We start from the raw sequence: 144,179 nt of genomic DNA, 5'->3' as shown, positions 1-144,179 counted from the left end.
CCTGGCTGAAAGGGGGGGGGATGCATACTCCACCTGGCTGAAAGGGGGGGGATGCATACTCCACCTGGCTGTGAGTAACACAGAGAACGGAGACAGAGGACGGGCACTCACAATGCACACAACCCCTCTGCATACATTGGGTGATGGCATGCAAAACAGGCCATGGGAGCCATGAGCATATACTGGTAGCATTGTGTGAATCAATTAGTGCATGTAGAAGTGAGCCAAAGTAACAGTTGGATGCAAGCCATGGTGGAACATCATGTTCTTGATCAGACAACATGACTGACACATACATTCTCGCCTACATACAGGTGATGCAGGCTATCCCCTGAAGAGGTGGCTCCTTACACCAGTCCGGAACCCGCAGAACCAGCACGAGGAGGACTTCAACCGTGCACATACACGTACTCGTGTGGTCATAGAGCAGACATTCGGCCTATTGAAGGCACGGTTCCGAAGCCTCAGCAGGTCTGGTGGGGCACTCCTGTATGGCCATGAGAAGGTGGCAAAGATCGTCATGGCATGTGTCATGCTACACAATATGTGCGTCAGACGGAATGTGCCCCTGCCCCCTGACGCAGAACTGCAACCACCTGACGATGAGGATGAGGAGGGTGCAGATGGGGCGGCACCCCATGGAGGAGGCGATGCACAGGAGGGGCGTGCAATGCGCCAAAGTATCATCGACCACTGCTTCTAGCACACACGGCTGGTGTGTATCACATGGTGACTGCACTTGGGGCACTGTGTGGCTCTGGGACATGCACACTGTGGACTGTACACCAATAAAGCACACATACGCAATGAAAATGTCCACACAATTCTTTTTCGGAAAGAAAAAAGTGTATTCAAACTATGAAACGTCGTGACACACCCCCTCCCACCTCCCCCCTGCACACCCCAACACACCCCCCCACCTCCCCCCTGCACACCCCAACACACCCCCCCACCTCCCCCCTGCACACCCCAACACACCCCCCCATCTCCCCCTGCACATCCCAACACACCCCCCCACCTCCCCCTTGCACACCCCAACACACCCCATGTAGGTGTCAACAGATGCCTGTGACAGTGGCCACGGGCTGTTACAAGCCCCCTCTCCCGGCCCCCGGGGCACCCCTGGCTGTGGAGCGCAGGTTACGTCCGGAACGTCGCACGGGGCTGCTCTGTGCAGAACTGGCAGTGGAGGATGTCCCTGCCTGCCCCCGTGCATGCACGTCCTGTAGGGTGTGGGTGTGCTCAGTGAGCGCACGACGCAAGCCGGCAAGTTCAGCACAGATGTCCCTGGACATGGCCTGCATGGCATCCCTCAGGGTGGCAGTGCTCTGCGCTACTTCTGCCCTTAGGGTCTCCGTGGCCTGTTCAATGGTTGCCCTAGCCCCCACACATTCCGCGGCATGCTCAGTCAGCATCGTGGACAGTTGTTGCTGCCGTTCTGTGATGTCCTCGAGGGACTGCTGCCCCTGCTGGCCCATGGCCAGTGCTGGTGGTGTGATGGAGGGGCTGCTCCCCTCCTGTGGAGTGAGGACTGGGCATGGGGTGGAAGGCCACTCCTCTACCTCTGTGTGCCCCTGTGTGTGATCCTCATGGGGGCTGGCGTCTGAGAAACAGGGGGAATGTAGTAGGTCAGTGGGGCTTCTGACCTTGTGCTCCATGTCCGAGTCTGAACATGCAGCTATTGCAGCTGTCTCACCGATGTTGCTGCTGGCCGCTGACCCGGTGCCTTCTGTGGCAGGCAATGTCGGTAGAGGTGGAGCAGCTGCTGCTGGCCTGCTGCCTACAGGGGTGCTTGCCGGTGGGACGTCCGGTATGCTCGCAGTGGGTCCTGCTTGTTGTGGGGTCTGCCTCACTGCAGCTGAGGTTGAGGGTGCGGGGACGGTATTGATGGCCTTCTTGGCTCTCTTCGTCGCAGGGGTGTCCTGGTCCTCGGGGTGTGAATCTGTGCCTGTGGTGGAGCAAAGGAGGGAGGGCGTTATTGATGGGTCTGCGGACTTTGGAATGACAATGATTGACATTATTCTGGTCAGTAGATGGGGCAGATTTCAGGCAGGGCCATGCAGGTTGTCTCCTTTTAGTGTGGAATGTGGATGCAGGTATGCGGGTGCCAGCAGTGTATACAGGGTGGTGCTCGCATGTGGCTATGGGCAGTGTTGAAATGTGTTGCATTTACACTGTAGGGCAACCTTGTGCTACACATGAATGGACTGCAGTGACTATGGCATGTCTTGTTTGAGGCACCTACCTTCATCGCCTGATGTCGGAGCTCCCCTTTCCATCCCTCCAACGCCTTCAATGGATTCCATGCCAATCGTGGTTGCACAGATCTCCTCCCACGGTTGGAGTTTTAGTGGGGATTCCGACCCTCCACCGGTACCCAGGGCAAGGTTGTGGTTTGCAGAGATGACGGCTCTGACCCGTATGCGTAGGTCATCCCAGCGCTTCCTGCACTGCTGTGGGGTGCGGGGTGCTGTCCCCACCGCGCTGACGCGCTCGGCCACCAGGGCCCAGATGGCCTTCTTCTTCGCTATCGCTGTCCTGGTCATTTCCGGGGAGAAAACGACACCTGCGTTGTCTTGCAGGGTCTCCGCAAGCATGCAGAGTTCCTCCCGGCTGAATCTCTCCTGGCGCTGGCGGTCACATGCCTTCTTTACAGCTTTTGGCATTTTCGGGTACTTGGATGGGTGGCTGATTGGTTGGGACAGGTGTCAGGGTTGGGTCTGGTGTTGTTCGGTAGGATGGCAATGGATTGTGTTTTTAAAGATGGCCGACGTGCTGTTTCCCGTTCCGGCGTGATGACGCTATTTCCGGTTCAGCTTTTTACGGCCACCGCAAATTACGGCCACCGCAAATTACGGTGGCCGCTAATTACGGTGGCCGCTAATTACGGTGGCGGAAGTGCACCTTGCTCGCTTTACGATGCCGGTAGGGGCCTTTTCCGCCATGGCGTTAATTGCATTACCGCCATGGCGTAATGCTCGTGCGCGATGGGTCGTAATGTGGCGCTCTTTACGCCATCGGCCCACGGCGTAAACGCTCATTACGCCATGGCGGTAATGACGGAAGATTACCGCCTGGGTCGTAATGAGGCCCATTGTGTGTTACTGAAGTTGGTGTCCATGATGACTATCGCACCTCCTTTGTCAGCTGGTTTTCGGTGTAAGAGTGCAGTCATCTGTGAGATCTCTAATCAGTTGACTCTGATGTTTCAATAATATCTGGTGTGCAGGGGACGCGAGTGTTCCATAAACTGTGGACACTGGTTTGTTTACTTTAGTTAGGGTTAGGTGTCACTACTAGGATTAGATTTACAATTAAGGATAGGGTTCTGCATAGTGCTAAACTTACACTTAGGGTCCCAGTTACCATTAATGTTTGGATTTTAGGATTATGGCATTAGGGTTTTAGATCGGGCTATGTTTGGGGTTATTTTTATGGCTCTTGTTCGGGTTCAGTTCAGCGTTATGGTTAGGACTGGGAATAAGGTTGGGTTAGAGCGAGATCACAGAGTTATGGTTCTGAATATAGTTGTATGTAGAGTAACGATTAGGAATAGATACCTATTACAAGTATATATAGGGTTATGTCACACATATGTACCCCTGCAACTTTGTGAGCAGGCCCATAGTACAGTGTGCCTTTATGTTTGCAGTGAAATATCCCACCTGTTAATTGTACAGGCGCCCCATGCATCTGATAACTTTTTCACAGGAAATGCCTCCTTCTGTGTCACTGGAGTTCTTGTAGAATGCTCCCTTTGGTCTGTAACCTACACTTGAATTCTAATGAACATAGATTTTAGCAGATTGATTTTTTAACGCAATTTTTAGCAGCTTTCTTGTCTTCATTTTGCTTATCTCTGTAAAATGAGGACTTGAAAGCACTTCTGAGTTCCAAATTAAGGATGCATTGAGTTCATGGTCACAGGCTTTATAGTCCACTGAAATAAAGCATTGATGGTGATTGCCTTGCTGGCAGGACAGCTAATCTGCTCGTTTAGGGCGAATGGCGTGGACGTGGCGCCAGAGGCCCGAGGTCCCCAGAACATGCACCAGGCTCCGGGCCACTTGGACGCTGATGCAAATCTTTAATGCGTTTGCCCTTTCCTTTAATCGCATCATTCTCCGGCAATCAGTTTGATGTATAAGTCGCTATCTGCGACGGACAGGCCTGCTTCAGAAAACAGAATAATTTATTTGCCACGTTGTTTCCATTATCTTTTAAACTCACGCGTAATATGCATCGGCGTAGCTTGGAAGGGCATGCCAGCGTGGCTCGGAGGGCGCAGGTCGGAAGCTGTGGGGGCCGACATGGAAGTGTTAGGGTATGGTTAGGGACGGATTTGTAGGAGGGTGCCGTTTGCCCTTTAAGGATACTTTTGCAAGCAATGTGTATAAGGGGGTCAGAAATCCACGTCTTTTCTCAAGTGTGCCTTAAAACTGCAACACCTCCGTGTCCTGACCCCCTCTCACCCACGTTCCCCCCTACCATGCAGACAACACGACCACTCCACAAGCAGAACCTACGGTGAGCTAGGGAACGCTGGAACATTCCCGAGCTATCACCCTATTATAAGCATAGGAATACAACCCTGGACAGCCAATGGCTGCCATGACATGACCTTGTCGATGGCTAAATTTCCTCTGCCCAGGGTCACCCGTCCCACCTAATTTACTAACTTTTTTTTATTCCCTCCTACATTAAATGCTCTTCTCGCAGCCAATACTGCAGCTAAACGTCAGTAACCCTCACCACTGCACACTAAAAATTATGAGGTGCCTGCAAAAAATAGAAGTGTTTGTTTATTTATTGTGCATTCGTAAGGCCCTTATACAGCAAGTAAATTGTGTTTTAAAGCGCCCACAGGGCAACAGGGAGGGAACATGGGAATGAAAGGCAAATATAACACTGAAAGATAGAGGCGGACCTACTAGGCCTTGTGAGCATTTAGAGCGTGCAAGTGCACAGAGAGAGAAAGGATGGGGTGGGGTGTAACTGCTAGGAGTACCACGGAACAAGGACGGGCCCGCCTCAACATTTCGGGGGGCTGGATGTCAGTTTTGAAAGCTGGTAGTGAGAGGGCCATTAAACCTATTGTGCTATAGACCCCGCCCCCACCCCGCCTGAGCCTAGAAGGCTGAATAGATATTATGCCTTTCTTTGGCCTAACAGATGCATTTTCACCCTCAAATCACCAGAGGCATAGCCAGGACTGTGTAACAAGTGGGGCGCGCAACTAATGTAGTAGGGCTCATCCTCGGCCCCAGCCAAATGCGCAGGAGTGACCGAGCATAGTGAGGGAGCACAAACCAATCAAAGGAGTTCTGGGGGGTTCTCCCTCTAAGAATATTTTAGAAATAATGGGTTAAAATGGTGCATTTTACAGTGCACTTTCTGTGATAAATTAGGTAACAGCCCACACAGTTTTCATTCAGTTTTGTAGAGTAAGACATGAAAAAGTCCACGGCATGTCACGAACAATGCACAGGAGCATTTTCCAAGGCATATTTTCAATACCTTTTGCACGCTATATGGTAGTAAGTGTAAAAAAAATGTTCATATTTATTTTGCCCACACATGTCCATTCTGCTGCACCCATATATGCCAGTATTCCCACTTAAGAACACCATCATGTTTGTTTTCCCCTAAATCAAAGGCAGGAGGAGGAGCAGTGTGATGTTGGATTTTGTGAGGCAGACGGGGCGGTGGGAGGAGTTGTGAGTTTATGTGAGACAAGTATTGATTGGTGGCTCTGGTGCACATCATCCTTCAGGATGGGGAAGCGCCTGCGTGGGTCCGCCCACGCCTCCGATAATTGAGAAGAAGAAGAAGAAATGGCAATAGTGATTCTATAACAAAACATGTTCATGCTGGCTCTGCCAATATATAACAGTATCCCCACCTAAGAACATGATTCTATTGTCGTTGCCTTATTGCCAGTAAAAAAATAAATCCATGCCACAGTAAGAAAACATGTCCTTGCTGGCCTGCCTGTGAAATAGCTCAGCAGGTTGAGAGCTCACTGTTGCGATCTGAGTCTGCTCTGCAGGTCACATGTTGAAATCCTGGCAAAGCCAACTCAGCCTTTCATCCTTTCGTGGTTGATAAATGAGTACCAACTTCAGTCGAGTGGTAATTGCATGTACATATGTTCTCTGTACAGCGCTTTGGCGAAAAAGTGCTATATAAATATCATAATACAAATTCCTCCATATAAGAACAGTCATGTTGTATTTACCCCATAAAGCCAGTCAAAATGTCATGTCCCCCCATGTAAGGACAGTTATTTGTATTTGACCTTAACACCAGTAAATAAAATGCCATACCACAGTAATGAAACATGCCCTACCCCATGTGAAAAGAGACGTAGCATGTTGGCTTTGATCTTATTATGAGGACAACATTTCCAGCCAGCCCCATCACATAATAATGCTCAAGGCCATGCTCCTGTCAAAAAATGTTCATGCTCCAATGCCCCATACACATAATGTGTAATTGGTTATTTGTAACGCGCTTAATAACCAGAGGTTTCTAAGTGCGGACCCAGGGATTAAAACTGTGCCGCTCTGTGACATTTTGCTTCCAAGGTGAGCGCGCTGCCCCTGAGCTATCGTCCCAGAGACCACATACACACACACACACATGCAGATAAACTCACACACATATACACATACAGATACACACACACATTCACCCACCAATCCCGCACCCATACAGCTTATCTGCCATTCACACAAGCACCCAGATCCTTCACACTGCACTAGTACCCATGTACACCATTCCCACTGCATTCATTCGTATGCGTGCACTTTCAGACAACTCTTGCATATAAACATAAATGACCTTACACACTCCCTCACATGCATACAAACCGTGCATGCACACAAATAAAACCTTTTTTAGTTTGGACTATTAGGTGGCAGAAACTATTGCATGAGAGTACAACTAGGAAGAAATGGCATATGAGATGGGGCACAACGTTTGAAGATGTTTGGTTGTCTGCCCACCATTGAGTGCCCATGGCCATGCTAATCCCTATGTCCATTCCCACCCCTCCCCTCCCATAACTGCTCCTCATGGGAACTCTTTCTGCTTTCTTTAATCAAGCATTACCATCAAACGTTGCACTAAAAGTGCCTGCCAGTAGTCTTCCGGAGCTGTAAACACAATTCTGGTTTAATAGAAATGTCTTATCTTGGTGCTCCTTCAGCCACTCGATTTATTAGCACTGTGCGTGTCCTTCACTAAAAACCTGTTAAAAAGAAGCATTGGCAAAGCCAACAGTTTTGGCTTTTGTACAGGTATTAGGCATTTGCCAGGCACTGCTAGTAGATGCCCAGGTACTCACACCATTTTGCACTGGCTACCACCAATGCCCAGTTAATACCACTACGTCAGTGCCTGACAGGTGTCTTTCCCATGCCCATACAAAAGCCCAAACTGTTGGCATTTTGCCAACGCTTGTTTTCTTACCAGTTTCCAGTTTCCCTCTGGACCGCTCAAGCCCTACCCTATCTATGCCTCTGAAACTCACAGGCCATTTAGTTAATGCTAATTACTGGAGGCGTGAGCCATCTAAAAGGTAAGCCTTTAGCATCAAAATGTCAACATAGGGGATCTACTGATATTGCCTTGGAAGTCTTTTGTCCTCTGCCTTTCTTCGTTTTCTGCTGCCAAGTCAAGTTATTGACACATTTCTCATCTCACAGAGCAATGTATTTGCTTACTTTTAAAGTTTACAAGTGAGTAAATAAACGGCTCTGAGGGGTGGGAAATTTGACAGTTTCTTGCTGTCTTGGCCCCGGACTGGCCATCAAAGCAGAATGATGTCTGCTGCTTCAAAGTGGGGGGCCTTAGCCCTCCCAACCCCATGCCTGGTGCCGCCCATGCCACTGTGAGGTGGGGTAGGGGAAGCACTAGGGAGTAAGCAGCTGTTAAGTGACTTGGTGAGAGTGATCATCTGCTAATAAATAATTCAGTGCAGGCCTGTGATAGCACGGGCCAGTGGGTGCCAAGGCAAGTAGGAGCTGGTGGAGGCTGAAGGCAATTAGGTGTGTGAGGCCAGAACCCGGGTGGACACATAAGGGCCCTGGTCACTAATCTCAGCAACTGTGGGATTTAGCAGAGGAGGGAAGACGGGAAGGAGGAGGTGAAAAGGAAGGTCTTGGGGAGCTTCTGAAATTTGAGGAAATTCGGCTCAAGACATAGAGGAAGGGGGAGGCTGTTGCATAGGGAGGAACCAGCCGAGGAAACAGATCAGCCACCAGCACGCTATTCAGTGAAGCACTTGACACACAGACAGTTGGTGCCAGAGGAACGTAAAGATCTGGAGGGAGTGTATTTAGTGAGAGACAGTTGCAGGTAGCGTGGTCCCCGGCCCCAGGCAGCCTCATGCATGATGCAGAGGGATTTGAATTTGATCCTTGCAGCTACCGGGAGCCAGTGGAGAGCTCTTAGGGCTGGAGAGATGCAGTTCCTGGGCTTGAGCCCAAGGGTAAGTCTTCCAGCCCTGTTCTGGATTAGCTGCAGGGGTCACAGAGAAGAAGAGGGTAGATTAAGGGAGAGGCTATTGCAGTAGTCTAGCCTAGAGGGAACCAGAGCTCTAGAGACATTGAGCTTCTGGGGGAAAGTGAAGACAGGAAGGATTCCTTTGAGGAGGTGGAGTTGAAAGTGGGCCTTCTTGGGAAGGTCCTGAATGTGAGGGAGGAAGGAAAGAGAGTTGTCGTAGATGACTCCAAGGTTTCTGGCTTCAAAAGAAGGAGAAGGGGGAGGGCCCATAGAGGATGGCCAGCGTGAGGGGCAGAAAGAGGGAGCTGGAGTCCCAATGGGTATGATCTCAATCTTACTGGCATTGAAGACTTGTTGGTCCATAGAGGTGCAACACATTTCTTCAAAGCACAATCATTTGTTAAACGAAGAATGTGGCATGTTGGGCATCAAAGTCTCAGCTTTTGCAGGTGCCTGATTTATGGCCTGACAAAGGCTGTAGTGGCCAACATTAATGAAGGGAAGACACTGCGAGGGCATTCTCCTTTGCAGAGCCCTCCTTTTGCATGCTTACAAAAATGTATGAGATTTTGCAGCTGGGAAGCACAATAGCTCTCCTCCAATCCTTCCACCCACCTCAGATTCGAGGTGCTGGACACTGGAGGGGAGAATGCCGGCTTTCCACTCTAGTTTTTGCCACTGCTCAGAATCGGGCCACAAGTCCAGTTGAACCCTGCAGAGCCTACCAAGCACAACTCTGCTCCACTTCACGCTACCCACCACATACACATTCCACATAATCCACCACTTGCTCCCAGGCAGACCCTTGCTGGTAGGCAGGGTCGGATTGGCCCTCAGCCTTTCGGCCCGGCCGAAATCGTCTGTGGGCCGTGGGGGGCGGTTTCTGGCCATGCTTGGGCCGGTTTGGGGAAAATAAAATGTGAAAAAATAAAAGAAATTTCAGATTTATTTTCCACATTTCTTTTTCTTTTTTCAAAAAGCCTTTCCATCCTTTTTAGGTCAATAAATGAGTACCAACACAGGTTGGGTGATATTATATGCATATTTGTTCTATAAAAAAGACCTTAAGCGTAAGTGCTATACAATAACATATTATCATTTGGCCTTGGACGTCTGCTTGGATCCACAGTAATTTAGTGTACTTAGGTACAATGCTATTTGATGCCACTTCCTGTTTTGTCAAGGGGTGAAAGGTCGTGTTTCATCGCTTCTCGGGATGTCACTTTGGGATGGGGGTCAAATGACATCACTTCTGGTGATGTCATCAGAGGCCACTTTTTTGAGGTAAGCTGTGGGCCACTTTTTTGGGGGTGACCGGGCCTATTTCTTGTTCCAGTCCGACCCTGCTGGTAGGGAAGTGATCAAGCAACCTAGTGTCATCACCAGGTCCTCATCAGGAATCGCTTAGAAACAAGCCAGCTCACAGGATACGGGCTCTTCTGACCTATACACAGTGCTTAATTGGTGGGGGTGTTTGCCAGGGCTGAGCCCCAGCACTTATTTCTGAGCACTGATACTTACTGTCTCAAACTCAGTATAATTATGATGTTATCTTTCAGCAGCTTTATTTTTTTTTTAACTTTCAGTCAGTCTTAGTCCCACGACAAGCAACAACAGTGTGCGCCACACCAGTGCTGCTGTGATAGATGGTATTATCCAAAAAACCAAATGAGAAAATAGTGAGGTGGAAAAGACAATTTTATTGGTCGAATGTTTGTGAGATTTTCACACATTTTTATTAAAAAATAGATGGGGTGGGGTATGGCTATAACTTAAGGTAGGGGGAGTGGGGAGTGTGGGGGTCTTATTCAAATTTTGTTCTAAAAAAAGAAGTCCAAAAAGCCCACATTTTTGGGGTAATTCGATTAAAAAGTCTTTTCCACCTCGTTATTTTTCTTGCGAATTTTTCACGTAGATCCGATAAAGATAACCAGTTTCATGACTAACTATTCATGCCCCGAAAGTGCTCTAGAAAGCCTGGCTCACTGGCAGCACTGCTACAGCATGGTGGGTGGCTAGGAAGTGTGGTGCGATAGCAGCCATGGCACCAGGTGCAGTTCACTATTATCGCAGGCAGGCGTGCACACACATGCGTGTGTGCAAGTGTAAGTATGACGCTGGCTTTGCTGTGCCTCTAAAGTGGGTGGCAATGCAGCACTTAGAAAATATTTAGGCCATGGCACTTATTTATTTACAAATTAAGCACTGTCTATGCCCATCTGCAACTCAGGTTTCACGCCTGCCTCTCCCTCTCCTCTCCCTCTCCTCTCACTAACCTGCCCTCTCCCTCTTTCTTCCAGAGCTCTGTGCCAAGGGGGAGCCAAAAGTTGCTCTGTATGGGATCACTTGACATGGCATTGAATGGTACCATGCTTAGAGGTATAATGAGCATTGGGACTTCATCAGCAACAATGTGGAGTTAGGGTTGCAGTTAGGGGTGAGTTTGGGAGGGAAAAGTAGTGTTTGCATCAGGGTTTGTGACAATAGAGTCATCCTAGCAGTTTGTGGCAATAAGATTAGCCTAAGAATTTGTGTTGGGGTAATGGTTAGAATTAAACATATGGTTAAGCTTTGACCAGCTGCAATGTAAACTCCTTGATTTGTACAAGCTAGAGTAGGCTTAGACTTAGGGAATGGGTGAAGGTTAGTTGAGGATGAGAGTAAGGTTTAGGATTTGTGTAATCAGGATTGTGGTTTTAGTTTGAATAAGGTTAAACCTTCAAATGTACCAGCGACTCTTTAGAAAGGGAAGCTGGGGGCATCACACAGAAGAGGGATCTGGGGGTTACCTTGGGAAATGAGCTCGACGTTTTCAAACAGTATGTCGCACAGGACAGGTAGTGAAATGCAGGGTAATGTCATGACTGATGCGGCCTCACCTAGAGTTACGTGTCTATCTAAAAAGTCGTTAGGGTAGCTCAGTGAGTTGAACAGCCGTTGATTGGATCTGTGTTTAACTTGCAGGTTACAGGTTTAAATCCCTGCAGGGTGGGCTATTCATTTCATCCTTAAACGGTCAACAAATTGAGAAAAATAAACTGGGTTAGAGTAACAACCGTTACTTACAGTACAACGACACAGCAGGGGTGCCACAAGTGCCATATAATACACAACTGGCTATTATTATTCGTCTACAGGGGTCCAAAAGAAAACAGATTGACGAGGAGAGGTCGCCTTTAATAAGTGGCCAATATTGTGCACTTTAAACCAGAGATACAGGAATGCAATCTTTATATTTAGAAGACTAGCCCATGATATCGTTACATATGGTGTGGTAGGGAGGCGCGTGAGTATGACAAGAATTGCCTATGCAGAGTGGGTGATCAAATATAACTTCCAATACTAACGCAGGGACACAGATCTGGGAGCACACAAGAGAGTAATCAGGATGAGGGCAAAGACTGAGCTGGAAATTTATAACAGAGTATGCAGTGCTGCAGCAGTCAGGACATTTCACCCCTATCTGTTGTCAATATCTGTGCCATGTAAGATGATGATCCTGGAATCCAGATGTGGGGCCTAATTACACGTGGTGTTTTACAATATCTCCTATTTTTAAAACATCATATTTACAAGTTAGGATGGCATGGGATATTTACAGTGTGGGATAGCTAGGCAATAATGCATGGGGCAAATGTAGTTGTTTTACCCCATGCACTACTTTCTATGTATCGATTCCATAATTATTTCATGCAATCCAAACCGGAAGTAATTTTTAAAAAATTGGGGTCGGGGCGGATAAACACCTTTTCTTTTTACTGTTACCATTATTGTATCTGTAATGAGGTTCAAGATTTCCTCTCTATGCCTTTTTGGGATTGCCTGATCGCTCGATTGTATCCTCATATTCTAAACGCATTCTGATCGCCGCAGCCGACCTTGCAGGAAGCAGCACGCAGGCCATTGCTATTGTGTGTATTATTAGCATTGTAGTAGCGCCACAAGAGGCTGGGTCCGCCTTTCCGCCCTTAACCCGGACCCAGGCTGGACTGGCCTACAGGGAACTCTGGAGATTTCCCAGTAGGCCTCTACACCCTGGGCCTCTTTTGTGTGGTATTTCCAAATTTTCCAACAGGAGAAGGGTTAGGCTTGCTGAAAATGTGTAACATGGGGCCACTTGGAACATTATTTCCAAGGCCTCTTTTGGAACATACACAGAACATACACAGTCGTTGCTTCTAAGGACAGCCGGCAGATGGGCCCAGCCCTTTCTGTGGTGCAAAGTGCTAATCTGCAACCTAAGGACAGGGCACACCCTACGTTTCCAGACTTAAAGGCCAATAACTGTCCTAGAAGCAGCCACTGCTTCGTGAGGGGGCAGCCCTGCTTTTATACTTTCCAAACCAACAGTTAAGGGAACTAAGAATCAGCGAGAAAAAGAAACTGGCCAACGGCCTTCGTTTGACGAGTGGCAGGAAAATAAGATAAAAACCTAAGTCTTATGATAGCACCAAAAACAGCGCCATTACTGTTATTTATTGTGGATTTATATAAAACGACCACTTCCCACCCTCACAGTCCCCCATTATATCACTTATCACTACAAATGGGTGGGAGAGGGTCTACCAAACAATAAGAAAGATACCTTGCTGGAGCAGGGGGTGGGGGGAGGGGGTGGGGTTAGGGAATAGGGTCCCAGTGGAATTGCGACATTAGACCTACAAGGGTATAAAGGGGTCAATTAATGTATTTAATGTATTTATTCCATTTATTGACCACGCCCAACTCCGTAACTATCATGGCGCTGGTACAACTTAGACAAAACAGATAGAACAGGATACATAAAGGGAGGTTACCCCAATGTCAGGTTAGTCGTATTTGTCGAACAACCAAGTTTTTAGCTGTTTTCTGAAGATTAGGTAAGAGGCCTGCTCTTGGATGTGGGGAGGTAGGCCATTCCACAGGGTGGGGGCAATGGCCATGAAGCTAGCACCCTCGGCTCTTTTTCTTGTGAATCTAAGGATGGTTAAAGTCAGTATGCCGGTATGACGGAGTCTATATGAGCTGAGGCGGGTGTGGTACTCATTATTATGGTAAACTTAGAACGATGAAACTTTTTTTTCTTCTATGTCTTTTTTTCATCTCATGAAACATCGCTTTCTCTGATGAAGGGAGCTATGGATAAAGCCTAAGAGGGTAGCAGGTCCTTACTCCCGAAACCCCCACACAGGTTATAAGGTAAACTCTTGTGCTGAAGGTTGGAGTGAAAAGGTGGGAGGAATACCACATCTCTCCCTGGCTGAAAAACAAAATAAAATACAGGCTAGGCATGATAGTACTCAACAGGGGTTCATGAGACCACCATTCTTTGAACTCACTTCACCTACCAGAGAGATTCTGGTTTTGATGCTGAGACTATGCTTGTCGTTCCTTCCCAGATGTAACCAGCCTGTGTCCATAGGCCAGACAAACCTGCCCAACGCGCTGTCTGACAGGCGGAGAAAAAAGCATGACCAAAGCCTGCACTGTGCCCGACTCGGGGTACACATGGACGCAACCAAGCAGCAGAAGAATATATCAGGCAGAACACAGGAGGAGTGAAAATCCATGGAGAAACAGGACTAGAGATAGATCTTACAGGAGAGAAAACTAAAAACTAAGAGAAGCCAGTAGGAGAACCCCACTGGAGAAAGTCACAAGATTTCAGAGAAGTAGTCCACACATCAGTTCACTTGGTGGCGAGGCATCCAGCTTAGAAATCCAGACCCAACAAATAAAGCCATCCAATGCAAGTGCCACAGTCAAAGGATTTTCCAAAAGCAGTTGTGATAGGGTCAGGGACGTGAACCTGTCAAGAAGGGTTGGTGACCTCTCTCAGACTGGGGTGGGAGCCCTACCAGGGTTAACACTAGAGCGAGTCTTGCGCGAGAGGCAAGGTATGAGCCCCAGTTCCTGTCCCTTCCATCAGTGCCTGAATGTTTGGCATGAGTACCACTTCTTCTGCCCCCATTCCTGTACTGCACAGCTCTGGCCTGTTTCTTTTTTGTCCCACAGGACCTCCGGTATTGGCATGCACAGCGGTGGAAGAACAAGCAAGCAGCCTGTCTGGGCGACAGACCATGGAGACCCGCTGCGCCTCTGAGCAATCCACACTGTAGACTGGAACAACAGATACCCTAAGCAACATGGGTCCAGCAGCAGTGAGGACACAGCACATTCTCCTCCAGATAAAAACAAACTTAGCACACTCAACCAAACCCACAAGGATAATTATCTTACCTGCAGCAGGGCTGCAAAGTAGTCCCCCTGACCAACCAGCATCTTGCACACCCCAGGAAGCTCTCACTTGCACATTAAAATGAATTTGCACAGCAGTGGCAGGCCACTGACTTAAGCCTTCAGTCTCGTATACAAGAAAGAGATGGGGCTTAAAACCCCTTTTGTGCTTTTTCTCACCTGTAACCCCTCCCCTGGGGAAGGTAAAGCCAGCGGTTGGACATTGATCCAGGTGAGGTAGAGAGCCAATGGAGAGGAAAGGGGGAGTATAAAAAGTGGGGCGAAGAAGTGGGAGGGTGTGGGCTATTTGAGTGAGGTCAAGGTAGGAGAAGGAGGACCAACAGACCAAGCAGAGGAAGGACAGTGTAGAAGAGCGTTGATGAGGATTGTTGAAGCAGAGCGTAAGGTGAGATATTGGTTGGTGCCATAAAGTGGTACTTTGGTTTGAGTGTGAGTGCAAGATGTGTGAATTAAATGAGTAGAGAGAGCATAGGGAGTGAATGTGAAGGTGACTAAAAGTGTAAAAGGGGGTCACTGTTGGAGAATGTGTGAGTGGACAGTAGTAGTAGAAAGTAGAGGGTGAGTAGTAATAGAGCAGATAGGGTAGCAGTAGTACAGCAGAGAGGGGAGTAGTAGTAGTGTGGAGAGGGGGGAGTAGTAGAAGGTAAAATCGGAGGCTGGAAGTAGGTAACAGAGAGGTACATCGGAGGGATAGAATAGAGGGTGTGGGGGAGAGAGAGGAGAGAAGGTGGGTGGTGTATTAGTGAGGACAGTAGGAGGAGTGAAGGGAGAGAGACCGAGAGACATAGGGAGAGGAATGTAAGGGTGTGGAAGGAAAGAACCAAGTGAGGCCTGAGTATCTGGAAGGCGCCAATGTGTATCCTACGCTACACTGGGGAACTTAGATCAGGGACCAGCTAGATTGTTCCCAGTGGAAGTTAGAGAGAGTAGGCATTTGCCTTTAGGACTCACGGCTCTTCAGGCAGCTTCTAAGATAGCACAGGGCTACTTATCTCTAGATTCCAGCCTGGGGGTTGAGGACACCTGGGCTAGTGAGGGAACAGCCTGCACTAGGCGGGGGAAATAGAGGGACGACCCTTAGTGAGCCCCTTTACTATTCTGAAAATAACCCCCCTTAAATTGTCTTCAAGAGTTAGTGTTTTCTTGAGGCCACGTTTAACCCACCTGATGAAGACTGCAATCCCAGGGAAGCAGGACCAACACCCAAGGAAGACCAGGAAGGCCTCTTACGAGATATTGTCGGAGGCCAACTGGCTCTCAGCTACCAGCATTAATAGATTCTTGCAAACTTACAGGGAGCTCTCATAGACAATAGGGACCCGCCAGGAGTACCACCTGTGATCCTTCAAAAAATTGGGCAGCAGAGAACAACCTGCCACATTCTTTGTTAACTCTGAGCGGGTGGCCGAGACCACAGGTTGTCAACGAGATCGCTGGGACAGGTATATTGCCCGCTGTTAAGTTGAGAAGTGCTACAGGCAGTTTAAGCCCTTAACCGTGATGGGAAGACTCCCTACAAAGAACAAGGGATCATAGAGAGACTAGGACAGGATCTGGAACACTACCAACTGCATCTAAGGCATCTACAGTTAGAACAAGGAGACACTTCCCACAAGATGCCATACAGAGTGAGAGACCTGTTGAATGAATAGCTGAACATCAAAACCTACAATAAGGTCAAAGAAATGTTGGCCTTAGAACAATTAATTGATTCCCTACCCCCATATCTATAAAAAGACATCTGGCAGTTACACGAACCACTGTTGGAAGAAGCAATTGAGATCGGGCTCATGAACCCAGGGTTATCGACAACCCTTGAGGAGGTCCCACCAGATTGGGGGGGAAGAACATTCTGATCCTCAATATCTTGCTGATCTTTTTACTGAGGAGACAGCAGCAGAGGGACCAGACTCACACTCTTAGCCATCTACACTACAGGGGGCAGTCCAAGGAGTTCTAGTGAAAGCCCTGTTAGACCCAAGCAGCAAGTGGAAAGCATCTGGGCTGACCTAATCAGTCCTGAAGCGCTTCACCCAGGGTCCTTGTACCAGATAATTTGCATTCACAGAGATGCCAATCTATACTCCCAGGCCCCTTTCAACACCCAAGTGCTGCTGTGAAAAATAACCATGCTGATGATAACCATGCCACGTCTTCCTGAAGAAGTGATTTTGGGGACATATTTTCCCCTGTTTGATCATTATCTCAGGGATCTGAAAGGGAAGAGGGGAGTTGGCTTATATTTCACTGTATATTCAACCACCCAGAAACATAGAGGTGGAAGGGGACTTGGAAGAATGAGTAGATGTCTGTGACATGGTCAGCCATCTGATCTTAAAAAGAGGGAATGTGGACGTCTCTAAGCCTGGGGTGGGAGGCCTACCAAGGTTGTCACCAGATGTACGCCTGCCACAGAGGTGGGGTGTGGTAGTTGGGAGGGCCCCAGTCCATGTCCCTTTTACCTGTGCCTGCATGTTGGACATAAGTACCACTTCTTCTTGCCCCATGCCTGCCCTGCACAATGCAGGCAATGTTTGTTCTTGTCCTGTAGGGATCCCAGTACCAGCATGTACACTGGTGGAAGAATGAGCGAGCAGCCCGCCTGGGAGTCAGACCATGAAGAGCCACCGGGCCTCAGAGCAATCCGCACTGCAGACTAGAAAAACAGACACCTGCATGACATGGGTCAGCATGAATAAAATGGCTGCAGCAGAGAGGGCACTGAGTGTTATCCAGATATCAAGGATCTGAGCATGCTCAAACAAACCCACAAGGACAATGCTCTTAAATACAGCAGTGCCGTGGATCGGTCTCCCCGTCAAACCGGCTTCTGGCATATTCTGGGAAGCCTTCCCATGAACCTGGACATTGAAATCCATTTGTACTGCAGCGGGCTGCCATTGGCTAAAGTTGTGTAAAAGAAAAGGATGGGGCTTAATACCCCTTTTGTGCTTTTCCTTACCTGTAATAACTCCCCTGGGGAAAGGAAAGCCAGCAGATGTCCTTGGGAACCAGGTGAGGGAGAAAGCCAATGGAGTGGGAATTGGGATGATAAAAAGGGGACAGGAATAATGAGGGTGTGGCTTTTTCAGGTGAGGTCAAGGGAGGGGAAGGAGGACCAACAGACCAAGTGGAGGAAGGATGGAGTAGAAGAGCATGGAGGATTGCTGAAATAGTGTGAAATGTGAGGTATTGGTTGGTGAGGGAAAGTGGTCCTTTGGTTTGTGTGTGCATGCAAGCTGTCTTATCTTATCCAAACGTATAAAGCGCAGTGTAAGCCCAAAGGCATCATGGCGCTGAAGCTGAAAATGTAAAGCCAACCAGTGGCGAAGGAACTAGAAAAGAAAGGTTTTAAGAGCCTGACAGAAAGGCAGATGGTCCTCAATAATACGTAAAAAGAGAGGAAGAAGGTTGCAGGCCTTAGCAGCTGCCACTGAAAAGGCACAACCAACCACCCTCGCAAGTCTGGTCCTCGGAGGCTGAATGATCATCAAAGCTTGCGAGCGGAGTGACCCACCGGGTTTGTAGATGCAGAACTTTGCTTGAAGAAATTCTGCTCCGATTTTATAAAATGCTTTGTGAACCAGACACAGAGATGTACATTTGATGCACTGCTCAACTGGGAGCCAGTGAAGTTGGCGCAGAAACAGGGTCATGTGGGCACCAAACAGAGGATGGAGAACTGCTCCAGCTGCCATATTCTGCAATAACTGCAGACGTTGAAGCAGATGCCACAGGATAGATATATATAAGCATTGCAGTAATCGATATTACTGATATCCAGAGAAGATACCACCAAGGCATGGAATCTCAGAGGAATGCATGGAAGCACTTTCCGTAGGGTCCACAATTTAAAGTGCGCTTTCTGGCAGACAAGAGAGGTACCTGATCAGCCATAGATAATGAAGCAGAGATTTTGACGCCCACATCTTTCACCAAATAAACAGGAAGGGTAAAGGAGCCAAGACTCCCGGGCCAGAACTCAGGAGTCCAGAACAATGAGGGCAACATTGTGCCTACCCCCAACACCTCTGTTTACTCACGGTTCAGTTCACCAACTGACTTTAAGCAGTTCCTCAACCGCCCTCCGTCTCAGGTTGAGTTAAATCCTGCCCACAATAATTTGAGTATCGTCAGCATAGGAATAACACAAAAAGCCGTAAGCGTGGATTATGCCAAGAAGAGGTTGAATGTACAGGTTGAACAGAGTAGAAGACAAAGAGGAGCCCTGGGGGACCCCAAATAGCAGAGGAATCGGGTGAGAGCAGAAAGAAGGTAAGGACACAGATTGAGAATGCCCCACCAAAAAGGACGAGAACTAAGCAAGAACTCGAAAAGAGAGGCCTGGAGAAGAGTCCCGGGCAATCAGGGTAGGGTGGTCAAAGGTGTCAAACGCTTTGACAGATCAAGCAGAATCAGGGTCCCCACCCTGATCTACCAAACGAGCCAAGTCATCAACAACAAAAACCAGCACTGATTCCGTACCTCGGTCGAGGCAAAACCCTGATTGAAATGGATCAAAAAAGCTAGATGACTCCAAGAAAGAACTAAGAAGAAGGGAGACCAAGGACTCAAGCAATTTCATGAGACAGGGGAGCAGAGAAATGGGACGGAAATTGGATAGAACTGCAGAATCCAAGCCCAGCTTCTTCAGCAATGGGATTACAAGGGCAGGCTTGAGATTGTCAGGGATAGCCCCTGAGAAAAAAAGAGTCATTGACAGCGTTGGTGAGACATGCAGCAATGCCGTCCGAAATGTTCTTCAATATTGGAAGCGGAATAGGAGAACTAGGAGATGCTGATTTGAGACTATTAAAGGCTGCCAAAACCTCCTTATCTGTGACCACCGGAAAGGAGGATCAGAGGCCCACCGCGGAATCTATAGGGGCGGGCGGGCTGGGAAGAGGCCCGGGTCGCACCTCCTGTGGGCGAGACAAGTGAATAGCTTTGAGAATGGTGACTATCTTCTTGGCAAAAAAAGATGACAGAGAATCACAAAGTTCCTTAGAGGGAGGGATAGCAGACTGGAGAGTTAAGGATTGGACAACCGCAAATAAGGCTCTAGGTTGATTGATGGCCTGTTCAATCTTGGCGCTAAAGTGTATTTGCTTAGCTGCCACAATGGCTTTTTGATATTCTAGAGTGGCCACACAGTATGAGACTCAGTCAGAGGGTGCATAGGCTGTCCTCCATTTTCTTTCCATCTGCCTATGATGAAGTCTGAGAGTTTTTAATTCCACAGTGAACCAGGGTTCAGAACAGTGGTTCTTCAACAGGCAGCGCATGAAATGTGCAAGAATATCTGTCACTGACTTTAGTGTCTGAGAGATAGTCGTGAGAGTACAATAAGGAGCATTACTACAAGCCTTAAGAATCACAGAAGTGAGATTCAGAGGAGATTTAGAGGAGAGACAGAGTGCTTCGAGATAAACTGCCGAGAGCGGGGAGAAAGTGAGACTGCCGCCGTTAAGGAGAAGGGAACCACCAGGGAACCACCATGTGGTCAGACCAGATGATGGGAAATGCAGGAAAGACAGATAAAACTGCGGGGAAAGCAAAAATAAGGTCCAGGGTATTCCCCAGCTGATGTGTAGGACAAGTAACCAGCTCGGAGAGACCCAAGTCAGACATTGAAGCCAAATATTTTTGGCTAAGCTACAATTAGGTTTATTGGTCAGAAAATGTAAATCACCAACAATAACCAAATGAAAATATTTTTGGTGCAACATAGCAACAAGACCAGGAAACTCATTGCAGAACTTGCAATCGTAACCCGGAGGGCGATAAATCAGAAGTGCATATAAAGTATTAGTAGCCGAGAGAGGAATACGAATCAGGATCCCATCCATGTTAAGAGCATGATTGAATTGGATAGGGAGAACCTTAAAATCAGTATTAGAAATAACAGCAACCCCACCCCAAAAGGTGTGTGAATACAATTAATAGAGGGATAGCAGGGAGTGAATTTGAAGATGACTGAAAAAGTAAAAGGGTGGTGACCTAGGATGAAAGTATGGGTGGGGAGTATTAGTAGAGGGGAGAGTAGAAGTAGTAGTGTGGAGAGAGGAGAGTAGTAGTAGTTTGGAGAGTAGTAGTAGTAGTAGTAGAGGAAAGAGGGGAGTAGTAGAAGTATTGTGGAGAGGGGAGAGTAGCAGAGGGTAACATTGGAGTGTGAAGGTGGGCAGCATAGAGAATAACATTTGCGAGATAGGATAAAGTATGTGAGGGGGAGAGATATGAGAGAAGAAGCTCAGAGATAAGCAGGGTAAATGCACAACCCAAGCAAAACCACCTTAAAAACTAAATCTGAAACAAGTCCTTAAACAGGTCAAGTCAGCAAAATAATCAAGTAGATGGTTCAGGAGGGACAACCAAAGAATTAATCCAGAAAGCAGGTCAAGGATCGGAGAATGCACAATCCAATAAACCAGTAGAGCTGCTTGTTCAAAATAAGGGAGGTCGGAACCACATGAGGTTGAGAAGCACTGCAGCACCAGCTAATTGAATTTTTATAACAGGGCTTGGAGGGGGTCATGGTCTACCGACTTTGTGGCACTGTGATTGGCAGTGCATGCTATGGAGTCATGACGTCACTACACTGTACAAGGGGTCCCGCCTAGTGCAAAATCGTGTAGTTCTTTTATTGGGGTGCTCCCACAAATGCCCCACATGGTGGAGTCAATTGTGTTGTCAAAAGAGGCGCAGTCCATGAAGCCGATGAGGATAGCTCTTAACACAAGTGTCACATGAAAGGATGGTAAGGGCCACCTAGTTATGCCATTTGTACAATAGAGCTTTTGAGGCCTTCACTCACTTCTGACCCTCTCAGAAGCTTTCAGAGGGGCACACAGACAAGGAATGTGCTTGAAAGCAACCACCAGGACACATGATAGCTCTAAATGAAATAATAAAACAAACCAAACCATCATCAAATCCGTTAGACTAAATGAAGTTTTGGGGCAGTTGACAAACAACATTTTGTTTGTGCCTGGTGTTTTGCCTTTTGATGTGCAGATGTACAATGTCTACCATTGTTTACAACTGGATACAGTGAGGTGAATTCACCAAAATGCCAGGAGTAGCGGAAGTGACATTAGACGACCCTTGAACTCTGATGACATCACACTAAGTGATGTCATTTGACCTCACGCCAAAGTAGTATCACAGGAAGCGATGCAACACAGCCTTTCACCCCTTGGCAAAGCAGGAAGTGGTATCACATAGCATTGTTCCTAAGTACAGTACTAAAAATATGGTTACGATATCACCATAATGTGATATACATTTCATACAAGAATGGATCACGATATGAATTTTTATAACAGGGCTTGGAGGGGGTCATGGTCTACCGACTATGTGGCACTGTGATTGGCAGTGCATGCTATGGAGTCATGACGTCACTACACTGTACAAGGGGTCCCGCCTAGTGCAAAATCGTGTAGTTCTTTTATTGGGGTGCTCCCACAAATGCCCCACATGGTGGGAGTCAATTGCGTTGTCAAAAGAGGCGCAGTCCATGAAGCCGATGAGGATAGCTCTTAACACAAGTGTCACATGAAAGGATGGTAAGGGCCACCTAGTTATGCCATTTGTACAATAGAGCTTTTGAGGCCTTCACTCACTTCTGACCCTCTCAGAAGCTTTCAGAGGGGCACACAGACAAGGAATGTGCTTGAAAGCAACCACCAGGACACATGATAGCTCTAAATGAAATAATAAAACAAACCAAACCATCATCAAATCCGTTAGACTAAATGAAGTTTTGGGGCAGTTGACAAACAACATTTTGTTTGTGCCTGGTGTTTTGCCTTTTGATGTGCAGATGTACAATGTCTACCATTGTTTACAACTGGATACAGTGAGGTGAATTCACCAAAATGCCAGGAGTAGCGGAGTGACATTAGACGACCCTTGAACTCTGATGACATCACACTAAGTGATGTCATTTGACCTCACGCCAAAGTAGTATCACAGGAAGCGATGCAACACAGCCTTTCACCCCTTGGCAAAGCAGGAAGTGGTATCACATAGCATTGTTCCTAAGTACAGTACTAAAAATATGGTTACGATATCACCATAATGTGATATACATTTCATACAAGAATGGATCACGATATGTATCATTAAGATCAGTGTGTATAGGCCCATATTACCAAATTACTGTGAATGAAAGCAGACTTCCAAGGCCAAATGATAATGGTGTTTTATTATATAGCACTTACGCATAAGCACTTTATATTGAACAAATATACATACACTATCACCCAACTGGTGTTGGTACTCATTTATCGACCTCAGAAGGATGAAAGGCTAAGTTGAGGTATTTAAGAACAGACTACATCAGTGACTCAACCCCTGAAGTGTGCCTGAAATAAACCTTTAATAAGTCTAGCAATTCCAGAAAGACAAATTATTTGGTATTCCTATTCTTTCTTATTTAGGGTCACTGCTGAAAGTGTTAGACTTTTGGAACCCCTGCTCTTTGTTTGTCATTTTTTTTATTGTAAGAGGCCCGAACAAGAAAGCCAGCCACTCCAGAAGCAAAGGGCCACATGGTGCTGGCCACAGCCCAGGAGCTTGCATTTTTTTTAAAAAAGAAGTATTTTTTCCTGTTTTCTTTGTAGGGATAGCGAGGGAGACCACAGGGGTAGCAAAGGAGACCTCAGGGGTCACATTTGCGACCCCTGGCGACACCAAAATGACAACATCCCTGAGGATAGTTCCCTACAATAAACATCCAATAAACTAATAGGAATCAGGGGCAGGCTGCCCAGAGGAAGGTCTGATGAAGTACCTTACTTAAGATCAAAGGTAGTTGGTGAGATCGGCAAGGGGGCTGAGTACCGCCATAAGCCGCGTGACGCTGGGTCCATCCATGGAATGGCTAAGATCCCTCTGCCAACTCCCACCATGCCACAGTTGGGAGGCCGGGAATCGCCACATAGTGTCAGTATACTGTACTGTCCCTTTAAGCAATCAGGACTTGTACTGTAGAGATCTGGTACAGTCGTCTTTGTGGTGAAAAATATCTCTAGACCCCTGTAATAATAATGAACCCTCACACCAACACATAGATTGAGAGAGATTACATTAAAGGCTTGCTGTATATGAGCACTATGCCTGGGTGCAAAGAGGCCAGTGCTATAGAAAACCAAGATGGCAGCCCAGGATCTTTATACCTCAGTCTCCATGTCAGTGAGCAGAGGTCCTTCAGTCGCAGCAGAGAAAATTCTAGTTGTGAGCATAGTTAACCAATCTGGAACACTTCCTGCAAAACACATGCCAGGAAACACATACCGACATTATAGCCCCAATTACCAGCCCACCAAAGGGATAAAAGGGGCTGCCTTAGAGCTGCTAGTGTGGGTGTTTGGAGAAGGAACAGGGTGGAGGATTGGAGACAGCTGGAGAGAGGAGTGACAGCAGGAGGCATGAGACTGCTGTTATGGTATAATTGATATGCAGTAAGAATGTGTACGAGGTAGTAAACTATATCTGGATATACAAATAGGTATTTGTTAGGCATAATGCTAAGGTTACAGAACAGCCATGTCTTATTTTTCATTCATTCTGAGGTGTAACACTTGTGACGAATTGAGGGATGTAGTCATTTATCCACAGGAGGGAGCCTTTCCTTGTGAGGCTAGTGAGGTTAGCCTGCTATGCAATACCCTCCCTAGGGGTAGAGGCAAGCCGGACCTCAGTGGGAGAGATTTCCCCCATGGGGATAAGGACTCCCATTCCAATAAGGAACTCCCATTCCAATCCAACCAGGACTATTCTGTTGGAAGAGAACAAGAGAAATCTACCTACATTTGTTATTGTGGTGTCTCAGAACAAAACAAGTATCTGTTGGTTGCTGTGATGAAGAAGATCCATGGAGTCATCGAGAACAAGTACATGCTAGGTAATGAAACTAAGAAACCCAACAGAGTTATAGAGAGTATGCCACAAACACTGAGAAAGGACTCCCAAAGAACGGTGGGGAAGCCCCAGAATGGTGTCAAAAAAGTGGGAAGAGAGAGCATGGCAGAGAGAGAGAGATCCAGGAGTTTCAAACCAGCTCTAGGAGGGAGGCTGGTGAACTGGAGAGAATGCTGATATCCAGCAAGGGAAGAAACACAGAGGAACAGGTGCCTAACAAACACCTTTCCAAAGACAGCCTACCAGAAGGCTATGAAGCAGACTGCTGCCCCAGGAGGGGCATGGCAGTAAGTAGTGGTGTCCAAGCGATGGGAAGAGAGGAAACCCCTCTCCGTGCCGATACCACTTACCAGGAAGCACACCGAGATGAAAATAGAGTTGAGGACCAGACTTGTCCTGAGAGGTGGTGGCCAAGAAAGGGAGAGAGAGAGCTCGTCCCTCTCAGTGCTGATACCACTGATCTCGAAGTATGCCGAAGTGTACCTGGAGAAGCAAGAAAACCAAACATGAGAGCTGTACTGATGGAAGAGGGAGAAGTCCAGAAGGAGAACACCAACCTGGTGAGGTGGCCCCAATACAAGGAAGGTAAAGGGGAGATCAGGAGATCCAGGGAGAGAGGTGGGCATAATCCTCCTAGTCGACCTAATACCAAAAACGAATATAACAATTGGAAGAATCAAACTCGTCCCAGTGTTAGGAGGAATAACAAGAAGAGTAAGAATAGGTACTGGGTTCAGTATACTCATCCCAGTAACAAGGAGAGTGAGAATAACTACTTGACAAATCATACCCATCCCAGTAGCAAGGAGAGTGAGAATAACTACTGGGCTAATCATACTAGTCCTAGTATCAAGAAGAGTGAGAATAAATACTGGACGAATCTACTCATACCAGTATCGAAAATTGTGAAAAAAAAATGTCTGGGGTCATCCTACCCATCCCAGTGAGAGGAGCAGTAATCAAAACAGTGAGAATCACCATTGGGTTCATCCTATTCCTCCAAGTGAGAAGCCGAAGAAGAAAAATTGTGAGAAAGCCCTTAACCAAGAGAGTGAGAGCCAGTACTGGCATTGCCATTATTACCTTAGTGAGAAAGTGACTAACCAAGAAGGTGAGAGTCAACCAGAGAAAGAGAGACTTTTATCGACGCCTAAGAAAGACCAAGGGAATCCAAGACAAATACGAGGAACTTTGATCAGAGGAAATCTTCAACAACAGAGGAAGGTGAAGCCAGAGGACTGGGGAAATCCCCTTAATGAACCGAACGAACTTCTGAAGAAGATAGAACTATCTGAAGATTCATTATTAAAAAGGAACTGAACTGAGAAAGCTGATCCAGGAGAACGGAGTAATTCTTCTGGACTTCAGATTAGTTCATAATACACAAGGCTGGGTTAGCCACCCAGGAGAAAAGAGTAATTCTCCTGAACTTTAGTTTGTCTTAGTGGTAGGTTCAGGACCAATAGTTTAGTTTTGGACCAATGACAGACTTTACTTTTGGAATTCACAAACTGACGACGAGCACCCTAGTTAGTTGTATTAGATAGGGAAACACAAAGACTAGGGAAAGCTAGGGATTTTCTATTATTTGAAAGAAGTACATTAACATGGCAACTTCTTTCTTTCTTTATTGTATTAGCTGAAATCAATCAACTTTTCAATTTATAAAATAATTACAGTTTTTTTGTCTATTTCTAACATATTGATATTCATTTCTATATACAATGAGTAATATTAATTAATTAATATTAATTTGGCATTCATATAGCGCTACGAACCCTCAGGAATCTGAGCACTGCTGTGTGGTGCCCATTTATCAACCTCGGAAGGATGAAAGGCTGAGTTTGGCCCCGCCAGGATTCGAACCTGCGTTAGCAGGTTCTGCACGGATGTCAAAGCGAGCGCTCTACTCGCTGTGCCACTTGACCGACTAATTAAACTAAACAATCAAATGTCTAAAAACAAAAGAAAAACATCTTCAAAAGTGCACAAGTCCATATTTAACAGAGAGTATAACTTCATGGGCAGAACAAATCTATTCTACTGTGAGATTCAAAGCATTCAAAAAGTTCACAGTAGCAATTTGAATGGGAGTATGAGTGGTACTAGAAAGAAAAGACCAACATTGGTGTCCATCCATAGCTCCCAAGTAGCGACAATGTTTCATGAAATAGCGTTGTCTTATGTGAATCAAAGCTGGACATTGTACAATTAAATGTTCAACAGTTTCGGTAATAGCTAAATTGTTACAAAACCGACAGCTATTCTGAGTTTCTGATAAGATTTTACGAGAACATAATAAGTCTCTAGTTGGCCATAACTGAAAGCGAAACCGCATGATGGATTGTCTGTAGGCCACAGAAAGACTTTTATACAAGTACTTCTCCATATTGCCCATCGCTTTGGGTAAAAAACAATGAGAGGAGGAGCACTTGTATTTTAAACAGAGAGCACGGTTATCAATCCAATCCATGGAATAAATCTTGAGCTTTGCCTTGGCGGATTAGATACTAATAATTCAATATTCACATCAGCATGGATCAGAATTCGATAAATTGTGTTAAGCCATGTTTGCACAAAGGAATGTTGAGTAACAAACAGATACTCCGATAACATGGCAACTTTTAGTCTGTCTCCTCCTCATGATCCTCCACACACTCCAAGCCAGCCCCCACCAACCCCCACACCCTGACTGTCTTCAAGAATCTCACAAGGCCTATGTCTCCGACTGTTGCAGAATGTGCTTCATCTGCACCTTAGTAGTGTAAGGAACTCATGGTGGCAACAGTAAAGAAAGACACAGGTGATCACAGTTCAAGGGTGTTTATTAAACTGTATGCAGGTTGGAAAACACCTAATCTAAACCTAAATCTAAGATGGGAGCAAGCGTCGACCATCAAATGAAAATAAGGCAGTCCTAGTGGCGTTGTGTCAAATAAAAAGGGCCTATACTAAGAACCTATTGCCAAACCTTACAACTAATACAAAAAGGGTGTGGGATAGTTTCCAAGAAAAGAAAGAGGAGTTCACAAATAATATGTCAGGATGCGGTAGCTTGGGTCTCCCTTCCCCATGTTTTGAGCATGGGTAAGGTGCACAGCACAGTCTCAAGCTCTCCCAACACGAGACAACAGTTCTATTTGCAGCTATCATGGCCGTCAAAGGCCAAGTCTCATTTCTCTTGAAAGTCTCTTGCTTTCGAGGGCCTGACGTATTCAAAATAACAAAACAAAAGTTCCTTCAACAAAATGAAAGTTAGTTTCCTGATTTTAGTTTGGGTGAGGATTATTCACCCCTGGATCCCTCTCTTCCGGGCACTGACCCTTGTTACTCGTGGTGTTGGGCGATAGCTTTTCACCCCCTGGATCTTCCTCTTCTGGGCTTTGATCCTAAAACAGTTCCTATCGATATCAAGGCCTTCGGTAGTTGAGTTTCCTGGTTCCGGGGGCCCGTTAGGTTTACAAACACAACTAACAAAAACAAAGTTCTGTTCTACGTATTTCTCGGGTGATGGCTTCACCCCTGGGTACTCCTCTTTCGGACGCAGACCCCTCTTTGCTTTCAGCCTCCCTCCACCGGGTTCACAATGACTGTCTTTGCTTTCAGAACTCCCTACACCGGGTTCACTATGGCTTTTCCTTCAGTCACAAATCTTAATGTTTTTTAAAAAAGTTCCATTGGAAATCCCTTGGCCGAGTTCACTTTTGTCAACAAATTGTTGGAACTTTAGACTTTGTCTCTTCCTCGTCAGCGTCCCTCTTCCGGGTTCACTCTTGCCAACTTCACATTCACATTTGCTTTCATTGTTTTCGGTATTCACTTCCCTTGCTTTCTCACAGAGAGAGATTCACTTCCCTTTCAGTTTTTAGGTCAAAGGCTTTCGACTGTACAGGTATCTTGCATGACCTCTTGTATGACCACTTTGATCTATCTTGGCGGCTCTCCTATGGCCTTCTGGTATCTGTAGTTTCACTCAGACGGGGATCGACCAGAGTTTCTCGGCGCAGCACCCACGTGGTGCCGTTCCCCTTCTGCAGCTGGTTTCCCCTTTCCAATTTTACAGTTCCTTGAATCTTTCTCACTTTGCGACTTTTCTCACTTTGCGACTTTCAATCACCACAGTCCGGTTCTTATCGGTTCTCCTTCGACTCACTGGCTGTGATGAACTGCTTGGCATTCCTTTTAACTGGAGTCAAGGCCGGTACCACAGAAGCAGGAGTCTCCCTCGCTCCGGCCTATCAGCATCAATACGCTCGGTGTACCAGTGACATCTGCTGCAGGATACTTGGGTTATTGTCCTCATTCTTACGATTCCTTCTGCTGAGGTTTCGCAGTGTTTTGTCAAGAAGGGAGAGGTCGTGTCTCTCCTCATCAGCCTCTCGATCTTTGCCACTTTTCTCCTCCTTTTGAACTGGTGGGTCTGGATAGCTGTCTCGTTGTGCGGTCTGCCTTGCTTGTACTGTTCTCTCTTGCTCCACCTTTATCCCTGTGGGGAAGGGAAAGGGCTGTCAGGTGTGTGTGTCAATTGCCTGACTTTGCCTGACCCTTGTATTGGTATGCAAATATAGGTGTAGGCCCCCTGTGAAAAAAGAAATGAAGTAAAGCTCGTTCTAGAAAGCACACTACTTATATTTGGCGGGTGTCACTTTTTCAAGGTCTTCAATCAACCAGACTGGTTATTTAAAAGAGTCTATGGACATTTGAAGTTATTGGAGAGAAAATACATGCTCTATACAAGATTAAAGCAATTGTCATATGTTAAGACTGTGCAAATTAGTAAACAAATGAACAGTACAAAATCATATGGTGTTTTAATTCACATGCACTAAGAAAGAAGAAAAATGTTCGACATAACAATACAATAATTCCAAAAAGTGTCCCTAAAAGAAAAAAAAAAAACTCAAATGGTGCAATGGACAAATTAAATCATGATGCGTTTCAATGTAATCATGAACACCATAAAGGAACAAAAGAGCAACACATAACACAAAGAGTGAATCAATTAATTGACTTGGCTAATTTCCCAATTGTACACCTAAAATAAGGTGTCGTTGAGTGTCCCCTGTGTCATCAAGTATCTGTTACTTGCTTGGTGGAAAACAGAGAATACTGATTTAGGGTAATGTCCTTGGGCTAAGTTGGGCCTGTATCCGGGTCTTTGGGTAAAGGAATTCTTTGCCAAATTCAAACCCTTGTATTGGGACATGTCAGGTAAACGGCTCTGGTGTTAGTCCGTTGTCTTTGTGTGAAAGTGTTTATGTTGGAAAGGGGGGGGCAGTGTTTTTGAATGTCCTACGAAAGAGGATGGGAAAAGGTGTTGAAGGAATGGGGATACCACTTCTCACCCGTCGGTGTCCCACTCCCACTCCCTGAGGGCTCCCCATTCAGGTGATCCTTCCTCACTGGTCCACACCCAGGAACTGGATCCAACAGCGATGGCCATGTCCTGGCCACCTGGGGTTTCTCACAGTAGGCAGTTGCCTCTTGTGCTGTAAGACCATGGGAAGCCTGAGACAGGATGCAGATACATGCCTCCATTTATGTTACCCTCAGATCCTCAGTAGTGTCAAGAATTCTCTTGTTACGATTGGTTTAGCATAGGCATCAGGCTTTGAACTCTGCATTATCGCACCGGAACTGATGTCGACTGGTACCGACCCCCCTCACCTCCCAAACAATCCCTCAGTAGATAACAAGGTGCATTGAAAAGGGCAGGTGGTGTGATGTCTGGGCAGGACAGGAGTGGCCTTCTTCTCTCAAGTATGCAGCATCGAGGCATGGGTAGCTGCACAGCAGAACGCCAGTGGGGCTGGAAGTGAAGTGGCGAAGAATCAGTACATAGTCTTGTCCAGAGTCCTTCCCACTGCTCAGGTGCTTCCACAGACCCCACTAACTCACAAAGGCAGATGGTCGGGAGAGTGGCTAACACTGGCGCAGGAACTCTGTCGGTCAAAAGGCAGAACTTAAAAGACAAAGTGAGGACTTGGTGAGAAATAATGAGTCACGAAGGTGAACAGAGGTGGAGGAGGTCTTTCTCTGGGGTCACGGCAGCTGACAAGCCACCAATGAAGAAGGATGTTGCAATGTGAAAGACATGGACATAGATCCAGTATTTGTAGATGTTGCTTTAAAAAGTGGGCTGCTTCTTCTGATGAGTGTTGGGCATGCTAGAAGAAACATCAGACAAGGTTAACTTTTGCATTACTTCTGAGCACTTTGACCCGCAGAGTCAGTAGGCTGTGCAAGTCTTACCTGATTCCTGACAGCACTCATCTGCTTCCCCAAAGGACCAGGCTTTGAGGGAGGCAGGAGTCAAACTGTCACCTAACCCCTTGCAGAGAGCAAGTATTCAAGGGTGGGAACTCACATGTAGGAATCAAGGAGAGACGGAATTCCAGGCACAGCAGAATCGGAAACTATAATATCAACAGTGCTATGTGCTGGTGTGCAGGATACATGAAACACATTATGGATCTGCCAATGCTTGCGGTGTGCCAATATGGCAGCTACTGGAAAAACACATTTCAGTATCCTAAAGGGACCAAGAAAGCATGGCTGGTGCTTGAGGTGGAATTAACAGATCAGAAGTTTCTTGATCAAAAGCCAAAAACGAATGTGAACTGTACAGGCATGAGCTGTTCATCACTTGCGCGATCAAGTATATGTTTGTAGGTTTCTTTGGCCTGTTGTAGCGTTTGTCGGGCTGTGTGCTGTACAGAGACCAACATCTTGGGTAACTCTTGTGCTGCAGGGATGGAGATCGTTCTGGGTAGCACAACAGGGAGCATGTGAGGGTGGCATTTTGTCAATCAGTAGAAAGGGGACATACCAATAGTTACAGAATAATAGCTGTTGTAGGCAAATTTTTCTATGGTAGTGAAATTAATTATCCCATTGTCTGTGGCGTGAGATATAAAACAGCAGAGACATTGTTCTATGACCAGGTTAACTTGTTTTGTTTAGACATCAGCTTGCGGGTGGAAGACAGTGGAATGGTGAACTTGTTAGTTACCTGCTTGTGAAGCCCAAAGTAGAATTGGGAAACCTCTCCAGAGTCACAGACGGTCCTGAAAGTGGCAGACAAGAAGGCCTGTGAACCCCAGATGGACCACCCAAGGGAAACTCTCTGGGGAATAAAACTCTTAGAGATGATGGTCTTGACTTACAAAGAACAAGAGGGGGAGACTTGATCTTAAACAAGAAACATAGAAGGATCAGATGGGAACAGGTGGAGACTCAGGGCCAGGGCAGGATTGGAGGTCCATACGACTTGCAGGAGAAAGTAGGAACATGAAGCACAGGAAGAGGGAGGCACAGAGCAGGAACAAAGAGGATGAGAAAATTACAGGGGGCCAATGCGCTGTCACAAGAAAACAGACCTAGGCAGCCTCTGCAGCGTCTGTTCTTCTTTACCCATACCAGCGCAGCATCACTGGTTGCTAATCCTGGTGGTGCTGTTAGTGGCGGGATGGCATCATGGCAACAGCTGCCATCCTGAGCATGACTTGATGGTGAGTTGGGGATGTGAAGAAGCATCCCAATCCTCTGACGTCAAATGCAAGTAAGCCACCAATTTCTCCATAAATACCAAGGCCTTATTGAAGAGGCTGTCGAGGTCCTGACAGTATAGCCCCTCCCCAAGGACATTGGTCCCAGTTTCCAGGTGACAGAAACGGTGCACAATGACGGGAGCATGGATGTTGTCAATGGGTTCCCAGGATCTGTCACATGGGGCAAAACCCTTCCAATCCATCAAGTATTGTAATTTCTATGAAGGAAACATGAGTCACATATCTGGGAGACTTTGTATTCAGATCTGTCAGGTGTCCAAATGCGTGGCATAAGAGAAGTGGGGTGTCTGCTAAAGGGGTTTGGTAGGAAGGGGTTCAGCTGGCAGATGTGAAATACCTGGTGAATCTGAGACCAAGAAGGGGGAACATCCAGGGCCACCTTAAACACTTTTGGGGCCCAGGGCACGGACATCTTTGGGGCCCCCTCCACTGAACCAAAGGGATTGAAAGATCCAAAATATGTGGTCACGCCCCCCTCATTGTACTCACAACTCATAGCTTGATGTGCCGCTTTGCAGTGATCAGAATAATCATGGGTACTACCTTTCTGTCCCACTATCCTCTTCGTTTCTGCTGTAATCTGAATGATAAACAAGCAGCATTTCAAGGCCAACATTAGCAGTTAATGACAAGGACACTTGCGTTCTACCATAGGCAGAGGACAACTTTTCATCAATAGCAGGCACGAGGAAGGTAGACCGGCAATAGTATAAATGCTGAACACAGATTGTATGAAAAAGGTGCACGTAATGCAGAATAGACAGATGACTCAGATTAGGTGCCTAAAAGAATGCAAAAGGGCACAAAAATGGATACTGCAAACCAATTAAAAGCGAGGAGAAAGATGCAGATACTATAGCATAGCTGGCGGATGAAGATCAGAAGCTACCACGAACAAATCCATATTCAGGCATACAGACATTAGAAGAGGGACATGGATTTCAAGAAGTTTTCAATTGGAGAGCAACGTAGTTCTGGTGTGCAATATATCAATGGTCACTATTGTTACAGTAGAAGCAACACTATAACCAGTGAAACCATGAGTGAAGCTTTTTTGACTCTGAAACCCTGAGAACAAAATCCTTCTGAAGGGTGACAATTAAAGGTTTCTGGACTGGTAATTTTGACAGATTAGGCAATACAAAATTAAGTGAGATGACCAGGATCCCACATTGGTTAAGAGGTGAGGCTGGGATTTGCACCCATTCTGTAATGTACCATTTTCTTTTCCAGTTCTTACCATGTACTAAAATCATCCCATTTTATAGCAGTGACCTGAAAAGTACACAATTCACATAATTCAACGTGACAATTTCTAAAAACAAAATATTATAGAAGCATACTATGCAAAATGGGACTGATTCTAGCTTTGTCTCCATCATCAAGGGAAGTACCATCATTTTAGTTGATGTGATCCTAATAGAATTGTATCCAGGTTTCTATTTTGTATTTTAAAGCTTTGAACTCGCCAAAAGCACAGGCTTGTGAAATTGTTATTTATAGGCCTACAGAATAACCTTTGAATTGTACAAAAGGGCAAACCGTTTTTGTGTCAACTAAGCAGACCTTAAAATATGCTTGCCAGAGGCCTGTCATATCTGGTCCACTATCATCTCTCTAGAACCCTTCCACTACAGGATGGATGATACAGGAGTTTTGCTGCTTGCCAGAGGCCTGTCATATCTGGTCCACTATCATCTCTCTAGAACCCTTCCACTACAGGATGGATGATACAGGAGTTTTGCTGCAGTCAATTCACAAACTATGCATGGCAAAGTGAACACAGAAAGCCGAGCAGAATGTACCTGTCAACAACAGATACGAAATAGGTTTGGAGTCTCAGCAGCATGCCATAAAAATGCTATGTACGTTTGGTGAACAATGTAAGTGATTTCTTTCAATATGGCAGCCTTGTGGGGCCCCCCTCTAAGGTGAGGGCCCGGAGCAAGTGCCCCTTTTGCCCTCCCATAAATACGTCTCTGTGATGGGCCCCTCACAAACTATTCTTAAAGGTGGGAGAGCTTATTCCTTTAAGTGGCACCATGCAGATGACAGAGTGAACAAAATAAGGAAGTTCAAATTATAAGAGGGAGCTAGAGAGCTGATCCCGGAGGATAGCAGGAAAGAAGATGCACTAGAAACCTTAAAATCAGGCAGAGCGCCCTGTGAGGTAATGACTTCTGCTCTCCAGCAGTACAAGAGTGAGTAGTGGCTAAACTGTCTACCACACTTCTACAGACCAACAGCATTGCTAATCATAATGGTACAATAGACACAGCTAAGAGCTATTCCTCCTTTCCCTTTTGTGGTAACGTGGGCAGAGGGAAGGCTATACTCTCAGCGGGGGCAGCAGGGAGGTGAATGTGAGGCAGAAGCAACTCATACATCAACTGTACAACAGTTCCAAAATAAAATAGTGTCCAATTAAGGTTCTATAGAACTATATATACTTTAATTAAACAAATCAAATATACACCTGACTATTAAAAACATTATGAAACCCACCCTGTTAAAAGAAGGCAGAAATGCAGAAAACAAAAGTATAGGTACTCTGGATACTTTGCCAGGGAGGAAAAAGGGCAAGAAATGCAACAATGTTGTTCAAAAGGATATGTCTTGCTAGGAACATGTTCAAAAGAGAATTAGCCATTCTATAGGGCAGCAAAAGGCGGATTAGTGGGTGAGGATCACTTGAAAGTACATGATTCCAGTGTTAGACGGATCGATGGTGTTGAGCCAGGCTTCAACAGATACCCCTGGGTTAGGCGCGATATATAAGTAAATAAACTAAACTAAAATAAACTAAACTATTGAGCTTGTGATCAAACCAAGTTCAAAGCCGTTGAGTCACATTGGCCCCAGGCCCTTAGTCGGATTTTAGAAGGTGCTCCGTGTGGAATGGTATTTGTCGAATGGATCACCAGGAGTGTTTTGATTAGCTAGTGTGGTTTGAGACAATGAGTACTGCTGGTTCAGTGACACCATGGTTCTGCAGTTTGAATCAAACTTTGCTGCAAGTTCCTGGATGTTTGTTACCTGGTCCAATTTGGTGGTTCAAAGCTGTCTGCACAGTGCGCAGTGCTCAAGTCAGCCAGGTGATGAGATTCTGCTGGGGTGATACACGGTGAGCCGGTTCATTGATGCGCGCGCAGTGATTCAAGGTTCAAATGAATGCCAAAGGTGTGACTGGTGGGTCCTTCGGGTATCAATGTGGCATACACAGTTTGTATGCGGTTTGATGCAATGCGAACAGGGATCCTGCTTGTTCTGGATCTCAGGATGCTGTGAGAACCACTGCAGGGGTGTCTAGGGAAAAAGGTGAGTCCTTTCAGTCTCTGCTCTCCCACCCTAGGGAGGTTTGCAAAAAGAGTGGTAGGCTGTGGTCCTCAGCAAGAGTCACCCCCAATGTGCCCTGACAGTGATTATGGAGCAGAGCCTGCTTGTACCTGGAAGCACTTGTTCACCTCAATGGCTGAGGGCTTTGGAAAGATCAGCTCTCCTAAAAGAGCTCCAAATGAGTGCTTGAATGCCCAAAGGTGAATCCAAGAAGGGATGGGAGAGCCCTTCTTTTATAGGCAACATGCTACACGGAATTGGAAGAAAGCAAGCCTGTTTTAAGGGTTCCAATCCCTGATCATGTGACAAGTGCCCCTTGTATTCTGATATCCTACCAAAGCCTTGTCCTGCAGGAGGTGGAGGGGACAGGAAGAATAGAAAATCCCACAGAAAAGTAAGATGTAGGAACCCTTCCTCAAATCCACTGGTGATGTCCTGCCTTTGCTAACACCCCCCTTCCTCAGCCTGCAGCTTCAAAGAATCTCTGGTGTGCAGCCCCCTAATGTGAGGTAGGCCTTTCTCATGGACTTGGCTTTTTGAAGCCAGGCTCTCTGGGCATCTCCACCTGGGAGATTCCAGGCCTGGCAAGGGCGGCATTACATTCCTTCCCAGAGAATCAATAGAGGCATGCATCATGCCTTTTTGCCACATTCACGGACCTGCAGAAAGGCAGGCACCTGAAATCCAAATATCCTCCCAAGGTTGTCTAAGCTCACAGGGATGACACTGGTATGCCACGAATCAGACGTCGTTTTAATGTTTTAATAGTTATCCAAACTACAAACAACCACACCCAAATAGGTGCAGTTTATATATTTCAAGATTATCCTGCCATCAGGTGGGCAGTATATCATAATTATGATGGTTTTGGAACAGAGTTGCAGAATTAAATGCAACCTCTGCGCTGCAGTGGCTTGGCTGGCACAGCAGCTGTCAAACAGGGCACATGTGACCCCTGTACATTATGCTTTTGGCAAGGTATTTATTGAAATGGGGTCTGGGTAGCAGACCACCTTTTTTCAGATGGAATTACCTGCATCATTTTATTATTTAATACAAATAAAATAAAAGTGAGGTATTTTACACCTTTACCAGATGGTAATTCCTCCTGAGATCCCCCTTTAGAAGTACAAAAGGAAGCCCACACTGTGCTGCACCAGGCCCCAGGCATGGCTCTTTTGGTAGGAAAGTTAGGCTTCTAAGGGTAGGACAAGGTCAGACCAGGAGTCTGTGAACCATTGGAAGAGCCTGGTCCCAGGGCTCAAAAGAGGGACAATGACTAGAGGGAAAAGGCGTTCACTGACAAATGAGACAGTGTTTGGGGAGGTTCTGCCTGTATGCTTTCCCGCATACGCCTGATTGATCAGGATAGAGTGTTGGAAGGGTTGGGTTATTTCAGGCCATAGCAGAAATACCCCTTTCCCTCTTGAGGAAAGGAAAGGAAAGGAAAGAGGTGGGGTGATGTGGCCCATAGATGTACATAATAGCCCCAGTGCCTCAGAAGGAAGGAAGAGTTTACCACTGCACTTCCCGATCTGGTAACAGGGAGCCTGGTCATACAGCCAAATGCTCCTCCAAAAGGAGCCCCAATTGTTCAGTGCCCTTAGTATGCAGAATCCCCTAAAGAATCTTAAAGACTTTGGCTAGGAGGGTGGGAGGCGAGAATGTCTGCTCTGGTGCTCAGTAAAGCCCACCTTAGGGAAGGAAAGAAAGAAGGGGGCCACTGAAGCTAAGCTAACGGACAGTATTTAACAGATGTTTATATATATATATATATATATATATATATATATATATATATATATATATATATATATATATATATATATATATGTATTTGTTTTCACAAGATAAACAACCAATAAGAACAGAGCCATAGCATAGCAACAATATCCCCAAGTCCCCACCCACCGGAGGACAAACCCCTAGTTCCTGTGGAGATTCTCAAGCTTGGAAAAGTTCCAGTATCCTGATTTTGTGGGGGCGCCATTGCATCATATAGTCTGAGTGGAGATAGTCCAGCATCACCCCCCACTCTTTCAAGAAGGACCCATTTGAACCTTGTACATTATGAGATCATTTTTCCATTGCGACCAGTGTCCACACCTTCTGCAGCCAGCTAAACATTCCCGGAGGGTCGCATTGCTTCCAGTTCTGGGCTATCACTGCCCATGCCGCAATGACCAGGCCCATAAAACTTCTCCATTGCGCTGTCGAGTACCTCTTGGCTATTTGGTCCCTCAACCCACACATCCTGACCTTCGCCCCCAGTTGGTCCATGTGAGGGAACATCTCCTTCATTTGGGTCTTCCCTCCCGCCCAAAAGACCTGAATCCGTTTACAGCCCCACCGGATATGCCTCCAACTGCCCTCCCTCCTGCAGCCCCTCCAGCATAACTTGGACGAGGGCGGGTACATCGCTCTGGTGTGTAGTGCCATTGCAGTACAATCTTAACCCACATTTCCTTTGTTTGGCTGGATCGGGTCAGTTTAAGGATACTCCCCACAGCTCTCGCCACTGTGGTTTACTGATGGATTCCCCCAGTGTTCCTTCCCATTTTAACATGTAATTCCATTTGATATCCTCTGTCTGCACATTTATAAATGTATACAGTGTCAACACTAATTTCTTAGACCCTGAGTTGGTTAAGGTGTTCTTTTTAAAGGGGGTGAGATCCATCAAGGCTGTCCGTTTGACTGGTGGCACGCTAGCCAGTGTCGGAGCTGCTCTTATTTGTATCTGTCTGACTCTTTAAGCTTTAGATGCCTGGTGCAGTCCTCAAACGATTTGACCTCCTGGTCCTGATACATTTCTCCTATTTGTATCCACCCTGCTTGCTCCCATTTCCTAAATGCCCCTTTCTCCATCCTGGGGGAAAATCCGAGTTCCCAAACATAGGAGTGAACGGGACCGGCACACCTGTCATGACGCCCTTTCGCATTTGATCATCCCATGCATCGAGAGTAGCCCCCATGACTTTACTTATGCGTAAGTTAGGGTGTCTACAGTGTATCCCTTTCCATAAGAGCTCCACTAATGGGGATCTTGCTACCGCTCTATCTTGCTCCGGCCAGATTTTATACCCTCCCCCCATCCATTCCTTTAAGACCCACAGTTGCGCCGCTTGATAATACCTACGGAAATGCGGGAGTGCTAGACCCCTGTCCTGATGCTGTGCTGAAAGCACTCCTCTAGCCACCCTGGGCGGTTTCTTCTTCCAGACAAAGGAATAGACTATCTTAGTTAGCACTCTAAAGAATTAATTGGGGACTCTAATCGGGATAGCCTGAAAGTAGTATAACAGCTTTGGAAGGACGGACATCTTAATCGAGACCATGCGCCCCCACCAGGAAATCGCCAATGGGTTCCAGCGCTCCAGATCCCTCTTAACTTTTGCCAAGAGACCCGTGTAGTTCTCTCCATAAAGGCCCTCTATCCTGCCCATAAGGGTTACACCCAAATATTTTAACCGTATGCCTGCTACTTTCAGGTTTAAAGATGTCACCACTTGTTTGATCGCATCATCATCACCTGCCAAAGTTAATACTTCCGATTTATTTCTATTTATCTTCAAACCTGATAGCACCCCAAACTGTTCAAGTTCCTGACAGACCACTGGGAGGGATTGAGTCGGGTCTGACAGGAGAACTAGCATATCGTTTGCATACGCCATCACCCTATGCTGCATGCCTGCCATCTCTATCCCTACAATCAATGGTAGTCTCTGATCCTTATCAGCAATGGCTCGAGGAAAACAGCATATAGAAGAGACGAAAGCAGACATCCCGGTTTGATGCCCCTCAACAATTCCACCCTACCTGTGACTTCCCCGTTCAAAGCTATCCTGATTGCGTGGGTGTTATAGTTGGCTGTAATCATTTTCAAAAATGTATCTCCAAATCCCATAGCCCTTAGGGTCTGAAACAGCATGGACCATTGTACCCAGTCAAATGCTTTTTCGGCATCTAGTGCCAGGAGAACTGCTGGGGTTTGCTTAATCCCTATCTTTTCTACCAGATGAATGATTCGCCTAATATTATCATGGGTTTGACTGGTCTTTATTAATCAGTTTGGGGAGAAATGGGGTCAGCCTTGCCACTAATATTTATGTGTACATTTTGGAGTCTAAATCCATTAGGGCTATAGGGCGGTATGAGCTCGAAAGCATCGGGTCCTTGCCTGCTTTATGAAAGACCAGCACTTTGGCCTCTTTCATCGACTGTGTCATGTTCCCCTCTTCCTTGAAGGTGTTATATAATTTAGCTAGAAAGGGAGATAGAGTGTCCGCATATTTCTTGTAGAAGGCCCCCGTAAACCCGTCAGGGCCCGGAGCTTTGTTTACCTGGAGCTCTCTTATAGCCTTCCGAACTTCGTCCTCCCTTATTTCTCCTTCCTTAGTCTGTTATTCGAAAGTTCCTGCTGCTTTGCTCTCAACTGCCTAGCCAGGTACGTATCGGCTTTATTCGCCTTCATATAGTAATAGTGACGGAGATTTATAAGACTTCTCTCTGCTTTTTTTGTGCATAGCACATCTAGTTGGCCCTCTATGTGCCTTAACGCTCTTTTCGGGGGGAGGGTGGGATTCCGTGAGAGTTCCCCTCGAATGTCCGCCATCTTCAATTCCAGTTCCTTCTCCCACGCATACCACTGCTTGTATTTAAAGGCCTTCAGGGCAATCAAGTGCCCCCTCATAATGGCTTTAAAGGCCTCCCACGCTGTACCCATTCTAACATCGCCCGTATCATTGAGGGCCCAAAATTCCTCTATCTTTTCCCTAATTGAGTTCCATAGCTCTGGGTCCTGGAGTATTCCCTGAGGGAGCCTCTGTCTCCAGAGCCCCGACTTCCTCTCCGGAGTTTGTATTTCAAACCATAGCGACGCATGATCGGACAGAGAAATGGGGCCTACATCCATCCCTTGAACCTCCCCCAATAACCCCACTGTAACCCACAAATAATATATCCTGCACATTGAATTGTATACATGACAGTAGTATGTGAGTCCCCTTTGCTGTCTGTTAATTTCCCACCACACATCGCACAGCGCAAGTTGGTTCATTTTTTGGGAAGACGTTTTGATGGAGCCCCCGGTCCTTGGTGGCTCCCTGTGCTCTGGTCCACTGCGGGGAACCACGCCAGATTCAAATCGCCCCCCAGGATTATCTCCCCCTCTGCAAGGGCCTCTAGCTTCCCCATCATCTCTCTCATAAAGCTATCTTGCCCCTTATTTGGAGCATATACCGAGACCAAAGTGAAGTTTCGCCCTTCTGTTGTGACATTGGCAAATACAAAGCGCCCCATTTTGTCCACCTGGGTATTGTGAAGCTGTACATTCATCCCATCGTGGAATGCGATCAGGGCCTCAGCCTTTTTGTCTGCCGCATTGGATTGCACTATCCGCTTGTACCCCCTTAGACACATCTTTGCTTTATCCTGGTGTCTGATATGCGTTTCCTGTAACAACAGGATGTCCCCTCTCTCCCTTCTCAGAAATTCTTCAACTTTCTTCCTCTTAACTGGGGCATTTAGGCACCCAGACATTATGTGTTAAAATTCTCAGCTTCCCCATTGGCAATGCCCCCCCACAATGCGCAAGCCCCCCTTAAATGTCCACATACCTTCTGCCCTCCGGGCCCCCTCCACCTCTTATGCCCACCTCCCTCCCCCCTGAACTTGAACTCCCCCCAACACCCCACAACTGTCCCGAGGAGGGCCCAGGGACCTATGATTGCTAGGACGCACAGTCCGTTGCACCTGTCCTTCAGAAAACTCGGGAATAACACCCCGGGAAGTCCTAAACCCCGCATTACCTTCTGTCTCGTGTGATTCCGGCGTTAAAGCCCTCGCTGGGCCGCATTCCTTAATACCATTGGAACGCCTGAGTCCTCAGTCTTTTCCAGGGCTAGGTGATCGCCCTCCCCTACGGGGCCACACGCCCCTTGATTGCCCTGCGCCCGCCACCCTCAAGGCTTCCCTTCCCCCGACTGCTTCCTCTTGCCATGTGCCTCTTTCCATTCCCATAGTTTTGTGCGGGGTTCCTCCCTGGGCCGCTGGCGCTTTTCGACTTCATCGTCCTACTGGATGCCCATCTCCTCTTCTGAAGGGTCACTTGAGCCAAATCCTGATACAAGTGAATTTCCACCCCATTCATCTTTATGTGGTCCATTCCCCTGGCTTTTCTCAGACTTTCCTCTTTCTGTGGATTGGAAGACATTGCCACCAACACGTCTCTGGGCCGTTCCCCCGGCTCGCCCGTCCTCTTGGGGCCCACCCGGTGGACTCTTTCAATTTTAACGATTTCAGCATCCTCCTCTGCCAGTATGTCTCTGAAAACTTCTTGTACCGCTTTTCTTAAGTCTTTTTCTTCCAACGTCTCCACCATATTCTTAGTACGAATATTCGACCTGCGGGACCGATTTTTTAGGTCCTCGCATTGGAGCTCTAGATTATGTGTCAGGCGCATCAGCTGTTCCTGTGTTTCGCTGTATTGCTGCACTTCGTCTTCCACGTTTTGCACAATCTTTTCCAAAATATCGGTCCACTTCTCAAGCTTTGAGACGTCCAGCCGAAGTTCCTGGACCGCCTGCTTCCTATCCTCTCTCATGTTGGCGAACTGATCCTGTACCGTGGACATGAATTTGTCTTGCAGGTCCCTGGACCATACCTGCATGTCCTCCTATGAGATCTGCGTTTCCTGCCGGGGGGGTGGGGGAGGTCGGCCTGGATCTGAGCCTTGGAAGCATCCGCCTGAATTCTCCCTCGGGTGCTGCCCGCAGTTCCGGCCGACCACATCTGGACTAAGTTAGCATCCTGTTTAGAAGAGGGAGTCTGCCTTTCCCTTTCCTTTGTTCTTGGACATCTGGGTTCCAGCTGCTTATTCCTCCGACCACCTCCAAGATACGCCTCTTCTGTTGGCGCACTCCCTAGGGACTCTGCCTGCCGAGGTAGACCGCGGTCCCCTCCCATCTTCAACTCACTGCCGAGGTGCCCCTCCCGGGGTGGGCCCGACTTACTGTGGCCCCACTTGCTCTAAGTCTCTGCTGTATGTCCCCCAACCAGGCCTTCTCCTCCACACCTGTGGCCCCACACTTAACCAATGGGGCCTCCGGACTGCACCCCCTTTGTTGGCAATTCACCTCTGGGGCCTCCGCCCTCCAAACGTCCAGCGCCGACACACACCTTCTGCCCTGGCCGGTAGTAGTTAGCCGCTCCTCCTCTGTCATGGCCTCTGAGACACGGGGTCCGCCTCAGGGTAGTGGCAGGTGTACTTGACAGTTCCCCCTGTCCGGGACTTTACTGATTTGGGCTTCCCGCCCGTGTCTTGTCTCTTCCGGATGTCTCTCCGCTGCTGATCATGGGGTGTTCGGGGACGTTGTAGACACCTCTCTGGTGCCTGCCTGTGCGCTCCTCCGGGCTTTTCCCTCTGGCAATACTGGGCCTCCTCCGAAACCCCCTAGACGCGGCAGCTCACCGTGGCTGTCGGCCCACCCGTTCCCGATCATGGGGGGAGGGCGGCTCACCCCCGACCACCGTCAGGCCGCCTGTCGACGCCGGGGTCACCCGGTCGGCGCTCTCCTCCGGCTGAATTTCCCTTTGGGCTAATTGCCCACTACTAAAGATGGGTAAGAGGAGGCTCTAACTGCTATAACTTCAAAGGAGTCATTATTGTCGTAGTTAGGCATCCCAACAGGTATGGGAAATGCAAAAGAGCTTCAGGTATCAGCTGCTGCGATCCACGCCTACTTACCAAAACGGATATAGTACCCTACACCAGAATAAAAGATTACAGAAACCCATTGATTATAAAAAAATATTTTCCACAATTGTATCCAGGAAAAAAAAATATCTAATAACTCCTCTAACCCCAAAAAGCACCAAATCAAAATCCCCATCACATCCTTCTCTCTCCCCCCTTCACCCAAAAATCAACTCTCATCAGAGTACGACTTGCACTTCTGACAGGATAAGTAAACTTGAACATGGACATTTCTGAATGTCTCCTCAGAATGGGGAGGGACTCCTTTAGGAGGAAAGGGTGATGGGCAATAGCCCACCACAACGTTCCTTCTACTTTGTGCTGTCTGCTGTTGGCCAGGCTCCATGGCTTGAACCCTTGCCAGGAGCATGGCCAGTACATGACCAGAAGATTAATGATTGGGAGGAGAGGTGGGTGGTAGTGCCTTGACCTTCCCCCACATGTGTCCAGTTTGTCTGGGGGAACTCTGCCCCCTCACCTTTCAAGGCTGGCATCCTCTAATGGCCTTTCATTAACCCCCAGGAACAACATCCTCAATACACCCTCCAACCTTAGCCTTTGCTAGAGTTTTGATAGGTTATGTGAGCTGCTGGTGCAGTTATGGGAGGCTGGCTCCTTGTCTGCAGATGGTATAGCAGTTCAACAAGGTTCTCATCCTCGTCACTGCCCAGCCTGGCACATACAAGCGGGAGTAGGGTGTTAGTGTGCCTCACCCTTGATTTATGAATGGTTATGCGAGTACATAGTCTTAAGAGTTTTCCTTCCGTCAACCTGTGATTCACAATGATATGAAGATGTGGCAGGTGGCAATAATTTGGTCCTTTGGTTGCTGGGAGCACCTTTCAGGCCCTTCCCAGAGAAATTACCCCAAAAACTAAAGCCTTTAGATCTCCATTTGGGAAATGGAAATGCTAGTGTGACAACAGCGGTTTAACCAGAGGCTGTCTCACTTCAAAAACAAATCATGCTAGGGTCCGAAATGACCCTGCCATGATTTTCGCCTTCACCTGTGCCTGTTCTGAACAGCCGCAGGGGGAGACTCGTTTCTGAGCATTGAAAAGCGCATTCCGTTTGTGAATTCAGGATATTTTTTAAAATGCCCAGAAATGCCCCCTTAGTTATGCAAATACACAAAGGGGGTGAGAGGCACGGGGGTGACATCTGAATGAGTACATCTAAGATGTGCTCATTCAGATGACCTTTGTGAATTGGGCTGCCAACTTTTTGGGTACAAGTGAGGAGATGCGCCAGCACCCACAAACGTTTTGAGATTCTGGACATCAGAGTTGTAATTGGCTCCCGAAGTCCTTGAAATACTATGCCTTGTATCTACTGTTCTGTGAATTAACATCCACTAATCTGTGAGAAGGGCACACAAAGGGGCATAGAAAGGGTGTCTATGGAACTAGAAGCTGGAAGATGGACCTTCTATTTTCCTTTACATTTCTGCATTAATACTTATCAAGGTGATACTCTTTCTCCAGTCAACCACGTGCTAGTTATTTTGTACATGGATGACACTGCTTTTAATACAACTGATCTCATGGGTTAAGGATGCAGCACTTTAGTGATTTTTCGAAAAAAACAAAGATGCTGACATGTTATGCAATATATGGACACAAAGCACAAACGTGTTATAAAACTGAAATAATGTATGTTTTCTTTAAATACATTGAATATACACGTAAACGGGAGCCTGGTGGTTGTGGCACTCACTACTGTATTACATTGGGTTGAGCTGAGATGGGTTGTGCCAGTAGCAAACTCCCCATGCTTTGCCTCTTTTCCGCTCCAGAATTGTGCTTTATTCTAAGCCCTTGGCATCAACAAAACCCTTTGGTATGGCCCAAAAAGCATGCATTAACAAAGGGAGCCGGTGACCAAGCCATCAGGGGCACACATACTGATGTTTTTGGGAATGCCCTGGGGTTCTTTTGCCGCTGCATTGGCTCACAGTACAGTCTCAACTTCCTGAAAGTGGCACTTCCTGCAGGGCTCAACTGCAAAGGACACGCTGATAGGCCGTATGTGTACAGATGGCTTCCTGAGATAGGCTGACCGGTCACCACAGCCTGCTGGCTACACGCTCTAGTCAGGAGACCGCTCATAAATCTTAAAAAGGAGAAAAGAAAAATCACACGGTACTGTGCGCTGTGAACAGTAATCTATTTAGAATCTAGATGCTTCTCCACTGAAATGGGGACATTTCACGTTGACTACATTTCTCACATGTTCTTCAGTGACTACCTGCCAACCCTACTGATTTAGGCAGTAGGCTTCTGCTTTTTAAGCAGTCCTACCACCTACAGATTTGGGTGACAGATCCTACTGCTTTTTACAGTTGCATGTCATTTATGTGACTCTAAGGCATTTAATCTTTCTGTGTGGTGGGCGGGTAAGCGATAAATTTGAGTGATGGGCTCAGATCAATCCACTGGCCTGACAGCTACATGACTCTGCCCTGCACTCTTGCTGGGAGAGACCTTAGGTGAACCACCAGTGAAGGCAAGTGGCAGAGCTTACCACCATCACACAGCATCTGCCTATCAGACTGAGGAGGGTATCAGTATCCATGTAGTTCAGTGTTCAACCTGAACTGCAGGAAAATATTTGTACTGGCCGGGCTGCTGCTACAGAGCATTAGCAAACGTTGCCTACCAGCTCTGTGTGATTATTTTCTGTGAAGTTAGGTAATTGAATTTGGTGTTAAAATACCATTCAGAATTATACATTTTAAACATTTGAGCATCTTTCCATGTGCTGTTTGATGAGTTGTGTATTTTAGAATGCTCCAGTGGTGCCAACAATGTATGTTTTAACATTTCCCGTGATGTCATTGTTATGCTAAGTATTATATTTGAAACTTGAAAAATCCTACATCTTTCTGTCCACAGAATGTTGGCAAGTATGCGGTGAGTGATCTAGTCAATTTTTTTTAAAAGCACCAAACATGGTTTCTTACATCCACTTCAGAACGCTCTGGAACAAATGAAATGGGCACTCATATAAGTTAAGCAACTGATCTGGTGGACATTTTTGCAGACCAGTCACAAATGGTTTCTGGTAATTTCACTTGCAGGATATTGGACATCTGTTGAACAGCTAGTGAGAACAAATCCACCTGAGCCCTGGATATTGGTGTCTAACAGTATCTGCAGGTTTCAGGTGATATATTTGCAACCAGTAGACATGCAATTTGTTGTTTCTGCTGGACATATATAGCACTCAAGGGTAACAAAACAAAAAAAAGTGGTCAAGGGTGTGCTCGAGTGAAGGGACCTACATCGTGAGAGCCCCACTTCCAACACTGTGTTTGCTATGCTAACAAGCATTGGCAAAGCCAAATGTTTAGGCGTTTATTGCTGCTTTCTGCATTTATAGGCACCATGGTGCAAGGTGGAGAGTGCAAAGTTTCAAAGGAGGATGCGACAAGGGTCCATGTCTGTGAGTGAGAAGGAAGGAGAATAGAGCAAGGGAGGAAATGATTGAGAGAGTGAGCCATGAATGATGATCAAGAGGAAATCTGAGGTAAAAAGGTTGAGAGTGAGAGGGGAGGAAATAAAGCGAGAATGAGAGAGAACGGATGAGCGGGGTAGAGAGTGGGGTGCGTGGGGGTAAAGGTGGCAAAGAGAGTGGGGGTAGAGTGGATGGGTGGGAGCAGAGAGAGTGGAGGGGAAAGTGGGTGGGGTATAGAGCGTGGTGGTAGAGGGGTGGGGCTAGTGAGGGCAGGGGTTGTGTGTGTAGAGAGAGAGTGGGAATAGGTTGGTTGGGGATAGAGAGGGGACTTGGTGTGGGTAGAGAGAGTTGGGGTGGGTAGAGAGAATGGGGTTGAGTGGGTGGGTGTTGAGAGAGAGTGGGGACTAGGAGAGTGGGGGTAGGGTAGAGAGAGTGGCGGTTGGGTGGGTAGGGGTAGAGAGAGTGGGGGTTGGGTGGGTGGTGGTAGAGAGAGTGGGGGTTCGGTGGGTGATTGTGGTGGGGTAGAGAGAGTGGGGGTTGGGTAGGTGGGGGTAGAGGGAGGGTGCGTGGGTAGGTGGGGGTAGAGAGAGAGTGGGGGTTAGGAGAGTGGGGTTAGGGTAGAGAGAGTGGGGGTTGGGTGGGTGGGTGTAGAGAGTGGGGGTTGGGTGGGTGATTGTGGTGGAGTAGGGAGAGTGGGGGTTGGGTGGGTAGGGATAGAGAGAGGGTGGCATGGTAGAGAGAGTGGGGGTCGGGTGGGTGGGTGTAGTAGAGTGGGGGTAGAGAGAGTGGGTGATTGTAGCAAGAGTGTGGGTCAGGTGGGCAGGTTGGTTTAAGGGTGTGTGGGATAAAGAGAGTGGGGGTTGGGTGGATGGATGGGGGTTAGAGAGAGTGGGGATAGTGAGGGTAGGAGAATGGTGGATGGGGTAGAGAGAGCAGGGTTAGGGTGGGTTGTTGGGGTAGAGAGAGTGGGCGTCAGGTAGGTGAGGTAGAGAGGGGGGCTAGAGAGAGCAGGGGCGGGTGGGGGTGGAGAGAGCAAGGGTAGGATGGGTGGTGGTAGAAAGCAGGGTGTAGGGATAGAAAGCTCGGGTAGGGTGGGTGGTGTTGTAGAGGGTGGGGTAGGTTGGGTGGCGATAGAGAGAGAGGGGGTCGGGTGGGTGGGTGTAGTAGAGTGGGGGTAGAGAGAGTGGGTGATTTTAGCGAGAGTGTGGGCCAGGTGGATGGGTTGGTTTAAGGGTGTGTGGGATAAAGAGAGTGGGGTTTGGGTGGATGGATGGGGGTTAGAGAGAGTGGTGGTAGTGAGTGTAGGAGAATGGTGGATGGGGTAGAGAGAGCGGGGTTAGGGTGGGTGGTTGGGGTCGAGAGAGTGGGCGTCAGGTAGGTGAGGTGGAGAGGGGGCTAGAGAGAGCAGGGGTGGGTGAGGCTGGAGAGAGCAAGGGTAGGATGGGTGGTGGTAGAAAGTAGGGTGTAGGGTGGGTGGTGGATAGAAAGCTGGGGTAGGGTGGGTGGGGTCGTTTGGGTGGTGTAGAGAGAGTGTGGGTGTGTGGTAAGAGAGAGCAGGGGCAGGGTAGGTAGCTGTAGAGGGAGCCTGAGTAGGGAGGGTGAGGGTAAAGGGAGTGGGGGTAGGGGGAGTGGAGTAGGGTGGGTCCGTGGGGATATAGAGAGCTGGGGTAGGTTGGGTGATTGGGGGTAGAGAGAGTGGGGTAGGGTGGGTGGTGTAGAGAGAGCGTGGGTGTGTGGGGTAAGAGAGATCAGCAGCCGGGTGGGTGCCTGTAGAGAGAGCCTGGGTAGGGCGGGTGAGGGTAGAGAGAGCGGGGTAGGGTGGGTCGGTGGGGATAGAGAGAGCAGGGGTAGGTTGGGTGATTGGGGTAGAGAGAGCAGTGGTAGGGTGAGTGGGTGGGGGTAGGGAGAGCGGGATAAGGTGGATGGGGTAGAGAGAGTGGGGGTATGGCACATGGGGGTAGAGAGAGTGGAGTAGGGTGGGTGTTTGGGGGTTGGTAGAGAGAGTGCAGTTTGGTAGAGAGAGTGGGGCTTCGGTAGAGAGAGTGTGTGTAGGGTTGGTGGCTAGGGGTACAGCGAGTGGGGGTAGGGTGGGAAGGTGGGTGTAGAGAGGGTGGGTGAGTTTAGAGGGAAATGAATTGGGGACAAAAACATGAAGAACAAAGCTGACTCAGAAGGACTTGTCAAAAGTAGCCCAAAATAGCCCAAACAAAACCCAACCAGCTTAAATAATGGGGTGGGGTGGGTGGGTAGAGGTAGAGAGTAGGGTGGAGGCTGTAGCACCTTTACAGCTCCAATTAAGTCATTAACTGTCAGAGGACATTCTAGCAGGCACTTTGAGCTCGAAGTTTGATCATAAGTCTTGATCATAAGATCACCAGCTTTACTTAGCTATCCTCAATTCATGCTCTGCTATTAAACACTCCTCTGACATTTGTCACCTCCTTGAAGACCTTGATGTCCTCACCCTCACTGAGACATGATTCAAGGCCAGCTCTGTTGCTGCTTTTGACACTCTTCTTTCTGATGGCTATAAGATCATGTCCAATCCCAGACCCTCCCGTCTGGTGGTGGAGTGGCCCTGATCTTCCCTGAGTGGGTTCCTGCCTCCATCATCACCACTTAATCCTACTCTTCCTTTGAAAGCCTAGTCTGCAGGTTGTCCATCTGCCCTTCTTTCTCTTTGAATCTCGCTACCATCTACAGACCCCCCAGTCCGACCTCCCTCTTCCTCTCTGAATGGGCCGGCCTTCCCTCCTCTCTCTTGCCTCTTCCTCCAAACTTATTTCCCTGGGGGACTTAAACATCCATCTCGACTCCCCTGATGTGGCCATCGTTCTCTTCTGTGGCCTCTGCAATACTCTCTGCCTCACTATCCTCCCTTCTGGCCCAACCCACTTTGCAGGGCACACGCTGGATGCCCTCATCTCGACAGACATCCCTCTTTCCAACCACGTCATTACCCCTCTGTCCTGGTCCGACCACTCTCTCTTCCCAACTTGACCTCCCCAGTCCCCAGTCTCCTTCCCCCGCACTGCCAGTCTCCTTCTCCGCCATTCGACCGATGAAGCATATATCAGTCTCTGCCTTTGCTTCCTCCTTCATCTCTACCCCACCCTGTCTTTGGTCTCTCCTTCTGACTTTGGCCTAACTAACCTCCATCTCTCTGTCACTAACACCATGGACATCCTTGCCCCTGTCATGAGGATCCACATGAAGCCTGTCTCCAAATGCAACTCTTGACTGACTCTGATTTAGCCGCTTTGAAAGGAAAATGCAAAGCGGCAGAGCGTAAATGGCAGACATCTAGCTCATCCCCTGACAAACTGGCCTGCCATCTACTCCAAAGGCAATACCGTCTTTCCATCTGCTCCAAGAAAAGATCTCATGTCCAAGCACGCATCTCTGTAGCCACAAATAACACGGCTGAACTTTTTAAAACTTGCAAGGAACTTGCCAATCCTACTACAGTCTCCTCTTCTCCTCCCTCCCAGCCCTTATGCTCTGTACTGACCTCCTACCTTTACTCCAAATCCCTTGACATCCTGTCCTCTCTATCATCAGCACCCCCACCTCCCTCCTTCTTTCACCTCTGCAGACCCCACTGACCCCCCCATACTCTCGTACCTCTCTCCCATTGCACCTGGTGAGATCTCTAGATTTGTCCACTCTAAGAAATGCTCCTCTAAAAAGGTGCTACCCTGTTTCTCCAGAACCACCAAGGACAACATCAACACTCTCGCCCCTGCCTTGGCTGACCTCTAAAACCACTCTTTTGCACATGCTCTTTCCCTAAACCCCTCAAGCACTCTCTTGTGCATCCTCTCCTAAAAAACAGTCTGCTGACCCCTCTTGCCCGGCTAATTATCACCCTATCTCTATCACCCCTTTCCTGGGTAAAACTTATGGAGAAGCTGGTCATCTCCCAACTGATCCTCCACACTGAAATGACTGACTGCCTCTAGATCAGCAGTCCAGTTTCAGGGCAATGAAACTGGCCTCCTGAATACCCGAGAACACCTAATCTCTAATCTGGACTATAACACTAATTCTGTTCTTACCCTCCTCGATCTTTCCTCTGCCTTTGGCACTGTCAACCACGCCATCCTCATAAACGGTCTCTGTGATACCCTAGGAATCTCAGACAGGGCACTGGCATGGCTTACCTCTTTCCTCTCTAACAGCCCCTTCCAAGTCCAAATGGGTCATTTTCTCTCCTCCACCTCGCCCTCTACCGGTGTGCCCCTCGGGGATCTATCCTATCGCCATTGCTCTTCAGCATCTACCTGGCCCCTCTGGCCCACCTGATCTCCACCTACTCCCCCCATTTCCAGTGTTACTCAGACGACAATTAGCTCTCTTTCCAGGGTGCCTTGCCCTACCTCCTCCTCTTCCTGCCTTATAACTGACTGCTATTCAGGCATGGTTCTCTGTCTCAATGCCAGCAAGACAGAGGGCCTCATTACGATGTGGGCACAAAGGGATTACCGGCACCGGTGAGGACACCAGTGCCGGTAATCCCTTTGCACCCTATTCCGAGTTCCCTTAGCGGGTCCCTCCCTTAACGCCTGCTTTTACCAGGCGTTATGGACGGGAACCGTTAAGGGAATCAGGGGTCAATAACGGTACCACAATTTGCGGTACCGTTATTGCCGCCTTCCCATTGAGCCCTATGGGGGCTCAAATGGGAATGGGGAATGGCTCTGGTGAATGGAGAATTACCGGTCCCGCCAACCTCGGACTGGACCGGTAATTACTCCCTTCACCAGACCGCAGTCGGACCGATTTTGGAGGCAGCCATGGCGCTAATAGCGCCATGGCTGCCTCCAAACTCGGAATGAGGCCCAGAATCCTTCTCATTGGGACGCCTGCTACTAGTTTCCCCATCACTCTCTGGCCAAACTTCCTGGGTCCCCTCACCTACTTGTGAGGCAAAAAAACAATGGATCATCTTTGACTCCTCTCTCTCCTTCTCCCCACATATCACAAACCTTGCCAACAAGTCCAGTTTTCAGCTTCATCTCCTCAGGGGCATTCTACCTTTCCTGGCCTTCCCCCAGGAGCTCAATGAATCCAGAGCACTGGTTCTTTCTAGGCTTGACTACTGCAATAGCCTCTTCCTCAACCTTCCTCTTTCCTCACTTTGCCCACTTCAACTAATCCAGAATAGGACTGCAAGGCTTATCCCTGGCCTCGAACCAGGGGCCACATCTCTCCAGCCCTAAAATCTCTCCACTGGCTCCCAGTGACTCAAGGATCAAATTTAAAACACTTTGCATCATCCAAAAGGCTATCTGGGACCTGGGACCTCTCTATATCAGCTTTCTCTCCCGAAATACCTCCCAGCCAGAATCCTTCGATCTTCTGGCTCCAACTCTCTGCAGGTCAAACGTTTCTCCAAGCAGAGAGTGGGAGGTAGATCCCTCTCCTCGGCTGGTGCCTCGCTTTGGAACAGCCTCCCTCACCCCCTCACACTTGAGCCAGATCGTCTTAAATTCCGGAAACCTCTCAAGACCTTCCTTTTCTCCTCTTCCTTCCCTCTCTTCTTCCCGTGCCAAACCCTACACCTGTCGCTGGACTGGGGTTTGGTCCCCTCAGAGTCATACATGGACCAGACCACCCCCATCCCCCACCATTCCCTCTCACCATCCTTTGCCAGCACTTGCCCTCGGTCTCCCTTTCCAGGACTATTCCCAACCCAGTCCTCCTGTCTACTGCACCCACCCTTCTTTCCCTCTGCACTTGCTGCCTTGGCCTGACCAGCACTTGCCCACCCCATTGTGGCACCGCTATCCTGCAATTCTCCCTCTACCCACCCACCCTCTTGAACTTATCACCTTGTCATGCACTTGCACGGTAGGATTGTCATAAGGCCAATATAACTGTTTTGTTGTTCTTTGTTGTTGTAGTCTTATGAATCCCATGTTCCCTTCACACTCTCCTCGTGTCTTGTGTGCCTAGAACACTTGTGTATAGGTGCCTTACAAATGCCCATTAAACAAATAAAATAAATTGATAAGCCTAACTCAAAGTGATCCTAGGAGGATGCATTTTGGGCTATAACCACCAGATGGGTGGGAATGACCATAGGGATTAACATGGCTATGAGCAGCCAATTGGTGGGTTGATAACCAAACAAAACCTACAAGCTTTGTATTCATACTCATATACCATTTGTCCCGAGCTGTACTATAATGCAATAGTTCTGGCTGAAGCAACACCCAATAGCCAAAAATAATGAGTAGGCTTTTTGCCTTCCCCGAGCTCTCAAAACACACAACACATGCACTTCTCCTGGGAACCCAGAAAGTGACATCAAGAGCACCTGTCAACTGAACAATAGTTTTCAGAGCCTGCACCACAGCACGCAGCAGTGAACCACACACGTAGCTTGTGGCGGGACTGGAATGGTGTGCAGTGCGGCACGCAGTAGCACCAGAATATAAAATATGATCCACCCAGGTGGACCCAATGTCTTTTTTTACCAAAATAAGTGCAGTTGTGTAGATTGTATGACAACAAAACTGGTGCCAATAACAGACCTAGGCTCCCTAACAAATGTAGGCATATTTGGTTAGTGGCTTTTCATAACAAACAGTTTGAATTGTATGCATAGCCCCATTGTGGGGAAGAATTGTGGACAGCACTTCATATTAAAATAGATTGGATCAGAAAGAAATAATGTTCTGCAGCTAGTAGATTTGGAGTAAAACTAGCTGACAAAACCTTTTTACACTACATTATAGGGCATTTTGAACCTGTATGTGCAAAAGCCCAATCTGTGTGTACTGCTTTCAGGCTCTCAGCAGTTACTGTAAACACTTTCCGTTAAGATCCTCAGTGGAGATTTTGTGGGAGACATGCAGCATCCCTATTGATTAGTGCCCATATCAAACACGGCAGCTAGTCTACATCTACAGAAACGACATGGTTGACACATTTGTGAAAGATACTACACAGACTGCTCTATGCATCAGTAGGCGCAAATGCCTATTCACCAAAGGGCTGAAGAGCAGGGCAGGGCCAGGACCTTTTTGTGGAGGGTGGCTGGATTATAAAGCATAGAGCAATGTAGTTCTCGTTGGGGGCAAAGGAGGACACTCTGCTGTTTAATGCTGGCTAAAAAGAATTTAGGAGAGCCTCTCAATTAGCAATATATGGAGAAGTTATTTTGGTAGGGCTTTTGATAAAATGCACTAAGATGAAGTCCGCAATCAGCTGCATTACTAGAGGTTATCAATGTTTGGTAGTGTTTGTCGCAGCATGGGCTAGGCCTGGGTGCATGCGCATAGCACAGTAATGATCACCAGGAGTTGGAGAGATGCTGGAACACGTCTTCTCTTTATTAACATACAAACTGGTCTGCCCTTGCCCAGCCTCCCCCCTCCCGTCACTTGCATTTCCCAAACTCCCGCCCCCACGTAACTATGGGAACATCAATATGACATCTCCCCCCTTTTTAAACAGTACCTAGGACCCTCACAACGGGTGAGTGTCTAGGAGGATTATCAAACCATTTCCTCAATCCACCGACGTGGCTTGTTCCTGGCCCTTTGAGGACGGGCACTCAGAAGTTCATGAGTGTTTCCATAAGCTTCACTCTGAGGAGCCTTTCCAGGTCCGAATCATCCATTTTGCCTTGGTCTCCGAGATAAGCGTCATCAGAATCATAGTCAATGGGGATAACCACTCGCCCACTCAGTCGACGAGATCCCAGGGACGGAATTCACTAGAAATGTGAAGAGTTCAGAGTAACAGATCCTTCCATGCCCTGTGCAGTGATCATGGATCCCTTCTTCTGCGTGACAAGTAGTGGCTCTTCTTGGAAAGCCGACGTGTGTTTGTGAGCCTGGGGTTGTTTTACGGCAACAATGTCAACTACTTCAATCCGGGGTTCTCTTGCCCCGCGAGGCTGGTCCACATACTCTTTCATATGCTCTTTGGCAGTTCCATCACGCTCTCTCATGTCTCTGTCATGGTTTTCACATGGCTCATTCGGCCGGGCTTGCAGAATCCTCGTTTGAATGTTTTTTCCGAACATTACTTCCGCAGGGGTTTTCCCCGTGGTACTGTGAGGCGTCCCTTGGTAGTCTTGCATCAGCTGATTAAGCACCTGCTTGAATGGCTGTCCCGTGAGCTTGGCGACCTGAAGAGCTTGTTTCAGGTTGGCCATGAACCTCTCTATCATGCCATTTGCCTGGGGCCATAAGGGCATGATCCTATGGTGATGGAACCCCAGGTATTCTGCAAACTGTGCAAACTGGGGAGCCCGTTGTCTGTCTTAAGCACCCTTGGAATGCCATAAGCAGAGAAGTTGCGGTCCAGTGCTGTTCTGAGGTGATGAGCTGCAGTTGAGGATATGAGCTGTACCTCTGGGTACCTGGAGTATTCGTCCATTACTGCCAGCACATACTTCCCTCCTTCAATGGGCCCAAAGAAGTCAGCAGCGACGGCCTCCCATATTCCCTGGGGAAGTTCTGACATCTTCAAAGGTTCCGGATGGCGGTTGGGTGTGATGAGGCTGCACGTGGGGCACAATTTCAAAGCCTCCTCTACCAGGGAGTCCATGCCGTGAAACCAGACCTTCTAGCGTAACATGCGTTTGGTTGACACCATCCTTCGATGATTCTCATGGGCTATCTCGATGACCTTGGCTCGTAAAGAGGGTGGGATGACCAACTTGCAGTCTTTCAGCAGCAGATGCGCAACTGATAGGACGAGTTCGCCTTTCACCTGTACCAGTCGTTCCACTTCTCCCTGTACGGCATCGCCTGTGGCTCGCTCTCTCTCTCTGGCTCTCCTCTACATGCCCGATCGGAGGCCCTCACAGATGATTTGACATGCAGGATCATCCTCTGTTTCTCAAGCTATTGTCCCAATGTCAAGTCCCTCGGGGTGGTCTGGTGTATCAGGTATCGGAGGTATCTGTCCGCTACTGAGGGTTCTGGTTTACACCCCTCCTGGGGCCTTCTGGACAAGAAGTCTGCCAGATTTTCCCCTTTTTCTGGTCGGTGTACGATCTCGAAAGTGTAGTCTTGTAGCCGCAGACCGCAGCGGGCTATCCGTGGGGGCATCTTCGCTCTTCCAAAACTCGCATTTGTTCTTGTTAAGCGTGAGATTTGCCGCCTCCAACGCTTTGCACACTTTCATTAGCGCTTCATCATGCTTGTTGGCATCCGCCCCAAAGACCAGGATGTCGTTGCTATAGTTGAGACTGTTTGGTATGTGCTTAATGATGTTGTGCACCTCGGCCTGGAATGTTTCTGTGGCTGAAGACACACCGAAACTCAGCCTTTTGTAGCAAAATAGGCCCAGATGCGTGACAAAGGTGGTGATGTTCCTGCTCTCTGGGTTTAGGATGAGCTGGTGATATCCTTTCTGCAGATCCAACATGGAGAACACTTTGGCCCCGTTCAGAAGGTGAATCATGTCTGATATACGGGGGGCCATGTGCCTCTCTCTCCGTATGGCTTGGTTTGGGCGTCGCATGTCGACACACAGTCTGATGGCATCCAACCCCTTTTTGGGCATTGGCACTGTAGGGGACACCCATGTGGTGCGCCCATTGGCTGTCTCGATGATGTCTTGCTCGAGTAGCTTGTGTAGCTCGTCTTCCACCTTCTTTTGGATGTTGACTGGCTACGGGACGGATGGAGTCGTCTATGTGCAGCTTTATCAGTCGATTCTTCAGTTTTCCTATGCCTCTGAATATCCGTGGGTAGAGGTTGTCGATCATGTCCGCCGGGTCGATGTACTTGTGGACCATGATGTTATATAGTATGTGGATGAGCCCCATGTCAGCGGCTGTCTTGAAGCTCAGGACACATCCGCTGTCTGTTTCTGTGGCCAGGACGTGGATGGGGATCCTTTTCTCATGTCCCTTGTATCTGCACATTCCCTCGAATTGTCCCAGGCATTTGAGGGTTGTCTTGGCCCCATAGGCATATATGTCTACCGTGGCCTGGTACAGCTTTTGCGGGTGTGGGTAGCTCTTTAAAGACAGTCTCAGAGATTACATTGACTGTATCCCTGGTTTCAATGAGGAACTCCGTGGGCTGCTCATTCAGTTTAATGATGAGGGTTGGACTATTTGCTGTGGCGGTGGGGTTACCTAACGCATACACATAGGCCTTTTTCTTGTGATCACTTCCCGACGAGCTAGGATCAGAGTCAAATGGTGACTGTTCGACCAAATAGCGCACGTGGCACCTTGACCTGCGCCCTGGTTTTGCACTCATCACGTATCTCCTTCTGTCCCTCCTGTCTCTTTGTTGTCTGTCCTCACCGGAGTCTCTTTCCCTTGGGTCCGGAGGTGCTTGGTTTGTTGATGTTTGAGGAGACATGTTAGGCTGGTTCCCCCCCGAGGGGTTGGCCCTTGATTTGGGTCGGGACTGTGACTCTCTGGCCCCTCCCCCTGCCTTTGTCCCGAAATAGTCTGCAGACTGCCTTAAAATGACCCTCTTCGCCACACGAAGCACACCGCTGACCAATGACTGGGCAGGTCCCTTCATGGGGGTATTCAAACCCGCACTTATAGAAAAAGAGTTCCTCCGTCCTTCTCTCTTGTTGCAGTCGGTGGACGCTTTCTTCTGGGGTTGGATTGTTGAAGCTGTCAACTTGGGAGTCTATGGCCCTTTCAGCTCTAGCCAGCGCGAGGATCTCATCCAGAGTTCTTTGTTTTTGTAGCAATTTTCTCCAAAATGTCTGTGACTAGCATCCCGTTATAATCTGGGATCTGAGTGCCTTCGTGTTGGAATAATTGGCGAAATTGCAGTGTTTCATCTTGGTACAGAGCCGCATGATGTAGATGTCCATGGTCTCACCTTTGCATTGCTTGGTACTGTGGAAGAGATGCCTCTCGTAGTACACGTTGGTGTGGGGAGTGAAGTATGCAGCCAGCGCGTCCTTCAAGTCTTGAAGGGAGTCGATGGAGTCAGGGGGCAGCTCATCGATGGTGTCGCGTGTCGCAGAGCCCACTGCTAGCTTCAGCAGACACTTTTGTCGCTCATCTTCTATTGGCCCTGTGGCCCCCATGTATAGTTCAAAGTCTCTGATCCATTTGGTCCACCTGGGACCCATGTTACTTGTGTCAGAGATGTCAAAAGCCCCAGGCACTTGTGCCGCTAGTGTGTCGGGGAGCCTGTATGGGACTTGATCCACCACCTGAGGGCCTTGCCCCTGCTGTCCTTGACCCTGTGCCTGTGCACCTTGGTCTTTGTCTTGGCCCGACATTGTCCAGAATAACTACAGGTTTCTGATCCCTGCAGTGGGCGTAATGTGAACCACCTCCTGGCCTTTCTCAGCGTTGGATGGCCGCCTTCCTTGGCATGAGCAGCGTCAGCGTTATGCAGGGTCCTTCCTTAATCTCCTTTGCCCTTCTGGGACTTGGGCAGGGTCTTTCTTTTGTCCCCACTACCCCTTCTGGGGCATGGATGGCCGTCTCCTGTGGGCACGAGCACCATCCGTTGTGTGCACTGTCCCTGGGCCTTCCTACATTGGGATGCCCTGGATGGTGGTTTCTTCCTGTGTAACCACGTGATCCAGGCTCCCTCCGGAGTGTTGGGGCACCAGCTGATTATCCGCACCTGCTGTTTTATATTCTTGGCCACACGGCCCGCGCTCTCAGTGGCGTATGAGTTCTGCCCCCTGGGCTCCTCCTCACCACGTGGAGCTGCAGTGTACCGTCGCGCGCTCCCGCGCCACACGTGATCGGGCCTCCACTCCATGTTTTGAGGCTCCTCCTCCTCACATGGAGCTACCTTGCTTTCCCGGGCGCTCCTGCGCCACACGTGAGCGGCTTCTCCGCTCTGTGGCCTCCTTCCGCACTGAACCTTCACAGAAGGCCACCCGCCTCATCGCCAGTGTCGCAGCGTGGGCTGGGTGCATGCGCGTAGTGCAGTAATGATCACCAGGAGTCGGAGAGATGCTGGAACACGTCTTCTCTTTATTAACATACAAACTGGTCTACCCTCACCCCGCCTCCCGCTCCCGTCACTTCCCATTCCTCCCAACGTCATTCCCCTTCCCCGAACTCCCACCCCCACGTAACTATGGGAACATCAACATGACAGTGTTGTCGGTATTTAGGGGAAATTTTCCAACAGTGACATGGTGAACGCCCTTTAATGAATGTCACGGGAGGAGGTGCTTGATCAGCAGTATGCAAAGGGTCATTTATGTTATTGGGACATGGTTCTTGATCAGTGGCATTACAGGGGGCTCCCGACAGGATGAATGTTGCCCAACTGCATATGTGGGGGGTCTAAATCAGTGGAAGAGAGGTGGGGATATTCCAATGAACAGATGGACCCTCCACATCATCGGTGTGGGAGTGGGGCATTTAAAGGAATGGTTCGCCCAAAATTTTTTATTTCAAAAATAGATAGGCAACATAAAAAAATTAAATGATTGGCATTTTTTTTTTCGAAGTCCCTATGTAAAATTTTGAGCAATTCAAGCTCAAAAATTGAAAAAGCAAGCACATGGGCGCATCCATTTTGTGAAATGGCTGCTCGCCTGTGCTGGCTTTTGCGGCACTAATGAAGGAAAAGCCAGCCAGCTGTAGTAAACAAAAGCTACCACTGGGTGGCTTTTCCTTCATTGGTGCAGGGACTCGGAGGATGCGGACCAGAGACTACAGGCAGAAAAGCTGCAGCTGCATCTCGGTAAGTGCTGTTTATTTTTTTTTTTTAAAATAAGCACTAGCTGCGTTTTCTTTTCTAAGTTTTCCGGGCTGGAGGAGCCCGGAAAACTTAGAAATAAAACCGCAGCTTTAAAAACATTGTATTTATGTTTGCGGTCGCTTTTGTAGCGACCGCAAACATAAATACAACGTTGTTGTGTTTGAAAACGCTGCAGTTTTTCTTTCTAAGTTTCTCAGGCTCCTCTGAGCCTGAGAAACTTAGAAAGAAAAACCGCAGCGTTTTCAAACATAACCGTGTTGTGTTGAAGCCTAAATCTGCTTTCCCATTTGGGGCTCTAGGGCTCCCCACGGGGAGCCCTAGAGCCCCAAATGGGAAAGTAGATTTAGGGAGAAACACAGCGGCATGTAAACACAACCGTGTTGTGTTTCTGCCTGCCTTTGCTTTCACTTTGGGTCTCCGGTGCTCTCCTGGGGGAGCACTGGAGACCCAAAGTGATAGCCACGGCAGGCAGAAACACAATGCGGTTGTGTTTGAAAACGCTGCGGTTTTTCTTTCTGAGTTTTTCAGGCTCCTGCCTATCTATTATTGAAATAACATTTTTTGGGTGAACCATTCCTTTAAGGATATTAGGGGAGACTTTCCATCATCCGTATGGTATGGGCTCTACATATGGGTATGGGCGATCCTTGGCTCATCTGGCCAAGGATCGGTTTTAAAAAATATGGTTCACCCTTTATTTTGCCCTGTTTTTTTGTCAAATAACACACGTTCCTGCACATTATGTATTCAATCACTTGAATGGAAAGATCAAGTTGGAACATTATGTCGATATTAGGACCCCCATAGCATTTTGACAGGCTCACCCAGCGGTAGGAGGGAGTGGAGCAAGCAAGTGGCCGCCGCACGCCGTAGGTGGTATTGCACAAATGCAAGGTCTTAAGACCCCAACCACTGTGACAGTATGCTTTGCACGTTGATGCCCACAGCGTGAAACTCATTGGGGGTGAATAATAATAATTTGTTTTTTAGATAGTTTTTTATATAGCGCTTTATATAGCGCTAATCTAAAGCGCTTTACATAGAACATATTTACTTGCATGACTATTATTACCCAATCAAAACTGGTACTCATTTATCAGCCTTGGAATGATGAAATGCTGAGATGGCCTTGCCAGGATTCAAACCTGCACATGCAGATCAAACACAGGTCACAGCAACATGTGTCTAAACCTTTGAGCTATTTTACCGACATAACACGTAAACCACAGTGAAGGTAACTTCTGGACTCCATTGTTGCAGCCACACAACTGCACTTCCAGCTAATAGGTCCTGTTGTTAACTGAGAAACATAGTGTGTTCTTCCTGTATGATGGGTTGTGGGTAATGAGACTATTCATACCTCTAACATTTAGAGGCAAGCTATAATGTCTCACCACAACACTGCACTGTTAAATGTGATGTCAGCACCCAACGAGCGTGAGACGTGCAGACCAAATTGGAACAGGCAGACTTCCCATTAAATACCCCGACAGCTCTCCTCAACCGCCCCTCTCTATGCATGCATAGTGCTGCACCGTACCATCCTGGGCATGCAGAAGAGCATGTCTCTAGGCACTCGGTGGGTGTGCATGTCTGCGGTGCCTGTCTCTCTGTGAGCGCAGTATAAATAGTGTCTCCAGGAGCCGGGCTTGGAGCAACCCTCTCTGACTGTCACTGGGTGGGTGCAGCTGCAGAATTAGCAGCACTCTACAGGGGCACCACAGCATCGCCCTGAGCCCCTTGATCTGTGCCTGCTCATGCTTTATCACAACACCTCTTCACTGGTCCTCCTTCGCAGTGTCAGCATTTGGACCCTTTTATATGTTTTTGTTTATTGGATGTGGCTGCACACTTCTGCCAGTCCTTACCCTGGAAGATACTGTGCACTGACTGTGGCATTATTAATGGGCTGGACTAAGCTCTGGGACCTGTGGGAAGGCAGAGTCTCCTGAGAACCAGGGGTTGGAGGAAAGCCAGAGGACTGTGCCCATTGCCTTCCATGCACAAAGAAGCACAGATGTGCGGGATGGGACCTTTACAGCATAGGCAGTTCTGCCAGAGAGTGGAGTCATGATTTGGGACTGTAGAGCCAGGGCAGCTGTGCTTCTTGTGGGGGTTGTCTGCTCCAGTAGAGGCACATTTAAGCACCTCAGTTACAGGCACACATACTTTATAGCTGCTAAGGCACCACAGAGCACATTAGCAGTGCACATTGTTTAACAAAATACAAAATAAAAATCCTAACCTCTCTCTTTCAATGCTGAAAGAAAATGGCTGCCTTGGGGAAACAAACAAATACTGTACACCCAATCACATCCTACTGACATCACAAAACTGCACATCTAATCAGGAACTGCTTCCATCACAAGACACTAGAAGAACACCTACAAATAACTACATGGACAGTTTCAGAGACATTTTGCAACAAAACATCGATATAACAGTAACTTGTTCATTTTGCATGAAATAAAAAAATATAGTACATAATTTATAAGCTTCAGCACATATTTTTTAAAGCGTCAAACAAGTCAAATACATTTTCTAGAAACATTAACATATGGCGGCCACCAATTTGGAAGTAGAAATGGTTGCCAAATTCAGCACACAATACAAATGCAGGGAAAGAGTGCAAAAGGGGTGTCGTTTTGGAGGGGGATGGGTGGGAATGGGTGGAAAATCATATATATATTTGACTTAGAGGTGGGCATTAAATGGGTGGACACATAGTCAAGCAACGCACAAAACCTATGTATGCATCTTCATAAGTCATCTCCATTGAAACTCATTATAGACCCTCATTCAAAGTCCCTATTTGAAGCTCTTATTTTGAAGCTCTTATTTTAATGAGAATAGTTTCTGCTTAAAGGTTGCGCTTTCAGCGCCACCTAATAGCCAAAACTTAAAATGAAGACCTGCAAATGTAACTGTATTAAGAAAACAGGTGGTTTTGTTGGACTTTACAGGACTTAGTTGTATTACACTTTTTTTTAAATAACCAGTAAAAAGGTGCCTTACTGGACCACAATACAGCTCATAAACTCATTGCATAACTATATTCTTATTTTGCCATTAGAAACTGTCTCTCAGTGTAACTGTTTTGGGGACTTGAAAGCTGGCTTCACCAATGTAATTAATCTTCTACCCTGCCCAGATTATGCAGCTGAAGCCTCAGAACCGGAGCAGAATCCATGTGCTATTCCGATTAGTCATGCTATCTGGGACATAATCAGATTTATATGTTTTGTATGAAGCATTAAATTAATGTAATGCTTTCTAATACATTTGCGTACAGTTGTTAGGTCCCTTTGAGATCACTGGCATTTTGTCTGGTGCTCACCACGAATAAAGGTAAAAATGCAGTCCTTATGTATGCTTTACCACTTTAATCTCCAAACACGTTTTAGGCACCAACAGCACCACTGTTGAGCCTTATGTTGTGACCCTGTAGAAACCATAAGAGTATGGTTGGTGGGGCCCAGACACAGACTATATGTGAGCCTCTTGCTTAAAAAGTCCAGGTACGCTTTAGTCCACATATTTACATTAGTTCATAGGTTCCAGTTACTCTCAGGTATATAAGAAGAGACCATCCACCAGCCATCTGCACGAACCCCAGTTAAGGTACCTACTGACCAGTGGAAGAAGTGTATGAAAAGAAGTTGCAGAACTATGTTCCCTGCTGGCGTGCCCCGGCTCCCCACAAACCCCATCACCACACCCCCCCCCCACCTGCAATCCATACTCCCAATCAGTCACAGCTGCTGTTTAAGGGCATGTTGAGTGCAGTGCTTTTAGGTGCAAGTTTAAACTTCTTCCTACACTTTTATTTTAAAACGAAATCATTTCGGGAACAGTTTCTTTTTAAAATAAAAGTAAGGAAACAGTACAACTTTTTTTTTTAAGTTGACGACGACCGCTCCCAACCTCTCCCACCCAGTTCGACCACTGCTACTGACACTTTCCGAATATTTACTGAAGCATTCATCAACATTTTCCTGAACTTTAACATTCTGGCCAGCAGGATAATATTCATCAAGATACTACATCTCCCTTCGTACAGAAATTACACAATCATTAAAAGTTGAAATTGTACACATTCATCCCACTATCTGGCTGTACACTTACCAACTATGTCCCAGTGCACAAGCAATAGGTTATGCAGAAATATTATACATGATATGAGGTAACAACTGTAGGGAACTGCAGGTTGCCAAATAACTGGCTAAAGATGCACCTGTCGGGGAGGTACAGAGACCAGGCATGTCGACCTAAACAGCCCACGTCCAAACTCCACTAACATTCTCCCCATTGGTGTTGCATAGCCTCCAGTGCAATGCAAGACATGTCAGCATAGAATAGCCTTCCACCGTCCCTCGACGAACAACAAACATAGAAACCACTCCCTGCTCTTGTCTCCAAGCAGGCACGACCATATCCCATCCAAGACAATTGCAATCCTACTACTGATTCAAGTAATTGAGAAAACCATATGCAAACATACCACACATAGTCAAGTACCAATAGTTTAGCAATCAGACACATCTACAAAATTACATAAAACATATAATCACACACTACATGCACTAGTAGCAATGGGCATTTAGTACCTTATGGAGCGGTAGGTAAGTAATTTGAGCAATACGTAAACTAAAAGGTCCAAAAACATAATTATTAACAATAATGGATCCAATGGTGACTTTTAATAGTTGCGCTTACGAACTCTATATTAACCACTAACCACCGCGGTGCGGGCCGCGGAGTGTGGAGGCAGAGTGTGGAGTTTGATGGAGTCTGCGGGTTCAGTGGATCTGTGGCCCAGTTTGAGTAGGTAAGAAAACTGCACAGAGAGTACACCTACCCAATACAACACAGCAACGGGTGGAAACGCCCTTCACTGTTACACCATAAGTGTTGTATATGTCTTGCCTGGGTGTGCAGGAATGTTGTGATGTCATGTGGAGTGTTGATGTCTGAGTGTTGGAATGTGTGAGTGAAGGTTCCAGCCCTGGTCAATTGGTGAACCCCTGCCTGGGTGATGGGCTGCCAGTGTTAATGTCCTTCAATGTCCTTTATGTAACTTAAATGACTGCCTGTAAAGATACCTGTGAAGCTGTTAATAAACCTGGCAAGTCTACCATAAGAAGGCATGCAAGTCACTTCGTAACAATAAGTAAACAAGAAGCCTGCAAACTGCTGATTTAAATCACCAGGAATAAAATTTGAACTGACATTGGGACAGTCCAGCCCAGCGTGGGGGGGCTGCGGGATTCGTCCTTTGACCCCCACGCAGTAAAGCCAAGCCAAGCCGCTTACTGCATCCCTCCTCCCCCTCCCTACCCTTTCTGACACAGAACAACCCTTTACCTGAGAGCCGGAGATCCTGTGGCGGCCTGGAGTCGGAGGAAGGGCGGAGGGCAGGTGAACTCTCTACGACGTGTCGGCCATGTCCCAAGAGTCACAGAGTTGCGCGAAGCGGGTTTGAAGTGGAGAAGCGCGGAGCACGTCCTGACTAACCCCTTCCTTAATAGGAATGATGCCAAAAGCGGCAGAGGAACTCAAAATCAAGCTTAAAGGGAAGCTCCCAGGCCGCCAGACGAGACTCTGAGCCAAGAAAATGTCAGAGAAACTGGTAAAGCACCAGACGATAACAGTCGCAGCACGGCGGAGATGATAGCTCCTGCCTAAAGGAGGGCCTTGAGGATTCCCAATTTAAAGAGACAGTACCAAATAACAGCACAGACGAAAATATGAAGGAAGTAAAGCATATACCTGGGTCAGAAAAAACAGAAGCAGAGATGACTTTTGAAAAAAGTAACTGTGCGCTAAAAAATCAATGTGCAGCAAACACGAGCACTTTAGATCTGCACCACGACAAAGAGGACAGCATGGATAAAAATGAATCAGAGAGAAATACCTTATTGCACTTACAATGGGGAAAGGAACAAACCAGTGTGGGCGAACAAACTCAACCTGGAGAAGCAGAAATACAAGTGGAGACAAATAAAAGTGACATTGCAACTCATTCAGCACAGGGAAATGATAATAGTGCATCTCACATGGCACCCCTCCCACAGAAAGAGAAAGCCATTAAAGTCAAGGAGCAATGGAAACAGTATTACCAAAGAGCAACGAAATCAGAGCATCATGGAAAAGAAATTGCACCAATAAGGCAACGTTGTATGGAACGTCTTTCATTGGACTTGGCTAAAATTGAAACACTCATGGAACTACAACAAAAGAATAGGAAAAATAAAAAACTGGCCAATGGACCCGGAATTCCAATGGAGAATAGTGATGGCGGAAACATAACCGGGGCCAGCACTGATACAGGAGATGCTAAAGCAAACAAGATGAAAACACTGAACTCTGAATCATACGATAGGAAGAAAGTTCTGAAGAAGGAAGAGCCCACCTGCGCCTGTCCTACAAAGTCAATACGTCAACAAGAGACCGTTGCCACGTCCATGCTTGACCTTCAAAATATGTTGATCGCGGTAACTACACAAACCATGATTCCATAAATAAAACTACAGGAAGCAAATATGGAGAATACTAAAGAACAATCGATGATCCTAAATTCCATCTTTGCTAAACAAAAGAGCCTAGAACTGCTGATACATAAGATACAAGTACGCCTCAGTATAGAAGCGGAAAACAGCTACATTTGGCAACAATGGCTAGCCGACATAGCAAGACAGGACCGAATGGACAAAGCCTCATTAACAGAAGGCTTAATTACTTTTATCAAGACATCCCTAGTGAGTAATTACACCAGAGATAAATCACAAAAGATAAACAAACCACCTGATGAGGAATTGGAAATTCATCCAGCTAAGCAAAAAGCTGCAAAGTCCCAGATCAAAAAAGGCAACCACCAAGTAAACAAATTGGACCCTGAAGTTGACACACTTTTGATACATCTGACACCGGACGCTTTACAACATAAGATGAACAAAATGAACAACAACCCAATTCTGAACCCAATTAAAACAAATTTGGAAGTTAATAAGAAACACCATAAAGAGACCCAGAACTACAGCATATTTGAACAACATGCTCAGAATACTATTGATAAAAAACAAATGGAAGCTTCAAAAAAACAAACCAAAAAACAACAGCGAGGCTCAAGAGCTATTCATAGAAATTTGTCACATAGTACCAAGGATGCGATGAAAAAAATAAAACAACCCGAATCGACTGCCCCGAGTATGGCCAAGGTGAACATAAAAGAGGCTGGGATTACAATCGGAGCAAAAGAAGACCTCACACAAATCCAAGGAAAGCCTGGAGCGACTCCAACAGTGCGGTCCATGGACACTATAGAAACAGAACAAGAAAACAGCGATTTGTTGATGAACTTGTCGACCTATTCGATACAAGATTCAGAAACTGCTGAGAATGAAAGCCCATTGAGAACGGTGCAACCCGAACAACAAGCGGACATGACTTCTATGATTATAATTGACTGCTATGAGGGAACTCTCACAGGATCGCACATATCTATAGAGTTATCATGTGAAGAGGTTTCTGACGAAGATCTGTATTCCAGAAACAGTAATATTTCCTCAACAAGGTTGGAGAGGTCCGATTATGACCAACAAACAGTGGATGTTAGTTGTCTCGATACCGAAAGATCTGACTCGAAGGAGAAGCAAGATGACACTGCTACAAGCCAGTGCCTAGAGCGACCGAGGTTCATTGACCCTCACCGAAGGACAAAAACAATCCGAGTGAAATTAGAAGGAAAATCAGACAAATAGTCTAAAATCATCATGGACAGAACCAACATATTGCGCCTTTTCAAGGCCATACCCAAATTGAGAATGGTGAACACAAATGACATCAAATTAATTGAGTTCATAGAAGATAAAAGACTCGACAAGATATGGATACACTGCCATACAACAGAGTTGATGAGACAAATAACAGCATGTACTAAAGAGATCAAGTCACTAGGGTTTATAGTGTCTTCAGAGGATAGTCAAGATAATGGACACAATGACATTTCCATCATGTCCTGGCAAAATAGCAGCAGAATATATTCAGATATTAGCAGCTGCAGAAGTAACTTGAGCAATGATAAGACAGAAAATGTAACATATGGAGAAGAAAAGAGACATAAGGTACACCAGAAAAGTACCTCCTATCAAAAACAAGTGGCCAAGGAAACATCAGGAAGAAAAGCTGAAGCATCCCCGTTTTGGCGAGATATCAGTTCAGTGACGGATCGACAAGAGATGTATAAAAAGTCAGTATTGTAACAATGAACAGAAAGGAGTAAACAAACAGTAGTTTTCTGTTCGTGGAACACAAGGGGACACCAGCACTTATTTCAAATGGACCAACCGGATTTGAATAAAGCAAACGTTATATGTCTACAAGAGACATGGCTGATTGAACAACCCATATGCGAAGGATACCTCACTTACACGAACCCTGCAACTACTAATAGAACAGGTAGACTGTCAGCTGGCCTACTGACTCTAATAAAACAAAACTTGGCGTTCGAAGTCATTGAATACCAAAATATTGGCAGCTGGGCACAAAATATTGTATTGAAAATAGATACAATGACACAGCAAATGATCTCTACCACGACAACTTGTCCAGGGGAAAAGTATTTAAGCATTATAAATGTTTACTGGAATCCCAGAAAACTCAACGAGGAGACAGTAATAGACTCCACAAGGACCAAGATTGATATTACTACACAGAAGTATGAATGTATAGAAAACATCATATGCGGAGACCTTAACCTCCATTTGTTTGATGACGAAGGAAAATATTGGAAGAACATTTACTTGAAAATCGAGCTCGTAGATGGTCAAAAGAGGTACGGAATAGAATATTCAAACGTTGGGATGCATTCAATATAACAACGAACATACCCTCCCCCACATGGGCACGTGGAAGAACCAAATCAATCATCGATTATATTTACACCACCAAAGGAATCCCTCAGATATTGACAGAAGAGGTGAATTTGCAAAGCAAACTTAGCGATCACTACATCCTTAAGAGATCGTGGGAAATGTAGACCAGCGAACACCCTAGAATAAAAATTCCACAGTTAACTGTGTCAACCAGAATGAATCGACTCAAGATCCCACAAAGTAAGTTAACAACCATCACAGATTCGTTCAAGAACTCAAAGCTAGAAGATAATAATAGAGTCAACTATGGATGTCTCCTCAACCAATTTCAATTGATCCAGGTGCAGAAAGACCAGCTACAGTCAAAACCCAAATACATTTACAATAAAGCCTTAGCTGGAAAGAAACAAGAAAAGAAAATGGCAATAGAGGAAGCCAAAACGGAATCCCCTCTGACGAAAAAGCGAATAATTAGCACAGCTAAACAGAAATTCAAAAATTGGCTTAAAAACGCAAAAATGATGCTGGAACAGGAAAATGCTGAACTCATGATGAACGCTCTCAAAAATAGCAAAACCAGACGCCTATGAGAACTACTAAAACCGAACAAAAACACTGAGGAGGCAATGACAGTAGATGTCCCTGAATCCGCATGGATAACGTATTTTACAGAGCTATATAAAGAAAGACCAACAGGGGGGAGCAAATTTACCCTTCCCACAGAAAAGAGTTGGAAAGTAAGCTACGATATTGAAGAACTCACCAATTCAATTAAAAAACTGAACGCATCAAGACCTCCCGGTCTTGATGGCATGTCAAATGCCATCCTAAAAAAGAACCCTGAAGTTTGAGCACTGTTTTGCGGAGAAATAATTGAGTTTATAAACCGTACGAAAAGAGTCCCGGATTCCTTCCAACTTGCTACACTTATACCGATATACAAACAAGGACCTACCAAGGACCCGATGAATTATCGAACCCTGGCACTTTTGGATCCTTCGGGGAAAATCTTTGCCAACCTGTTACTTACAAAATTAAACATATGGTCTAAACAAACAAACCACTTAGCAGTGCGTTAGACAGGATTCACCTGCAATGTGGGCACAAGCGTAAACTTGACAATTCTAAATCTGATGAAACATGAAGCAGAGAGGACAAAAACGCAAATATTCGTAGCATATGTAGATCTTAGCCTGGCATACTATAAAGTCAATCGCGACATGCTGTGTGCGAAATTGGAGCAATGGGGATGTCCCCAAGATATCCTCAAACCCATCAAACTCTTGTACACCAACACCAAAATACAAGTAAGCATGACGGCTGACGGTATCATCACCAATCAAATCACTACTTGGCACGGCCTAAAGCAGGGTTGTCTGTTAGCTGCAGCTCTTTTTAGTCTCTTCACGTCAGATTTTGAAACAGCCATAAAGATTCCAATATAAACCCGCCGAAAATAAACGCCACTGCTGTGCCTTGCCTAATCTACGCAGATGACATTATACTCTTGGCAAAAACACTGTGTGGGCTCCAAACTGCACTTAACAAAACACAAGAATATATGGAGAAAAACGAACTTTCAATAAACACCAAGAAGACAAAAATCATGCTGCTGACATGCAGAAAGAAAAAAGGAAAACAATCTTTTGCATATCATCTACAAAAGGGAAAATTGGCAGAGGTTTCTACCTATAAATATCTAGGAATTTGGATCAACCAATCGACAATTGAGACACCATGGATACATCACCTGCAATCTAAAACTAAATCCCTAGCACAACAGGGATTTATAATACACAGGAAATTTGGCATATTTTCAATTAAACCAGCACTAACGTTTTATAAACAAAAGGTGACAGCCATCCTTGCATAGAGAGCTGAATCAATGATCAACCTGGACCAAACGATATGGTCACAGTTGGAGGCGATTTACTGGCGGAAAATACTGGGATTACCACAATCTACGCCGATGGCTCTAATACGGTTTGAGCTGGGTCTACAATCCCTCCAGTCAATAGTAGAATGGAAAACCTCAGATCTATTCAGAAAGTTGAACAGCGAAGAAAAGATCCCGGCTTTGGGCATCTTGAAAACATCCCATTTAAAGGTCAATGACACTGTATTAATAAAATGGAAAGATGCTGCCATGAGCATATGTACCAAAAAGGCAAAAAGGAAATCACGCTGGAGACATTGACGAGAAGGCCTCAGAACGCAAAAAAAAGGCTTGCATGGCTAGATTGGATTGAGACACAGGAAAAGAAAGATCGATAAAAAATGAATTTAAAATGTGAGGGAGAATCAAGAGCGCTTAAGCAACTACCTCAACCTCTACCCTGACCGAAGAATTCGAGATAAGTTTTTAAGATTCAGGTTGAACTTGCTTTACACAAGAGAAGCCTTAGGAAAATGGACCCAAAAAAAAGCAGATAACAAAGATTGTAGATTTTGCTTAATTTCTGGGAAAATTGAAACCATATACCATGTAATAATGGAATGTGAAGCTCTTAACCAGAAACAACTAACACACAGTGGCAAATATCAAAGCGCACCCTTTAAACTGGAACCGAAGGAAAGATGGAGCCAGATTCTAAAGGGCAATAATCGAAAGATGGTCGCTGCAATCGTTCATTTTTGGGAAGCAATTACAGACGGAAACTGAGTCAGCAACTAAGAGCATAAATGGAAAGACTAAAGGACAATGCTAATTTTATAGTACTATAAATGTAAGGTTTAAGATACAAACCAAATGCATTTTATTAAATAAAAAATAGAAAATAAAAAAATGTGTGTCATGCCAATTAGGCCAGAATGAGCAGAATCATAATCATCCAGGAGAAAAAGGCTGTCAGAATAATAATCTAAACCAAGACTATGTTGAAATGAACAACCTGAATAAAAGATTTTACAAAAGATTGTCAAAATTGATTTCCCAGGAACCGAGAACAGTCAGTAGTCCCTTGGAAGAATTACAAAGACTAATCCAAGAAGTCACAAGAGACTATTTAAGAATGGTTTAGTAAGTAAGAACACTGTTGACTGTTACTGAAAGTACCCTCAGGAGAAGGGAGTCATTCTCCTGTTAGAAGTTAGTTTCCATAGTGGTAGGGTCAGACAGGTTAGTTTGCACAGCAGACTTATTTCTTTTTCGACTTTCACATATGACAGATGAGCATGTTAGTTAGAAGATAGGCAGGGATTACCCACAGTGATAGGGAATGCTAGGCTTGTTAATCTTACTTTAATAGAAATCATTGAACCATATCCTTAGAGTGTCCATGTTCTTCGTTTGGCTCGTCACACCACCCACTGGCCATCCTCATGCACTCCAGCTCAGAACCCCAACTGACACGTTCAGAACATTCATATTCAAGCACTCATCAACATTCCCCTGAGCTGTCAGTCACACCCTGTGTCAACATTCCTTCAGCATTCATAGATGGCCAGCAGGACAGGACAACATTCATCAAGTCAATATGAATCCACAAACCTTTGTTCTGATGGATGTGGAAAGTCTGGAGGCCATGGGTTCAATGGGAAAATCAAAGCTCCCTTTGAATCCTATGGAAGGAGGGATCCCGTATGTGAGGAGTCATTGTAGGGGATGGATGTAGGAGCTGCTGTGTGCCCTGTACATGCATCTACATGTAAGTAAGGGGCATGGAGGGTGAAGGGATGAGAAGACACGCAAACGTTACAAAAAGGAGGCATAGTAAAACAGATTTCCATTCATCGTGGAGAAGAGAAGTCTTTTTACTAAGTCTATGTTTAATGTAATACTGTGCAAATCCTAACTTGCACAGGTATACAGGTTTTATGTAAGTACTCTTTGCCAAGTAGCACTGCATTTTGGAGATGGTGATATCACCATCTGAAAATGAGCTGTAATTTAACAAAGAGCACTTAAGTAAATCTCAAATAGTAATTACAGGTGAATGCTGAACAATGTGTTAGGGTTTTCAAACTGCAAAATTAAGCATAGACCTACTAAACAGACTTCCATTCATCGTGTTGAACAGAAGGCTTTCTACAAGGTCTGTGCTTCATGTACATTGCATTTTCATATGTGGGCAAATGCTGGAATGTTGGCGCAAAGCCATCACAGGTGTGCCCTTACAGGATAAATACTGCCATTTTAGGGCAAAGCCTTAAAGGTGCGTCCTTACAGAGGCAAATTATGGTGCTTTGGGGAAAGCCGTCACAGTTCTGTATTTATGAATGAATAAATTATTGGTGCCTACTAGTGGTACTAATGCTTTGATTTATCATTGTTTCTTTATAATGTTTCACTAGTAAGATCACAAAAAGTATTTAGCATCAGCATAAAAATAATAGTACCAACTTGGGAACATATTCCAGCCTGTTTTCCTAATAGTTCACCTAAGAATATTATTCAACGCAAGAAACCCCAAAGACACTTTATTGCCCATTAAAACAAACCAGTGTTTTACAAATCGACCAGATATGATGGATAAAATTACATCAACTTGTACGTGTACACAAGAGCAAGCAGGAAGGGAGCGCAGAACCATGAAAGGAGTAGGGCTAGACGAAAGAAGGGACAAGGAAAAGGAACTACATGCCCAATTCCAGTCCTATACCCAACTTTGCATAAATATCCTGGAAACTGAAGAACGTTTGATTATAAGTATTCAGACGTCCACTCATCGCATAAGAGGTCTTCTCAAGCCCCACTAGACTTAACATATCATCCAACCATGTTTCCTTCAGTGTGAGTACTGGGAGGTTTGGATGTTGTTAGAGAAAGAACTATGGAGTCATGTCTACAATAGCATCATGGGCCTCTCTGGGGACATCACCATCTGTTGGATGTAACAGGGGAGCCATGCTTAAATCTGTATTGGACACTACTGAGAACGTGTAGATGTGAGTTACTTCAATCAGATTTAAGCTGCAACTGCGAAAACATGGTTAGTTTATTGCTTACGTTTTGGTATAATGGCCTATGGGGAGAGAAGTTTGTAACAAAGTGGAATGTAGGATTGAGGTGATTTTAAAGGGGCAACGCTAGTGAAAAAGTAACTGACCATGATGCAAGTAGTTCCAAGAGAGACACTCTATAAAGAGTGGATGAATATACAGGAAAGCACAGTGACTGTTATGGAATAACGTGTGAACAAATATCTGAAGACTCTCTAGATATTTCAAGTGGAACAAATGTTGAGTGTGACCAATATGAAGAAATATCAATTATAACCTTAGAATCCTCAATACATGAATCTGAGATTGATGAAAGAGACCCAAAAAAAGAAAAGTAATCAAAAGAGCCACCTTCAAAGCGAAAAAGAACGGAAAGAAAGAAAAGAAAAACAGATACGACAATATGACATCATTTTTCCCCAGTTCGTGAATCCAATGAACAACCAAATACATTACAATGTCCAAAATTACATCCAAAGAAAAGAATACTTAATTCTAAACAGAACAAATGTCTTAATATTACTAAGAGCTATTCCTAAACTAAAGAACATAACAATGAATGGCATAAAGTTGGTAACTTTTATGGATCACGAATGTCTGGACATTGTCCAAATAGAATTAAGAGATAAGGATACATTTGAGGAGATCTACTCGTTAAAAGAAACGTTAAGAAAATTGGGATTCGAATGTACAGATACAACACAAAATAGATCTCAAGAAACAACTTATGAAAATGCAAATAGTAGAGGAGGAGAAAGAGAAATTGATGAAATCACTGTATCAACTGAGAAATCATACTCTACAAGAAATTCGGAAGTTAGAAAACAAAGGGATGACGAAATGTATCCATTTCAACAAATTTATGATAGCTTCCAATTTGAAGAATCATTCGATGAAATAAGGGAACCATAACAACCAAAGAAAATCGACAAGACATGGTCGATTACTACATGGAATACTAGAGGAAGCATACATCTGTTTGAAGAACCAAAAGAAGTACTTCAAAAATTCAATATAATCTGTGTACAACAAACGTGACTGACAGAAACACCTGCAGGTGATGGCTTTATCACAATATTAAACCCAGCTTCCAAAGGAACTCAAGGAAGACCCTCTTCAGTTTTGTTAACATTGATAAAAATAGTCCCAAATTGGAAAATAGAGCCCCACACCAACATTAACCACTGCACCCAGAACATAATAATAACTGTACAAAAAGATTAAAAAAAGCTAAGCAAGCAAAACCGGGAATGAGTCATCTCATTAATGAATGTATATTGGAATCCGGCAACAATAAATGACAATACTTTCATGGATGGAATCTTCCTAAATATTGATCAAACACGAATAAAACTTGCAAATGTGGAATTTATCATATGCGGAGATTTGAACATACACCTCTAAACAGAGAAAGGAGCATTAGCAAAAAACGATGAGCTAGATAAGAGAGCGAAGAGGTGGCAAAAAGAAATAACTATCAGAAATGTATCACTACTAAAACAACCACGAGATTCTGAAGGAAAAATCATACCAACATGGAGAAGAGGGAGTGATTGACTATATTTACCTATCAGAAGAATTGAAGAACTCAATAAAAGATATAAAGAGTGTCTGGTCATCTTCGAGCGATCATTATCAATTGTCAGCAGAAGGTGATGGCATATCAGAACTGGGAAATACGATGTCATGCATACCGTTGGAAACTACAGGTAAAAACCTTAGGATAAGAATAAACAAAAAAGAAACACAATCGATTTCAAACAAGATGCAACATCCATTAACAACGAATAAAGATAAATTGAACTATAATTTTTTGTTAAAATCGCATCTTAAAGGAAAAAAAACAATGACATAAAACTGCATTCACATGTTTATAATGCTGAATTAGTAGAAAAGAAAAAGGAGATGAGAAGAAACATCAGAAAACTACGTGCGAAGAAAGACCATAACTGTGAACAACAAATAAAAAACAACTGGAACTGGAAAAAATCACACATTCACATTATGCTAGAAAAAGATGCTGAGGCAATAATGGATACCTATAAAACACATAACCCATGGGAACTATGGAATCTACTGAATAACAATGCTGGGAAACAACAAGATATGACAAATAACGTTAACGAACAGCAATGGATTAAGCACTTCTCGACGATATACGCTAGTGATAATCAGGACACGGAGGAAGACAAACAGCAAATCGCAATTCAATGGCAAATAAAATATGAATAACAAGAGATATTAGAGATGATAAAAAAATTGAACACCTCACATGCACCAGGGCCTGACGGACTATCAAATGAAATAACTAGAAGAGAACCAGAGATTTGGGCAAGTATAATGGACTGCATTCTGAAAGCAATAAATACAACAAATCAAATCCCACAGTCATGGAAAACAAGCAACAATAATACCATTGTACAAACAAGGCCCAAGAGAGGATCCTCAGAATTTCAGACCAATAGCGCTATTGGATCCCTTAGGTAAATTACTTGCATCTCTTCTGCAAAAAAGACTAAAAAAATGGGCTACGGAAAATAACCAATTTGCAGAAGGCAAACAGGCTTTACCACAAACATAGGAACAAATGTGAATCTATTGCTGTTAAATTTAATCAAACACAAAGCATTAAAAAAAAAGAAAACTAACATATATGCTGCATTTGTAGACCTCCATATGGCGTTCAACTCAATACCCAGAGAAAAGCTATGGAGGAAACTAAGAACATGGCAGTGCCCGGTGGAATTAGTGGAACCAATCAAACAACTGTATACAAATACCACAATAAAAGTAACAATGAAAAAAAATGGCAATACCACTTCAAACATTGAAACTAGCAATGGTTTGAAACAGGGATGTCCACTGGCAGCCACATTGTACAATGTATACACTGCAGATATAGAAGGAACTAAAAATGAAACACTGAATCCGCCAAAAATAAACTAATTCCCAATCCCAATAATGTTATGTGCGGATGGCATTATATTAATGGATAAGACACCGGGATACTGAGGATAAATAGTGAAAAGACCAAAGTGATGCCCTTGATAAAACTTCCATTTCAGAAAGCAAAACCTTTAAATATATCAATCGATGAAAATAAACTTGATGAAGTCAACACATATAAATATTTGGGAATAATCATCAACAAGTCACTATCGGAGAAACAATGGATAATAAATCTGGAGGCAAAGACGCAAACATTAGCAAGACAAGGTTGTATAATACAACGAAAATATGGAAAATGTTGAATGAAACTCATTCTTGCATATTATAAACAAAAAGTCTTACCTTCGATCACATATGGAAGCGAGGCAATGCTACATATACAAGAAACCATGTGGGTAAGACTAGAAGGCACCTTCTGGAGAAGGATATTGTGACTTCCAGCTTCATATCCAATGGTCAGAATACGCCACAAAATCGCAACTCAGTCCATGGCATCCATAGTAAAATGGAAACAACTAGATATTCTATGCAAAATGATTTCAAAAGACAGAATACCTGCAGTTGATACAGCATTGAATAATTCTGTCATAAAATCATGGAAAAAAGGGCTACTCCACTTCATGAAAGCTGAAGACATCACAATAGAAACACTTGTAGAAAGACCTCAAAATGCAAAGAATCAAATGAGGAATGATTGGATAAGAACTTGCAGAGAGATAACAAGGTATTCCAGAAACATCACTTGTCCGACGGAAATTCGAGCCATAAATACGATACCGTTATATCTGACATTTTTTCCAGACCTAGCAATAAGAGCAACATATATGAGACTGAGACTCAATATTCTCCCCACTAGAGAATACTTATTTGAGACAAGAAAACTGGACGCAAATGAAGTGTGTTGTAGGTTTTGCAAAACAAATGAAAGTGAAACAATTTATCACTTGACAATGATCTGTCCAGAACTAAATGAGAAAAAGACAGAGATTGGGAGAATTCCTTAAAATCTCAGCAACTGAAATGGTTACAGAAGAGAGATGGAGAAAAATCATGAACGGACATGAGAAGAAATTAATCTTCACAATTGTACAGTTCCTACGAAATGTATTAAATCTAACTTAATGAATTGAAACCGAACTAAGTAATGTAACGAATGAATCTGAAATGTTTGTTAAATGAAAAGTTTCTAAGAAACGATATCATTTTAATAAAAAAATAACAAAAAATAAAGAGATTACAACATATGGTTGTTGATGGCTATTTCCTTTGCTTGAAGAGATTTACTTATTCTGCAATGTATTTTAACTCCCTTTTACCTTTGCACTATTAGTCTGTGAAAATATATTGCTACAAAAACATTGAGGTTTAAAGCAAAGGACTCATGGCAGGAAATGTTCCAATTAAGCTAGAGCACTGTGTGAAAACCATACAGTGATGACACCTTTCTCGTACGCTTCGTGTAGGGTGTTAAGATTTGGGATTCCTTAGTGCGTCTTGTTGCTGCACATTTTCAGTTCCTCGCTGAATTTATTTCTACCATCCCTGGTCCTTTACTGACATGTGTATTTGTTTGACAGAACCAGTGTTTCCAATATAATTTCGTAGCATTTTTATTACATACGTGGCAAATGCTAGTCATGGCAACAGATAATACTAAAGGTACTGAATGTTCAATTATTCAGGACTGTGATTTTTGATCCAGGGTTTGCAGACTTGTGCAGTGATTTCGCACCCCTACAATAAATGTCAACGCAGTCCAACTGTTATTAGTAAAGACCACCAAGTTTGTTTGGGGACCACATTACACAAAACTGAACAGTAATGGACAGATAGGCTTTAAATTAATCTTATTTTTTTTTTTAATTTTTTGCTTAGCGCTGGCCCTACTCAGAGGGTTTTGGAGCGCCTTACATGGTTCAAAGTTTGAAATGGTGGGAGTTGAAAAATCAAGTTACAAAATGTTTTCAGGAAAGCATAGGAAGATTAGGGAAAGCATAGGAAGATTAGGATAGACAAGTTATAGCAGCGGAGGTCAGCAGGTTTATGTGTTGGGAAACAAGGTATGTTTTGAGACTTTTTCTGAAAACGGTGATGCTTGTTTTTGTGTGCATATGAGTTTTGTGAGGAACTCATGGTAACAACAAGTAAGACAGACACAAGTGATCACAGTTCAAGGGTGCTTATAGAACAATGAAAGTGGTATGCGTGTTGGAAAAACACATAATCTAAACCTAAATCTAAGATGGGGACAGGTATCAAATGAAAATACGGCAGTCCTAGTGGTATCAAGTCAAATAAAAGGGCCTTTACTAGGAAACCTATTGCCAAACCTCACAACTACTAAAAAAAGGGGTGTGGGATAGTTCTCAAGAAAAGAAAGAAGTGTTCTTAAATAATAAGCCAGGATGCAGTGGCTTGAGTCTCCCTTCGCCACGTTTTGGGCATGGGTTAGGATGGGAGCTTGGAGCACAGTACACTTACGGGCTTCTCCAGCACTAGACGACAATTCCAATGCCGCAGCACCTTCAATGACCAAGTCTCGTTTCTTTTGAAAGTCGTTTGCCTTTGGGGACTGACTTGTTCGAATAACCAAAACAAAAGTTCCTTTAACCGTGTTCGAATAACCAAAACAAAAGTTCCTTTAACCACTGAACGTTCTTTAGGGTGATAATGAGGCCTGTGTCCCCCTCTTCTGGGTACTGACCCTTCTCAATTTTAGTCCACAGTTCACGTAGGGTGATGGTTTCACCCCTGAGTCCCCTCCTTCTGGGCACTGACCCCACTCAATTGTTTGCCACAGTTTCACATAGGGTGATGGTTCACCCCTGGTTCCCCCTCTTCAGGGCGCTGACCCCTGTGACACATTTACTTGCTTACTCAAACAGTTCCTTTTCAGTGAACTTTGGGTGATCAATTCTCACCCCTAGATCTCCCTCGGCCGGGATTGGATCCCAAATGACAAGCAGTACAGTGCACTTCTCTGTGTCTTACTTCACGTCTGGTATCTGTAGATTCATGGCAGGTGGAAAGCCTCGAGAGTTTCTCGCTGTTAATCAACACAGTTCGGTTTCTTTTGAATTATTGAGTACCTTTTGCACTGCATGTCCCACAATGCACTTCTTCACTGGGCTCTCTTGCTGCTCCTGGGTCACACTGCTTCCTGGATAACCTCCCAATCTAGGTGCTATTCTGTGGTGGGTTCCTCGTGTCCCTACAGGATCAATCCCTGGTTTGGAGGTCTTTCCAATGCAGGTTTCAGTCTCTTAGCCCTGTGTTCCCTGCTTCGCTCTCCTGATGCCGCATGCTCCCCAAGTGTCAATTGTCTTATTTCTCCAGACTCACCGGGTAGCGTCAAACTGAGCAGCAGTCACTTTTTGAAATGCGAAATTGGGGTCAGGGTCTTCGCCCCCTGCCCCTCAGACCCCTTTGAGGTTGGTTTTGGACCAATGATCTGAGTCCTGCCCAAGGCTTGACCAACAGAATGCAGGCTGCGCGGCTCTGGCTTCATGGATGCTCGGCTCCCTCGCCAGCCTATAGCCCTTAATAAGTGTTAGGCCAGACATGTCTGAAAAGGAAGGATGATTTGAAAAATAAGAACTCTGGATGTTGTAGTTCTTTCGAGCAGATAGAGGTGAAGGTGTTAAATGTTCTTCGGGTTGTGAAGAAGGGTGGACTGGTTTGCTATTAAGGGTTACGGAATGGTGTAATTTTCCGGGCTGTTTTACCCTTCCCCTTTTTGAAGTTAATAAACTGGGGCCTGATGGAACTTGTATCACAACATCCCATGAATGCAGAGGGAAGGTAGGAGGAATTGGGGTACGGCAAGGGGTAATATCATATTCTGTCTTCAGGTACTCTCTCTCCATTCCCGAAGGACCCCCTGCTCAGGTGATCCTCCCTTGCTCGTCTGCCCCCAAGATCGGATCCAAGAACGATGGCCCTCCCTTGGCCACCTGCACAAAGGATCCTAAGGGACTATCCGTGAGAATGCCCTTAGGTTTCTCACATACCCTTCCCCTAAACTTCTGGCCTTCTGCTCAAGGAACATCTATCCTTGGCTCCCCAGGGTTTGGTTTCGGGATGCCTTCTCGGACTAGGGAACTCATATTTACCCTATCTCATTCGTGCCTTTATAAGTTCTTCTTCCCTACTGATGGGACAGTGTTTTACATTGTGATTAAAATCCCTACAGATATAACAACGTTCTATCTGTGAGGATTCTGATTCACTTATGGAAACCGAGGAGACTACAGAAAAGGAGTCTCTTCTTTCATTTTTCAGGTGGCCTAAACAGTTTTTTCGGGGGGTCATCACTCTCTTCCTCACTCAGGTTCTCGGTTGTTTCTCCTAACATTTCGTCCTTCGGTTTCTCCAAGCTTAATGATATAGGGGACAAGATGGGTTCACCAAGGACGTCATTCCCCCCAGATGGAGCGAGGGAGTGTTCTAAACCTGGTAAAAGCTTTGGGCTAAAAAAACCTTGGCCTACCTTCTGGTTTGCCTCCCCTCTTGGATGGAACATAAGTATTTCGGTGAAAAAAATAGGGGATTTAATAACAGAGGAGAAAATAAATTCTCCCTTTCTGGGCCTTGTGGTTGGGGCAAGAGGCTTCCACAGTGTTATAGTCTCTTCTTTCTCATGTCCCACCCCAGAGCTGGGATGTGCTTGTTTCTGCGGGTACCTCGATCTATCTCTACCAAAAAGGGAGGACTAGACTCCAATGAAGGACATGGTAACTCATTGGGGTTTCCTAGGGGATGAATTCTCGGAGGAGGTTCCTCCTCCACTAAGTGGCTAGAGGAAGATTTCTAATATAACGGTTCCCCCAGGTTCTCATACACTAGTTTTCCCATTATCTCTCCCCTATTGATTTTGATGGGACTTGTGGAGAGATTGAGCAGAACTAGTTTTAAGTCTTCTCTATAGGTGTGGAGAGGTAGAATTTGTGAAGTCCTCCGATTGTAGGGCATCATGTACAGCAACATCTCAGGGGGAACGCTAATCTGTAGTTGCAGAGAGATTAAGATTCTCTCTTTCCCTGGTACTACGTGGTTTTGAGGGCACACAAGATGGTAAGCATTCCCTTCTACCCACTTCATCTCAGGGAGAATACCTTGTGGGTTTAAGGGGAAAAAAGGTAATTCCCATCTTATAACCTGCATACTCAGGTGTTAGGTCTGTGTTCTCGTTGGGAGTCAAATTTGTCAGGTGGTTAGTTTTCAAGAGGTGTTGTTGTGTAATTTGGTGGGGTCCCCAATTTTTATCAATTGAGTCAATCTCTACTCCTGACACCATATTTGAGGAACTCATGGTGACAACAAGTAAGGCAGACACAATTGATCACAGTTCAAGGGTGTTTATTGAACAATGAAAGTGGTATGCGGGTTGGAAAAACGCCTAAGCTAAACCTAAATCAAAGATGGGGACAGGTGTCGAACATCAAATGAAAATAAGGCAGGCCTACTGGTGTCAAGTGAAATAAAAGGGCCTATACTAAGAAACATATTGCCAAACCTCACAACTACTACAAAAAGGGGTGTGGGAGAGTTCTCAAGAAAAGAAAGAAGTGTTCTCAAATAATAGGTCAGGATGCAGTGGCTTGGGTCTCCCTTCCCCACCTTTTGGACACAGGTTAGGATGGGAGCTTGGAATACAGCCCAGTCTCAGGCTTCTCTAGCACGAGACAACAGTTTCAATGGCAGCTCTCAGTACCTTTGATGGCCAAGTCTCGGTTCCTTTGAACGTCTCCTGCCTCTGTGGCCAGAGGTGTTTGAATAACCAAAACAAAAGTTCCTTTATCCATCGTAAAGTTCTTTAGGGTGATAAAGATTCACCCCTTGGCTCCCCTCTTCTGGGTGCTGACCCTTCTCAATTGTATTCCACAGTTCACATACGGTGATGGTCTCATCCCTGGGTCCCCCTCTTCTGGGTGCTGACCCCTCTCAGTTGTTTGCCACAGTTTCACATAGGGTTATGGCTCACCGCTGGTTCCCCTTCTTCTGGGCACTGACCCCTCTGACACTTTTACTTGCTTACTCAAACAGTTTCACGGGAGGTGGAAAGCCTCAAATGTTTCTCGCTATACACCCACGTGGTGTTAGACTCTCGTGTGCAGGCTTCCCTGTCTCTTTCTACAGCTCATTTGCAAGTATCAATTGTTATTCAACGCAGTTTTTTTTTTTGAATTAGTGAGTACCTTTTGCACTGCATGTCCAACAATGAACTTCTTCACTGGGCTCTTTTGGTGCTCCTGGGTCGCTCCCCTTCCTGGATAACCTCCCAGTCTTGGTGCTATTCTGTGGTGGGGTCCTCGTGTCCCTTCGGGAGGAATCCCTGGCTTGGAGGTCTCCCCAATGCAGGTTTCAGTCTCTCAACTCTGTGTTACCTGCTTTGCTCTCCTGATGCCGCACGCTCCCTGAGTGTCACTTGTGTTATTTCTCTAGACTCACCGGGTAGCACTGAACTGAGCAGCAGTCTCTTTTTGAAATGCAGGATTGGGGTCAGGGTCCTCACCCCCTGCTGCTCAGACCAGTTTGGGGTTGGTTTTGGACTCAATGAATTGAGTCCTGCCCTAGGTTTGACCAACAGAATGCAGGCTGCGTGGCTCCGGCTTCATGGAGGCTCAGCTCCCTGGGCACGCTATAGCCCTTAATAAGTGTTAGGCCAGCGTTTCTGCGCATCCCTCTCCTGAGGCCACCCGCTCCTGCTTCCTTCTATTCCTGGGTCTCCTGCCGGTCTCTGCTTTGCAGCCTCCCTCCTGGCTGCCCAAGAGCAACTGCCTTCCTTAGCTCTGATGCCTCCTTTTATTCACCTGGGAGTTCTTAAGTGGCTGCAGGTGTTTGGCCTCATTAATGGGACAGTCTGTTGTTAATGGATGGTAGTCTGTCCTCTGTGTCTCAGAAGGCTTTCCCTTGGCAATCCTCATTCCTCTAGGCAACCTCTTCCTCTTCTTTGTCATTTTCGAAATAGGGGAGGGGGAGTTGAGAGAAAAGGAATAACCTTTCAAATTATATAAAGGAGTTTCAGAAAGAAAATGAGGATCAGGAGAAGCGTACTTTGACTAACTCAGTGGGAAAAGGGGATTATGGGAATTGTAGGTTTGCCTAAGGGTTATGGAAAAAGGGTGTTCAGACATTTCCGAAAAGGAAGGATGTCTTGAAAAAGAAGAACTCTGGATTTTGTAGTTCTTTCATGCGGATAGAGGTGAAGGTGTTAAATGTTCTTTGGGTTGTGAAGAATGGTGGACTGGTTTTCTGTTAAGGATTACAGAATGGTGTAATTTCCCAGGTTCTTTTACCCTTCCCCTTTTTAAGGTAATAAACTGGGGCCTGTCGGGGCTTGTACGGCAACATCCCATGAACACAGAGGGAAGGTAGGAGGAATTGGGGTAAGGCATGGGGAATACCGTATTCTGTCTTCAGACGCTCTCTCCCCAGTCCCCAACGACCCCCTGCTCAGGTGATCCTCCCTCGCTCGTCCGCCCCCAGGGTCGGGATCCAAGAGCGATGGCCGTCCCATGGCCACTTGCACAAAGGATCTGAAGGGACTATCCATGAGAACACCCTCAGGTTTCTCAAAGTTTGCAGAATGGAATGTGTAGAAGAGGTAGGCTGGCTTGCCTAGTGTTTGTGTGGGTGATGGGTTTGAGTTTGTCATGAAGGTATGCTCCTAGTATTTACCTTCTCTTATTCCTCACTACTGCAGTGTTCCGCTGCTTCTGTTCTGGAAGATCCTCTGCATGTTTCTGCCTTGACCAGCCCTTTGCCCGCATGACCCTCCTGGACGCCATCTCTTCACAACAACTGGAAGGGTTTTTCCCCGTTGTTTCTGCCTTCTTTGGGGGGCCACTTTGGTGGTTAGTGATTATTGCCATTAGGTTGGCTTCCTCAGAGCTACGACCCATATTTACCCATATTTGCCAAAGAAAAGGACAAGTGTCAGGAGGTAAGACCTAAAATGAGCACATACCTTCTTCCTAAAACCACCAGCAACCCCAGTGTGTTTCAGCCTCTTAAGACACCATCAGTGAGGTGTCGCCTTGAATTATAACCAGAGCAAGCACATCTCACATGTCTGAGCTATTGGGGGTAACTTTACACAACTCGAGAGTGATGGATGGAAAAGCTTTGACTGACCATTGGTCTTGGATGCCTTCCATTAATTCGTTTTCAGCCTCCTGTGCCATTCCAGAAATTAGAGTTTGAAAATCCGGCTTTTCCGACCCCTAAAGCGGGAGCTCAGACCTATTTACGAGGCCACCCCAGTTTACTCCATGTAACCAGAGCATCACTGTACCAGTCCTGATCGTTATTTAGTTATTTGGTGTTTTAAGAAAAAATTCACAAAGCAAAAATACATGCAGGTGTGAAAGTCAAGGAGTCCTAGATGTTCTTGACAGCAGCCAATATTTCAATTTACCATGGAATCCTTTGAAGTGCAGTTCAGTTTTGCTTTCGAATGGGATAGAGGTCCAAAGTTTGGGCCCATGAATGGCAACAGAGCACTGAATTGCAATTGATGTAAAACACTGTAATACCAAGTAAGCTCAGGGATTTTATTTGAGGTTCCTGGATGGGACATGGGGCATCATGGGGCCTACGAGTTTGGCAATATTTTGGTGGTAAATCTGCCAAAATACTGGCATACTGAATTACTGCTACTGCCACATCGTCTCCGCGATTTACTGCATGATTATAAGTGGCGGTAGGGCATTACAATGGTGAGCCTCCATTTTTGGAATCCATAGGACTCCAGGGGATTTAAGAAGAATTACCTCCAGCACAATTTCCACAGGTGGTAATTCTGCAGATGTTGCTGTTTTTTGGCAGTAAGGTGGCAGATTTACATCCAGCATTGTAGTACGGAGAGGTAATACAGCAGTAATGTTAGCAGAATTACCTCTGCATTATCGCTGTTTTTACTGCACTGCCATGCTCGTAATGAGCCCCATGTTTTTTGTGCTGGTCATGAATAGAGCAGACCTTTCTTGGAGAGGCTTTTGTGGAGGATGCTGAGGGCCTTGAGCATTTGTTTCTGCTCAGCTGGAAGCCATTTCAGAGATTTCCAGGCAAGTAAAATGGAGCCTCAGAGTTTGATAACTTACCCTGTTGCATTGTGTATCCTCTGTAGATTCCTGACTACTGCCAAGAGGGTAACTTTGTACTTTTCCCTTTTCTGCCCCGTGGGTTGGAGGGGTCTGTCTGTCAACCTCAAGGAAGGGAATTCCAAGATGGTTGTGCACACTGCAGAGGCCTTAGAAACCTTACAACCCAGCATGCAGGATAATGGGAAGTAATTTGCAAATACTAAAGTGCAACTAATAACAACTGAACAAGAGGAAATAAAAGTGTCAGAGACTAACAAGTCCGAGGAGAGAAAACAGAGTAGCCTGGGGAATAAGCAATCAGAGTCACCCTTTCAAAAGAGCCCTAAGCCTCATGGGTACAAAGGAGGTATGGAAAGATCATTCAGTGTTTCGGACCTGGAAGAAGCAGACATATCTGCTGATGTTCCCTTGATACAAGGGGAGGTTGCTCGAGGGAGAATGTTGGAAGGGCTGCTACCTGGAGCGAGGCAGCATAAGTGTGGAGACCCTGGATGGAGAGGTGGAGAGTTGCTAATCCCTGGTAGCTCCGGGTGAGGAAGGCTTACCAGAAGACTACTAGCTAACAACTGAGGCCAGTGGCACAAGGACAAGAGAATATGGGTAATAATAAGCAGCGCTCAGATACCTCAGGGTTCGTAGCGCTATATAAATGCCAAATTATTATTATTTATTATATCCACTGCCTGAATAGGACCCTCAATGAGGAGAGGTCCATTTAACCATTAAATCTAAGGTCCAAGATGGATCTGTCGTGAATCCTAAAGCTAAGGTCCAGGATGGACATGTTGTGAATCCTGACGTTAAGGTCCATGAGAGACCTGTCCTAGATTCTAAAGCTAAGGTCCAGGAGGAACCTGTCATAAATCCTGAAGCCACATTCCTAAAACCCAGGGTCCAGGAGGGACCTTCCATGAATTCTGGGAAAATCAAGGGACGAGTCAGTTTTGCTGCACTAGAATAGAGATGGACTTTGAAGAGTAAGATTGTGAACTGGTTCCTTTGGCAAACCTTGGAAGTTTATGCTATCAGCTCAGGGTAGCAAGGAGGAATGGGGCCCATAAAGGGTAGGTTTGAGACTTTTCTGTTGGTCAATCCTTTGGAGCTTCTCTGTATTAGAATTAGGGTGTCCCTGGAGAGGTAAGGACTTATTAAAATAGGTTTTAGACATTTGTGATTTTTTTCACTATGGAAACACTGGAAGTACAAACGTATCACCATGAAGTGCAACCCATCCTGACACATTCATGAAGTAGTCCCTCTTCACTTGTATAATTTCCCCCTAGTAACACCTGGGGATTTATCTAATCCTGACCATTTTGTTATTGAAATAAAGATCTGTAGAACCCCACTCTATGTGTGATGTGTGCCATTTCCTCATTTTCCACGGTCAGGTTTTGACACTGTGCCAGACTTCCAGAAAGGTCCAGAGTCTCAGGCAAACATGGGACCACTGGCTTATGGCTTCTGCTGGCTCTCTTCTAGGGTTCTTGTCACATTTCACTGCCACTATTATCCAACAACCCGGTCCCTGTCTCCACCTTGGTGCCTGGCCACATGCTCATACCTAGGAGAACCTCTCCTAATACTCTTTATTCTTTTCTACATGCTCGTTTCTCCACCCCTCCCAGGTTCACACTACTCCAGGGTTGGGATCTGTCTCTCTTTCCTGGCACTCTTTCTCAGCCTTCTCTGGGACTGGCATGCCCCTCTCTCCAACCTTCCATCCATCCTTAGTATCACTGCATGCCGCCTTGCTCGATGTTTCCTCCTTATTTAACCCCCCCTCCTTTCTTGATCTGATATTACACTTCACCTCCCCCCCCCATACCTTCATCCAATCTCCTCGTATGTGTGGTGGTTTTATAAAGCACGCATAATTACTGAAAGATTTCATGACACCATAGAAATGGACAACTGTGTGTGCATAGGGCCAATTAAAGCTGTTACATGAAAGAAAGTTGGAATTGTTTTCTTCACTGCAAAGCCAATGTTCTTGGCCCAGTTCTAATGCCAGCAAATTACAAGGAAGGACGTGTGATAATAAGAGATTTACTTTCTCCGAATTTGAGGCAGTTGAATTTGGAGATAGTTACAAAAAAAGGTTTTTGAGACCTGAGTAGACGGTTCTACTCATAAGAATACCGTCTCATGGCTCGAATATTACCCTGATGTCCATGGAGAAATATGTGCGCAAGACCCATCCATGGACTGGAATAGAATTCTTTGTTTTACAGGCAGTCAATGGAGGACACGCAGATCGGGGCAAATATTTTCATATTTTTTTGTTTTAAGTAATAGTCTTGCAGCTGCATTATGAACTTTTTGAAGTCAGACAGAGTTATTTAGCTGGGAGTTCAAGATAGATGGAATAATTGCCAAGGTCCGACCTCGATGACACATAGGCATTAATTACCATTACCTGAGTTGGGAAAGATACAATATTTTAGGATTTGTTTTCATCTGGACAGGTGATAAAAACCGGATTTGACCAATAAGGAGAGATGGGTGTTTAGGCAAATTGCACAATCCAGTATGATTCACAGACCTCTAACCACGCTACCAGTTCAGGGCAATAAGCTAGGGATCCTGGACAAAATGTTGAGTACCATGGATTCGACAGAGCATTGGCAGTTAACACCCGGTTTGTTGGGATTACATGTTCAAAGAATTATAGTTCTCCTCTCCAAATACCTTCCTCCAACCTTCTGATATTCTCTTTCTCCACCTCTCCCCTCCTCCCTCTTTCCCTCTACCTTTAACTTCCAGCTCTCTGCCCTTTCTCCCGCCTCCAGCGGTTTCCAAACACCCACAATTACCCTCTGAATTCCTTTGGTTATGCAGGGTTTTGATCCCTCCCCATGGGTCATGCTTTGCGAAGTGTCTGAATCTGTTGCCCATGATTGCATGACAGGGGGGCGGGGCTGGTCTTGATTGGTGGTCTGTGAATGTTATAACGGTTTCAGGTGTCATATTCGTGGTGCTGCAGGACTTCTGTAATGTCCAGCCCAGCCTATAAGAGGAATCATCCACCATCTTGGAATTACATTTTACTCGTGCATGAGCATATATGGGGAGGGATTGTCAGTGTAAAAGCATATGTCTCGGAAGGATAGCTCAGGAACAATGCACTAGCCTTTAAAAAAGCAAGATGACGTGGAGCAACACAGGTTCGATCCCCGGGTCCGCTGGGTATTGAGCGCGTTAAAAAATTACCAATTACGATTAGATCGTGCCTACTGACGTGCAGTTGTGTATGTTTGTGAGCTTGGTGCTGATGCTCACTGTGTTCATATCCCACAGTCCTCCTCCCAGCTCCTGTAAGACTGTGGGAATAACGGTACAAATATGCACGTGATGACAACTACATGTCATTGCGCATATGCCTTTACACTGGGGATATCTTAAAGGGACAACAGGGTCTCTCATCCCATTCAGTACTATGTTTATCATCATCTTCTGCGTAATCTTTTAAAGGGACTCGGCTCCCCACTGGTACCATGTCGCAAGCCCCCTCCGCCCACCCTACGGCAAGGGATTTGTCACGATGGTCAATGATGTCCAATGCATGATCTGCTAATTCATGGCTAATGGAATTCAGATAGCTTGTTGCATCTCCGAGGGATAAGGCTGCCCTATCGTGTCAGTTGCCTGAACCTGCAAGGGCTTACCTGGGTCTATCCGAGTGTCTCCTGGTTTCCCTGCGCCACTGCCCCTGGTTCCGGAATATACCTACTGGCTCTTCATGTGTACCATACAATGAAGACTACCCAGTAAAACCACAATCACGTCCGTGGTTTGACTCACTGGTCAAGCTCGCTTGGCACTTCTCCCTCCAGCCTTGTGCATTGTGTTTACGTTCTATGTTGGCAGACCACAAATGGTGTTTCTACTCTTCCATGCCTGAGTGTCTTTTTCCACTAGGACTTGGTGGATGTAGATGGATATGGTGGGGCAGGCTGGGAACAGGTGTGAAGCTCAGGTGGATCCTCCATATAAAGTCTATAGTGCCCGCACTGCAGAGCATAAGGCTTTTCTATCCCTCAGGGTCTTTCTTACCCTTCAGCTGTGGCTTCACCTATGACTTCCCCATGAAATCTTCACATGGCACAACATGCCTAAATTCATACTTCCTAGTTTCCACAGCAGGGCCAAATGCTCTGATTACTTACCGGTAATCTTCATTACTCCCAGTCCTACTCTTCCTCGTCCCAGTACTTACTTCATGAGGTATACCAAAGCAGCAACGGGGAAAAAGGTCCCAATGAGACACAGAGCCAAAAACAGTGCAGCAAAACACACCCACAATAACTCTTAAATCACATCCCCACAGACAAAACTCCAACCACGAAGGAACCAACCCCCGAGTGGGAGAAACTCAACCCATAGCGGTTGATGAAAATGCCTAGACCAGCCAAGGCGGCAGCCATACAAATCTCTTGCAGAGAAAAACCCTCCTTGCATCGGCCCAGGAAGCCGCCAAACCCCTGGCAGACCGCCCCTGATTGTGCGCAGGCACAGGCAGGCCAGAAGCCACATAGGCCCTAGAGATCACAAACCGGAACCACCGGAAAATGGAAACCACAGATGCGTTATGCCCAGCCCCAGCCGGACCACAAGCAATCAGAAGACTATCAGATTGGTGGAAAAAGCAAACCAAGCCAAATACTCCAACGCGTCCCGTCGGACATCAATGTTAAGCCGAGCCACCTCCTCAGGCGTTCTTGGATCATGAAAGAAGTCAGGGAGAACCAGACCCTGAGAGGTGTGAAAACCGAGAGACAACTGAAGGGAGAAACATCGGACCACACCCCGGCACCACCGAGTCTGGCAGCACCCTCAGGAAAGGAGCGTGACATAAGAGAGCCCCAATCTCCCCAAGCCTACAGGCAGAAGTGAGGGCAATAAGAAAAGCAGATTTCAGTGTAAGATGTTTGATATCAACCTCGGAAATGGGCTCAAAAGGAGGCCCGTGAAGGAACCGTAATACAAGAGGGAGATCCCAAGAGGAAAGCCCTTTATCAGCACAAGGACGGGAAGAAGAAAAACCCTGGATCAATTTCCCCACCAACACCTCCCCATCCAAGTGACCGTCAGAGTCCCCCAAAAGTAATTTCATGGAGGCCCATTGAGAGTGAAGCCTGGAAAAACTGCCAGGCCCCTGTCAAAACCCCTCCTGGAGGAACTGAAGGATAGCAGAGGCCAGAACGCAGGGGAGGGATCCCAGACCGCCCATACCAGTCTCGGAAATGGCCCCAGAGTCTGCCTAACACCTTCAGAGTGGAGGGTCTAAGAGCATCCATTTGGACCCAACTACAGGATCTGAGAACCCCTGAGATATCAACCTAGACTGAGCAATAGCCACACCGCCCATTGCATCTGGTGGAATTCCAACCGCAGATCCCCTTGAAGGGGACACGGCCACCTCGGAACCAGCCAAGGTTCCTAGGACCGAAGCTCCAACAGAGAGGGGAGCCAACTCCGGCGGGACCAGAACGGAGCTAACAACAACACAGTCACCCTGGACACTCTGATGCGCCAAACCACCCGGGGCAGAAGGGGAATAGGCGGAAAGGCATAAAGGAAAACCCCAAGGCCACTGTACAGAGAGGGCGTCCATCCCCCAATCCCCTCAGCCTGAAACCTAGAGCAGAAGAGGGGAACTTCTGCTGAGGCCGGGGATGCAAACAGGTCTAGAACCAGGGACCCTAATCTGACACAGGTCACCGCAAAGACCTGGGCCAACAGGACCAGTTCCGCAGAGGAGCGAAAACCGGCGTCTGAGAAGATCCGCTTGAACATTGTCCACCCTTCTGATACGTGAGGCCACCAGAGACACCAGATGAGAGTCCTCCCAGGTGCCTATCAGCGCTGCCAGAGCATTCAAGGAGTCGCCGGAACCCCTTTTGCAGTTGACATATGCCAAGGCCGTCGTATTGTCCGATCGGACCAAAAACCGCCGACCGTCCAGCAACTCCTCGAAGTACACCAGAGCTTGGACAATGGCACAACTCTTGCCAATTGGATGATCGCCGGCTCTCCCCAGATCTCACAACTCTTGAGCTGAGAGGACCCCCAATGTAGACCCTTTCTGCTGGTGTTGGTAGTAGGAGAGGCCACAGGAGGAAGGACCAAGCACACCTCAGCCTGTAGACCTGAAACCCCCTGCCACCATAGCAGGGACACTCGCAGCGCTGGGGACACTGAAAACAAAACTACGAAAGCTGAGATGTCGGGAGCCAGTGGGAGAGAGTATAAGACACCAGGAGAAGTAACCGAAGACGGGCTCAAAGAACTGGAAAACATGCAAGACGCCACGTGCCCCGTAACTTCAGCAACAGGCGAGCCGAGACATACTGCCTTCTGAGAACCCAGCCCAGAACAGCCAGCAAGCGCCCCCCCTGCACAACATCCAGAGTACGCTCTCCCCAGACATCCGGACAAGCAGTGCAGGGTCTTGAGACCCATAAGCAGGTGACACATCCTAGAAGGCATAGGGACCAGGAACACCCGCAAGTAGAAAACATGACCCTGAACGGGGAGAGGAACGTGCAAGACGGTAACCCACAACAACCGTTCGGAGAGAACAGATCCCATGGCCAACTACTTGGACCGTGAGCTGGGTACCAAAGTCCTAACCATGCAAACCTGGACAGGAGGAGACAGGAACGGCAACTGATACCCCCTCCAGAAGGAGCCCATTACCCAGGAAGCCGAACCCCACCGGTCCCATACACCTCCGAGAAGATAGAGACGAGGAGCCAGGGAAAACCGCTAGTCACTGCACTTGCACCAGAGGGAAATCACAGGACGTTGAAACAGGCCTGCGCCACAATATAACAGCATGCTTGTCAGCCCACAAAAAGATCTGACCTATCAAAAGGAAGATACTGGACAGCCCAGAAGTCCAGCAGACTATGGCCCCCTCAGCTGACAGAGGAGCCACCAGGCTGGCGTCAAAAGGGCAGAGTACTGTCACAAAGCGGGGCAAAGCAATCCATCCCGGATAGCCGACCTCAAAGGCAACCCCCTACCTGAGGTATGCCTATACTGGAAAACCCACTGAAGTGACATCCCCCTCCACCGGCACCAGGGGTTCTGAGAACCCCTCTAAGCACAGACATGTGCCACCATGTGCCCTATCACTTCCCACAAGTCTGAGAGGAGGCGTGAAAGCAACACGTCGGCACCGGAGGACCTAGGCCCTAAAAGAAGAGACACTGGGAACCCCCTGCATGGCCGTTACTTCCATGATGCATTTTCCATAATCCCATGCCGGACAAGGGAAAAGCAAATCAACTCCTTCGACTTTCCCTCGCGCAGTTTAGAGGAAGAGGACAGGACAAGGAGTCTGCGTCCATAGCTAGCACAGACCCAAACACATCACTAACACGCCACATGACTGAGAGGTGGCTTGAGCCCTGTATCCAGTAGCTGGTAGCCCCATGCTCTAGATCGTTCCAATGCGTCGGTCTAGGAAGGTTGAAGGACCGAGTCAGCACCGCTGATACTCAAACCCGAAGTGTAGACTATGCCAGGCCGGTACCCTTCCGGCCGCTTGCAGACGTGTCCAAATCTGTGCCGTATTCACAGGCAGCACGCAAGGAATGCAGCCAACATCCGGTGCATCCTGGGCTGTGTGTGTCTGAGGAGCGCGTGGTATGTGACATGCCTGTGACAGTACAGAGCCCCCACACTTTCAAATACTCTGTCACAGACACCCCACGACAAGAAGCAGAGAGGCCTCCCAACAAAAAGGGAAGGCTAGCCCATACTGCCAAGTGCTTGCCATCATTTCCAATAAAGATGTGTACACAGAGCACGAGGTAACGGCCTTTCGAAGGAGTCAAGATGGCCATACCAGCAAGAGAGGGGAAAACATCAAGCACAGTCCTCCCCTCTCCTTACCTTCCCCCAGATAATGCAGCTAACATCCGGTGCATCCTGGGCCGTGTGTCTCTGAGGAGCGGGTGGTATGTGACATGCCTGCGACAGAACAGAGCCCCCGCAGTTTCAAATACTCTGTCATAGTCACCCCACGACAAGAAGCAGAGAGGCCTCACAACAAAAGGGAAGGCTTAGCCCATACTGCCAAGTGCTTGCCATCATTTCCAATAAAGATGTGCACACAAGGCACGAGGGAAACGGCATGTTGAAGGAGTCAAGATGGCCATACCAGCAGGAGAGGGGAAAAATATCAAGCACAGTCCTCCCCTCTCCTTACCTTCCCCCAGATAATGCAGCTAACATCCGGTGCATCCTGGGCCGTGTGTCTGAGGAGCAGGTGGTATGTGACATGCCTGCGACAGAACAGAGCCCCCGCACTCCCAAAGACTCTCTGCCACTGTCACCCCACGACGAGAAGCAGAGAGGCCTCACAACAAAAGGGAAGGCTAGCCCATACTGCCAAGTCGAATCAAGATGGCCAAAACAGGAGGAGAGGGGAAAAACATCAAGCCCAGTCCTCCCCTCTCCTTACCTTCCCGGGGCCGTGCAGGACCCGGGACACAATGCTCACGCTGCGGTCCGGAGCCCAGCAAAGAACCGAGCGAGGCAATCCAGCTCAACTGTGACCCCAAGCCCCACAGGGGGCCCAGGAGCAGCGCCGCACCTGAGGGAGCCGAGGGCCCCGCCACACAGCCCCCCGCAGGGGGCCAGCAATCGGTTCTTCCTGGTGCCCCGCACCGGGAAGAAAAAGTCCAACCTGCCGGAGGCAGGAAAAATTAAAACTGAGTGACATGGATGTGGGGGAGGAGTTATAGAGATTTAAAGAAATAGAAGAAGGTCCTGTGTCGGAGGCAGGTGCCTCATGAAGTAAGTACTGGGACGAGGAAGAGTGGACGTGGAGGTAATGCCCTGGTGCCTAGTGAGCCCAGACCTGCCAGTTAGCCCAGAATTGCCATTGGCCCTCATTACGACCTTGGCGGAGAACCATGGTGCTATTAGCACCATGGTCCATGGCGCTAAGTTGCCAACTCCGCCATGGTGGTTGGCGGACTTACCGCCCCATTCCGACCTTGGCGGGGCGGTAAGTCCCCAATCCCCATTTACCCTTCCCCATTCCCATTTTTGCCCCATAGGGCATAATGGGAGTGGGGAAGGCGTTAATTACGCCACCGTAAATTACGGTGGCGTAATTAACAACAAGGTCCCTTAGCGCCATGGATTTTAACGGCTGCAAAAAGCAGGTGTTAAAATCACCATGGCGCTACGGGAACTCGTACTCTGGCGGTAAGGGTCGGCGAAGTTTACGCCGGCGTAAACCCCTTACCGCCTGGGTCGTAATGAGGGCCATTGTCTGCAATAATAAGTAAGCATGTGAAACAGGAAAGTATAAGAAGCAATACAGAGCAATGTAAGGGGGCCTTATGAATGCAGTCGGTCATTATTCAACTTGCTGGACTGTATGAACACAGCATAAAGCAGGATAAAGGCTACAGTTGTTGAAACACTTTTTCATATAGACTAACATTTTCAATTACAGATGTTCGGATGTACTTGAACACTTGCGCCCTGAAAATTATTTCCACGTTACATTTGCTTGCAGTTGCCGTATTGCATGTTTTTGTGGTTGCTGCACCGATGGAATCCTTCCCATTCCCACACTCCATCTGACTCAGAAGACAGCGGGCCTCATTACACCCTAGTCGGTAAGGGTTTACCGGTACGGGCACCGGTACCGGTAAACCCTTACCGCCTTACTACGAGTTCCCTTTGCGGGACCCACCTTAATGGCTGGTTTTACCAGCCGTTAAAGTAGGGTGCCGCAAAGGGACCTCGGTGCTAATTACGGTACCGCAATTTGCGGTACCGTAATTAGCTCCTTCCCCATTCTTATTATGCCCTATGGGGGCAAAAATGGGAATGGGGAAGTGCCTTGGTGAATGGGGAATTACCGCCCCCGCTCACCTTGGAGTAGGGCGGTAATTCCGCCATCCACCAAGGCGGACACGGTAAAATACCGGCGGCAACCATGGCGCTAATAGCGCCATGGTTACCGCCTACCGTGTAATGAGGCCCAGCATCATTAACACTCTCAAACCCCCATTATAAATTGCCTCCTCCTTAAAAAAGTAAGCTGCAGCACTAGCACAAGACATGAATATGAAGGATGTATGTAGGTAGCCCACATTCTATGCCAAGACCGGAGGCAAGCATTATGCTTAAACCCCTTTAATGCCACTTCCCATAGCAGCCATTTTTAAAACTTTACACCTTCAGTTTCAACACATTTTTCTTTCTTTTTTTTTGGTGTAAAATAGGAAAACAGAAAAAACAGTCAACAAAACTACCATGGCCTGGGACTACCAATCCCCACAAGTCCCCAGAGTTCTTGTAGTTTTGACTGGTTATAGGTCAAAGTTTCGAAAACAAAAGGCACAAATGCCTTTTTTTCGATAGTAAAAGGACGGAAAAAAAGGATCGACATTTTTTTATTTTTATGGGGGATTCCCTCCCCAGCCCCCCGTTTTCTCTTTATAAAAAAGTTTTTTATACGTGCTAAACTAAAAATATATATAAATAAATAAATATTCAAACATTTCTATCCTTTTTTTGGTTCTTTTGTTTTCGATCAAAAGGTCCTTCGACCCTTTACAGTCGAACCTTTGACCGGACACCGTTTTGACTTCAGTCTGTACACCGATCCGGGACCAGCACTGTCCATGCCTCACTTCCTGCCTGTACTCCTTCCTCTTTCTTTGATGTCATGTAAACTGTGGTAACCGAGAATTCTTCCAACTCTATGAACTTAAACTGGAACAACTTCCACTCAGATTCTACTCCCAGCCGACTCTACCACTCCGGGCTCTTCAGCCATGAAGCACTGTCTCATTCAGCTACTCTTGGCCTCGCCTCCTAGAACCCAAACCAAAAAACACATTGTTAGGGTGGGAGTATGCGGTTGTCAGTAATATAAGTATATACATGAGGCAAGTCAAAATGGACAATAATTCATTTCATTATCCCTCCGTCTACAAGGGAGGCATAATGCTCGCCTCTGTGTCTTTAATAGAACCAAGACTACTGGTGCTAACAGCCTTGGTAATCTTCATTCTATGTCAAGACAGGAGGCCAGCATTATGCTCGTTCAAAGCTTTCTAACATCACATTAGCTACTGAAGCAATAGGTTTAAAATAGAAGGTCTTAAACGTGGACTCTTGAGGACCAGTATGCTGCTTTCAAAATGTCATGGAAAGAAGCACCTCCTACAAAAGCCTTGGATGCCGTAGCTCCTCTTACTGAGTGAGCCCCAAAGATGTTGGTAAATTGTTGGGAATTGGTAGTCCCAGGTCATGGTAATGTTGTTGACTGTTTTTTTCTGTTTTCCTATTTTACACCAAAAAAAAAAGAAAGAAAGAAAAATTAGTTGAAACTGAAGGTGTAAAGTTTTGAAAATGGCTGCTATGGGAAGTGGCATTAAAGGCGTTTAAGCATAATGCTTGCCTCCGTGTCTTTAATAGAGTCAAGACTACCGATGCTAACAGCTTTGGTAATCTTCATTATGATACATGAATTTTTTATTTAGCACTCCTAGTGAACTGATGTATCTCATTGTGCTTCAGCATTTGACTGGTATTCCAAATCAACGGTGTAAATTCAGTCCGTCTCGAAAAGATGATGCTAATTAAGCATGGCCACTTGAACTCCAACCTCTTACTAATAAGTGGCACAGAGATCTTTTCAACCGTCACATTAACCAATGCTATCTTACCAGAATCAGCAGGGTGCTAGTCAGGGGTTTTGCTAGGTATGAAAAAGATCTGGGGGTGCGCTAATGTTGGTACTGTCAGGACTCGGGGCTAGCTAGCCTTTTGGTTGTAGCCCCTGAGATTCTATCCAGGGCTACAACCAAAAGACCCGGGGCTGAAGCCCCCTCAGCCACCCTCTAGCAACGCCTCTGGTGCTAGTTAGATAAAGAGAACGACCCTGCTCCCACGCCCTCTTGCATAGCCCTTACCATTCTATTTTATTTCATTTCCTTTTCTTCTCAAGGTGAATGTGATAGAGGACAAAAAAGGAAGAGACATTTGCAGTTGGTGAAGGGTGGCAAGGGGGTATTGAATACAAGGGCAGATATGAAAGGAGAGGAGTTGAGCTAGTAAAAAAGACGTAGGAGAAAGGAAAAGTGGAAAAAGGAGAAAGGGTTGCAGCCATAAGCAGAATAATGAAAATCAAGAAGGAATGAGACACAGATTAGCTGATAGAACATTAAAGAGAAATGCATGCGCACCTCATGCCATTGTTTGGAGTTAAGCACTAGCAGCTATTTTGAAAGTTCTTAAACATATGCAGGGGTTCACAGGTTGTGTAAGTTTAGGGGCCGATTGCAGACATCTAGAACCACCGCTCAAAAGCAATTTGTAGGTGGAGTGAAAACGACGAATAAGATTCATTTTCGGGTGCCACACTTCTCAAATCAGGGTCATCGTTCCTTTTAGATTACCCTATAAGTAAAGCCAAAACAGTGAGGATGGTTCCTTTTTTCCAGCAAGCAAGCCAACGTTATGCTTGACTCCTGATTCTGCGTGCTCCTTTCAACTGCACAACTCATTGCCATGTCAATAGAAAAGGCACTTTTTATTGTGCTTTCTGATATGTCCTGCTCTGATAAATGCAAGTTTGTGTACATGACTAGAACTCACGGAAAAGGTTGTGAGCTCTGGGTAGAGTAGCACTGGCCGAGGAGTGGGGCCCATCGATGGACTGTGACAGCATAGGTGCATCAAAGGAATAGAGAGAGGGAGGAAGTGATGCAGAGGGAGAGGGAGAGTCAGGTGCCAGGGGAGAAGCAGAGAATTGAAACAAAGGATATTATTTTGTAGGAATTTGGACATTCAGGCATAGGCTAGGATGGTAGAAGGGACCCGTGGTGAAGTTAAGAAAGGATCCACAGAACTATTCCTCCAGTCAGGATGTGCCTAAAGCAGCCATATTCGAATGAGGTAAGAAGTTCTTGAATGACTACTCAGAACTAAGGAAGCTGCCGGTCAAAAGTCTGCTAGACGTATACACAAACCTGAAACCTCACACTACAGAAATATTTACAGGTGGTTTTGCCTCCTTTTAGCTAAAATAAGAGGGGCAGATTGTGAGATAAAAATAAGACAACATGAAATTCCAAAAGGATCTTAAGACTGTGCTCTCCCTTCATGCTTATAGAATAATGGAAACAGAAATTCTGAAAGCAAGCAGCTAATGTGTGTATGTATGTAGGTATGTATATTTTGGATTTATAAAATGCAAGCCTAGCTTGGAAGCAAAAGAGCTGAACATCAGGTATGCATAAAGGGGTTACAAGTAAGGTTGCAAGGTTAGCAGAGATGCTGCGATGGATAATTGAGGCAAGAGGGACACTGCTCTAGAGGGTTGAAATTAGGGTTGGGTGGAGCGATCAGCAATTGGTGAGATGTTATTTTAAGAGTAGGGTCTTCAGGTCCCTCGTGATTTGTAGGATGGAGGGGGGCCAATCTTATCTGAGTTGGTAACTTCCAGAAATAGGGTCGTAGCAGGAAAAGGCCTGTTTCCTGTTTCTTTCCTCTTACAGTCCTTTGTTTTCAGCTTCTGGGGTGCGCTGGCCTCTGGAGATGGTGAGTTTCTTGGCCAAGTAGAGTGATCGTTGGTTGTGACTGCTTAGTAGGTGATGCAGGCTCTCTTGAACATGATGCAGGTTTGCAGTGTTAGCTAGTGCAGCCCCTCGAGGATGAGGGTGATGTGGTTATTTTTATTTCTCCTGTGATAAGACATGCAGCAGCATAATGATGGCTTTCAGAGAGGCCAAGGTGGACTCTATTACTCCTGTGACCGTCCAGGTGGGAGATGGCTAGCCCTTGACCAAGGGATGAAAGGCTTGAGTGCAAACTGGTACCATGCTGCTCAGGGGAGTTGCTAGGTCTGGAAAAGACCCGGGGCTAGGCTGATGTCAGAACTGTTGGGACTGGGGGCTAGCTAATCTTTTGGCTGTAGCTCCTGAGATTCTATCCGGGGCTACAACCAAAAGATCAGGGGCTATAGCCCTCTTAGCCCCCCCTAGCAACGCCCCTGATGCTGCTTGGGACTCATTGGGAATGTGTGCTTTCAATTGCTAACTGCAATAATGTAATGTGGTGACTGTGGAACTATTACCTGTCTCTGTTTTTCTATCATTTGCACTCTGCACCCTTTACCTCTTAATGCTCAGAAACGGCTTGCATGTCATATGTAACTCCTGAGTAAAAATATGGAATTTTGAATACTTTTCATATGAAAGAAGTCTCAAAATGTTCCTGGAGATATCTAGACAGGCGAGCAGGTTTTCGCTATTTTAAGACTTTCAGTAAATCGAAGAAAAAACTATGGACGCAGTGAACTCCAGAGTGATGCCCCGCCCTCCAGCTATAAAATTACCATTGCAGTGGTCCCTTAATGTGTATATCATATGGATCTAAGAGATATAGGGCCAGATTTACAAAAGTGTTTGAGAATGGCGCAATTCCATTGAAAAATGTGTTGTAAATCTGGACCTTAGCGTCTTTGATTACAATGGGCCCATTATTGCAAAGGAGGCACGTTCTAAACAGAACAGACCATACGCCAGATAGATAGACAAGATTCAGACATAAAAAACACTGTTTCAAAATCCTAGGTCTCATCCTGTGGGCAAGACAAACACAAGACAAGATACATTTGGGGAGTGGAGGGAGAGTAAAAGAGAAAAAAAGGTACAGGCCTCTCTCCTTCTGTGCCCTCTCAGACACTAAGCACTCTACTCACTAGTAAACTTTAGACTACAACCGTAAAATTCATGCCAGCTTTTAAGGCACCCCATATCCTCCAATATCTATCTGCTCTCTGAGTTTCTTTTGCCAAATATTAGTTGATAACAATGATATATGTTGGATTTGGTTATCCACTCTGGGGCGTTGGGGTAGCACTCGTCCAGACCCTCGAAATAACGTTCTTTCCAACCACTAAACTTCTCCCCACCAGTTTTCTATTTCCCACCTTATACCCTGGATTTCCCAACCTCACAATAATCTCATCACTTTGGCAGACAGTTCCAAGTATGTCGCTACCAGTATACCTATAATCCCAACGCCTTCATCAAGAATTCCAATATCTTACGACAGTGCGATAATAAATGCACCATAGTGGCCCGTCAATACCAGTATTTATCATTCCTCATCATACTGCAACCCAGCATCCACAATGGATCCAAAATGTACAGAATAGAGACCTCTGCTGGATGTAAACTAAGGTCTAGCTGATTGTGGTCTCAGGATTTACTCCAAGACGCGGTTTAGTCCCATCTTCCCATAGAGCTAGATCCAAACCAGTAGCCTGCCTTTGGAGGCATGGTTCATGTGTCATATGACCCTCCATTCTCCCAAACAACCTCTAAACATCACTCACCTGCCTTTTATATGTCCCTAGAATAACTAGCAGGCCTGGTGATCCTATGGCAAATCCCATACCTGTCAAGGTGCAGGCCTTGGGATCACTTAAAAGGGGGTCTGGAGGGAGTTGTGGACGTGGTCCACACGTGGACAAACACGAAAAACTCCAGCGCAAAGGGATATTGCCTTATCGAAGGCTTCTGTGCCCTCTCTGCAGGAACAAAGGCCTACAGACTTCAACTCCCAGCAGGCTCTGGGCCAGAAACTACAAAACCCCACCCACGTCGGGTGGAGCACATCCGCGCATGCGCGCGCGCACGTTAGCACGGGGCTTGTGCTCGAACTCCCGAACGAAGAGGACGTGTTCACTGCAGCTCCGAGGAAGGGGATACACGCGAGGGGCCACGCCCCAGCCAGCCATCACTCGGGCCCCTCACACGCCTGAGATAAGTGCAGCAAGCGCAGGGGAGCAGCTACAGCAAGAGCTGGGAAAGACGCGTTGGGGCAGCAAAGCCGCGATCAGGGGCGTACAGTCAGGATTCTCTCACGCGCAGCAGGGCACACGCAAGGGGGCATCGCCCAGACTCCTCAGTCCCCTTGTTCTGCAAAAGATAAGTCCCGTGCAAAACCCAAGCTGAGACTCGCGCAAGACTGGCACCGAAGCGCAGCGATCCCACGAGCAGTGCATATTATTTGCATGCATAATTAGCCGGTGCATTAGCTAAGGGAACCGCTATTGGGAGCACAGCGGCGTGGCTTGTACAGAAGTCGCACTGCGCCACATGCGGCTAGCGGCATGTTTATTATTTAATCTTCGTGTGAATAATAACACGTGGATCAGAATTGCGGGGCCACGTGCGGCTTAACCGCATATTCGGGTGAAACTCACTCACGGGGGCATATGAGTTAGAACGTGGGGGTGCATGAAGGAATGTCGTTGACCCACTGATGCATCTGTTGTGTGTGTGAAGAAACACTCACAAGGTAGTAACTCATAACTCTCTTTGCAGCATTTATCTGCTCCGGAGACCGGACCTGAGAGTGCGCAGGCAGGAGGCCAGCACTCAAAAACAGAGATAAGTCCTTTTGCTCTAATTGCCTCATTGATGACAGTCTGTAATGTGGGCATGTAATGTATCTGTAAGGTTAGAATGCATGTTTAATTGTTAGTTTGTATTTACCCTATCATCCCCCAGTCCTGTCCACTTTCCCTCTCCTAACCCTTGTTCCGGTTATCCTGAAAAAACAGTTCCTGTCCAACCATCGATTCCCTAACCCTCTTTCCCCGCCGGGGTCTCGGAGGTCTGTGTAAGCTGTGACTTGCAGGCACTCGGACCGCGGAGGGGGTGGTTGGTTCGTGCCACTCCTGCGCTTGAAGGTTGGAGCCTGACAGAAGCACAAGCCCAAGTGTAACAGGCGACCGAGTGGTGCGAACCAGCCTGTCATGGAGGAGCTTACCAAGGTCTTGCAGGGCCTCCAGGCTGAGCTTGCTGCCACCCGACAGGATTACGCTGTATTAGCAACGCAAGTGCGCAGCTTAGCAGCACAAGCAGCCCCCCTCCCTATAGAGCCTATGCGCCCTACGCCCGTACAAGTCCAGGTCTCTCCTGAGCCGGTAGTACCCTTAGCTCCACCTGAGAGGTATGCTGGAGATCCCCAGAAATACCAGACCTTTATGACCCAATGCCAGTTGCACTTCCTTACAAAACCAGCAGCTTTTCGAACCATCCAAGCCCGGACTGATTTCGTAATTTCTTATCTAACCGGGGACGCGGCTGCTTGGGCAAACCCTTTGGTGCATAGGGATGATGGAGTGTTGTACGATTGGGATGAATTCCAGCTGGAATTCGGCAAGATCTTCAACCGGAAGGCAGCTGCCACGTGTAGGGACAGGGAATTGCTTACCTTACGTCAAGGTAGCAAGGAACTGGTGACTTATGTCACACAGTTTAATAGATTGGTCGCTGAAGCTGAGTGGCCAAGAGAAAAGCAAATGTCCCTCTTTTACCTAGGGTTGCGTGATGAGTTAAAAGATCTCATAGCCCAGGTAGATCCACAGCCCCTGGATTGTCCGTCGATGATTGACCTCGCGTTAAGACTGGACCATAGGCAAGCTGAACGTCGCGGAGACAAGAAGCGGGGGGACCCACGTCCCATAGCTAGGTTGGACCGTTTTGGGACTTCCCGTCCTCCCTCATCTTCTGTGGAGAGAGTGACAGGAGACGAGCCTATGCAGATAGGAGCGGTTCGCGGTCCTCTCACTAAACAGGAGAGGGAGCGTAGACGCAAGGAAGGACTATGTCTGTACTGTGGTATCTCGGGGCACTTCGTAAAAGAGTGCCCTAATAAACCTAAGCCGCAGGGAAACGCCTTGGCTCGGCAGTAGTAGGGGTGGTACAGTCGAGCCAGGTCGTGGAGATTGCCCCAGCAGTTGGTTTCAGCAATTATGCTTCGCATGTCACGTTGTCTGGTGTGTTAGGTTTCCTGCATCAGGAGGTTACGGTTACATTGTTTTTGGATTCAGGAGCCACCGGCAATTTCGTAGATGTCACGTATGCTAACAAGCTGGGGCTACCTTTGTGTAGTAAATCTACTCCGGAATCCGTTAGGACTGTCGATGGTACTGTATTATGTTCTGGACCTGTCATCCAAAGCACAAAAGTGGTAACCCTACGTTGTCAGCAAAATCATTTGGAAGACATCCAATTTGATTTAATTGCAGCACCACAATTCGGGATTATTTTAGGCCTTCCTTGGTTTTACAAACACAATCCCCAGATACTGTGGTCAGAAAACAAGGTGAGCTTTTCATCTGAATTCTGCCTCGCACAGTGCTTACAAGCTGAAAAGACACCATGTATAGCCACAATGGAACCCTCAGACATAAGTGCTTTACCTGCCGAGTACGCGGAATATGCCGATGTGTTTAACAAACAAGCGGCTGAAACCCTGCCACCTCATCGGTCATTTGATTGCCGAATCGATCTAGAGCCAGGAGCAGTCTTACCCTGTAGTAGGGTGTATGCGCTCACGGAAGATGAGACGAAACATCTGAAGGAATACATAGACACTAACCTACGAAGTGGGTTTATTAGACACTCCAATTCTCCAGTTTCCTCGCCCTTGTTCTTCATACCGAAAAAGACCGGAGACTTAAGAACATGCATTGATTATCGCGGAATAAATCGTATCACCATCAAAAATCGGTATCCATTACCATTAATTCCGGTCTTACTGGATCAAGTGCGGAAGGCGACCATATACACTAAGCTGGATCTTCGAGGGGCATATCACCTGGTACGGGTGCGGGCTGGGGACGAATGGAAGATAGCGTTCCGGACTAAGTTTGGCCTGTACGAGTATCAGGTGATGCCGTTTGGTCTGTGCAACGCCCCAGCTGCCTTCCAGCATTTCCTAGATGAAGTGCTACGTGAATTTTTGGATATCTTTGCGGTGGTATACATCGATGATATCTTAATTTACTCGCAAGATAAAGACGAACATGTCAAACATGTCAAGGCAGTACTCCAGCGTTTACGAGAACATGGTTTGTTCGCTAAGCTGGAGAAGTGTGAATTTCACTCTTCTAGGGTGGAATTTCTGGGGTATTTTTTGACCCCGTCTGGGGTGCAAATGGATCAACGAAAAGTGCAAGCAATCTTAGACTGGCCAGCACCGAAATCGGTGAAGGAAGTGCAATCCTTTCTGGGCTTCGCTAACTTCTATCGACGGTTTATCCGGAATTTCTCAGAGTTGGTGACCCCCATTACCTCCTTGCTAAAAAAAGGACGTTCTTATGTATGGAACGAAGCCGCAGACTTAGGCTTTCAAAAGTTGAAAGAGGCTTTCACGTCTGCCCCGGTGCTAAGGCATCCCGATCTAGCTCATCCCTTCGTGGTTGAGACAGATGCCTCCAGCTACGCCATTGGTGCAGTTCTTTCGCAACGCGAGGTGCAGACGGGAATGCTCCATCCTGTTGCCTACTATTCTCGCAAATTACTCCCTGCCGAAGCTAATTATACCATAGCTGATCGGGAATTGCTAGCGGTAAAAGCGGCCTTTGAGGAATGGAGACATTACCTCATGGGGGCTCATCATACCGTGACAGTGATTACTGATCATCGGAACCTACAGTTCATTAAAACAGCTAAAACACTTAGTCCACGCCAGCTACGTTGGGCATTATTCTTCGCAGATTATGATTTTCTGATTACTTATCGGCCTGGAGCTGACAACAAAAAAGCGGATATCTTATCACGATACCCTGATTCGGATGATAAGGAATGTATGGAAAATCGGCCTATTGTGCCTCCTCCGCGAATTATCGGGGTAGTCGGTCGGCCCAACATATTTGAAGATGTGCAAACAGCCATGACTACACAAGAGTTACAAGACTGGTGTGGAAAGGGTTCACATCACTCTCTGGTGAATGGACTTCCCTACTATGCAAAGGCATTGTACCTGCCCACAGAAGAGCTCAGAAAGGAGGTTATGCAATGGTGCCATGATGCCACTACCGCAGGTCATCCAGGTATAGCCAAAACCCAGCGGAATGTTGCTAGGCATTTTTGGTGGCCTACACTGCTACGGGATGTGCGCAAATATGTGACAGAATGCGGCGTTTGTGGAAGACAGAAGTCCAGCCATCAAAAACCGGCGGGATTACTACAACCCTTGCCAACTCCCCCCACCCCATGGCACACTGTTACCATGGATTTAATTGTGGACTTGCCACCTGTCCAAAAATACACTTCCATTCTGGTAGTGGTTGATTCACTCTCAAAAATGGGTCATTTTATTCCATGTAAAGGGGTACCCACAGCTGGGGAATTGGCGGAACTATTCTTACAAAATATAGTGCGACTGCATGGACTCCCAACACGTGTAATTACTGATCGTGGTCCACAGTTCACCTCCCGCTTCTGGCGCGCCTTTTGCCAATTAATCGGAATGGAAGTAAGTTTGTCCTCGGGATATCACCCAGAAACCGATGGACAAACTGAGAGATTAAATCAGGGCCTGGAACAGTACTTACGCTGCTATACGGCAGACACTGAAACTTCGTGGGTTCAGTATGTATGGTTGGCAGAAATTGCGTACAACAATACACTCCATAGTTCCACAAAGCATACCCCATTCTTCGGGGTTTATGGTTTCCACCCTAGGGTTTTGCCCATAGTTCCCAGCCCGTCCCTAGAGGATTTACCCACACTCAGAGGGCATCATGTTTATGCACAACAAATCTGGTCCAGTATACAAAAAAACGTAGAAGCTGCAAAACAATCATACAAACATTACGCCGATTTGAAGAGGAGACAAAGCCCTCCATATAAACAAGGGGACCGCGTTTGGCTATCCACACGCAATATTAAAATGTCCGGCCCACGAAAGTTGCAACCACGATATTTGGGTCCCTTCACCATCTCAGCAGTAATTAATCCGGTGGCAGTAAAGCTGGCCTTGCCAAAACAAATGAAGATCCACCCCACCTTTCACGTATCCCTGTTAAAACCTGCACCCTCCACTGTCCCTACTATGAAACCACCTCCCATATTAGTCCAGGGACATCCTGAATATGAGGTTCAAGCAATTCTGAATTCTCAGCATCGAAAGAATGGTTTGTACTACTTTGTTGATTGGGTGGGATATGGCCCGGAGGACCGGTCTTGGGAGCCGGCCTGCAATGTGCATGCACCTAGGTTGATTAGAGCGTTTCATCGAGATTATCCAGGAAAACCTAAACCCAGAGCCTTCTGTGCGGGGGGGAGTACTGTCAAGGTGCAGGCCTTGGGATCACTTAAAAGGGGGTCTGGAGGGAGTTGTGGACGTGGTCCACACGTGGACAAACACGAAAAACTCCAGCGCAAAGGGATATTGCCTTATCGAAGGCTTCTGTGCCCTCTCTGCAGGAACAAAGGCCTACAGACTTCAACTCCCAGCAGGCTCTGGGCCAGAAACTACAAAACCCCACCCACGTCGGGTGGAGCACATCCGCGCATGCGCGCGCGCACGTTAGCACGGGGCTTGTGCTCGAACTCCCGAACGAAGAGGACGTGTTCACTGCAGCTCCGAGGAAGGGGATACACGCGAGGGGCCACGCCCCAGCCAGCCATCACTCGGGCCCCTCACACGCCTGAGATAAGTGCAGCAAGCGCAGGGGAGCAGCTACAGCAAGAGCTGGGAAAGACGCGTTGGGGCAGCAAAGCCGCGATCAGGGGCGTACAGTCAGGATTCTCTCACGCGCAGCAGGGCACACGCAAGGGGGCATCGCCCAGACTCCTCAGTCCCCTTGTTCTGCAAAAGATAAGTCCCGTGCAAAACCCAAGCTGAGACTCGCGCAAGACTGGCACCGAAGCGCAGCGATCCCACGAGCAGTGCATATTATTTGCATGCATAATTAGCCGGTGCATTAGCTAAGGGAACCGCTATTGGGAGCACAGCGGCGTGGCTTGTACAGAAGTCGCACTGCGCCACATGCGGCTAGCGGCATGTTTATTATTTAATCTTCGTGTGAATAATAACACGTGGATCAGAATTGCGGGGCCACGTGCGGCTTAACCGCATATTCGGGTGAAACTCACTCACGGGGGCATATGAGTTAGAACGTGGGGGTGCATGAAGGAATGTCGTTGACCCACTGATGCATCTGTTGTGTGTGTGAAGAAACACTCACAAGGTAGTAACTCATAACTCTCTTTGCAGCATTTATCTGCTCCGGAGACCGGACCTGAGAGTGCGCAGGCAGGAGGCCAGCACTCAAAAACAGAGATAAGTCCTTTTGCTCTAATTGCCTCATTGATGACAGTCTGTAATGTGGGCATGTAATGTATCTGTAAGGTTAGAATGCATGTTTAATTGTTAGTTTGTATTTACCCTATCATCCCCCAGTCCTGTCCACTTTCCCTCTCCTAACCCTTGTTCCGGTTATCCTGAAAAAACAGTTCCTGTCCAACCATCGATTCCCTAACCCTCTTTCCCCGCCGGGGTCTCGGAGGTCTGTGTAAGCTGTGACTTGCAGGCACTCGGACCGCGGAGGGGGTGGTTGGTTCGTGCCACTCCTGCGCTTGAAGGTTGGAGCCTGACAATACCTGTCAGCACCGCTTCTACCATACAATTTCTCAAAAGCCAATACCTTGTTTCTTCAGCTCTGGGTAGTTTATATTTAAACCACAGGAACTCAAAGCTTAGCATTCCTCCATTCTGCCAAAGCTGGTCCAGTGAAAACACACCTGCTACAACTTAGATATGCCACAGACATTTCTCACTATATTTAAACTATTGTTCTGGCAAACAGTTGGCATGGACCAGCACTTGCCCACCTGATATAACATCTCCAATAGATCAAGTCCAGTATCCACTACGGTCTTAGTAAAGTTCAGGATACTCTGCCTCTTGAGGGACCCAATTGTCCAAACTCTCCAGCTTATATTTTCTTCCATGAATTCTCTTCCCCGCCACTCGACCGATCCGATAACTGACTTAACATTTCGAAAATAAATGCACCAGCAGGATACATCGGGGGAACCGGAATCCTCCTCTATGCTTAGCCTCCTTAAGTGTAGCCCGTGAAAATTTTCGCATCTTACCCTGACCTCATAAAAAGCTGCCCATTTATTTATAAACATTTTGTAGTGCTTTCTTGTTCACTTTCAACGGAATGTATCTAAAAACATAGAATAATTTTGGAAGGACATTCATCTTTATTACGTTCCCCTTACCGCACAAGCTAAACACTAAAGATGAGGCCCTCATAATGTCTAGCTTAATTCCTTCAAGCATTCTTGACAAATTACGTTCCGAGGACTCCCTAAGCTCTTTCCTTACCTCAAAACTAGATGCTTAAAGCCATCCTTATGCCATATAAAGCCTCACTTGACATACGTTTGTACATGACGTAGCCTCAATTTTGTCAACGTTACATGGCCTGCAGTAGCGGCCATGTCGTTATGGTTAAGTTGCTAAACCCATAGGAAGAGCACTTTTTGGGCCGCTTATAACTTCGCTCCCCTTGGACGAATCCTCACCAAACTTTACAAAAAAAAGTATATGGCCCACTCCGGATGTTTTTGCAAAGTTTGGTGAGGTTTGGTATAGGGTGGGCAAGGTTATAGGGGGGGTCCCAAAATTTCTTTTTTTCCCCATAGACTAAATGGAGAAAAAATGTCTGTCGTGCCTACAGCACAAACCACAGGATGGGTTTTCACCACATTTGTTGCAGGAGCCGCGGCTTGGTCCCGAACGTGTGCTTTTGTAAATATGGTGAAAATCTGTCCAGTAGTTTTTTTAAAAAATGCCCAAAAAGTAGGTCTAAAAAAAATAGTGATATCTATGTCCGCTCCGCAGACAAACTTGCCTGTTCGCTAGTAGGACAGGACACCGATTGGATAATCGGCTTGTGTCATGTCTGTGGACACGCAACATGTTCTCTAATTGGCTGGGATGAGGCGTGAGGTCCGTCACATTGTTTCGCTGCGCCCGCCATATTAGACCCCTGGACATCCGTGTACAGTGCGGCATGGAAGTGAGCATAAATCCAATTTTGGGGAGTGTGTTGGTGTGTATGAGTGCTTGGAGAGGGTGGGGGAGTAAGAGATGGGTCAAATGCTGTATTTGTTTAGGTGGGAGAAGGCCGTGATGTGTTCACAGTGTCCGCGGACATACTAAACACTGGGCGCACTACTGGCTATGTTAGTTTAGTATGATGTTGGTTTTGGGTGGTTAGAAGAGCATTGGGTGAAGAGGGTATGTATTGAAGAGTTTGTACGTTGGCTGTAATTGTTTTTTAGAATGTTAATTGAAGTGGATATGTTTTGAGGTGGATGTATTATGTTTATGGGTTGTGGTCATTTGATGGGTGTTTGTTTCTATGGGTGTGTTACGCTGCAGTGGTTGTGGCCAGGGCCTAGAGTCTTGGGTGCATGGCCGAAGTGCCATAGGCATAGCCACAACCACTGCAGCATAACACACCCATGTTACCAAGCATTTTGACTGTGGTATGTGGGCTGCTTAGGGGATATGTTTTCAAAAATGTGTGTACTGATTGGTAGTAGTGTGATAGTGTTTATAGGATAGTGAGGTGATGTGTGTTCGTTTGTTTGTTGGATTGTGTTCAGAATGTTGGTATTGAAGACTCTAGGCATTTTGGGTTGTAATTATTGGTGAGGTGTTCGTTTGCATGGCTGTGTTATGTTGCAGTGTTGGTGAGTTTAATTATTATATACTTACTGTTTCTTTTGGTGAGGCTGTATGAAGAGTTTTGGCCAGGCCATGCTGTCAAGATTGTAGTGTTTGGCAACGAGCACTGCAGCATAAGATACCCATGGAAGCAAACATTTTGGATTGGGGTTTATGTTCAGGTGTTTGCTTGAATGGGTGTCTTATGCTGTGGTGTTTGTGAGTCCAATCATTATATACTTCATGTTTGACTTTTTGTGGTTGTATGCAGTTTTTCCATGACATGGGTAGTTGGAGAATTGCATTGCATAGTAGACATTTCTGTATTTTGTCGACCCTCATAGTTAGTACTTTAGAAGTACTATAGTTCAAACCAGTGTACTGTGCAAATTGCCCAGTTCCTGTGTTTGTGGATTAAATCATTGGGTCTATGGGAAAAAAATCCATGCTGGACAAAAAAAAACGTTCTACGTTGTGGTACAATATATTTCTTTCATTGAGTTCAGTAGGAGGAATTGAATATATGTATGGTTTTTCATTTGGAATTGGTGGTAGTATTGTTGCAATTAGAAAGCATTTGGTGTATTCTCTAGGCATTTTGGGTTGTATTTATTGGTGAGGTGTTTGTTTGCATGGCTGTGTTATGTTGCAGTGTTTGTGAGTTTAATTATTATATACTTACTGTTTCTTTTGGTCAGGCTGTATGAAGAGTTTTGGCCAGGCCATGCAGTCAGGATTGTAGTGTTTGGCAACAAGTGCTGCAGCATAAGATACCCATGGAAGGAAACATTTTGGATTGTGGTTTATGGTCAGGTGTTTGCTTGAATGGGTGTGTTCTGCTGTGGTGTTTGTGAGTCCATTCATTATATACTTACTGTTTGACTTTTTGTGGTTGTATGCAGTTTTTTCATGACATGGGTAGTTGGAGCAGACATTTTGTTCCAACCACTGTGATAAAAGAAAAAATCACATGTTACTGTATGTAGTTTATAATAATATAGTTCAAATCTGTGTACTGTGCAATTTGCTCAGTTCCTGTGTTTGTTGATTAAATCATTGGGTCTGTGGGAAAAGAATCCATGCTGGATTTCTACGTTGTGGTACAATATATTTCTTTCATTGAGTTCAGTAGGGGGAATTGAATATGTTTATGGTTTTTGCTTTGGAAGTGGTGGTAGTATTGTTGCAATTAGGTAGCAGTTGGTGTATTCTATTTGTTTATTTCTTTTTCCATTTAGATTTGTGATGTCATCTTTGATGTCCTGGGTATTAGTCTTAGCAGTGCATGGTGGTGGTGCGAGTTATGGTTGCTTAGCTTACCATAACTGGAGAATTTCAGGGGTTTTTATGTTTTACTTGGAACCATAACTTCCCTTTAACAAAGTTTTTTTTCACTGAATTAAACAGACATACAAACACTGTACTGTATTCACTTACCTTATCAGCTCTGGAATGGTTTCTTCTATGACAACAGCATCTACCATCGTGTGCATGTGACAACATTTTATCTGTTGCATCCCCAAACCTCATTCCCTGTATATTCCCTTAATTACGTACACACTGGAAAAAGGGCCAGAGGGATGAAACATTTAAGAGCGGAAACAGTGGTCAATCCTATCTCATTCCAATGAGCATGCTGAATTCCCCTGACAAGCCCATTTTTAATCACTTTGTCCTTTCCTCCAGAGAACATAATACCTACAAAAAATGTGTGGAAAGCCAAACTTGAAAAAAAACATTCTTCAAGTTACTCCCAAATGTCTATCAAAGGCTTTCTCGCCATCCAAGCTAATCACCATTAGGATCTCATTAGAATTCTTACATAAAATGCAGAATAGTCCAGGAACACTCCAATATTCATAGTCCCATCTCACCCCTTATAAATTCAGATTGTGTGTGATGAACTAGCCTAGGCATGATAGAGGCCATTTGGTTCCCCATTACTTTAATACAAACTTTTTAATATCACAATCGATATTGGCCCATATCTACTACAACATGTTTTACCCATCCCTACCAGTGTTCTGTGGAAGGAGGTTTCACTTTCTTCAATAAGATCTCATTATACATTTTGCAAAGAATCCCAAGCAGATAAACCGTCAACTTGACATAAAACTCTACTTGAAAGCCATTGGAGGTGTAGATTTCTCTCAAAATGGGTTGTGTCATGGTCAGAATCCTCACCTGATGGTTCCTGTGAGACGTTGCATGGTTGATCTTTTCCCTTCTTCTCCTTCGTATCCCGGCTGTTCTTCGTCCGGAGAAGAGATAGGCTCTGTCTCCGTCGGAGCAGCACAAAAAAGAAAACAGGTCCTCTTTGGATGTACTTCCCGATGCTCTATGGTCGTTGGTCATTAGTTTCAGGAAGAGAATTGGGGCTCCTTTGGTATAGGCGTAGTGAATGACTCTCGCAGAAGGCAGGGCACCGGAAGTGGGAGGAGTGAGAATAGAGAGACCAGGGTCCGGTGGAGTACAGGAAGTGGCTACGAAGGGACAGAAGGACAGAAGAAATGGTAGCGAAGAGGTGGACAAAAGCAAAGGGAAAAGGAAGGGAGCGTAGATGCTCACAAACAAACAGCATCTAGCCCGGCATAGATGCTAGGGTTGCAATGCACGGTGCCGCGGTTCTGTGGTGTTGAAAAGGGGCAGCGGCCATCTTGGAAAACACTAGACCGCTAGCTGCATTTACGGTGTGGCCATAACGGAACAATCCCGGAAGGCAGCCGCCAGCATCTCCAGATCCTCCATTGGCATGACATGAAAGTATAACCCCTCCTCAACCCGGGCCCACCAGGTTTTCCTGGATTGTGGAGATGGAATTACTGAACCAACATGGGCGCATGGATGTTGTGTACCGGTTCCCATGTTCTTTCCACATCCGTATAGTAATGCAGGGTTCCATGTATATAGCGGGAATCAATGATCCGTGAGACCTCATAATCCTCTGGTTCAGTATTGGAGGTAAGTATGGGTCTTGTCTTCTTCCAAAGGTATCTGTCTGGGAAGTAGGCTTTTAACAAAGAAGAATGGAAGAGTGGGTGAATGCGATTCATGCTTTTTGGAAGTTGTAATATAAATGCAAACGGATTGAGCCTGAAGATGATCTTGTATGGGCCTAGTTAGCGGGTGGAAAACATGGATGGAGGCATCCACCTAGGTAGGTATTTTGTGGAAACCCAAACCTTGGTTCCTACATCCCAAAGAGGATGTATGCAGTGTGTTATTGTAAGCGAACTCTGTTAGAGGCAACAGATTGGACCACATGTCTTGTACCTTGTTTATGAAGCATCTGATGTATTGTTCAATGGTGTGTTAAGTCGCTCTGTTTGGCCATTGCATTGTGGGTGATATCCTGATGACAAGGCTCGATGGATTCCAAGAAGGTTACACAGAGGGTCCAAAAGGATGACGTATATTGAGAACCTCTATCGGTGACTATTGTGTCTGGAAGCCTGTGTAGTCTGAATATATCATGAAGAAAAACAGAAGCTATCTGAGGAGCTGTTCGAAGACCCGGAAGGGGAGTAAAGTGGGCCATCTTACTGAACAAGTTTACAGTGACCACAATGGTTGTAAAACCCTTGGATGGTGGTGGGTTAACAATGAAATCGGTAGACACATGTTGCCATGGTGCCTGAGGGGTGGCATCCTGCTGCAATAGACCCAAAGGTTTGGTGGTACCGTATTTGCTTTGAGCACAACGAGGACAGGAAGCCATGTATACCTGCACATCTTTCTTGATGTTCCGCCACCAGAAGGAGCGAGAAGCTAAATCTAACGTGACTGAAATTCCCTTATGACCAGCTGACTTGTTGTTGTAACACCAGGGCATCATCATGTACTGAAGGTCGGTGGTGGAAATGTATAACCTGTTCCCCAAGAATAAAAGGCCATCATATTCCTCGATGGTGGGTTGGGAGCCCAATTGCTGAGAATCTATCAGGCCGTTTGATGATTCCCTGACATCTTGCAAAAAGTTATTGATTTCAAGGGAAGCGTTTCTTCTTTCCCTGATATTTTCCTGTGTCTTCCCCCAAACTACGGGCAATGCTACCCGACAAGATGTTTTCATTGCCGGGTATATAGGTGATGATAGAATCAAACTGTGAGAAATATTACGGCCAACTGGCATGGCGCGAGTTGTAACATTCCATTTGTTGTAGGACACAAAGATTACGATGATCTGTTCGCACCTCGAAAGGATGTGAAGCACGTTGGAGGAGATGGTGCCATTCCATGCAGGCCTGGCAAATTGCCAGGAGTTCCTGATCTAACACTGAGTAGTTCCTTTCACTTGGTGTGAGTAGAAGGCCACAGGATGCTCTTCCTTGTCTGGTCATACCTATAAAAGAACAGCCCCTATAGCTCCTCCTGAGGCGTCGGTCTCCACGATAAAAGGAGCTGTCTGATCTGGCCTCGATATTCCATATAAAAGGAATGTCCTTTTTAAGTAGCACAGTGGTGGGTAATACAATGTTTGAGACGTTCTGAATGAACTCCCATGGAAGTTGGCCAAACCAAGGAAGGGTTGGTTGTCCTTGACTGTTCGTGGAACTGGCCATTGCATGATGGCCTTGATCATATGCGATCCATCTGCACTCCTTCTTCAGAAAGAATAAACCCCAAATAAGGGACGGAGGAGACATCGAACAGGCATTTCTCTGGTTTGGCTAAACCTTTGTGTATCCGTAGGTGATGTAGAACCTTGTGACATGTTTGGTATGCTCATCTTTGGATGGTGAAAAAACTAGGATGTCATCCAAACACACGATCACTGTGCAGAAAAGGAGGTCTGCAAAGATCTTATCCATAAAACGTTGGAAGACTGCTGATGCATTCACCAGGCCGAATCGCATCACCTGATATTCATAGTGACCTAGAGGCATTCTGAAGGCCGTCTTCCACTCATCACCCTTTCATATTTTCAGCAGATAGTATGCTCCCCTTAAGTTCAACATAGTGAAGATTCTGGCTCCCTGGACAGCTCATGGGTATGGGATAACGGTCTCATATGGTTATGTTATTAAGGCCTTCGTAGTCTATACAAGGTCTTAATTCCTTGGTGTCCTTTTTAGGAATAAATACAAGGATGCACCAGCGGTGGATTTGGATTCCTTGATTAGTCAGTTCTGGAGGTTGTTCCTCAGGTATTCCCTGAGAGCTTCCTTTTCTGGAAGGGATAGGGGGAACATTCTTCCGAAAGGGATGGTAGCATCTGGTATTAGGTCAATGGCACAATCTTCTACTCATTTAGGTGGATGTTCTTTGGGGGTTCTATCCTCAAACACATCTTGAAACCCTTGATATTGAGTTGGTATACACATCACGACCAATGCTGGTAGGGTAACAGATGCCGCAGGTTCATAGTGTTTGCAACCAAGTATACCACAATTTGTGGAACAGTACTGAGATTGGAACTGTATGGTATTCTCAGCCCAGTCAATGGTTGGAGTGTGTTGGCGCAACCAGGGTATCCCCAATATTAATGGAAAATGGGCTGCTCAAATGAGATCAAAAGAGATTATCTATTTGTGTTGGAACATAAACATCTGAATGCATTGGGTGCCTTGGGTAATAGGACCTTAAACCAGTGGGGGCCGTCAACACCTTTGACCTGTACAGGCTCACTCTTCTTCGACCTTGTAATGAGCCTTTCTTGGACCAGGAGGTGTCCATGACATTTTTCGCTCTCCCTGCAGTCCAGTAGGGCTTGCACCTCAATAGATGATGTATGAGGGATGTCCAGAAGCACTTGGAATACCATCAACTGGTTATCGTTCTGTGTTGAACCCTTCTGGAGAATGTTACAGGGACTTCTAAAGACACACCGGTCCATGGTCCCCCATCAGGGTCGGGATTTCGTTTCCCTGCCTGCGAGGGGTAATATCTGGGCAATTTTGCAGGAGATGAGTATTGGCCCCGCAACACATGCAGAGGGCCTGTTCTCTTCTTCTTTTGCCTTCAGCTGTAGTTAGCGGTCCTCTAGCTGCCCCAGTCTGCATGAGCTTTTCAGAGGGGACCCTTTCTGCCGGAACAGACATTACTGGGGTAAAGGAGAGAACCGTCTCATCTTCTTTCGCTCACTTCTTCTTTCTGCCATGAGGTATTCGATTTGAAGAGAGAGAGAGACGAGTTCCTGGAATGTAGCTGGATGTCCTATCCTGGCCAACTCATCCTTTATATCATCATTGAGTCCCCTTCGAAATATAGTCTGCTGTGCGGATTCCAGCCAGCCACCTTCAGAGGCCATTCGCTGAAAGGTGGTCACGTATGATTGTACATCGGTTTATCCTTGTCGGATGTCCAACAGTGTTTCATAAGAGGAAAAAAGCACTTCGGGTTTCTCAAATCATTCCTTGAACAAGCGAACAAATGTAGCGAAATCTTGGAGAGCTGGATCAGCAGAGCTAACCAGAGGAGTTGCCCAGGCTAAGGCATTCCTGACCAAATTTGAAACCATAAACCTGATCTTGGCACGATTGGACTCAAAAGTCCTAGGGCAAAACGTATAATAGACTACACATGCCTCTAGCAACTCCTTCAGTCTGCGGGGGGGCCCATCGTATTTGCCCGAAAGGGAACCTAAAAGGGTTAAGTCACCCCTCAAGTCTTCTCAGTTAGTAGCTAGTTGTCGTAAGGCCGCGTTTTCTGTCTTCAGGTTCTGAACTTCTACTGTGAGTCCTTGTATGGCGGCAACAAGCTCCTGATACTGCTTTAGGCTGGCCATGTCTGCATCTTGGTGTTGCATTCTCTCAAAATGGGTTGTGTCACGTCAGAACCCTCACTTGATGGTTCCTGGGAGCCTTTGCGTGCTGATTCTTTCTCTTCTTCTCCTTCGTATCCAGGGCTGTTCTTCTTCCGGAGAAGAAATCCGGAAGATGTTCCTTGCGGCACAAAAAAACCCCAGGTCCTCTTTGGATGCACTTCCCACTGCTCTGTGGTCGTTGGTCTGTGGTTTCAGGAAGAGCGTTGGGGCTCCTTTGGTATAGGAATAGTGAGCGACTCTCGCGGAAGTCAGGGCACCAGAAGCGGGAGGATTGAGAAAAGAGAGACCAGCATCCAGTGGAGCACAGGAAGAGGCTATGAAGCGGCAGGAGGACAGAAGAAATGGTAGCGAAGAGGTGGAGAGAAGCGAGGTGGATACTCACAAACAAACAGCATCTAGCCTTGCAGTGATGCTAGGGTTGCAACACATGTTGCTTGGGTTCTGTGGTGTTGATAAGGGGTGGTGGCCATCTTGGAAAAAACTAGACCGCTAGTTGCATTTACGGTGTGGCCGTGACAGAACAATCCTGGAAGGCAACCGCCAGCGTCTCCAGACGCTCCATTGGCACGACATGTCAATTTCCCTCTTTTCTTACCTTTGAACACTCTTTCATTTCATCTATTGAGACCCTATTCCCCAACCTGCAAGCATCAGTCCGTGCATTCAATTCAACATATTTGTAAATAACCATGTCTTCCTTGGAGACATCCCTCTCAGAATCGAACAAGGCCTTACAAAACCAGTGAATTCATGAGAAATATCTTCTTTGTTTGTCTGATTCAGATGTGCAATTGCTCACATAACACGCAGCTCTGTGATTGCGTGTTGGTGGCTTCTCTGACTCTTGTGAGATGGTTCTCTAACATCTTTTCCTCTAGATCAGGGTACCAGGTGTGCATGTGTGAGCATCTTCCAATTCTTTAATACTATAGGGTTGGCCCGTCTCCCTTCGAATGGTCTGTGACTACAAGCGTTTATGCACACTTCTATTGAGGGGGTATCCCTTTGGCCTTCTTTGCCTGTGTGATTGCTTCTGATATATGTTGTAAACCTTCTTTCTTATGCTTCACCCCCACCCCCGTCTTTGCACAAAACCAGGTTTGCTGTCATCCCGGTAACCATGGGTATGGACTAGACTCACTTCATGAAGGCTGAGTAATGCTCAGTAAAACATCTATCATGCCGTAGAGCACAATGGGGGAGCAATCTGCCATATGGGACTACTTCGCGTGGTGATGCAGAAGTCTGATTTTCCCTCCTCCCCAGCCTATTTCATTGGGCATTTTGCTGAAACATACAGCCAATAAAGGAAAGTGGATGCTTTGGCCAGTAGGGGCTCTGGAATGTTCTGGGTACCATGACTGGCCAGGATGCCCTGCACTCTAGTCAATCAGTTAGTTAGAGCTTTAATGTTAATTCATTAATTAATTTTCATTTGTATAGTGCCACCATCCCACTGGGCCTCTTGGCACTGGTTGGCTAGAATAGTGAATATTCAAGTCAGTTTAAGCCCAGTGTGTTCCACTGTGTAGGCAACATAGAGAAAGGCAGCAGAACCCTACGATTTCACTTTACAATTTTCAAATTCACATTCTTTAATATATGGATGTTCAATTAAAAGAACGTCCATCTTACTTTTTATGTGGTCACCCTACCATCATACCAATGACGTGCAGAAAAGGTACGCACAAACATTATTGCTTACATATGATGGCATGGTCCAGTTTGGCATGCTGAAATGTATTGTGCTGTGTAATGTTTACGACAAGATTACAGTATTTTTTGCTACAATATAATACAGTAAATTGCTATATACTATACTATATAAAAACACCTGAACTCCTGTTCTCTACCCACTTAAAAGCTCTCAGATTAGAGAAATGCAAAAAGGAACAAGCCTGGAGACAATCTCCCGCAGACAACAGCAAATTGATCCTCAATAAAATAGCTGCCTCATACAAAAAAGAAATCATCAATGCTCAACAAGAATCTTATAACCAGAGAATATCCCAAGCCAAATCCAGTACCAAAGAACTGTTCACTATCATTAAAGAGTTGGAAACACCCATCCCTATCCTTGACACATGTGTGAAAGATAAACAATGGTGCACCAGTGTCCAAAACGCCCTCTCTAACAAAGTCGTAGGCCTACAAATCAAAATCAATAATAAGATGGAATCCCTAACCAACTCTACTAACCTCACTAATACCCCCTGCCCGACTTCCCATAACCCTACACCCAACCCACCTGCCAGCTTCAGCTTCTCCAAAGTCTCTACACTAGAAGTAGAAAGAATTATCCTCGGCCTCAAACCTTGAAACTGCCAGGCCGACCCCTGTCCATCACAGATCATTAAAGATACGGCAAGAGACCTTTCACCATTTATCACCAAACTCATTAACGCCTCCTTCTCCTCCGGCATTATCCCCAGCAATCTTAAAGAGTCCTGGGTTCTCCCTTTACTCAAAAAACCCTCCCTAGACCCATCTATTCCCACTAATCATAGACCCATCACACCGCCCCCTTCCTGCTCAAAATATTAGACAAGACTGCTTACCTAAAAATACAACAATACCTTGAAGTAAACCATCTCCTGGGAATCCGACAATCAGGCTTTAGACCACAACACGGGACAGAGACTTCTCTCATAGATCTGAAAGCTCAAATTGACACCCTCAGAGATAACGGGAAAACAGCTCTACTACTTCTACTTGACCTCTCTGCAGCATTCAATTTAGTAGATCACAAAATTCTCTGTAACCACCTAAACTCGGCAGCCCACTTCTCTCAAGAAGCCATCGGTTGGATTGAGTCCTTCCTAAATAACAGGTCTATGTGTGTCTTCTCCACCTTAGCTTCCGCTGACCCTATCCCCGTCCCCCCTATATTGTACAACGTGTTCACAAAGCCCGTTTGATGATCTCGATGGCCTGGGTATCCCCTACAATAACTACGCCGATGATACCCGGATCCTCATCCCGTTGACAGGAGATTACAACAAGGATTTGGCCTTGGTGAACTAGGTGTACCTCATCATCCAGGCATGGATGGCCACCCACAGTCTATGCCTGAATGATGACAAGACCGAACTAATCATCCTCGGCTCCTCCCCTAACCTAAACAAACTGGATCACAACTACACTAGCTTCATTATAGATGGCAACCCCAACAAGGTAGACAAGGAAGTTAAAACTCTAGGAATCTACCTAGACTTTCCTTCCGCAAACAGGTTAGCTCCATGGCCTCCTCCATAGCCCACACTTGCAAACTTATAAGATCAGCCAAACCTTTCCTTTCATCCCAGAGCTGTATCACCTTAGCCAGAGCCCTCATACTATCCAAACTGGACTATTGTAACGCCCTCTACGTAGGAGCCAATAAATATGTTACAAACAAAATCCAGACTCTGCAAAACAATGCTCTCAGAGCAGCGCTCAGCATCTCCAAGAGAGAACACATATCCAACATAAGGAGAGCCCATAATTGGCTTACTACCTCGGATAAAATCTTGCTCAAAGTAGCTTCTTTAACACATAAATGCCTCAACAATGCAGCCCCCTGCTACTTAGTCAACAGAATACAAAGATACACCACCAACCGACCTACCAGATCCGCCAATGCCAACTTGCTCTCAGTCCCCAGGTTCAAACGAACCAAAACGGGCGGCAACAGTTTCCAGGTGAAAGCAGCCCAACACTGGAACTCCATGCCTCCTTCCTTAAGGACTCCTCAAACTTATGCCCACTTTAGACGCAATTACATTCAGTGGACAAAGAATAATGACCAATAACTCACCCTGCCCACCCTATGTATACTACCTACCCACGTATATTTGTAAATATGTATATTTTGTAAAAAGTTTTTCACTGCATTTGTCGTAACTGCTCTAATCTATGTACACACTGTAATTACTGTACAGCACTGTAACCAAGCTGAGAATATCCTTGCCGTTCCTGTGCCCTTATACCTTCGGGTCTGGCGCGCAATATAAATCAATAAACAAACAAATACATTATTCAATATGTTGTATTTCCTCTTTGCATGTTGCATATTTTATGTAATATTTTCACGTATGATATGCTTATTTTATCCTACGGTATAATTTGTTATTGAATGTTATGGTCTGGTTAAGGTTTGTAATATTGTTCAGATCCAAATGAATGAATGAGCCTTCCTCGCTCACATTTAAGATGAGCCCTCCTTGGTCACAGCCACAAGACGCCCTGCATGCAGAGATTCACAAAGAGCACATCTTCTTGCATCTACCTTGATGGGGCTTTGTCCTTCCCACCAGAATCCGGACTCTGGTTTTCAGTTAGCCTTTCCCTTTCTCTTTTTCACTCTCCTTTTTATTCTCACAAGCAAGTCCTATATATGACCCTGGTGAATTTGCCTGTCCTGCTAGAATCCAATCTATGGCATCGACTCGTCTATCACTTTCTCGCTTTCTGTCACTGTTTTCCTTTGGTTCTTTCGGCTTTAGGCTCTACTGGTCTCAAGGCTTAGTTGTTGTTATGTCTTAGGTGTACCCCAGCTCAGGCCCCAATGTTCTCCTTGCCTGTCTCTCGGCACCTCTTTAACTCTTGAGCCAATTGCCTTAGTTCTCTCCACTGGATAATTCTGTCCTCTTCCACCACCCTCCTCCGTCTACAACCATTCTATGCTTTAGGTGACCTCATCCTTCCTCTCTTCAATTCTCCACTCTCCTCCAAATTCCTTTTCCTTGCAAACCTCTGGCCCTTCTGGAACTCAGTCCACTCCCTGGTGTTTCTCCGTCCCTCCTCTTTTCTGCCCTTGCCCTCCAATTCCATACCCCCCTGTCCCATTCTTCTCCTTTCTGGTCTTGACTTCGTCCAATTCTGTTCTTTCCCTCTTACTTCCTCAGTCCTTCTTATGCCCTTTCTTGCGTGATCCAAATCTGTTCTTTCCCTGATCCTTCCTTTTCTCTCCTTACTTGCTCCAAACACACATCCATGTTGTCAAACTGTCTCCAAACTCTCCCATTGTAGACCTGTCCCTGGCCCAATTTATATTGGGGATTGAGCTGTAATTGGGACAATGAAGGTCGTATTTGCGACACCTTGGCCCTGTAATTGGCTTTAACCCAAAATTGGATATTGGCTATTGGGTCCCTTCCCCGGCTCATGTGTGGCTGCCTTTGACTTGGTGGACCACAACACCCTGTGCCACCATTTAACCACCCAAGCCAACTTCTCCCCCAAAGCCTGCAAATGGTTCACCTCCTTTCTCCAAGAAAGGGCCATGAAAGTCTTCTCAGACTCAGCCTGTGCCACTCCCAGCCACATCACCTGCAGTGTGCCACAGGGATCATGCATCGCGCCCACGCTCTACAATCTCTTCACAAGGCCTCTGCTCAGCATCCTTGATTCCCTGTGCATCTCATATACAAACTATGCGGATGACACACAGGTACTCATCCCACTCACGGGTGATTACCTAGCGGACACTAAAACTCTCACCACCATCTATTCCACTATCCAATAGTGGATGGCAGAGAACTGGCTTTGCCTCAACAGTGAAAAAACCAAGCTCCTCCTTATAGGGTCACCCTGCACCTTGGGTAACCTCGGGGATCAGTACGCTTCTTTCACCATTGACAACATTCCCATCAAGGTCTCCAACCACGTTAAGACACTGGGAGTGTACCTGGACTCCGATCTGTTCATGGATAGACAGGTCAATGCCATCGCTGCATCCTCAGCATACTTCCCTAAAGTCCTCAACGCATCCAGGCCCTTCCTGGTGCGCCAGAACTGCCTCACCATTGCCAGGGCAATAATTGGATCAAAGCTAGACTACTGCAATGCCCTTCTCGTTGGAACCTCCAATAAAAACATTGCCAAACTCCAGCTAGTCCAAAATAATGCACTTAGGGCAGCCACAGGCACCGCAAGAAGAGATCACATCTCTGAAATCAGAAGACAGGCCCACTGGCTCCCTGTCAAAGAAATAATTGTTTTTAAAACACTCGCCCTTACCCACAAATGCCTCCATGAACTTGCTCCTCCCTACCTGACCCAAAGAATCACCAAGCACACTGCCACAAGACCTTTAAGAAAGTGCTACTCCAACACGATTGTCACGCCTAAAACGCGCAACGTGCGCGCAAGTGGCTCCAGCTTTCCCACCCAGGCAGCTACGCAATGGAATGCACTCCTACCGCACGTAAGAATAATTGAGTCCCACCAAGCCTTCCGCAAAGCCATCAAAACTAAGCTGTTTGTAAGAAATGCACCATACATCAGTATGGATCTGTATAACTCATTTCATGCATCCTGTGTATCCTTGCCTGCATCTGTGTAACCAAGAGACCTTTGGTCAACTGTATATTTTCTGTATATTCTCTGAATCCAAAGTCCAACAACTTCTTTTAACAGCGCCTCGATGCCCCTGGGCTGCAAGTGCGCTATACAAATTCAAAATAAATAAATAAAAAAAAAATTGTAGGGCGCTTATACAACAAATGGTGTTTCAAGGCGCCATAATTATTATTCCCGGAAAGGCCTGTGATGTGATGGTAAAGCAGCTGACAAATGCACTCCCGTGCAGAACCAGCATCATGATGCGTTCCATTATTTCCATCCATGGAACTCTCAGGGATTTGGCAGCGAGTTTCATGGATGTTGTTCGAGTGCCAGGATTTCAGAGTCGGGCCTATTTTTTCAGCGTCATCCACATGCCTTCAGAATGCATCTACATTAGGGTGACCAGACGTCCCATTTTTGCTGGGACTGTCCCAGTATTTGGGTCTCTGTCCCCCTTTCTCAAGATTTTGTTCCCACTGGAAAGTGCAGTGGTCCTGGTTTTTTGTTGAAGGTCTTCATATCTGACAGGCAGCAATACACAATCTCGCACAAAGGAAATACTGCATTTTACAACTTAAGATAGTGTTAGTTTGTGATAAATGTATTATAATATGTGTTTCTTTGAACAGTAACACTTAAACCCCCTTCTCCAAACGCTACTGAAGTGTAGTGCCTTGACAGCTAGTCCTACTTTTATGTTACTTGCCCTGTCCCGGTTTTTAACTTTTTGTTTAATCTGGTCACCCCAATCTACAATTATTTGCAGTTCAGCCTTATATTCTTCTCCGCTGCTTTGTAGTTTATGATAAATGCTGGACACCTACAATTGTGTTGTCAATAGAATATGTGTTGCCCTCTCTCATAAGCCACTCAAAATTCCAATTACTGCGCCCAAATCTCAGAATGGCTCAAATGCAGACTTTCCCCACGGGAAGAGACAGCGTACCTGTTCCCCCAGTCCCGGAAGCAGAACCTTTACCTGTTTACCGGGTAATCTGGGAGACTTTACTGTGAGGGAAGGCCCCAAGGACGCCGCTGGAAAATGGCCAAACACAGGTGAAAGTGCTGCACGATTGGACAACCACTTAGCAGCACAAACATGGCAATTCAAAAACAAAAGAAAGCAGGGAGCATTAATGGTATCTGGAGACTGATCCGCTGTTATTGCTATCCGCGTTTCCGCCTGTTCTATCTGGCCTTACCTTCTCAGTAATTAATGGTGGAGTGTATTTGCCTTTCTCTTGTAACAATAACGGGGCCCCGGCAAAGAAAGCCATTAGGAGCAGCTTTTAAAGAGTCGTGTTTTCGTAGCTGGTTAGTGCTGGACTTTCAAAAGCTGCTTGTCTCTCACTAATTCCAACGAGCTTAGCTCCACACCTATTTCCGCTGGTCCCCGTGAGAGAAAAACATGGCATTAGACCGTATTTCCTGTTTCCAATGAACCTATAGAGCAGCTGCATTTGCTGCCCTGGCCACAAATACCGCTCTTACAGAGGAAGAGCGAAGCTTGACACCTCAGCACACACAATTTGACACACGTGGAACTATGGACATGACAACATGTTTAAGTTTCAAGTTTTTTTTTAAATTAATGTTCAGTTGCCAGGAAGGTAACTGTTCTTTCTACGCAACCTTCTGGTCTCGCTATAGCCATTTGTCCATTACTATGCCAATACACATTATTCTTGTTCCTTTCTCTTGGCCCCTTACTTTCCCCAACCAGTAAGGTGCAGAATGAGACATGTTTCCTTTATGGCATAAAAGGCTGCAGATTTTATTTTTGCACATATAATAAAACACAGACAACATCTGTGAAAATAGCTCTGAAGGTGCATCGACTGCTCCGCGTCCAAAAACTTGCTTCCCCCCTTTTCCCAACACAGTCCATAGTAGGCACAACTCCCCCAACCCTTCATGCCTAAGACCCGCCTGCCCCTGTAGGTGTTCCTGGGCTGGGAGAGCGCTGTTAGTTGGGGGGAAGCTGAGACTCTCATTGTTACCACCAGACGCCCCTGCCGGTTTGGCTCCCAAGAGGTGCTGGTCCGAGAAGAGCAAAGACCCTTCCGACTTTCCGATGGCTCATTCGGAGTCTGTGTCTTGTCAGTGGTTGCCAAAACACCACCACGCAGATGGCGGGTTAGCATCCACCGTGGCCCCCCCTTACCGACTTCCTAATTCCAGTGGCATACCTTGCAGGAGCTACGTGCGGAGATTGCTCCTTGCTTCGCCACCTGCTTCCCCCTTTTGTCTGACCAAGTCCACAGTAGTTAGACCCATATCCCTCAGCCCTTCGTGTCTGATCCCTGCCTGCCCTTGCAGGTGTTCCTGGGCTGGGAGAGTGTCATTATTCGGGGGAAGCTGGGCCCTTATTGCTACCACCAGATGCCCCTGCCGCTTAGGCTCCCAAGAGGCGCTGGTCACGCGAAGAGTAAATACCCTTCCGGTTTACGAAGAAAGCCGAGCCCTCATTGCTACCACCAGACGCCACTGCCGCTTAGACTCCAAGAGGCGCTGGTCCGAAAGAGTGAAGACCCTTCTGGCCTTGCAATGGCTCATCCACCGACTCCTGTTTTTAACCCAGCTGTCTGCCAACTTGTTCATCATACTGCACCCGCAATAGGTTCATCACCATCTTTTAGTAGGCAAAAGCTCCCCAAACAATTTATCCTTGCTCTGCCTTCCCTTGCAGGAGTTACCATGTTGGGAGAGCGCCGTTCTGGCGGGTGCGGTTAAGCTGTATTCTTTTTGCTTGATTTTCCAAAACCAACTTTGCCTTCATTGCTCCTTGTCTCACTTCTACCCATTTCTTTCTCTTTTAAAGAAAGGCCCTCCCCCTCAGGCACTTAAGTAGCGCCCTACCAAAAACACATCATGCTACCTATCAGTTGCCTCACCCCCACTGTTACCTGTTCATTGCCCCTCAAGGATGAAGGGCTGCGTTGAACTTGATGGCCTGTTAATCCAAACTCCGCTCCCAATACTAATACTGTACCCCGCTGCCTTGCTTAACACCTTACTTTCCAAATTAACTCTTCTTACTTCACATTGTAGCTTGGTAACGCCTGCCACATGTGCCCCAGCCCTATCTCCAGGCACCCCACTATCAGACTTTGCCATGACATGGTACCCCCATCTTGTCCCGCACCAGTCTGCCTTTCAACGCATGGTGATCTAGCCCCCCTGTCAAAAACTACTAGCCGTATGCAATCGTCCCCAGCTGGATAGACAGCAAATCGTACCGCTGTGTGCCCAAACTGGGTACCACAACAGTCCACATCACCTTCACTTCACCCCAAAGTGCTGGTTTACCCCCAAACTGGGCACAGCAACATCACCCCTATTTCATAGAACGGTGCCTTTCCCCTTTCCATTGCCGCTTCAGCCCTGCCCGGCCCCTGCACCAATTGACCTCACTGGGATTCGCACCTGCAGATCACTCACACATCGCAGCAGCAAGCGCTAAACCCATTGAGCTATCTTACCAGTTACGCCCATCATTACTCAGAACTTTCGCTATTCCCCAGGTCAGTAGTGAGAGATACCTTTACCCAGTGTTCTGCATGCTTCACCTCCCCTTCAATTCTGTACGTGTGATGAGGACGTGAGTACTACACCCTACCACACCCTCTTTTTACATTATTGAAGCTGTACCCACTACTGCGTGCGGAAACAGCTGATTCCTAGCGGCGTCTGCTGCTGCACAACTGCCCCTAACCAGCCTCTATATCTTAGCTACGAACCCACCGGCCTCTGAGTGTTGGTTCTTATTTCCACTGCACGTGGGCTGAAAGGCTGAGTTTGTCCCAACCCATTGATGCAACCACCCCTTTCCAGGGGGTCATATCACTGCTTCTTTGATGCCACTGGTGCCTCACCCTGTGTGCTCCTTGCTTATGACAAGGGGGGGGCATGGATGTCTGTTGTGATTCCGCCCCTTCCGTGTAAGAGCGCCCCAACCATGGTGTTACCACTGTGCTATAACCCCAAACTCCCCCTAAAACCAGTACACCAAGTGGCCGTGCTTGCGTGGCCGTGCTTGCATGCTCCAAGTACAATATATTCGACATAGACCACATCCTTCAGGTGTTCTAAAGGGTGGGGCCTTAATCCAGACAATGGCCCCTTAAACTCCAGCGACCCGGTTGCAGTACCTTGAACCCATGAGTCCGCGTCTGTATGTCCTCCGGACAACATCCGACATACTAACATGCACACCCAGAGTGTTCTAAAGGGGGGCCTTAATCCAGACAATGGCCCCTTAAAGACATTCTAATATGCTTCTCACCGCTCCTCAGCTGCGATGACTTATCTTCACTAGCGTGGAGTTCATCCCCAAGTGGGATCTGCCTGCCCCGGTGTGTTGATCAACAGTTTCTGCGTTTTGTGCATGCGCTCCTCATTCTGACCTGGCGGTGACACATCGTGGCCATACCTTACTGGACACTCCTAACCAAAATGACACCCCCACCACACACATCTTGGGTAATGCACACAGCCGGTGGCGCTACCCAGCAGGCCCAGGATCAGGAGTGCGGGATCCCCTACTCTGCCCATGTATTTACACGGAACCGCCCTGCTCATGCGCGACTTTCTCACTGCTGAAATACCTAGTCCCCCTTACCAAGCCTTTGTAGGCTTGCCGCATCACCTGGGTGCATCTGCGTCTGCTCTTATTCCAGAATCCCCGTTGCAGGGCAACCCCCGCACCCCTTCATGCGGTACATATACCGGCTGCCACTCAAAAACACCAGTCAACCCTACTTTTGCCAACTTCCCTTGCTGAGACTTGACCTACGGGTTCTGGAACTCGTGCTGTTAGCCTTAACCCTAATGCCTCCATGTTGCCAGTGACAATTACAGGAGCCTCGGTATTAGGAGTGCACCTCACCCTAGCTCTGCCACGGAACCCCTCCCAGGTAGCCGGGCCACAAATTCAAACTTTCCTTCCACCATAGCTCCCTGAAACCACCCCCTGTAGCTGGGCCGACCCATCATTGCTACTGTTAAGCCCCTTTTCATTCCCCCTTTGCTCGGCCATGAAACAACCCCCATAAGCCGTGTCACAAACACCAACATAACATAAAGCATGATTGTCTTCCACCACGGCCGCGCCACCGAACAACCCCTTGTAGTCGAGCAGCCAATTTAATGCTGCTGAAGAGAACCATTTCCATCAACCTTTGCTCCGTCATGAATCAACCCCCAGTAGTCGTGTCATAAATGTGTCATGAACCGTGCCCTTTAATACCTGCCTATAAAAACACGTTTACACATAGATTAGCCCAAGCCAACTAGTCGTTCGATTGGGAAATCGCTTGTGGCCACAACTTAACCTGACCCTTCCTGTCATTTAACCTGCCCTTTGTGAAGCCAGTAGTGATACTGCACATTATTGCCGAATAAAGAAGAATCTTTAGATGGACAATTTGCCTCCTCCTAGTGTCATACAACTCCCCTTTCGTTATTATTCAACCCGGTTCAAACCGGAGAAACTAATAGCCATTTGCAACTGTGGGCCCCTTTTCAATGGCGCCGGTGGCAGGAGTGTTGCCAGGTCTGGAAAAAGACCCAGGGCTATGCTAATGTCGGAACTGTTGGGACTGGGGGGTCTTTTTGGTTGTAGCTCCTGAGATTCTATCCGGGGCTACAACCAAACGACCAGGGGCTTTAGCCCCCCCCCCTAGCAACGCCTCTGGTCGGTAGCACCTCTATGCCTCCGTCCATCCCCATGCTAGACCTGTGAAACCCTGCATGTGACAATACCGCCCTCAGCACAATTTATGGGAAACGCCACGGGACCTGGTTCTGCTATACCGGCAACTGCCACGTCGATGAGGGGGGGGTGGGCTTGGCTATGGTCACAAAAACCATGGGCCAGTCGGGTGGCTTTCGAATCTTCTGTTTCAGCAGCTTCGTGGCGGAACAAGGGCATAAATATAAACCGTGTGTGGCCATTTCCGCAATGGACCCTCATCATCCAAATACACCTCTTTACCCCGATCATTAACTTCGGTGGCTAGGAGCGCACCCACAGACAAAGTGGACGTCTCTGAATGTACACAATTCTCAAACCCTTTACAACTTCAAGGCCCCCAAGATAACCCATTGTCCTAAGCGTTTCTCCTGTATTTCCCAACCCATCATCCTAGGTACACATAGTAAATACGGTATTACCCAAATTGTTCGTTTACAATTGTTCAAATGAACAATTGACCGAATTTAAAGGGTCACAATTGACCTTTTCACAATTGACCATATATATATATATATATATATATATATATATATATATATATATATATATATATATATATATCTGTTTGGTAATATATATTTATTTATATATATAGGGGTTTTGGGGGGTTTGGCGTTAGGTGGGGGGTTGTGGGGGGTTTCCCCCCACATATATGTTACAATTGACCTTCACAATTCGGTCAATTGTGAAAAGGTCAATTGTAATTCGAACAGTTGTAAAACGAACAATTTGTATACAACCGTAAATACGACGGTACATTTTCGCAATTAGTGTGCCACCTCTAAGTGCGTCCCACGGAGCCCTACCTCGCCCTGACATTCTGGAGCCTTGCGCCAGGCGGATTTAAAGTGGAACAGGGTGCTGCATCTGCGGTAACATTCCATAGCGGGGAGATCCCCATTGGACACCCCCACCTCCTTAGGTCATTATCATAACACAATGAAATGAATAAATGAATACACAGACAACTGTATTAAAGTTCTTTGGAAAAACACAAGGTCACAGTTTATTTTGGAGCAAGACAACTTGGGACAGTCCCAGCCACATTACAAACAGTCAGATACGGGTGAACCATGTCACCACTTTAGCCACTGGCCAAACTGACAAAACTGCTGGTTATTCCAGCTACACTGGCACAGCCAGCAGGAATCAGGGGCACTGACCAGGATGATTGTTGGCCTAAAGCCCTAAGGAAGGGAGTCAGTGCCTGTCGAGGGATCGGCTCGAGCCCGGCCAATCCCGAGCCGCTGCAGCTGCAGCGTGTAGTACCTCATTGGCTAGGACCGCCCCGATACTCCGCCTGTAACAAGAAACGAAAATATTAGGAACAACTCAAACAACACACTAACTTATTTTATCAATACTTCTACTATGGCACTCTACTAATTCTACTGATGATGCGAAAGCGTCACCCTACTCCTACCACCGGTCTGCACGTATTACTCCAGTTTTAAAACTTACCAATCTTCAACCTGTTTAACCTCAGCATTATATTCTCAGGCGTGGGTGGGTGTCAATTCACACTGGGCGGGAGCTGCTGGGCAAAGAGACTGATGGCCAGCAGCTCCCGTCCTTATAAGTGTCCGCAGGGGGACCTGACCGGAAGCAAGGTCCCCCTGGGAACGCCTCTTCCCCTTCAGAGGAGGAGAGGAAGAGGAGAGAGGCCTGACCAGCGACCGGAAGGGGGTGGCCAGAAGGGACAGCCCGCTATGTAGGCTGTCCCTCTAGCGCCCCCTGCGGGGGCCGGTCAGCCTCTTAGCGGGGAGATCCCCATTGGACACCCCCACCTCCTTAGGTCATTATCATAACACAATGAAATGAATAAATGAATACACAGATAACTGTATTAAAGTTCTTTGGAAAAACACAAGGTCACAGTTTATTTTGGAGCAAGACAACTTGGGACGGTCCCAGCCACATTACAAACAGTCAGATAGGGGTGAACCATGTCACCACTTTAGCCACTGGCCAAACTGACAAAACTGCTGGTTATTCCAGCTACACTGGCACAGCCAGCAGGAATCAGGGGCACTGACCAGGATGATTGTTGGCCTAAAGCCCTAAGGAAGGGAGTCAGTGCCCGTCGAGGGATCGGCTCGAGCCCGGCCAATCCCGAGCCGCTGCAGCTGCAGCGTGTAGTACCTCATTGGCTAGGACCGCCCCGATACTCCGCCACGCTTTGATGCTGGCTCACATGGCACTAAAATCCAGCATGGCTCCTTGATAGTACGGTTACTTTCAGCGCTTGCACTCCCTACTCAGCTAGCAATTATGAAATGCGCGGCACATCAGAAGATTATAGATAATGTAGGAAAAGGGAACACTTTCGCTGACCAGATAACTAAACAGACTGCCACTGATCTCTCTTCATAAATGTATACTTCAAGGGAAGCCACAAATGCCTGTACTTTGAATGAGGGTATTGAATCTGTAAGAAATATTCAAGCCGATGTCACGTTAGAGGAATCTAAGAAATGGGCTGAGGGTTTGGCAAAATTGGATGATGATGGGGGTTGGGTGGATAAAGTTGAAGGGAAATGGTTACTGCCTGACACGTATATTATGATGATGGTTGTTATGGCTCATGGTCCTACCCATATTTGTGCTTGTAAAATCACCCAAATTTTGCAAGATGTGTGGGTAAATGATAAAATCCCTAAAGTAGCTGAACGCTTTGTTCAAGGGTGTATGATTTGTTTACAGCATAATGTGGGAAAGGGCACATCGACTCCTAGGGGTAGTTTTGGTCCACCTTCTGTCCCCTTTGAGGTAATACATTTTGATTTCATTGAAATGGAGCGTTGTAATAACTTCAAATATGTATTAGTTGTTATCTGTGCCTTTAGCAAATGGGTCGAAGCTTTTCCCGTCAAAGATGACACCGCTATGACTACGGCGAAGACCATGCTGAAGGAATATTTTCCTAGATTTGGTCTGCCGAGAGTCATCTGGTCGGACAATGGCCCACATTTTATCGCTGCTGTAATTCTGCAGATATGCGCGGGATTACAGATCGATAAACGGTTCCATTCGGCTAGACACGGACAGAGTGCTGGACTAGTAGCGAGACACAACGGCATCATCAAGAACAAGCTCGCTAACACGTGTGCTGGCACCAAACTAAAATGGCCGGACGCCTTACCGATTGTGTTATTGTCTATGAGAATGACCCCTCAAACTGAGAGTGGGCTCTCTCCCTTTCAGGTGGTCATGGGTAGGCTAGCTAACAGTTGGAACATTCCAAAGCCCCGTTCTTTGTGTGAAGTTGAAAATGTACTTCTTTCTGATTACTGTGGCCAGTTAATTAAAAATCTGTATTTGGTTTATCACCAGGTGCGAGAGGCTTTACCCGTTAAATACGAGGGCCCCGGTCACAGCATACGGCCGGGAGACTGGGTCCTCACAAAGTCGTTTGAGCGCTCTTCTTGCCTCACACCTCGTTGGTGGGGGCCCCATCAGGTCCTTCTGGTCACACAGACCGCCGTGCGAGTAGAGGGAAAGCGGCATTGGATCCACGCATCTCACATCAAGAGGATTCCCTACCCTGTGCCACACGCTACAGAAGACACAGAACCCCCCACCAATGCTGTAACCAACGATCACGAAGCAGCAACCAGCATCGAGAGTGCGTCGTAGACTCTCCCTGACCCCGTGGGGCCTGGGGAACAGCCACTTCATCTCCACACTCTCCAACAGTTCCATTTTCAAAAATTGCTCCGAATCTTGTATCCGATTTCGCTTTGCATTCGTCGCTTCCATCAGGGAGTGATGACACGTTGTTCACAGATCATTCAGTACCAGGGATCACAAGGTATGATCTGTGTCCGAGGAAGTAGACTTACTGCACGGTTCGGCTGTGCCATCAAGGAAAATCATCGAAGGGCTTGTCTCTTTGGCCTGATCTTTTTGTATATAAGGAGATTCTGTTGGCTAGGGTTTGTGAAAGGACTAAGAAGACGCGCGGTCTGGAGATCGCCAGCAAATAACTTTGGTGTAGTCGTTTGAAGAAACAATGCCTGCAGCCACTCCCACTCGTACAGAACAGATAAGAGACTGTGTGACCAGCCACGAAAATGAACAATCAAATGTGTGGGCCCCGAAAACTTATTGTTGTCTCGTGATAATGTTAACTGGTTTTGCAATAGTCATTGCCTTAGGTTTCTGGTATCTAGAAGAAGTACATCCGCTTGAAAATGTGTTACCTACTGAAAATGTACCCACTGTTTCTACTCCTTTTGTGCATCTGCACACTCTATCTCCTAGAGACTCTCAGCACAGACAGAGTTACCACAACACCACTCTATTACTCATTATGAATGCTACACATGCCATTTTCAATAAGTCCAATTGTTGGGTCTGTTCGCATTTACCGCAACACGGGGATAAGAAGCTGGGTTGTTATATTCATCCTTTACCTTTGACAACTGCATGCTATGCTTCTTTAAGGGCACTATTCTTTGGCCGATGGAACAATAGCATCTCGGGGAACTTTGATGGAACTAGCGTGAACGATTTTGAGAAGCGAGTTCTAACGCCCCTGGGATGCTCGCTCTTTGCGAATAGGAGCAAGCTTAATGTTGCTTCTATTAGGCCTTCTAATAGACTGTCCCGTCCTTTTCAATCTTTGATCTCTTTCAAGATGGCTCCTACAGGCAATAGGGACGCCACCTTCTTATACTGTTAACCACAGCCCCGATTCAGTTTCTTTCTGCATACAGAGGAATGGTACTCAGTCAATGGGTGATTTCAAGGGTTGCGCCAATGTTGCGAATTTGACTAGTGAGGACAGACCTTTGTATGTAGGCGAACCTGTCTACTTTGTTTGCGGTAATGTAGCATTTCCATGGTTACCCAGGGATTGGCAGGGAACCTGTTATTTAGGGATTCTGTTACCCAGGGTATTCATTGCTAGCACTATAGAAGTTTCAAAGGCTCGTCCACGGCAGGACGAGAATGGGGATACTTCAGCACAAATTCTGGGGGATGGAGCTAAATCCGTTGTGCCATTTTGGGGACAAATGCTGAACTACGTTAGGACACAAGGTATACACCCCAGAGAAAATATCCAATTAATTCGTGCTGAAAGAAATCTCAGTATCTGACCTCATGGCAATTGATATCTCCGATAGTGATTCAGGATGTATGGACATTGAGACGTGGAGTTGCTCGTAGACTGACTAGAAGTAGTTTAGCACTTGGCTTAGGCCAAAAGGAGGGTTTGTTAAATGGGATATCATATCGTGCCTCCTTTATTGTATATATTGGCCTAAGCCCAGTCACTCTGCGAAGAAAACCCCGTAGCAAAGTTCTGATCTTAGATCGACTTAGCTGCCATTTTAGGTCCGTCCGCCATTTTGATTTCCACTCCAAAGTAGTTCTGTGTTCTAAAATGGTGGACAGTGTTTCCCACTTGTAACTGAGCCGTCCAGCACTTTGTTAGTTAGTTAATGTCTAAACTGTCCGTTGGCCAAATGTTTGGGTCAAGTAAAGAGACCTTGTCCCATGCCTGACTTGTAGACAGAGGATTACCTGCACCAACAAGTCCGATCCGCGGACATACATCAACTACAATGCTGTCTAAATACTGAATGTGGACACTTGTTGAACTACATTGTATAGGACGTGTGTTAAGACTTACTGTTAAATCCGGGATTACATTGTTGCCATTGTGACTTGTTGTTGTACAAACTGAAGATAATCCACATGCATATAGTTGGACAAACTAGAAGTGAACTCGGCACGAACCCTAGACCGAGAATGATTAACCTGTAGGGGGGCTGGACATTATGATCAAAACTGTATAAAATGTGTGAATGTTTAGACGTCAAGTACCTCTCACTTCTCACAGCGAAAGGGCTGGTATTCGCTGTGATGTACTGAGGGCCAGATAGCTATCTGATACTTCATTTCTTTGTAAACTGTACAGTTGTAGGATAAAGATCTGTGAATCTTTATAAGCTTGTGTTTGGTGTATTTCCTTTTGGGGTACTCAACCTCAATATTTCCTTTTGCTTTTACAGCGTGTCCACCTAAGAAGGTAGACTAGCGGCAAGCTCTGTGGTAGTGAAACTTCAGGCAAGATGCAGGGGGTTGGGGTGTGGAAACATTGGGACAAGTGGCTGAAAGTGTAGAACCTAGAGAGAGAGGGAGGCAAGGAGGTACATAATGAGATCCCTGTCCCAGCATTAGGGCAATCTCCTGTTATCCTTTGGCTCAAATTCATACCGGAAGCCCTGCCACTCACAACTCAACTTACAGAGTCAGCCAACATGTCTGAATATGGAGCTAAATCCCGGGACTGAGAACCAAGGAGAAGAGACTGTAAAAAGTGTGGGAAACAAGGTGCAGGAACCCCTTTAAAACCAGGACAGTAACATTATTACTGTTGTGTGGATGTGCTAAGAAACACAGTGCCTGGATTTACTGAGAATGGGGAGAACATTGGTGCAACACTTTATTGCCCCAAGAGGCACTTTCTTTTGTCATGTGATACCTGACCACTACCCCACCACAGAGATGAACTATCCTGACAAATTCCAGTTTATTTCACACCAAACATGTTTAATTTGGCCAATCCTGTACATATTTATATGATCCAGTCCTGCATGAATGCTGTGTTGCAATAATGCTGTTTTAATTCAGGCTTTATTGTCACACACACTTGCACCTTTGGCTTCTCCTTCTCCCTCTCGATGCCTGTCTCCCTTCCACCCGCCTTCACTCTCTCTCCTGTCCCTCTGTTGTTTCACACAGTCTAATCCTCACCTCCACCCTTTGATTTTATTACTCCCTCCTCCACTCTATTAATTTCCTTCTACACTCCACTGCTCCCCTCCTCCACTCCACTGCTACCCTTCTCCACTCCACTACTCTCCCCCTCCACTCCACTACTGCCATCATCCACTATACTAGTACCCTCCTCCACTCTACTATTCCCCTTCCTCCCTCTGACTACTGAAACATCCTCCTTTCACCTGGTACCAATAACTTCACAACCACTCCTTACTCTAGTTTACTAATCATTTGCGACACAACAACGCACATTGCCATTATCTGAGACGTAAGGCAATGCTGTAGATAAGGGACTGCAAGCAAACATGCTGGCACAAGGGGGAACTGGAATTGGGACCCCCTCTGCTGCCACCAAACACCACAGGGGTATGCCTGGCTCTGGACTTCTCCTTTGTAGGCCTCCCACACTACTGGTCCCTGAACACTACCCCACCATGAGAATAACCATCCCGACAAATTCCAGTTTATTTCACACCATACCTGTTGTTTTGGCCAAACCTGTACATATTTATCTGATCCAGTCCTGCAAGACCAGCACCTTTCTAAAATTCAACCCATCCATGACGGAATTCCTACTTCTCACCAACAACACTGACCATCCAGACCTGGCTCACTCTGATGAACCTTGAGGACTTTACACCCCAATTGACCGCCTGTGCTAAGTCCTTCAGATTCTACAATGATAGATACCTCTCTTTCAAGACTCACATAGTAAGAAAGCACAGGCAGCAAGGTACCAACTCCTCCTCCTATGGAAAATGAAGCCCTACCTACTTGCCAGCATCTGCAGATAAACCATCCAAGCCCTGGTCCTCCCCCATCTAGATGGAGGCAACCCCCTCCAAAAGGACCCTACCACCCTTGACAGGCAATCTCCACATTACAGCAGGTCTCATCAATGGGCTCCACAAATTCCACCACATCAAACCAACCCTCACTGACCATCACTGGCCCCCGCTTCATGCTCATATCACCTTTACCCACAAGTGCATTCACCTCACTGCTCCTGCCTACCTCTCACAAAGGATACACCCCGTCTCCACTACCAGGCCAACCAGATCACCATACACCAACATGCTCTCTGTGCCACTAGTAAAAAGAGTCAGAGCAGGCGGATCCAGCTTCCCTTATCTCGCACCGACTCACTGGAACACCCTACCTCCCACTATCCGAGGTGAGGCCTCCCTCACCACCTTCCACAAAACTCTGAAAACTACCCTCTTCACATAAGGCCCAACACACCAGCACGAATACCTATCATATAAGTTGTAATATATGACCAAATGCAATATCTGTAACAACAGTATGAAGTTTTGTAGTATTCATAATGTGTCAACAACCGCTATCATGCCTGTACCCTGTAACCAAGCTATTGCAAGTAACAGCGCCTCAATGCCCCTGGGCTGCTTGCGCGCTATATAAATATAAATAAATTTAAACCCTAGTGCATCATCTACAAGGTAGTCTCCCTCAAATTCCCCAGCTATCTCATTGAGTAACTCAACATCTCTGGTTGCAAACGTTCCACCACAAGTCAAGACATGCTCAGACTGGCACAACGCTGATGTAAGAAATAAAGAACCAGAAGACAGGCCTACTCTGCCCATGTCTTAGACTCTGGGGTGTTTAGGGATGTTCCGAAGGTTAACTCCAGCAGTGGTGACAGAGGATGGAATTAATTAGTTCAGTTTAAATGCGCTGTAAAAGAGTACTCCCAAGGACCAAGCCATGGGAGATGTGGGGACTGTGTCAGGGGGAAAGAATGGCGGTGAAGGGGGAAGTATGAGAAGCCAGGAGAAAGATCACCTCAATTTAAAAGAAATTAGGCAACATACTGCATTCAACCATCCAGTATTGTTCAGTAGCCAGACAATTTGTGATGCACAAGGATAGAGATGTGTGTTTCATTGACAAAGATATGATACGAGAATCCAAATAAGCAGATGATGTTGACAAGGAACGAGATGTAGAAAGTGAATAAGAGAGAAGCGTCAGACAATTGAGGGACCCTGACTGGTAGAAAGGCAAGACAACACATTTTACAGAGCTCACACACAGCGTTTAAGGCAGCCAACGGACCAAGAAGGACGAGGATAGGTGTAAGGTGGGCATAGTAGTGAGGATGTTAGAGACATGGGTGGGCAGTGTTTCTGTGGAGTGAAGACTGGTCAAGGAATAGGCACATATTTTCAGCCGGGGCTAGGTTCAGGGTTAGAGTTAGGGATGAGTTTGGGGCTGTGCTGATATTATTGTTATGAGAAAGTGTGTTGACGTGCATATGTGGACAACCTCCCTGTAATAAGGGCAAAGGTAAAAGTTAGGGTACGAAAGATACTATGAAGGGGTTTCCCCCAGTAAAAAAACAACATGGTGAGAGTGAGTGGACCCACTTAAAACAAATATTTTTAAAACAGCATATAAAAAAGGGTGATGCGAGTGAGTGGACCCAACAACTTAAAACAAGTATTTTACAAAGCAACTTGCAAGAATAAAAACTTGATGCAAGTAATTTTAAGCAGTACTTCAACACAGTGAAGTATGGCGGCTAAGGCAGATGCACTCGATGAAATGTGCTACCTAAGGACAGAGTATTCAACAAATACACATGGGATTGTTGTGTGTGGCTTTCATAGAGAGTATTCAGCAACTATTTCCCTTTCTGAATGCTGCATCTTATTGCTGTGATGTCATGGCAGAGGATTATGGAATTCATAATCAACTGCCATGACAGCATGGCAAGGGGATATTGCATTTCCACAGGCAGGTATTCATTTTTGCCTTTTGGGTTATAGTCTGGTGAAGGCAGTCCATAGAGAAAGCACAGAAGATTGAAATTTCCCGGTGGCATGTACAACATTATAGATAGGTGTTTTTTTATCCAAGTGCTGTAGAAGAGGTCTGAGTGACATCATAGTCAACTCGAAATTTACTTTCAGATTGTAACCCCATGGTAAGTTCAAATCATTACCTGGTAGGCAATGCAGTTGAGGTGCCTTTGTATTAGATGTGATATATTCAAAAGAACATGTGAACCAGTTTATTGGAAGTGTTTAGGTTATGTGATGAATCAGAAGATGTCATCACTACTTTGCTTGGGACATCCTCCACCCTGGCGGCCGAGGAACAGCAGCCACTACTTAATCCTGACTCCGTGGGTGGCTATATGAGGGAGGACCACCTGGAGGTAGGTGACTCAGGGATACATGATGGCATCCTTAAAGGAAACCACAAACTCTCTTCTCCCGTTTAAGAATGTCTCCTTAGTCCCTCATGCCTTAATGGCATGCCTTCACACTTATCACCCACCTCTGTTTACTAGGGTGTTTAAACCCCAAACTCCCTTTAGAGAAACTATACTGACGACGGGGACGAGGAAGAGGCAGGGAGTAGTGAAGATCACTCCCAAGGAAGCTCAGTATCCACTCTCCCAACACCCCCAAGTCATTCCGGCAGGAAAACGCTGTGGTCTTGTTGTTGGGAATTGAATAAGCAGCCAGGGAAGTTCAAATATGGGCTGGTCGCAACTGACATCAGGCAGGAGAGAGGAAAGCCTCAGACGTCAAATCACTGTGCGAACCGTAAGATGGCTGAGCACCGTGTTGAAGACAGGACTACTGTGACAGAGGTCGGAGAGGCAGAAATGGCGAAGGAACAGAGAAGCGAAGGTGCGGGCGGTCCACCGCTTGAAGAGCGAGAGCCGTGGATACTGCGCATCACGAAAACCACCACCATGAGACTGCAGTGCTGGAGGATGCACATGCGCAAGCAGTGCATCAAGGTGGAACGGAATGAAGAGGCATAGCAGACAACCGGTAAGCCCTGGGGAGAAAGTAGGGTTGCCGGTGTGAGTGGTCACAAAGGAGAGGCAAACACAAAGTTGTAATGTTTTCAACATCAGACATCTTTATTAAACAAAAAAAGTTTGGATGAAAGTCTTTGTGTCCCTATTCTACAGAGACTTTCCCTACCTAGGAAACTAAAACTAAAGCTCAGTCCGTGTCTCGTTGTCAAACATATGCACTGTTCTTGTGTCCAAAATATACTGCTCTGAGCCTCACACTAAAATGAACACTAAAAGTGCAAGGAAATTTATCTGGCTTTTTTTTGGCAAAAAGAGTTTCACAATTAAAGCAAATAAACAAATCCAACAAAAATTGTCTTTTCCAAGGAGAAGTCCTTGGATCCAGAGGGTGATTTCCCTTCCCCTGGATTATTCCAGTATGATAAAAAAAAGTGTCTCTTTCAAATGATAACCTTTTAAGGATGGTAAAAGTGTGTCTTTCAAATAATAGTTCCCCAAGGATAGCAAGGGTATCTCTTCCAAACAACAGTTCCTTAAGGATAACAAAAGTGTCTCTTTCAATTAACAGTTGCTTAAGAATGGTAAAGGTGCCACTTCCAAACAATAGCTTCATACGGATTCCCATCTGTGAAAGGTACAGTGAGCAAAAGGCAGATAGCTGCGAACTCTCAAAGTGGTCAATAACCACTGAACAGGTTATCATGCTGTGTTCTTTCGAGAAAGGGGCGCCTGGTACCTTTATTGTAACTTTGTAAGGATAGCAAAGTGTCTCTTTCAAACAAAAGTCCTTTTAAGATGACAAAAGTATCTCCAATGGACTTCTTTAACATATACTTTGTAAAACAAATAAGTTTATTTACACAACTTTAATGAACCTCCTGGTATATTCCTCTGTCAGGAATCTTTTCGCTCTTTAGGCACTTTTACTGGACCTACTGGTATACTCTTCTGCCAGGATCTCATTGCTGGTTCTTACACATCCCCTGATATACTCTCCTGCTGTGATATATTCTCCTGCAGGTATCTTGCCTCCCAATATTTACTGTCTGGTGTGTTCCTTTCACCAGTACTTCTTCTTGAGTTCACTGTCCTTTAATTCAATACAGTTATACTTCTTCACTGTGTTTCTACTTCATTGGCTTGATGTACTACTTGTTCCAACTTTCCCCAAACTTGTAAAATTCTTGATAAGAGATCATGAAAATTATCAGTTTAATAAAACTGGGTTCTCTAATAACCCGCCATGTGTCACGTGAACTTGCAAGTTGTTCACGTTTACTATTACAATCTAGGGACTTATGGAAGACAAAAAGGCTTGCACAATATAGTGGGGATGCCTAGGGGGTACCCCACTTAGATGTGGAAGCAAGAACCAGTAATTTAGTCAAGTCCTTGGTCTACCGGTTTCAGTGGTATTATAATTGAATTTACCCACTTTCTTCAGCAATGTCTTCACGTCATTCCGGATGTATCTGGAATGTGACAGAGAGATGACAGGTTGCTCCAGCCCTCCTTGTCAATACTGCTATAAAGCCTGTGAGTAGATCAGTGGCCATGCCATGCTGTAGTGCATGAATTATTCTATTTGTGCGGTCGCAGCCATTCAATTGTCCATTGGCGGCATGCCTATGGGGCTAGCAGTGTGGTTGACTATTGGCCGGGGCTCTGGTGCGTGAGTGCCCGAGTACAGCACAGGAGCCTGAACCAGTGTGTTCGGGGTAGGGGTTTCTGTGTGATTGGGGCAAGTACTTCACTGGATTTATCTTGCTGGGACACAGGTGGTCAGGTTGATAGACTGATCTGCCTCTGCATGATTATGCACACATCACAGGAACTCTGGAAAATACAATTTTGCAATACTTGTTTGCTTTCAATGGGAAAAAAGCATAATTTGTTACAAAAGATTAATTCTCAATTGCAACTTATTTTTCCATCTTATTATTTCTATAATCCTAAAATGCTAGAAAATTAAATATGCACAGTGCTTCTGTTTGCTCCATGAGCAGCTACACACAACACAGCAGAAGCTGAATGGAATGGCAAGAAATAATTCCTTTTATCACAGTGTGCAGTTTCTTTTTTTGAAAGACTTTAGAGAAATACATTCTGTTTCAGAGGCTTTTCTCCATGGCTTGCAATTACTTCCATGTAGATAAAAATCAAAAGAAGCATTATGGTTTCTGTCAAGTAACCTGACCCATGCACTGCCCTCTGCTCTAAAATTGTGAGTAAACGTACACAGGAAAATAATGAACTGTCATATTTACAAGATTCTCATGCATAAAAAGGCCTTTTACGAACCTTATCTGTAGGCCTACTTATCTTATTCATACCAGGGCACGTCTCTGAGCTGGCAAAGAGATATGTGCTACCACAAAGGAAGCCATTTCTGATGACGGCCCCTTGTCCCATTTTCCCTTTGTGAGCTCTATGTTCCCGTTAAGCCACATTAGCCTTTTTCTTTACATTAGTTCTCTGTGGGATGTTGTGGGGGAGGTGAAGGTGCGGGGATGATTGAGGCTGGGGATGTAAGGGGGTTGGGCTTAACCAAGGCCACAGGTGTACCACAGTTTTTTGGACATGAGGGGTTGTTGCCTGTGGAGCTGGTGTTACGGGGACAACCTGCCAGACCACGTTCCGAGCCGGCGGTGCAGGCGCAGCACCAGCCGCGCTTAACGCAGGATAGAACATTTTCGAGCCAGGGGTGCTGCAACAGCACAAGCTGAGCTCAAAACAGAGTGCATATGGGGGCAGCCCTCCCACTCCGATGGTAGTCAGCGGCAGGCATGGGGAACCCATGTTCCATGCTCAGCCCACCTGACCGACATCGGGGAGAGGGCAGGGTTCTGCGGAGCTGATCCACATTGTAACCCCCATCATGGCCCCCACACCTTACCTGCATGGCCGGCAGACTCGGCGTCCTCAGCAGTGTCGAACCACAGGGAAAGCCCTGATGGAGGCCGGGACCGGACGGCTGCAACCAGGGAGGCTCCCGCCGGCCCGTTGTACGCCAGAGGCAGAGCCTGCATGGGATTTGGCCAATGGAGTGCGCAGCAGGAACACGGCTGACACTTGGGGGTCGGAGACAATGTGGACAGTCCTGGCAATCATGCTGGAGCGGACAGGGCAGGGAATGGGGCAGTGGCTCCTATATCTAGAGGAGGGCTTCCAAGCTACCAACCAATCAAGATGTGGGTGGGGGGAGCTGTCTCTGATTGGCTTAGAATCAAGCCTATTACAAGGGATAAAAGGGCCTACATTGATTCTCCTGTGATTGCTAATTTAAGGAAGTTGGAGAGGAGAGTGGAAGCGACTTGTGGGCCTACCCGGGCTCGAGTGACTAGGTGAAGGTTCAAGAGGTATATCCTTACTCCAAGACTTTAACCCACAGTGAGGCAACTGCCCTTAAGTCTGAATCACATTTGTTTGATTGAACATTTAAGACCCCGATGGGAGGAATAAAGTATTGTTTTGGCATTATAATACCGTCTCCTGTCGTACTTCTCACAGATGTGATATTTCTTTCATGCTGACTGTTCTTTGCTTGATTTGGGGCTATTTCCCTCCACATTCACTGACTGTTCCTTGGTTTCCTTCTTATCAAATTCTTGCACACAAGTTAGCATGTGTTCCAGTCTTTTAGCAATGTCAATTACCTTTTTGAGACTGGGGTCAACTTGGGCCATATTTCATCCCTTATTTTATTCTCCTTGACCTTTAACATAACATGGGCTAATAGTCTCTCATTCTAAGAGGTCCCAACATTGCAGTGGTTGGCCAGTTCTCTAAGGGCGGTAATAAAATCTTCAGTGGACTCCTCTTCCACTTGGTCACTGGTACTGAAGTGATAGCGTTGAAGAATGATGCTTACCCTATTCTCAAAATGTTTATCAAGCTTCTTGAGAATGGTTTCATAAGCATTGAGGATTTCCTCACCCTCCGAAACCTCTTCAAACCCCAGCCTGTTCATCAGGAGCGCTCTGCAGCATTCTAAGCTGTTTGTAGGGCCATGGATGGCCAAGACATTGGGGGTCATTACAAGTGAGTCCGGACAGGCTCACTCCGTGTTTGCCGCTAGGGGCTGTGAACCACCGGCAGGCCTGGCCTGCTGGTAGTTCAGGCCCCTACCGGCAGGTAATTCACTGAAGCACCAGCATCGTTAACAACTGAGCCAGTGCTTCAGTGGTTCCCATCCAATGGAGTCCTATCGGTCTCCATGAGAATGGGAATTTACAGTTCTGCCGCCGCCCGATATATCCCGGTTATACCAGGATATAGGGAAGTGGAAATTGTAAGCCGCTGGTTATACCAGCGGCTTACCAGCCACCTCATAATGAGGGCCATCATTCCTGAAATCCTCCTTCCAAGTGTTCCACTTGACAGCTGGTTACCCTGGTGTGGAGAGGAACTTTACTGGTGTTGTGGTCATCTATTGTCGTCTTAATGGGATGCACACCTAAAAGCACTGCCAACACCACGTTATTTCCCAAACAAAGTTAAATATCAACAAGACAGTCTTACCCTCTCCATCTTCATCTACAAAATCCAGGGAAAGTAGTGTTCCACCATGCGAAGTAGGAGAGTGACTGTGAAGGAAACACCATTTCTACCATGGAATAATGAGGAAAGACAACCTTTTAGCCAATCCAAGGATGGTTTGCAGACGTGTACCGTCTGTGGCTCTGCCAACCAGGTGGTGGAAGAGTGAATAGATTCTTGTCACTGCTGGCAAGAAAGCAGTTGGCATCCCTGCCAACCAACAACCGATTCCGCAACGCACAATGGAGGCACTGGCAAGACATGACGGCAGCGCGTCAGGATCCCTTCCTCCTAAGCAGCATAATCTTCCTATT

Source organism: Ambystoma mexicanum, chromosome 11 (assembly GCF_040938575.1).
Source record: "Ambystoma mexicanum isolate Mex_15411 chromosome 11, UKY_AmexF1_1, whole genome shotgun sequence".
In the NCBI taxonomy this organism is placed as follows: Eukaryota; Metazoa; Chordata; class Amphibia; order Caudata; family Ambystomatidae; genus Ambystoma; species Ambystoma mexicanum.
Note: the sequence above shows the minus strand (reverse complement) of the source record.